This window comes from Strigops habroptila, chromosome 11 (genome assembly GCF_004027225.2).
Source record: "Strigops habroptila isolate Jane chromosome 11, bStrHab1.2.pri, whole genome shotgun sequence".
NCBI classification, from domain to species: Eukaryota; Metazoa; Chordata; class Aves; order Psittaciformes; family Psittacidae; genus Strigops; species Strigops habroptila.
In genome coordinates this window covers 29500160-29644338 of record NC_046360.1, presented here as the reverse complement: position 1 = coordinate 29644338, position 144179 = coordinate 29500160, and the positions used below count along the sequence as shown (strand labels likewise).

Here is a 144179-nt window from a genome sequence, read left to right as displayed (position 1 = left end):
CTGTATGTGCCTCCTTTTCAGGCTGGAGGACACACATGTCTGCCTTCCCTATCCTGACAGGCATTGGGTTCCTTCAGCTCTTCCCATCCTTATGGAGAATCAGAGCAGTCTTTAAAATATGAGTAGTTTTTGAAGAACCCATTTTTTTGTCACACAGCCAGCTCTAACTACAGCTGTCTGTTGACAAAAACTGTACATTTTGTCCAGAACATCGTTTATTTTAGATGAAGAGAAAAACTAAGAAAGGGAATTGCCTCCAGGAGGGCTTGTGTCCCTCATTTATAAAGGTCTGTGCAGAAAATGATGTGAGAATAATGTGGTCACCCTTTTCTGCTGAGGTCAGAAGCTGGGCTTTTATACCAAGTGCAATAAATGAATCGAAGACATAATATTGACATAGTGGAATAGGAACAAAAACATTACAATGCCATGTAAGACCTTCTTTCCCTCATAGTGGCCAGCACCAGCTACTTCTGAGAAAACCAGGGAAATCTGTAGGGCTATTTTTTTTTCCCTCCCACATGGAAATTTATGTGTCACATATTATTTATTTATTTATTTAAAGTCATCTGCAGTATCTATTTAGATGCCTGGGAAGGGGGAGGAATGTGCATCCTACTCCGGTAAGAGCTGGCAAGGACTTCAGCATTTCATAAGCAATGTGCTTACTCAATTATTTTTAGCACATCATTACCAGGCTGCTTTGGTTTATTTAATATATGATATTGACTCCTTCCCCATCCAGCTGTGAAACTGCTCTTACTGCCAGCCGTGCAGGCCGGGCTTTGCTGGGGAGGAGCTGCCTGCTCTGGGCTGCTGCCAAATGGCAGGAGCATCACTGATCTCTCCTCTGCCCTTTGCCATTAGGCACCAGGGGTGACTCTTCCTTGATCTCTTGAAAGAATTTTCCCACTCTCAGGTATAGATTTCTAGTTTCTGGATCCCACTGATGTAGTTGTCAGAGCAACCAAGCAAACTCCTGGAGAGTTACTGTGGCTCCGCTGAGCTGCAATAACTGATTGCTTGTGTCCTCTGCCTGTGACAAATACAGGTCCAAACCCCAGTGAAATAGGTTTATGCTAACACATTTTTCTTAATTTACATAGGGCTAAAAGTGTTGGTAACAGTCAGCTTAGGGAAATGTAGTTGCTTATTAATCCATGGCAACTTAATCGTGTGTCTGCACAGTAGCTGTATTGGTTGGGTAATTTACCATGGCAGATATTTGTTGCGTTTATGATTTTCAGACAACTAATACTGTTTAGCTGGAAGATAAACATTTTGAAACCACACAATGATTTAGGAGCTGTGGGCAAAACAAATGGGAGTTGGGTATCTAAACTCGTTTAAAGATCTTGCTGCATATTCTTATTTCTAAAATGTGGCAATGGGCCAGTTTTCATAAATATTTAAATACTGACAGATACACTCAAAATAAAAATCTGACGAGGTGACTATCTGCATCCTTCAACTTCTAAATACTTTCATATATCTAGCATTTAAGAGCTTAATTTTCCAGTCCAATTTGCTGGAATTTAACAAGTCCGTGTTGCTTTTAACCACTAAAGATCTTAGTTAATACAGGTAATTCTGAAAAAAGATTAAGTTTCATAATCATCGGGAAAAGACCCTGAAATGGAATATATTTGAATGGGCTTTTGGAAAACAGTTCCCCTTTCTGCAGCAGGGAAATTTTTAAAAGTACAGCTGCATGGAGTGATACTGATAAATAACTTTTCCACCAGCTATATTGCAAAATGAACAAGGTCTGCTTTTACCCTAGAGCTAAAGTGCGTGGGTAGAGATGCAAGAGCTTGAGTGCTCTCTTAGGCCTCATCAGTGCCAGTGGATCCATCCCTGGAAAGCTGCCATGGACAGAACTGGGATGAGGGTGATGCACCCCTTAGGATGCTCATGGTGGAGGAGCACTGCTGAACCCTGGCACAGCCCAGAGCTGCTGAAATTGCCAAGGCTTGACCCAGTGTTGCAGGAAGTTTTCTTTGGTGCCAAGAGGAGGATTTGCCCCAGATAGCAGGGAAAAAAGGTGAAGGTGAAGAAAATAAAGTGTTTTGGGCTGGGTGGTTTTATATGTCTCTTCTGATCTGTGGGGTTGGGAAAGAGCTCTCTTTGATGGCATACTATAAACTTCTGCACAGTCGTGCCTGTGAATTGCAATAGATTGTTCCTAACACTAAGTAGAAAGAAATGTGACTTTTTTTATTGTTGTTTATTTTTTAATCAACCCTGTGTTAAGCCTTTGCATACATCTGTCATCAGAGATCCTCTTCCTTTTGCACTTAACGGCATTTCTGCTGCCAACCCAAAGATTGACTGTACAGGGCTGGCAATTTCCCAGTGTCAGTTTTTCTTCTTGTCAGCTTTTCTCTTCTTTCTTTCTTTTTTTCCCCTCTTTGTTGACAGTATTTCTTTGTTTAGCTTCTTTCCGTGCTAGACTTTTCCACACTGAAAACCCTGTGCAGGGACTTTGCTGTGCATGCTAGGGAGAGATAGCAAAGCATGCTTGAAAGTTGCTTTAAATACTCAAACGCATGGGAGACATTAGCTAGCAACGGAAATGTTTTACTATAAAATAATCTGCAGTTCAATGAATTTATGGAAATAAATTTGACTGCAAGCTAGGCCTGAAAGGTATAAAAGCATGCTGGAAGGGAGGGTTCACCAGAAGAAAACTGCATAAAATGGCTACTCCGGAGAAGGAAGAGGGCAAACTAGGAGGGCATGAGGATATGTGGCATGGATTTAGTAGTCTATTTCATTATGCATTCACACATTGGGTGCTATTCATTCATACATCAGGGTCTGGCCTTTCCCCTCCCACCCCTGCTTTGTATTGGCTATAGCAGTATTTGCTATTGGACTGGTAGCTCAGGCAGCTCAGCTCTTCGCTGCTCCCAATGTCTGTACCAGCAGGCTGAAGTATGTTTGCATGTTGTGTGGTCCTACTGTCTTCCTGCTGTGTTGTTTATGGGGCAAGCCTGGGACTTGGACAAGATCCTGACAGAGGATCTGTCTCCTGGGTAGGTCCTGGGTACACGAGGTTTTTAGGGTCTGTTGATTCCACAGGAGTGGAGCGTGTGTATCTGGTTTTTCTGCAGCCCAAGTCTGTGCTGCCATGACAAGGCACCAGGGCATGGGGTTTTGCAGCCTCCACATCATCAGCTGGAACAGAAACCTGACGTCCTCACCATGTGGAGACCGCCCATCGTGAGGACAGCAGCTAGAAATGATAACAAGGCATCTAGGGGAAATGGAAAGCGAGAGCACCTTTCAGGTTTTAAAGATGAAAGGTCCAAATAGTGCTTGTACCCAAGCTTTTCTACTAGCTTCAGACAAGGCAGTGAGCAGGCTGACAGCATGAGCTCAGAAGGCATCGTGAGCTGTCAGCATGTTAATTCACTCAGACAAAAAATTTTCTGGCTTGGATATTTGCCTCAGACCTTTCTGACTTTGCTCTGTTCCGCAGGGCAGCCTGTCCAGAGCTGCCTGGATCCAGCACTGCCTGTGCTGGTTCAGGCTCAGTGTGAGCAGCTGCAGCTCTACTGCCTTGACAGAGTTTAAGTTTTCCTGTGATCAGATTTGACCCCGTCTCCCCCAGCTCTGTGCTGTATGAAAGCTGCAGGCAGGAGACATGCTGTTTAGATGACACCGAATTGTTTTCTGGGAAAGGTGCTGTAGTAAGTGCTAGCAGCTTTATTGATGAAATTAAATGTATATCATCCTAAATGATGACAGTTTGTAGATCTTTACTTTGGCACATTATGGAATTTATGGGGTGTAAAACAATTTCAGAATCGACAGCGCAGAGATCAGAAAACACTGTTGTGCATTTGGAAATGCAAAGCAATGTGTGTGTCACGCTGGGAGAGGTGCTGTCGGCTCCTACCCCAGCTGTAAGGGAAAGCAGAGCTGTTGTGGCAAACAGTGACAGTCCCTGTGCTCTGCCAGCTCTGAGTGGAGCAGCTTGGTCAGTGCCTGTGGATTATCCAGTGGATGATTCAGCTTTTAATTGGGTGCAAATGCTTAATAGCCCGACACAGTTAGGTAAATATCATGTAAACAGAAGCTCCAGTAATCGGAGGTAGCAGTAGCAGCTATGATTAGATCATATTTACATCAGTACAACTAGTTGCCTGAGCTCTGGATTAGTGAGTTCACACCCAGCTCAGAGGGTTTGCACATCTGGTGGGTTATGGTATTAGCAGCCATGGTGGTTGATGGCAGCTGTGTCTGCTCCCAGGTCCTCCTTCTCTATCAAGTTCTCCTCCTTGTGAAGCCAGTGTTGGGGTTAGTGTGCTGCCATTAGACACACACAGACCCATTCTGGGGGTGAATGCTGGAAGAGTTTCCAGCCCATGGAAAGCCTGATTGTCTTCTCTGTGCTGCTGCTCATTTGGAGAATAGGAATGGGGCTGCCCTTAGAGGGGAGCTGAGGGATCCTGGGGTAAGGCGTGCTGGTGGGGCTGAGGCTGGGACACCAACATACCATGTGTCAGGGTCAAATCCAGCTGGCTGCCAGGTCTGGCTTTAACTCCCATTCTGTCACCTTGTGCCTTTTCAGATTCCTTCCTGTTCTTGTAACTGTAATTTAGGGGAGAAAACTAGTTAAAAACTGATGAAGACGGTTTGGGTTTGGCCTTTGGGGGATTTGCTGCCGGTGCTCCTGACAGGGGGAATTTCTTTCTTGGACTTGTTTTGGTTCAGTTGATGAAGCAGTGATTCCGTCTAGTTGTGCATGGGCAATCCTCTCATTAACAATGGAAGCTTTCCATTTGGCAATAAGATTTGAAGTCCAGCAATTAAGGGAAAAATGGGAGTGTTTAATCCAGACAGTGAGAACTGACAGCAGTGTATGGAAATATTTGGCTTGTATTTTCTTGTAGATAAGGCTGTAGATAAGAACAAAAATAAAACAATTTTCCCTAGTGTCTGTGGCAGTAAACCCTCTTTTCTCTGGAAGACTTGCTTATGCACTGCAGAAACTTGGAGATAAAAGAAGGCTTGCAGAATAACTTAGTGGAGTCCCTGCTGCACCTCAGATCCCAGCAGGTGGGAATGGGTCCTGGTGGGGCTAGGAGGAAGGGTGAAACCAGCAGGGTGTACGTGGCAGAATGGAAAAGATTTAAAGAACTACTGATTTGGGAATGTCCGTGGGTTTATGATGTGAACGATTTTGGCATTAATGGAGAATTCAAAGACAGTTGCTGGCAGAAAGAAACTTAAAATAGCCCAAACTGGTAAAATTAGCAACAGTAGAGGAAGCAGCAGAGATTTTAAAAGCAGGCACTTGGGAAACAAGGACAATAAAACTCAGTAAACAAAATGCAAAACTGTTTGGAAGGTGGTTAGGCTCTTGAGAGGTGTTTCCACTGTGGAAAGACTCATTCTGCATCTGTTTGCACATCTAAAATGGCCCAGGGCAAGATTCAGAGGAGGATTTTAAGTGTTGCAGCTTAGTTGAATGCAAGAGAATTTAAGCCTTTGTAGAAAGCACATCCGTATGTTGAGCCTGTAACTGCCTGCTGCATGTGGTGGGTGAGTTTTCCTTGGATTTATTACATTTAATTGTAATTAAAGGAATGAACAGATCTCAAGTTTTCCATGGCTGCACTATAGGCCACCTCCAGTCTTCCACTCTCAGTAGAAGGAAGTCTATAAACATGGAAATGCTGCATTTATTGTTCAGCTTTATCTCCCCTCCAACACAACACCTGTAGGTGACAGCCAGCCTGGCAGGAGCTTTTCCTGAGTGAAATCTCAGCTCAGAGTTTTCTTTTCTCACAATGCTCCTTTACTCGAAGGGTTTACCTTGGAGAAGAAGCTGAAGAACAGCTTCTTTCAACTTTTGGCAGTAAACAGGTTCCCATGTGGAGATTTTCCAATGAGAATAAATTATTCTAGTAAAAATTTCTACAAGAAATTAAGTTGGTGTTAAATGTGGATGAACTATTGTTTGGGGTTTTTTTTTTAACCCCTCTTTATGCTACATAAGGAAGAGGCTACCACCTGAATATGAAAATTAAAATGCTTTCAATGTGTATTCTTCATGGTGGGCTTTAGTTGCTTTTTTAGATGAATGTTTTCACCTCTCCTCTACCCCAATATCTGCATTTCTATTTGATTTCCCAGGGCCAGCTGCCCAAGCCATATCCCAGACCTTGCTACCCTCTATCATGCAGAACAGAGTCTGAATTCCTGAACTGCACCATCCATTCCACTGAGGCAGTTTATAGAGGAATTGCTGCATGAAAAGTCTGTATTTTCCCTGTCTGTCCAATTGCCTTTGTGGAGAAATTGGTTTTTTCCTAAAGTTTTAGACATAAATTAGTGTAATATTTTTGCTGGGTTTTGATTGTTTTAAAGCAGTCAGCTCTAAGATTTATAAAGAAACCTAGAGCTTATTCTTGTCCAACCAGTTGTCCCAGTGACAAGCCAGCAGTTACAGCCCATAATGAATTATTCTCCAAGAAATTGTGGATATAGTCTCACTGCCTGGCTGTGTGGGGTAAATACAGTGTTTAATGTCTCAGTTGTTTAAAATTATTTGCATGGATGCACAACCATATGTATATTGCAGTTACATCAGGGGAGGCCTGAGGAGGGTTTGCCATGCACTTCTATAGGTGCTTGCAGTGTGAGCTCTTGGATGCTGGATCCTCTCTTTGCCTTCATTCACTTTAACATGTTTACTTCTGGTTGACAAGATATTGCAGAATATTAGCTCTAAATCCAGCCCTTTCTCTGAATTCCTCCTACTGCCTTGACCCCCTTTCAAGGCTTCTCAAGCCTCACCTTCAATGTGTCCAAACACCAGCATGCTTAAAGAGGACCGCTGTGAGTGTGTTGTATGAGCCCCTGAGTGTGTGGTGAGAAGGTTAAGTATTGTGTGCTTGCCTTTGGTTCGAGGTACGTTTCTGTAAGGTCATGGCTATGGCTATCACTGTGGCCTCCAACCAGCACATCACGTGTCTGAGAGTTTCCTTAAGAGCATTCTTCACCTACAAACAGGTACAAAAAAGTCTTTGCTTTCAAGAGGAAGGGACCTCATTTCATGGAATGCCTAGCTGTAAGACCAGCTGAAGTCAAAGGGGTTTGATCACTACACTGAAAGTGGCTTAACCAGTCCAGGTTACAGATGGGTCCAGCAAACTTCACAGTGAGTGATTCTGCTGTTGTAAATGTTATATTGCCTACACTGAAAAATCCATAGTTGCTCGCATTTACAACTTAATTACTTGTTATGTTAAGAATTAGTTACGTTGCTTGAGAATAATGTACTTAAATTGCATTACAAGCATTGTTTTGGCACTGATTCTGAGGTCTTTTTTTTTTTTTTATGTAACTGAGTAGTTTAATTTAATCAACTGTTTGCTGGAGCACAAACTTGAGTGTTGCAGAATCAAACCCCATATTTTTGTTGTAGGCTTTGGAACAGTGACATTACTCAATGTGTTGCATGACAGCTGTCATTTTTATATTAATAGTCTAATCTATTGAGAGCTTTGATATAAACACTGTAGTTGATGTGTTTATGACAAAGAATTGTAGCATTTAGTGCCGGAGGCTTTAGCCTGTGTCTGAGCAGCAGTTCTCTAACGTTCCGATTTATTTCTCCCACATTTGTGTTTACCTTGCTTTCCCACATCCTGAAATGTCAAGAGCCGCACACCTCAGCTCAGGCCACTGTGCCTAACAAGATGAGATTTAGCTAATACAACAAAAAGCAAATTCCTGGGTGGAAGTGAGGTCTATGCTGATGCTACTACTTTTCTTCTGAATCAGATGGGTTTATGACTGATTTTTCTGATGGTGTGTCAAAGGATATTTCAGCATGACTTTGAGTAAGGTGTAGCTGGCTGGTGTCTCAGCGTGGACCCTAGAGTAACTTAGTGTGGCAGAACTGTGAAGCTGCAGTGTCCCAATGAATTGTTGGTGGTTTGGTGGAATGGCAGGAAGGTGAAATACGGGTAAGATCCCCTTTTAAGTGCTGTTGAGAGTGGATGTGTAGGAAGAGTGGGGTCAGGAAGGAGAACGTTGCATTTGCTGCAGTTACAGCTCATGTCTGACCTGGATATAGACTCAGACTTGCTCCCCAAATCCTCACTTGCCATGCCCATTAAACACAGACATGTCTCTAGGCCATCTCTCTAAAGCCTCCAGGTCCTAGGGGTGGGAGGCAAGCCAGCCTGATGGGCAGTGGGAGCAGAATGGCAACTGTGAGATGTTTAGGAAGCTGCTTCTGACCAGCCTTTAGCAGAGAGATGCCACTTTGTGGCTGGGGCAATGGTCAAACTTCTGGAGGGATGTGATAGTCAGCAGCAGCAGCCAGCGGCTTTTGTGGCAGAGCCAAGGAAGGCACTGAGACAAAGCGCTTCTAACAGTTCATCTGAATTCTTCATACACAGTGGCAGTTCAAAGGCAATTAGCATCCCTGCCAGAGCTTGGCTGCAGCGCTGAGGAGGGCACCGCAGGGGAGGTGACAGGTCTGCTCTCCATCCGTGCCCCACCAAGTGGTCACCAGGCTCATGGGGAGGAACTATGGCACACTGCCACTGTCCCCAGCTAACCAGAGCCCAATTATGGAGTGCTGCTGCTGTGCTCGATCCCAGCATTGTAGCATGGGCAGGTAGCAGGGATGTCCCCCTCTCCCTTGCCAGGAGTGGGAAAGTGGCCAAGAGGAGCAGAGAAATATGTAGAGATTTGACAGTAAGTGAGTTCCCAAGTGCACTGGGCAATGTAACTGTGCTCAGTCCTCCCATCATGTGCATTGTTTCTGGCACTCCCTCCAAAGAAGTGTGTTTCCAAACAGGGTCTCACAGTCAGTGGTACCATCTGTTGGAAAGGTCATTAGCTCCGTTTGCATGCCCTCATGCCTAATTTGCACATGCAGAATAGTGACCCAGTTGCACACAGGTGAGACTCTGCCTTTGTCTTTTTCCAAATGAAGCCAAATGGCCACAGATTTTGATGGTTCTCCAAAAGATATGCTCTTCTTATACCATCTCAGTGCTCGGGCTGGAAGGGCTCATGGTTCAAAGGGGAAGTTGCTGCTACAGACAGCTCGGTGTTACGCAGCATCCTGACCCCAAATGTGTGATTCTTGTTGACAGCAGTGTCAATCAAAATTGCTAGTTTCTGCAGTACTGTAACACCTGCAGCTCTGTTTGGATATGATCTACTGACATGCAAGTGTAGGTTCCTAATTCAGAAGGGAGCAAAAGAAGGAACAGAAAATTGTCTTTGTACTGGATTTAATATTTACATCTCAGACTTTGCCAAATAGGTTTGTTATTTATAGCAGTAGCAGCAGTAATATTCATCAGTTGCCATGGACATACTAAGCTTACCAAGTACAACAGTGAACCACAATCTGCACGGGAATAATTTTAAAATGCTTTCATGCTGAGTGAAATAGTTTGTATTAAATGTAAGAGTTAAATGCTAGGTTTCTCTAGTGCCATTTCTGGGATTTCAGATATAAAAATGGCAATAATTTATTGCAAATGTAATAGGAAGGGCAGTGCTGTATACAAGAACCCTAAAAAACTTATTGTCATTAGGTACCATTCAGGATCACAATTTACTGTGCTTAAAAAGCAGCATATATAATGAGAACATCTAGAATTCCATTAATAAGGATATATTTTTGACGAGCTGAAAAACTAGAGGGAAAAATAACATTTTGTATGTTAACTCTTAATGGAAGCACATTTAGGGAGCCAGTTACTGCCTTCTGCATTGTTGGCATCTTTATTTGAAGTGGTCAGTCGGTGTGTCTGACGTGTGAGATTAATCAGGCATGCAGACTACTGCTATATTCGAATCCTCCTGTTCTGCATTTGGGGAAGCAATCCTCATTTCTGAAATGCCACACCTCCAAAATATTGCTAGAGATGCAAATTTTTCCTTCTTGAGATAATTTGGGGTAAGAAACGACAGAGCCATTATCCAAGACTTTCTAGACAGAGCCTGCGAAAAGGGTTGAATCTGGCCAGGGAGATCTTAGTTGATATTTACTGGTTTTCCACTGAACCTGGCCTTCTCCAGCCCAAAAAACAAATCCAGCAGTAAAAGAACAGCTGAAAGCTGTCAGGTTTTATACCTGTAGATAAGGTCATTCCTTAGGGGAGACTTGCTCAAATGCATAATAATATAACCAGGAACGGTAGAAGACACTGAGATACATTAGAAAATAAAACAGAGCAGACTGAAGTTCAAACACAGGAAAATCTAAGCTGGTGAAAGGTAAAAATATTTTGACAGATGAGTGGAGGCTTTTGAGTGAGGAACTGTTTGAAAGACCTGGGAGGCTGGTTAAATCTTTGGGGATGAGAGTTTGAAGACTTAAATGATACAGATAATGGAAGAGGCAGATTGGGAGAGGAGGCCCATCAGAAGTGAAAAATCAGCAGGGGGAGCAGGTCTGAAGTGAAACTGCCCTGCTGCAGTGTTCATGGGTCTGAAAGGGCAGGAGGGACTGAAGCATTGCTTTGGCCGAGTGGAGGAGCTGCAGGTAACTGGGGAGCTCTCCAAGAGTAACCCTAAAAGACAGAAGCCACCTATTAAAGTGGAGATTTGGTCATGGCATGGTACTGATGGGCAAGGCTGTCTCTGGGATTTTTTGCCAGTAGTTTGCAATATTTTGTGCTAAAATTGAGAAAGTTTGAACTGGATTATGAATAAAAGCATCTATTTTGAAGGGATTCCTCTACTGCGCCTTTTTGGATTAATATTACTTCTTGTTGCTTTTTGTCTTTAACTTGCCCTTTTTCTTGATGCAGCATCACACTGCAAATCCCCTCAGTGGGACTATATTTTGGTGTGAGCCTGGTCTGAAAGCTGCAGCTGAGAACAGCTGTATCAGGTTTGATAATAACAAACCTGTATTATCAGGTTTGATAAGGTGTCAATACATCTATCTCCATTGGGAAATGAGCCTCATGCTCACCAGGCTTAGCTGGCAGGCCATAGTTAAGCCCCTTCACCATGGTGTGTGTTTGAAGCTAGTGCTGGATTTTCATACCATCTTAGTGGGTTCATCCTCTCTTGGGGCTCGGATCAGGTCACGTTAGTACTCAACCTGAGTTTTTTCAGGCTGTGTTTTTGAATGCATTGAACAGCCTTTCGCATTTAACCTGGTATTTGTGCAGGCACCAAGAAAGTACAACCTGTAGTGGTGGCAATGGGGCTCACCATCGCTGGAGAGACTAGGAGCATTTGCTTGTGGGCAGTGGGTAAGAGTGCCAGCAGTTTGTAGTCAGGACATAAGTACCATTTTGGGGGGAAACCTGCTGATTTCTGAGGGAGCTGAAGGCTGCCAGGACCTCTCAGCACTGGCATCAGGGCGAGCTGTGCTTTGGGAATGTAGTAAAGGAAGAATCCAAGAATGAGTGTTGCCAGTGAAATGCCTATGCTTAGTCTAATGTTGTTTGGTTCAAGACACGAAAGTGATTATGAGCTGGACTTGGTGAAAATGAGCTGCTTAAAAGTAATATTGCAAATGCAATTGCAGACTGTTACAGCCTGTAAGAAACCTTTTGGTACTGGCTGAGTGGTGCAGTGGCTTTGGAGGTTGCAGATTGCTCATACTCCTATCCAAGCTCTTTCCTGCTGCCAAAACAGCATGGGAGCCCATCCTTCTGTAATAGTTTTTTCTTCTTCTTTACAGGAATAGAGACTTCACAGATCTCAAACTCAGAGGTACTGCAGATATTTTATAGTTTTCGCATGTATTGTTGCGCACAATGTGTAATTGTATTTACTTGCTGGCAATAAAGAAGTTGTAGGAATGAAAAAAGCCCACATTACTGCTGTATTCTCTTCCTTTTCATACAGTGTGGTATGGGAGAGATTACTTTCCTGAGATAAAATTGCAACGTATGAAATCCCACACTGAGCACTTCAATGCATTTTTTTGTACAGGGAAAAGAAATATGAAGAAGAATGGGAACAAAATTCACTGCTGCTTTTGTTCAGTTTTGTTTTTTCTTAGTGTGTTTTTCATGTGCAAACTTTTGCTAAGCAACAGGGATGTGTGAAGTGAAAATGGAGGGAGAACCCTTAAAATCCAGTATGTTAGTCTATTGAATACGGTTCCTTGTCCCTGAAGAGCAGGGCAATGTGGTTAAATAAACTCTCTGGATTATTTATAATCATCAGAGCCATGGCATTAGTGAAACAAGGAGAAAACACAGTGCAAATGATCCCTCCTTCACAGTGCTGATTGCATCTTATGTAAATGTCCTACTGCACTTCAAGGTATCTTCGTGCAGCCAAGGACTCCAGCAGGACAAGTTTCCCATCTTTGGTTCTGTCTGTAGCTATTCTTTCCAAATACAACTACATTTTGTCGAGATAAAGCACACTTTTGACTCCAATTTTAGAGTTCACGTAATTTCAACTATCCTCCGATATTTAGCATAGCTTTTGGAAGGCAAGGAAACCCCAGATGTGTGGAATTGGTAAAAATGGGTCCTGTATAAGCAGGGATGCTTTGAACTTAAAAACAAAAAAAGATTTATTGTAAACCTCTCTGGAAATAGAGGAGTCATCGGTGAGGTCCATGTGCATGCCATAGCTTAGCACAATAGCAATGTTTTGTATTCAGAAAGCTTAGCTCCAGCTATTGCAGAAAAGTTGGGGAATTATCATTCATAGATAAATCTTGTGTCTAAATTGTACTTCTTGGTTGCTAATTTTCCTAATTAAAATATCTATCATCCATGCACGGCCTCAGACTGATTTAGAATAGGAAGATGACTGTCTTTAATTTAATGAGGAGTTGTACATGAACCGCAGATTCTTATCCGAATGACTGTGCTGTAATTTATCGCTGTGTTAGGGCTAGGACATTCCCAGCGCTGGAGAGATGTTAAATGTATACTGAGTAGATTTGGACAACACCACACGTACTGACAGCATTACCTCTGTTTGGTAATTCTGTCACTGAGCCACTAGGTGCCAATCTACGTTGGAGGAACCTATTTCAATAAGGCCAGGAGTAACGTTTGTATATTGAAAGAGGGGAGATTCAGACTGGGTATGAGGAAGAGATTTTTTTTATGATGAAGGTGCTGAGGCACTGGCAGATGTTGCCCAGAGAAGCTGTGGCTGCCCCATCCCTGGCAGTGTTCAAGGCCAGGTTGGACACAGGGGCTTGGAGCAACCTGGTCTGATAGAAGGTGTCCCTGCCCGTGTCAGGGGTTTCGAGCTGGATGGTGTCTAAGGTCCCTTCCAACTCAGACCAGTCTGTGATTCTAATTCATGCATTTGCTTTGGAGCTTCAGATAGTGAGATTATAAAACGTAGAAGTGTATGATGCCATTCACCTTGGGAACAGGACATGGTTGGCACTGTGAGGGTGAGGCCATGCCATTTCCCAGTGGGGATTTCCATGCGGGATGCTTGCCTTCGCACTCTTGCGGGCATTAGGCACCAGGAAGTCTGTGTTTTCTGCTCCATATCTGCATTGGAATGGAAAACAGCATTCCCTGTTCACTAATGTGCATCATCAGTCTTTCAAAGATGCTTGATTTCTGTTTGATTCTTAATTATTATAATAGTTAAGGCACTTAACATGCTTTAGTGATTTACTTCATTTAATTGGAGATAGTGATTAGAATATCTTTTATATTACTCTCACTGCGGTTTTAATTTAAGATTATAATCTCCTGGTTCTTTTCAGCTCCTCCAGCTTTCATTGAGATACTGCTTTTTCTTTTCTGATTTCATTTTGTTTATTCGTTTTTCCTGCTGATTCAGTAAACATGCTGCTAGGATGATTTCTCAGGAAACCTTAGTGTGGTTATAAATTCTTTCATTCAGTGCAGAGACTAATGAATTAAAACATGAAAATGATGCATGAGGCTGCGCTCAGCCTCTGGAGTTGTCTGTTGATTTTTGCAGTCATTTATTAGAATTAAAAGAAAAAAAAAAAGAAGAAATTATTTTCTTGATGATGCCTAGAGGGGACATATAAAGAGATGGAAAAGTCTTCATGTGTGTAATGTCATGTCCTGCCTTAGTAGATGGGTGATGTACAGATTAATATTTTAGTATTTTGATGCAGTGTGTCATGTTACCCAGTGTAGGAATTGCTCTGGTGAAGAGAACTGAAGTCTAAGGTTCAGTCCCCACTGCCCTGTGCTGGAGGGCATGAGCACAGCCACAGGGGAGGAGATGGAGAGAAGAGGGTGCTGCTGGGAGCCAGGCTTAAAAACCTAATTCTGTATAATCTGAGAAACGAGCAAACACTTCTCTGGGCAGACAGTGGTGGATTCTCTAAATTAGTTTGAAATGTAGAATAGCATGTTCTTTTTTCATCTTGGTGATGCACAGTCGCACAGATAAGCCGGCTGGTTTGTCGCTGTAGAAGTACATAGCATTTGTATTTTGTCTCTGCTGTAGTGCTAAATCCTAAGTGTTCTCCATGACTATCAATGCTCCTTTCACGGAGAAAGGGTCAATGCAGATATGGGCATGCACAGGAACTCAGAGGGTTTACGGGTCCATTAGGAGATAAGCGGTTGCTTTGTGAAATTCCTATTTGTGATTAAGCTCAGAAAGCCCAGAGGTCCAAGGTAAAAGGCTTCTCCATGCTTGAAGGTTTGGCCAGCTGAAATGCATGGAAGTAGTAAAGTGTTTTATCTGCTTTCGCTTCTCTTCACCAGCACAAATGCTGTTATTGCAGCACCAGGACTATGGTTTGCTTGAATTCTGATAAAGAACTGCCATTACAAAAAGGAGAAAAAAAAAAAAAAACAAAACCAAAACTTTAAAACATGACAGTGATCCTGTTCAAACAGAATAAAGGATGAGGTCCTCAGTGCAGTGCTCCTGATCCTGCCCAAAAGTGGCCACTTGGAGAAGGGAAACGGGGCTCATCACCTGCCATGCCCCTCCAGCACCTGTGCTGGTGGTGTTCAGGGCTGGAGACCAGATGGGACCAAAGGCCCTATTCCTTTTTCTGGCCAAGACAACTAATTAGGTGAAAGCCATGGGTACATGTAGGGCTGCAGAAAGAGTCTTTCATGAATTAGTTATTTAGCCTGTGTGCATTTGTGTGCCACTGTGCTGTATCAGCTTCCCACATCATGTGAATGCACCTTCTGACCCAGATCCTGGTGCCTTTAATCACTGTGAACTTTATTCTGGGTTGTGTCCCAGTGAAATCAATTAGGTTTTGTGCAGAGGAAGCGGCTGCTGAACAGGACTACGGGAGCTAGAGCCTGGCCATACCAGAGCATCACAGCGCTCAGCGAGGAAAACAGGGACTGTGGCTACATTAGCATGAATTATTAAAATGGCTCCAGTGTTTGGAGCTGCCAAGTATCAGGCCTATAACACATATCCTAAAGCAGTCAAACTGTTGTTATGAGTGCAAAAATACTAACAAATCATTGGTTATTTAAACGGAATCATTTAGGGCTCATCTGGCTAATGAGGAAGAAAAAACTGAACTGAACACTTCTTTTCAGTTTTAGAGACATATGAGATCAGCTGTTCACTGGAAGCTATCAGTGTACATACCTCGTTAGCTCCCTTGTGTAAAATTCCTTATCTGCGTCTTATTAGTCTTTCATTAATTAAAGCTACAGAATTCTGTGGTTTTTGTTAGCTGTTCTCTCAGCATGAAATTTGGCTAATTCTTCTTCTGCTGGAAACAAAGCTCAAAGATTGAAGTTTATTCTTATTGTGTTCTTTCAGTTATTTATTTCATATTGCTGTCATGCATGGATGAATTTATATGACGCTATGACGACCTTTAGAAATTCCTCTGATTAAATGCTGTTCTACTTCATTATGACATTTCTGTACTTGTACTACCAGATTTGATGTGTACAGCTTAATAACACAACCAGATATGAATGCTAATAACTTTACAATTCATTGCATTGCTATTTTTTAATGTGGATGAATTTTAAAACAAGTTTCACTTGCTGCAGGCTTATATGAATCATATAAATTGGAAGGTAACAAAAGAACATATTAGCATTTGTTAGCCTGGATGCACAAATTTTGTAGTAACCATTTTAATATGTACTACAACTTTTCCAACCTCAAGTTTAATATGTACTACAACTTTTCACCTTCGATTTTTCAACCAGCATCATAATTGAATTGGTTTCCTTCTTGCCTAAGGATAATGATTTTACATGGATGGAATCATTATTAGATTCTAAGGATTATACTGATGTTGCCTGGTTTACATAGAGCTAAAAAAAAATCGAAGTTATTCAACTGTAAAATACTTTTACACAAAGGCTACTGTAAGTCTGAGATAGATGAACTAATTATTATGTTTAGAGTTGTTAATATCCAGCATCCATAACTGGAGCAAACTTCTTGATGTAGCAGATGTAGAATGCTTTTGGAGACCCAGCCCCATTGCATGTCCTTGAAGACTGGCAGGTGGTAACTTGCTGTCATGGAGGCGATGCTGTGCAAGCATGTGTTCGTCAAGGCGGGAGATGGCTCCCTACACATGTTCACAGAAATTACTCTGAAACCTCCTAATCTACAGACACATCTTTTGGTAGTGGGACAAGAAGCAGAGAAAAGGTGGAAGAGGGGAACAAGGAAGGCATTAACTAGGGGACAGGCGTCTTCAGTAGTAGGGATCTGGTTATCATTTCAGTTTGTATCTGGAAGATCTGCCCATGTTTCATCACACCTTCCTAGGTGTTAAAACAGTGTTTTAACTGATCCAGAGTAGGTGAGAACCAGCTCACCTGCATCTGCCATTTTGTGTCTGCACATCCAAGCACTGCTTCTTGGATGTGCAGAGGGAAAAGATAGTCCAGGTTAAGCATAACTGATGAATTTCTGCTGTCCTGAAAAACATTTCACGGGTAATTACACTTCAGACTGCAGAAATAGCTGTTGAATTAATTGATTTTACAGTTATTTCCTCATGTGCTAAGTGGGTGTTGGTCTGAGTGGATGTGTCAAAAGTCTCAGTGATAAAAGACATTCACCCATATCTGTTGAGTAATCAACAATTAGAATACAATATAAATATCTGCAACCTTTAATCAGACAAAAGAGGAAGAAAAACTTTATTATTGCCCTTAAGTATATTAGGCATATTTCCAATTTTTACTTGTCAAATATAGAAGAGTTTGGGACTGCAATTAAGCAAAGTAGTCGCTCTTTCTCTGACTTTTTAAAGCTGGAGGTTAACCTCAATTAAATTATTTTTAAAATCATGTTTCTTTAAGAATCTATTTAAAATCATTTGAAGTCATAGGTGAGAGACCAGTCAGTGTAACTCCAATAGACTCTTCTGCATGGTTTTAAAAAGCCTTTGTGCTGCGTTACTGTGGATGGGTGTCACTTCTAGAGTCAGGAAACATGACTGCTTGCTTACACTTACGCTTCAGTCAGTTTTACTCACTACAGAAAAAAAGCGTAAGGAGCAGCACCGATTGTTAACTTCTACTTAACTAATTGCATAGAGTGATCAATATATGAAATCAAATGCTATGTCCATGGTGCATTAAGATGTTATCAAACTGTGCTTCTTAGCTACTTTAATATGGTTTGAGGTATAGCACACCAGTTCTATGCGGTTCAGTAGTTTCTTTAAGATGAGATGTAAACATGTCTTTAAAAAGGAAAAAACAAACAAACAATAGGTGACCTAATGCTAGTAGAGCTGTATGGAATTCATTTCAAATGCATGTTAAATTTTCTTGACACTATTACCCTTTTCCTTGGGAAACTTCAGAGTGTTCTTGGCTAGTAATAAAAATAAGAGGAAAAAACCTCTGTGAAAACAAACCAAGAAAAGTCAGTGGCTCATCTGGGTTTGACCTTCTGCTCTTTGTCCTGGGTATTCTCAGCAGAGACAAAATCCCATCAAGCTTCTTTTCAGTTTTGCACAGGGCTTTATACTATTTCCTATGCTCAAGTTTTTGCCTGTAACAACAAAACAAAATAATTAAGGTGATTCTAGTGAAGTTGCATCAAGACAATAACAGGAGACAAGATCTCTGGATTCCAACCCAGGCTCTGCAACTGATTTATTGAACAATCTTGCTAAATTGTTTAACTTATTTGCTGATTCCCTGTCTTTAAAGTGAAAGCATATTAGGTCTTACCTACCCATAGCATCAGTCACAGTGCTTGTTGACTTCTATTTGTGTGGGGTGCTTTTGAAACACAACACTCCATAATGTTGCAATGAAGCGTGGCTCTGCTGAGACAGGAGAGTACACAGCAGGGAATTGGTCCTGGTGTGGCTTTGCAGATGTTGCTGGCAAGTCCCTCTTGCCGGCAGAGAACAGGGGACTTGGGTGCCTCGTTGGTGTGTGCCTGTAGCCGTATGGCGTGGTGTGAGCTGCCGTGTTCCTCAGCAAGGAGACTGCCTCAGGTGAGCATCTCCCGTCATCTTGGCTGAAGGTGACATCATTGGGTAACCCAAGGGAAAATGTCTCCTTGTGAGATGGACAGAAACATCCCTAGCAAATCCTGGGGCTATTTCCAGCCACTTGGCGGTGTTGGTACGGACCTAGCTCATCCTTTATGAGGACAGTGACACCGCAGTACCAAGTCCCTGGTGAGGCACCAGTGAGCTTCAGCAGGGTGTGAATTCACCCACTGTCTTTTAGTTCAAGGTCTAAATCCATGTCTGCATAGCTGCTGGATACAGAGCAGGTGAGAGGGCATGGTCCCACAGCCCTGATGTTTCTGCTGCTTGTATCATCTTCATGACTGGTGTCAACTTTGGGGTTTTTTTTTTACTCCCAAAGCTTGAATTTTAAAAATTGACCAGATTTCTGTAGGTCTCTAGAGGAAGAGTAAAATCTGTTGCTGTTGCAATAAAACCTCATTATAGACTTGGTGTAACATTTCATAAGGGATCAGTTTGTGAAGCATCTGTTATTGCTCTGTCAGAGAAGGTGGAGAGCAGAACGGCAGACAAGCTTTAAGTTTAGTTTGGGGGATCAGACATAATTAGCAAGTTGCTGAAGACTTGCCATGTGCTGTAATTAAAGGGCTGCTGTCAAAGGCTAAGCAGGCATAAAAATGTACCTTCCTCTGCTGCTGTCCCCTCTGGTGAGTTCATCTTAATTTTCACTATTTGATGGCGAATTGAATTTTGAGATGGAAAAGGGAATGTCTTATTTTAGCAATACTTTGGTATCTCTTAGTGCTCTTGTGTGGGTATCCCATGTGCACAGGGATAGGAGGAAAGGAACTGGGTCCTTTCGCATCATCGTATGGCCTCTCTAGGGGATGTGCTGACAGCAGGCTGGGTAAGTGATTGTACCCTCGGTAGTTTGACTTCAACAACCAAATACAGTGTACCACTAGAGGAAACTTGGACCACAAGCTTGGAGATGACCTTGTCCTCGGTACAGGTTATCCCAATGAGGAGATGTATCAAGTATGTCTAAGGGATGGAGGTGTTCCTAAGGGCACACGTCAACATTTGGCAGACCCAAGCTCTGATGGTGTTGCTGTGATTGTAGTAGCTGGGATCCTGCAGCAGTTCAGCTGCAGCAGGGCTGAGCTCAGCACACTTGCAAAGTCCATCCGAGAACCTGAGAGGGATGGCAGTGTTTTAGCAATTTCTTCATCTACAGCTGTATGCTCGGGCAGAGAGTGTGCTATCACTAGCCAAAACTAATTTAAAACTGTGTGGAGCTGACAGAGATTGTTCTCATGGGAGTGACTACAAGATAGATACATCCTGTGGCTGTCTACCTACCAGGTCAGACCATGCCTTGAATAATTAGGATGCATTCTGGTGGACTCGGTGGTCTTTCTCTTTCCAAATAGGAATAGGGGTCAGCAGTTGCAAAAAGATAGCTAGAAGACAAGGTTTATATTTTCTGTTGTTTTCTTTCTAAATAACGTCTCATTTGGTGCAAGCGTTAATATTGACAAGTGTATTTTATAATTTGCGAATGCACATTAGGCTGAGATGGTGCATTGGTTTTTAATGTTTAATGCACATAGTTTAGATTGGATGCATTAATCATATTCCTATTGTCTTTGTTATGTTAATGGGAGAAATAAGTTTTCTTTTTTATATATAAAAAAAGAAAATGGGTTAGACTTTTTTCTAAGACGCATTATATATCAGCAGCTAATGAAGAGGAAATAATGATGACTCTGCATTGTAATATGTATTAGAACACTAATTAGACTATAGCAAAACTGCTTACGGATGTCTTTTAAACACCTGCTTGGTAATTTTCAGCCCCATGCGTTACTCCATTTAGCAATGCATGCGTGATGAGAAGACAGAGTTAAGACTGAAATATGAAGCACAGTACATATCAGCCCTTGTTTTTGAGATGGAAAATGGAATGTGTTATTTCAGCGATACCTTGGTATCTCTCAGTGCTCTTGTGTGAGTATCCAGTCTGTGCAGGCATGGGAGGAAAGCAATTGGGTCCTTCCAAATTGTTATACAGCCTCTCTAGGGGAGAGCTTTACATATGTTTTAAGAAGAGGATAACATGGATGGTCATTTCATGGTCTGGGCTTTCTGTTGCCCATTGCAAGTATAGGGGAAAAAGAGTCAGATGCGTTGTTTTCTGACTGCTTTGTGGCTGTACAAAGGCATCATGGTTTCAGGGCAAGAATTCCTAATTTGGGCTGTGGTCTTGCATGTGTATTAGTCCAGTATGTTATGTAATGTATCTTCAACATTTGCTTAGTTTTGAGTGTGTCTTTTCAAAGACTGTTAAAAGCTGTGCATCTAGAAATAATATTGGCTTTCATTTTGAACGCTATGCTTTGAGGTAGTCTTCTTTTACTGTAATAAGAAACCACAAATATTTCTACTCTATATCCTATTTGCGTTTACATTTTGCCCATTACGTAAATAATTGAATTATAAACATGAATTATAAATGCAGACCCTCAGCCTAATAGCCTATAATGAGAATAATAAAAAATCCTAATTAGAAAAGCAGTTTCCATGTTTCTGTGATGGGCAAAGGCTTCATTTGTGGGCTTTGAACTTGCACTAAAAGAACTAGATATTGTCAATAACTTGTTCATAAGAATGTTAGGATAGCAAATCAGGAGATGTTTACGTTGGACATCTTGATTTGTTTAGGCTGGAGCATGTTGGCTGAGGTTTGGATGATCCCTGCCTTTCAAACTGCAGGACAGCGTATATGCAGCTGGTTTCAACCTAAGGCTGAGTGCCTCCTTTGTTAAAGGCTATTGAATTTTGGTGGTTTTATTCCAAATGATAAATGATGTTTTAAATTGATGATACAAAATTGCCATAGAAAATCAAGGATTTGCAAATATTTTGATGGTCTCAGACTAATATGTAAAAGCACTGTTTCTGTTTGTGATTCTATTTATTTTTTTAAGCTTCTGTAATAGATTCATGACTCCTAGTGAAGTTTTGGTTTGCTGGTTATCCAGCACTCAGCACTGCTGCAGTGCTTAGCAAGATCTGGTATTGCTGTACTAATAGATAGAAGCCTCTTTATTCCATGCAACCAGATCACCAGGGGAAAAGCACCAAACAACACAGGTGGCAAAAAGAATGCCAGGCTGAGAGGAGAAATCGTGATTTTGGTGGCAGTGCCTGTTTATCCCCCTGCAGAATGCTAAATCAAACTTTTTTAAAATGAAAACATGAGTAAGAGATGTGGGGCAGAAACTTAATTACAGGTTTTCCGTAGTGAAAAACAGTATTAAACATTTTTGTCAGTTCTCTCCTATCCTCTTGTAACCCAGCAGCACTTTTGCTTCTAAAAAAATCTATTTTAAGGAATTTGCATCTTTCTGTTGAAATTGATAACTTGATAAATTCCTGTTTGTGTAGACCCACTAATGATTTTCTGCTGCTTTGTGAATGGAAGAGGTCATTCAGAATTGTATGCCACTCATGCGAGACTATCTGAAAAAGGATTAACAGTAAGGTCGAATCTGCAGAGTGCTATTAAAAATCCATTTTGCAGTAGTCCATGAGGGTAATCATGGTAATTTTTGCTGGGAAACATGAAGGAGAAGGGGACTTGCCCCAAATCATATATCCAGCAGACGGTAGACTTCCTTAGTCCAGCATGCCTCCTCACTTACACTGCATCCAAGCTGGCTATAGGTTGTAAAAAATTCACTTACATTTTACAGGAAGGTGCAAACACTGGCTACGTACTTTGCAGCCTCTGTACCTGCTCGTGTTGCCCACCTTAAAGCCTGCCTTATTGACTGTGATTCCTCAGTATTCCCCAGACACTGAGTCTGTGCAGTGGTTAGCTTTTCTCTCACAACGCTTCCCAAAGGCAATCTTCCCTGACTGCACTGTTCACATGTTGAAAGGTTTGGAGCTATTTGTGCCGAGAGCCTGAGCGAACCCCAAATGAACATGCTAAAGGTGATCAACTCTGATTCAGAGCTTTTTAATTTTTACTTTTTATCTTGACCATGAAAACTTTTAAGTAATGCCCTAAATCCTGAGATAGTTACACATTTAAATGCAGAATGACCACATTTCTCATAGGGTAATGTATTTAAAATTAATAGGCAATATTTCCATTTCATAGGTCTGTCAGAATTTTTTTCTCTATTTTGATATTTTTTGGTACTATCTGCAATTTAGCATGACCTCATTTCGGGTGGCCATTGTGAGCTATGAATGTTTCCATCCTGTACTAAGATCGGTTTTGCCTTACAGGGATGCTGCTGTGCTACGTAACTTCTGCTCTGTACCCTAAGTGTATCAGTAAAGCTTGGGGTAACTTAATGCAGCATGCACAAAGAGGATATAGTTGAAAAGGAGAAGAGTGCTGGGGAAGTTCAGTGGCATGCACTGGTATAATTTGAGTCCCAGAAATGGTAACAGATTTATGACCTACCCAAGGACCAGATGAGATAAGAGGTGAACGCAAAGGGTGCAAGGTAGCATCAGATGCCATAAGCCAGCACAACTGACCTGGTGTGGACTTGTTGAAGGGAGAGAGGGAAAAGGAAAATCTCTTCAGACAGAGCAAACCACTGAGACCTCACAGAGTCTAGTATTAAAGTGGACAGATGCCCCAGGGAGTGCAGTAATGGAAGAAGATGCCTTTGGCTAGGAGGTTTGCAGGCAGAAAGTAGCAGAAAGCATACTCCAAGTGTAAGACAAGGGACTTGCCTAGATACAGCAAACAGCTAAAAAACCCTGAAAACCCCAAGCAATTTTGTCATGTGCATCATTGGGGTAAGTAGTGGTCTCAGCACACCAGGTGCTTCAGCATAAGCATAAGTGCATTTGTGCAAGAGAACTGGAGGGCCAGAACCTGAGTGTTCCAAAGCCCCAGGGGGGTGTTCCGCCTTGCTAAGCAAGCCTGCTTGCTTGGTGATGCCAGCTGTACCTACCACCGCCCCTCTTTAGTGCTGGTGGTACCCCGGAGAGTAGCTGCTGTCATCTACTCTCTGAACTCACCCTTCAGTGAAGCGCTGAACAAGTACAAGTAGGATTTCTGAGTAAGGCATACTCATCTTTATAATTATATTCTTCTGAGGTTAAGTGCTTTTCCTTCAGTTATGTGAGAAATTGTCTCTCAGTACCATGAGAGGAAGATGAAGGAGGGGAAGGAAGGCATCTTGAAACAGGTCTTTTTAAATCCCACTACATGCGGTTGTGCTGGGAAGTGTGAGGGGTTTTTGACACAGGTCTCAGGGCTGTGTGTCACTGATGTGACTGTGTGAGACGAGCTGTCCCCACCTCTGTCTTCTCCTTCCCTTGTGGCTTCAGAAGTTGTGTTTCCACCTCCACAGGCGATGGGATCATGTGCTGTTTTGCCAGTGTGTGTGAGATAAATGATGGTCCAGAAGAACTGAAATAATAACCTCTGGAGGGTATCCGCTCCTTTCTGGGGTTGAATCAGTCTCTTCAGGGGTCCTTCCGTACCGGATCCTCAGTGCATTTCAGGTGAATCCAAAGGTCTTGGCTTCTAGTGCTATTTAATTACTCATCTTTATCAGCAGTATACTTAGGCATAAGCCATATCTATCTAATCATAAACCCAAGCAGACCAACAATTAAAGTCCTTTATATATTAGCAGGCAAAAGCAAGCCCTCACCTGTTATCCATTCTGCATATATAAAATTTTTCTGCAACCTTCTTCAGCACCAGGAATTTAATAGCTGAGAACAATTTTTATATCAGTAAATCTAGTATGTATGTCTGCCCCTTTCCTGAATATTCAAATACGTGGCCATATCAGTGATTCTCATTTGGAAGATGATGACAAGGGTCATAATTTTACTCTTTATCTCCTATTTCACCTGTTCCTGAATGCTGAAGGAAGGGCAGAAACTGTACTGGGGAGCTCAGTGGTGTTGACGACAGCCTTGCAATACTCGACTGTCAGGGTGTGATGGGAGGACGTGGAGGAGCAAGGAGTTCAGCTGAGCATCTGTGCCCTGCAGGCCTGGCTGCTGGTGAGGTGGTACCGCTTGTGGTGGTGGGAGAGAGATGGGGGGTATTAGCCCTGCTCACCCCTCCAGCCACGTGGTGCAAAGCAGAATTGCCACATCAGGTAGGAAACCTACAGCCTAGTAAAAAATAAACTTCATTTCTGAAGATGAGAAAGGTTAAAATGGAGATTAAATGTCTTGACCTTCCATCTGGGTTGTGTTTTGTGAAAAGGACACGGGGTTTCATTCCGTTGCTTTCTGTTCGTGCTGCATTTACGTGCCTAAAAAGATTCAGCTGTCATAGCTCTGACAAGTGCTAAAAAGCTCTTGTTAAGGTCACTGATATCAGAGAAGTGTCTCTCATACAACATCCCAGTATCGGGGCCATCGTCACTGGGAACGAGGGCTGATGTCAGACACTGTTGGCTACAGACAGGACTGTGACCCTGACATCCTGGCACGGCTGAGCCGGCGCTTCCCTCACTGCTCTTCCTATGGAGAGCTGTGTAATGCTGCTCCAGCTAAGAGCAGAAAAAGCTCTAAACATGCATGACCTTTAAATTCAGGCTGAAGCTGAAAGATCTGATGCTAACTAAAATCTGGGGTTGCTTTCATGTGTCTGAGCATTCAGGGAATAGATGTAGCTTAACATGCAAATGCAGGGCTTCCTGTGGAACGGCGCTGCTTTTCAGGATCTCTCATTTCATGCTGTTACAGCTCCATGCCCTGCTGTTTCTGTGAAAAGAGCCTCTCTGAGGAAAAGCTTCCCACAGAAATCCAAATGATGTGGTAAAAACCCCCATCACTACAACTTAGAATGTAATTTCTAAAATGTGTGGTGTCCATCTGCAACCTGGCAATCAGCAGCATCTCTGCTGCTGGTGTTTAGAAAACAGCCTCCTGCTCCCTCAGTTTTCTGTGTCTGAACTTTATATATTTGTCCTTATCTATTTAAGCAAGCAGATCTTGAAGTCAGGAGCCAGAGCTCCTGTCCTGCCATAGGTGTGCAGAGGAAGGTTTTCCCTCTGTGAACAGTGATGCTCTAGCAACCTTTGGCACATAGAATCATAGAACAGTTAGGGTTGGAAAGGGCCTTAAAGATCATCTAGTTCCAACATTCACTTTTCTTCTCTGCATGCAAGTTAAGGTGCTCACATCACTGAAGCGTTCTGCACATAGAGAAAAATAGACATCCAACACTTTGTTTTCATATTGCTAATGAAAAATGCTGGTGAAGCCCACATACAGCAGCCATCTGGCAGGTCCTTTCCCTAGAGGTTCCAGGTGTGGCACACCACCAGTGGAGTCTGCTTGCTGCTGTAATGTCTATTTGGCACTTCAAATATCTTCCCTGAGCCTCTTCGACATCATCATCTTCTGTCTTTAAAGCAATGTATGATGCGCTGTTGGTCTGTGAAACACAGCAAATGTTTGACACTTTTCTAATCCCTTACATTTTTATTCTCTTCTGGTTTTGAGTATTTCCCATTCTATGCCACTACCATATAATTCAACATTTTAAGCATATTGTTCCTCACTGTGTCTGCTTATATTTTTAAGCTTGTCTGGTTATTTTGGCAACAAGAGACATCATAAATTATGTAAGCAGTTTCTCCCCTTACAAGCTGGTCCCAGCCCTGTGCTGCCCCGATAAGAGCAGTGAGACAGAAGCAGCTTTAGTAACGGTGGGACTTGTGTGACTGCACTTCAGCTGTGCTGTGAACAGAGAATAGAGCACACGGCATCCTGGAAATGAATTGAAACTACATAGAATCGGGGTTAAAAACAGATCCAAGCCTGGCTGTGGTCTGAGACTCCTCTGCAATTTGGGAAGTGTGGTTTGTGGCAGTCTAGTTTGGAAACTGTGGCTGTGACCATGCTATGGGCTGTATGTAGCAGAGCCCAGTTAGCACATCATCTGGGTCTAGAGTTCATGGTACCTTCATCTCTAAAAGCTGGGCTTTCATCCTAAACATGTGGCTGGGAGTTCAGGTAGGTGTAAGGGAGGGTTCTCATCCACAAGGCTTCGAGAAAATCAGAGATAGTGCGTGAAAACTGCTTGGACACGGGAGGGACCTGAACCTGATGCACTCTTTTTAGCACATACTTCAGTTAAGTAGGAGAGTGGCCACAAGCAGCAGCATCTCAGTTCTTGAACTCGAGGAAAAGCAAGAGTCTTGCTATTTCCTTGAAGGAAAAGGAGGTGCTAGGAGGTGACACCCAGGAGGTGCTAGGAGGTGACACCCTGCTCCTTGTCTCAGTACCTGGAGTTTTATTAGACTCCACTATGATGTTCCTATTCAGAGGTCAGCCTCCTGACCCTTCAGTCACCGTTTTCATATAAGCAATCATTACGGACTAATTGATAATCATGAGGACTGGCAGCAGTTATCAGGGACAGATGGCCTCTGCTGGGAAACCTCTGCCTGTGATAGCTCCAAACCATGACATAAGTCTCATCTTTTCAAGAAAGCCTTTACCAGATGGGTTTAATTTAAAACATGGCCTTTCTCATTTCTTCCTGGAGGATAGCTAATTAACAGCAGAACAGATAGCTCTGCTCCTCTGAGGACAGGGGGCAGGCAAAAGTGGGTGTTTGATATTGAAACGTTGATGTGTTTGGTTCCAGCGTGTCAGTGAGATGATGAACTTGTTAGAATAAATATTGATAAGTGTATTGAACTTCTCATTATTCTGAATTTACTAGAGCTGGCCAGAAAGAGGCTAATTCCTGAGAAATACCTTGTAAAAAAAAAAAAGAGGTCTCTCATCTCATTTTTATTATTGCTCTGCAATGACTAACCCTAAGTCAATTTGTATTCTCTCTCATCAGTCCTATTAGTAGACTGCTGCTAAAATTTGTGGTCACAGCTGTGGAGCTCAGAGAGCAGCTCAGAAGAGGGTGTTGAAATGAAGCTCTTGTCTTGCTTTCCGAGGGCTGCCTGCTTGAATCCAATTGTTCCTGGCAGTCATTTCCCAGTTGATAGTCAGCTTTATCACTTGATATTTGAACCTTTGGCTTATTTAGCCAGGCTCCTCATAGTCCTTGGTTTGCTGCTCAGAGGATGTCTCAGCCCCAGCCTGCAGTGGGATACTTTATTCCCTTTTCCTCTGGAGCATCAAAATGGCTCCAGGAGATTCTTCTCCTTCAGGCAACTCTGGATCTTTTCAATTAGATCCATTACAAACTATGCTGATTGCCAGCCTTGTCTCTCTTCTCTTGCATGAGCTATAAAATACCTCTTTTCCTCCCCTTCCCAACTGCACTAAAAAGGTCTATTTTTATATGCCTTTTACAAGCATGCCTGTGTGGTAGAAATTAGAAGTTCTAGCTTATCTTGTGTTATGTAAATATTTCTGTGCTTCTAGAATGCAATAGTTCTTTTCCTTTGATCCAGCTTTCTTGCAGTCAGTTTAACCTTCAGAAAGAGTCAAAACAGGTGTATGGAGATTGCCAGTGGCAGTATTCTTGAGGAAAATTGGAGAAAGAAAAGAAAACTCAGAATTACCAATATAGCTCATTTAGAAATGGATGGCTAACTAAAGGAAAATGTCTTGTGGAGACTTTTAAAGCAATTTTTCACTAAAAATAGCTGGGGCCAAATGTAAAAGTAGCATTTTCCACGTTTGCATGGTATTATGAGATGAAAGCGGTGCTTTTCCAGCAGTCTGGGATGTGGCTGTGCCCCATCCCTGTGCTGTGGGCAGGATCTCCAAATTCTGTCCCTGGGCTGTGGTGGAGGGACAGGATGCAGCCAGATGTGGGATGTCTGCAGGGCTGGACCTGCAGCTTTCCCCAGGACACACATACTGAACTGTGGGGATTATCACCAGTGTCCAGTACGATCCCTTTCAGCTGTAGCTGTTGAACAGTGACAGCGGAGAAAAGGAACAGTTCGAGTCTGGTTGTAGATGATTTTCTCGACAAGTGGGTGTTCCTGGTGGATTACTTTGCTTAAAATGTTAATTATGCTTCTTCAGAAGCGTGCAGTGAAGCAGCTCAGGAGGGGAGGGGGCTGCAAGAGACCTGGGAGAAGTCGCAGCCTCCGGTGTGTTTTGCTCATTAAGCTCCAAAGTGGAGGAAGCAGTTTGAAATGCTGTTGGCACGCTTTGCCGACAAGCACTGAAAGTGGGCTTCTGCTTCATATATGTTAATGCCAACGGGTGTAGAGTACCTTACAGGGACATGGTTTAGTGGTGGACCTGACAGTGGTATAGGGGTGGACTTGGCAGTGTTAGGTTAACAGATGGACTTGATAATCTTAAAGGTCTTTTCCAACCTTAATGATTCTGTGTTTCTATGGGAGCGTGTATACATGGTGGAGAAGCTGTACGTATGACAGGAATTAGATGAGTCAGACGCCTGAGGTTAAGAGGTGAAGTCAGCTTTGGGTTTCTGGCTGAACTGTGCCCTTTTTAGTGCCAACTGCTGTGAAAGTGAGGCCGGAGCTGGGTCATGCCTGTGGAGACAAGGAGGGGTTGGTGTGGATGAGTGTGCCCATCACACAGCAGCAGGGAGCTACGTGCCAACACGGCTGTGCTGTGACCCCTGCTGCACTCCAAGGAAGCAGTCAGGGATGCTGCAAGGTCCCATATGCTCTGCCCAGCCTGTGCCATGGGCTCCTTCTGTGCCCATTGCACAGGGTTACCACCACAGCTGCAAATGGTGGAGCCACAGACTGTTGTTTCTCCATGTGGTTGCCTGTCTTTGAATGGGCTGTGTCACATGGGACTTCAGCCCATTCCAGCACCTATTTCATGAAATACATGTAGTGGAGTCAAGTACTGCTGCTTTAAACCTGACCCAAATCTGAAACCAGATAGTCAAAGTACTTTATCAAAGATGATAAGCCTCGTGAATGTGAATGAGTGGAAAATACTCTAAAATTGTTCTTGGGTTGATAGACAAAGATTAGTATTCACTGGAAATGAAAGAGAAGGGACACTTTGCATAATTCATAAATGAGAAGGGTTCCTGCAGAAAATGAAGAAGATTTTACTGGAATTACTTTTATCTTTCCTTACCTTTGTGGCTGGAGTTTCAGCTGATTGCTTTGGGCTGTGCTGGCAAGAGCATGGAACAGCCTTTCCAAAAGAAAATTTTAGGACAACTTCAAACTCCCCCAAGAAGAGGTTGATTCTAGTATTCACCTATTTTGTAGAGATGGGAGGATAAGAAGCAAACAGTGTGTAGTTAAAAACATTTGAATAACAGTAAAAATGATTATACAGAAGATATAATAGTGGAGACTTTGTTATTTGGCAGTATTTTGCACAGAAAGAACTATATAGCAGAAGTTCTGCCTTGGTCCTCCTCTTGTTTCGAAGGGCTGATCGATCAGTCAAAGCCTGCTGAAACTGGGGTAAGGGTTTCATTAGCCTTGGATCAGGCCCTCAGCACTGGATACTCTGGTTGCTTGAAAATAGGTAATTAATGGTGCTTTATTTTTCATGTTTCCAAGGCAACACAGAACCCCGAGACACTGTTTTCCAGTACATGAGCAGAAGCTTTTGGCTGCAGCAGAAGAGTTCCCCTCTGTCTCATATGAAGCTGCTGTAAAGGTACCAAAGCCATATTTTCTGTTGTTATAGTCAATTTATGTCCTATATCCAAAAAGTAATGACAGTCAGATGCAGATGATGAAATGAATCTGAATGAATCTGTTCTCACTGCAGAACAACTCATTCAATCAGCTGAGAGCTCTGCTGTTCAAACAGATAATTAGTGTTGTGACAAGTGTGACTTTAACTGCTTCAGTTTGGTGGCAATGTTAGGAATTGTGACTAAAATTAAATTATTTGTCTGCTTTAACCATGGCCCTCCTTGGATTGCTAATGAGAGAAACTCTTGTTAAACACACGTCCCTTTTGATAGACTCCTTTTACAGGTCCTCAGTTGGGAAAATGATTTGTTATTTGTATCATAAAGGCAATGAAAGAGAGAGCTTTCCCTTATTTTCTCTGACTCGTTTCTTTTTATGTCGTTAGCTGATGGAAGAGGTCATTGCTTGTGTTCCAGCATAAAACTGAAAGATCCCCTAAAAATAAAATCTCCGGGGAGAGCAATCCCAATGAACGCCCTTCCTGCCTGTCAATATTCCTTCTAAATTAATGGGCACAGGGAATGTATTTGTGTGCTCAAATCTTGGGAGCATTTGCAGCACCTTCCCTGAGGTGACCAAAAAAAAACAATCCATCTGCCCTTCTATTTTGGCCTGCAGAGCAGTGAGTCCGGAGTGCCTACAAATAGGTCCCTGTGTGTGCTCTGAGGTTCCCTGATGTACTGTAACTCTACATCTGTAACCACCAAGGCCTCCCCAGACTCGGACCAGGAGGAGGATGCAGGGAGTCGCTCCAGAGCACAGCTGCCAGTTGCTTTCATTCAATACGAAGTGTTCTTATGTTTGCATTTTCATTAATGGCCAGATGGTTTGGTAGCTGGTTTCCAGTCCCACCTCTGACCAAGGGCATGCGAACCCTCCCTGTGTGCAGCTGGAGGATTCCGGTCCTGCACCCTCAGCTGGCAGTGGAGCAGGGGAAGCGATTCATTGTGCCTTCTCCACTTGCAGCAGGGTCATTCTGAATCCCGAGGGGAGTGGGGTCTGGGAGGCTGGAGGCTGAGTGGGCAGCCAGGAGCTGGAATGTCTGAAGAGTTGCTCTTTCCTGATGCATGGTTCTGAGATATCCCCCTGCACTAGGAGATGCTGAGTTTAAATTATCATGAGCTGATTCAATGAACATCTTGAAGTTACATCCTTTCTATTGGTGCCTAACCAGGGTGCTTTTGGTTCTTCCTTTTTCAGCATTTGCCGATGCCTTGATGTTCTCTCACCCAAGGGGAATTAATCATGAAGATGGAATGAAGAGCACAGCACAGAGAACAGGCATGGTCCAGATCTCACAGGGCTTATTATGCTTTTGAAGGGTAAGAACATAATCTTAGGTACATTGGGAAGAAAGTGTCTTGGTAACACTAGGTAGGGTTACGGGCATGTCTCCTATATTTGTGCATTAAAAGAGACTTTCAAAGATACTTCTTGATCTCAAGATCAGCCAGGAGTTCAGAAAAAGAAATTTAATATCAAATGAGTTTATCAAGTTTTCTTGGCCCCTAAGGGTGGGAAAAAGACAAAAGAAAGATGCACGTGAGGTCTTGTGAAATTCTAATACTAAAACTCATTCACAAACTGAAAAGTCTCAAACCAGAGAGTGTTCAAAACCAAAGCAAATGAAAAGCATGGTGTGAATTACAGCAAGTGCCACTGCAGACACTGCAACATGGCAGTTAAAGCTGATGAAGAGGACCCATGGAAGGAAAGACTAGTGTCTGTCTATCAAAATGCCAAACTCTTGAGCAGGGGAACTTTCTGATGCACCTAACAAGAGGCAGGACAGAGTCGTTGGTCTGACAATACACAACCACTGACATCAACAGGAAAACATGAAAATAGACTCAAAATTGATGGCAGGCTGGGGTTTTTTTGACTGCAGACTGTTTTTGTGGCAGGTGTATGCCCAGACAGACACATCTACTCTGAGGATATCTCCTAGAGATAGCCGTATTCCTCTGGCTAAGATGAGCTACTACCTGCTAGTCAGACCCACTGCGGGCGTCAGAAGCAGCGAGCAATAGCTGAGCAGTTCCCTACTGAGAGGCAAGACAGCAGCTGTGCGGGAGGAATGAAGGAGAAGATGCCACCAAGGAAGCGTCGGCTGTAGCTCTTCATCCTGCAGCCAGCTGGTGCAGCAGTGCCCACTGGCTATCGAGGTGTTCACATCCTCAGCTGACCTTGGGAAACACTTCCAAGCCCAAGGTGAGACATTAATAGCACCTCTGAGAAACAGCTCCCATATGCACAGGGTGCAGGCAGCCTCCGCTTGCTGCGGCTGTTGAAATAGCTGTAAAGTTTGGAAAAAGATAAATATCTGTCCCTTTTTATAGGCTTCACATCCTGCTTCCCGATGAGACCCAGGCTATACACACGCAAGGGACGTAGCTATGAACTGTGGGAAGTCTTTGCAGAAAAGCTCTTTGAGAGGGTAAGACTGGTATCTAGAGACACACATGAAGTGGCGTACCTTCTCTCCCCATCATGTTGCAGCTTGCATATGTATGTGTCAGATTGAAAGCAGTGCCTCTTATAAAGCAGGCTTTACTTCTGATAAAACAGAAGTAACACACATTCAGTTATATCTCCGCTAAACATATCCTTTTTTATTGCTTTTCAGGAGTTCAAAGCATTAGCATAAAACAATTGAGGAGGTTGTTTTTCCTAAGAGAGCAAGTGCCTGTTTACAAACTTATTTTATTTTCACAATATTCTATTGTTATTTATTTCAGACAGAAAGCTGTCAGATTAATGCACTCCCTCATAACATATATAACCTGACAGGCACTGCCCATGTCTGCATTCCACCATGGAATGGTGGAAGGCAAATTAAGTAGAAAATGTAGATCTCCCACTATTTCTTAGGGCTAAAGTGATATTAGTTTTTAACTCATTTTGTATTCATAGAGGATCCTGCATGTTCACAACATATCTGACAGAGTAAACTGTCCAAATAAAATGTGTGGGTTTTTTAATTCTTATACCAGCTACCTCTGAGAAAGTCAGACTTCAGATGTATAAGAAGGTGTCATTGAGACAACACACCCCCCCCCCCCCTTATGAACAGTTGTCAGGTAAGAATGGAAAAATCACATTTAAAGTACAGTAAACCCTTTAGAAAGCAAATCTTGGGGGGATAGGAGTGCAGGGTGAGTAACTTTAAACCCATGCTTAAAATAACGCCACAAATGGCCCTCACCCTTCAGACCTCCCAATTCCAAAGCACAGCACAGCTCCTCCAGTACTGGCTTCCTGTGAAAGCTGTCCTGGCTTCCAGAGGCAGCATGCAGTTAAAAACATAGATATTTTTTAAAGCTGTTTCATATTCCTCTTTCTTTAGGATGTGTATCCAGCTGGTGGCAGGACTCTTGGATCCTTTCTCCTTTCCACAATGACAGTTTGAGTCATTGTCCAAAAACCCCTGCGGGTTGCCCAGTTTTGTGTTGTACTTACCTATTTTTCAGAGAAACCCTGTGGAAGCCTCAGTGGTGGTGATGCTGGGGGTGCAGCACCCTCCTCTCACCCTACAGGAGCGAGAGAAAGGCTTGGCTCATCCGTCCTGGGGTTTGCCTGTCCTACTCCCCCCAGCTTCTGCCTTTGCGCTTTGGGAGCCTTCATTATTACTGACCAGCTTGGAGGAATACAGCTATGCTTTTAGGTATTAAAAAGAATATACTTTACAATAGTGTTTTCCTAAAAAACTATGACTCAACCCAACTATTCTTTTTTACTGGCTTTCAAATAATAGCAATTGTAAGTGATAAAGTGTTGACTATTTTGATACAAGTAGAATGGCAGAAATACCCTCCCACCATCCGCAGTTCCAGTCATACAAGTGATGTTGTTCACATTTTTCATTATTGTTGATTCTTTTTCTTCCTCCTCCCCAGGACTGATTTGCAAACGTTGGTTACTCACAGAAGCTGCTCTGGAAAGCCTGCCCGAGGTAGGCTGGCTCAGGAACCTCTCCCCTCATCCCTTGCTGGCTCTTTACCTTTTCCTCTATCCATCCTTTCCCAGTGACAACTTACTTTTACTTATCAAGTCTGTGTTAGTACCACAAATAAATATCAACTGAATTAACATGAGGTGAGGAACAGCTCAAGAGATCAGCTCAAAGGAAGACTAATCTGAACACTAGCAGAAACAGAGAGCAAGGCTGGTGTCCACCAACAACCATCTGAAAGGTAAAACCCTCTTTAGTCAAGAAAAATGACTTCAGTCTTGCGTATACACTTGTAAACGTGTTGAGATTGCTACTGACCCTTATTGCAGCATCTGGATCAGCTCTCTATTAGGTAGGTAGAAGCCATGCTCTAAAAGCTTGAAATATATTGTTCAGATTTGTCTTGTGTTCCCAGTGAGAAGGTTTTAGTGCTAGAAAGTCTTGGGCTTTAAAATGGGAAGCTGCAGTATGTAAGGAATAGGCAATCTGCAGGGGAAAACAGGCCATGCAATTTAATACTAGTGATACACTAAATAAATTATTATAAAGAACTAACTCTTCTTCAGTATAATTACATACTTTTTTTTTATTTTTCCACTAGAGTAAACAGCCTAATTGGACAGATGGGAAATAAAGCCAGGGAAGAGGTGGCGTTTTGTCCAGTCCTGCAAGTCTGCGGGCAGAGGAAGACCTCAGAAGCTCAAGCACAACCTTTGGTCCCTGCCCTGTGCCTGCCTCTGGGACAAGACCAGGATGTATTTACATCCTTACTCTTCCCTTCTCCCTCCTGCCCTGCTTTCTGTACAGGTAGGCCTGGGTATATGGGTTGGGATTTCAGGCTTTTTGCAGCAAAACTACTGCAACAGAAGATCCTATCCTGTGAAGCAGCACCAGTTAGCAGAAATATCATGAAGATGCAGTAAGTATCATTTTTAGATGAAGTAAATCCCATGTGTGGAAATACAGAATCCAAACAAGCAATAATACTTTGAAATATTCGAGTATCCCTCAATATAATAAATATTTTATTAGAGTAATAGAAAAAAATGCATACAGATAACCATAGGATACACACACAACTGGAAGTTTAAGGATAAATTTCAAACTTTTCAATATGAAACAAGGTACTCGGTACATATCTCATGGAGATATATAACTAGAAATTAAATAATACAATGTAACTGCATGAAAATGGCAATACAGAACGTGGACTAGAAGTCTCTGAAACAAGAATAGAAAGAGTCACCCTCTGTTGCATGAAACATAACTATATACTTACTAGTAACACCAGTTTTTCCATCTCCCACCCGCCCCCCCTATTTTCAAGTGTCTGAAAACATCACTGGTTAGCCACATTGAAAAGCAACTAGCCATTTATAACTATGTATGTACAGTATATACAGATCTTGCTTACTTCAACAGTTAGCACGTATTTCCATCTGGATGTGATACTAATAAGGTAATTTGCTATTTGAACGCATATAAGGTATTTTTTTCCTACAGTGCTACTGTAATTTCATTAATCCTGGTTCTCTCCCTTTATAGTTCTGTGTGTTGTAATAGTCTGTGAGATTTTAAAAAAGAAAGTCTTTAAAAGGATATGGTTTACGTCACATGAACACTTGTGCTCTGCCATGTACGCAGGCAGCTCTCTAAAAGGTGTCTCAAAGTCTGATTTGACAAATTCACAACTATAGAAGTCAAATGGACCAGGTTTAATGTATCATTAATATATTGCTATGAAAGAAAGCGCAGATTTCTCCATAATAGCAAGCCTGAAGTGTCCTCGTGTTATTTTTTATTATAACCTACAGTATTGCCACAAACTTACCAGAATCGTATGACATTAATGGGGTGCATAAGAGTGCCAGACCAGGTGAAACATTCTGAATTGGTTAAAAAGCAGCAGGAAGGGGAGTTATGAATGGAACACTGACTTAAGGATGCCTTTACAGTGCAGTGCAATAGACAAAAGAGCAAAACAATTTGGGGATGCATATATCTGAAAGCACCACATCACAAGATAGGGAGGTGGTAGTAATTCCTTTTCATAAGGCCATGGTGCAACTGCATTTCAGTAATGCTTACAACTGGGCACTTTTGTTAGTGAAACATACTGACAGGAGTTCAGTGAAGGGCAATAAAAATGAACTGGAAGTTGGAGGAATGTGATTATGAATAAAAAACATGGTTAAGAAATATAAGGTGGGGCTATGAGTAAATTAACTTCAAAAATCTGTTGATGGAGAGGAAGGTTAGGTGTTTGAAAAGGTACATAAATACATGCTGTGATAAAACAGAGAGCTGTGAAATCATTTCTTAAGAGCAGTAGTGGAAGCCTTATCTCTCAGACACCCCAACATGGCCTGTGCAAAACCAACAAACATCCATACTGTGACTTCTCTCTATCTTCCAGCTTTGATTTCTTGCTAGATTTGGAATTACTTATAGAATGGGCAGTAGGAAAACTAATCCAAACCTACTGGATTATGACACTGGCTAAGAACAGCCGCTTGGTGGACGTGTTACCATCTGATTGAAGTACTGTCTCTCTGATTTCATCTTTTGTATGTAGAATGATGTTATCCTAACCATGCAGAATGTACCCAAAACACTGTCACTGCAAACATGGAGTTTCTCACTAAGCTAAGCTCTCCCCTGAAACTCTGATCACAGTGCCATTGCTCTCCCTCACATTGTATCTGAAGTATGTAATATGTAAACTCCTTTGGTTCAAGTATTAAGGCATTTTTAGATTCCTTTTTAAAGGATTTGCTAAACTTTACATGGTATTTTTACTTCAACCTACAGTGAGATACAAAGAATTTAAAAACACGTCAGGATAGAAGAAAAACATGCATTAACCACTGCAGGTTTCTTTTAAAAAAGCACTTTTCTGTAGTAACCAATTCCTTTTTTTTTCCCCAGCAAATGAAAATGTATCATCACAACACTGAATTAAGGGTCAAGGAAAATATCATTGGAAAGAAGCTGGATACACTGAAGATACTCAAGATGGATGGACCAGAACCTCTTGCATCCATACCTGTGACAAATGAAAAAGGTCAGAGTTAAATAAAAGCATGAGTTTCTGCTGTGCCAAATCATTATTCTTTCTAGATACTAAGCAAGAATTATTGTAAACTTTTATTTCTGACAAGCAATGAAAATTTAGAATAGATTTACCAAAAATACAGTAGAGTAAAACTATAGAAATGCCTTGTAAAACACTGAAACTGTACAAATGATCCTTACTTTCAAGGTAATGATAACGAAATGGGTAAAAAAAAATCTAATGTTTTTAATACCAATTTACATGGTAATTTACCAGTTCAGTAGAAGGAAGTTTGTCATGCGTAAGCGCATGAAAAACTGTTAATTGCTTTTCTTTTTATTACCTTACTACCATACAACATACAAGTATTAATTCTTTTTTCTCCTCATCAATAAGGACTCAATTCCTGCAAAGACAAGCTGTGGCAGCTGCTGGGTGTCAACTGCACATTTAGTAAGGATTCACTACACCAAGGCAGAGACACATCTGTACTATGGCCAGTGTAGAGGAGGTTCTGGCATTGATAGGGGACCCTATATAAGCAGTGACAAAATACTAGAGATTCAGTTTTAACCTACTAGCTAGGCTGGGAATCAGGATCTGGTCACTGCTAGTGCCATCTCCACCATCCGTTGTTGCTTTCACTTCTATAATGTAATCTTCATTAAACTGGAGCACAAGTTCAGCTGTTGTCTTGTCCGTGTTCAGCACGTTCATATTGCTCTGACTGATAGTCCTGTACAAAACCTGCAACACAAGCAAAGAGCAGTAGTGTGACATTTCTTCCAGTAGGACCTGCCCTGCAATTTATATTTGTTTCTTACAAACAAGGTTTCAGTCTTTAAAAAGATGGGTTGAGAGATAAGATCTGATTTTCGGTTAACATATATACTAGGGCAGAATTGCATTTAAAGAAAGAAGGTAACATCAATCAAGTGCTTTTATTCTAACTAACTTTAATAAAAAATGGCACAATGTATAATGACAATACATATTGTATTATTTCATTGTATATTTTATATAATTTGTTAACTTTGTTGTTATTATTGTTATTATTAAATAATGTAATAAATATAATGGGTGGTGAGTCACTGGCACAGGCTGCCCAGAGAAGCTGTGGCTGCTGCATCTCTGGCAGTGTTCAAGGCCAGACTGGATGGGACTTGGAGCAAGCTGGTCTAGTGGAAGGTGTCCCTGCTTATAGCAGAGGGGTTGGAACTAGATGAGCTTTAAGGTCCCTTCAAACCCAAACCATTCTATGATTCTACTGACTACAAATGAATAATATATTCTGTGGAGTACCTTAATGTATTGATCTATAAATTATCTACTGTTTGCAATCTGGCATTATCTATATCAGCTTCTTATTGCCAATATGTAGTTTTGGAAGGAGAGAACTAATCAGTGTTAGAGAGTATGTTGGACAATGCTTCCCAACTGCTTAGTAGTTATTCTGTCATGAAACTTCACTGCATTCTGTGTTCTATGTAACTGGACTATGTAAATACATTCAGTAAAATTAACCAGCTTTATCAAAATTCTGCTTATCCTTGTGTACTTAGCAATGTCTGTTACCCGCAGGGGAACCTGAAATTGTTCCGGGAGACAGAGTATGCAGTTTGAAACTCTGCATTGTGTGTTTCTGGGTCACCTACTGTCTATGAAACTAGATGGCTCATCTGAACTGTAAAGGTGTTTCTTGCCCATACTACTCAGAACACTGCATAGTCAAATCTTCAGCATAAATATTTTATGCAGGAATGTATCATGTAGGCTCCAACTGTATGCAGCTCATCAAAAACATCCTTGCTATTCTCTTATATGACATTTAAACACTTTTATGTTTGTGCGCTGATCAGATCTACAGTAGATGTAGCAATGCATCAAGGCAACGAGCATGTCCCACAGTAAGAAAGAAGAAAAAGGTTTAGAATATTAAGTTTGTTAAAGGGGGAACTAACAAGTATACTTGGCCAGCAATGGGAACTATAATCATCAGCTAAATCTTGGATTTATTTAGTTTCTTTCAAAATGTTGTTATACACATTTATAATAAGTGGTATACATGTGGTTAAGTATCATTATATATGTTGTGACACTCAAGTGTTATATATCTGGATAAGTGGGATCTTGAGAGCTGGCAACAATGCCTGCAGCTCCTGGTTTTGTTCGTGTGAGAAGGCATTTACCACTACTGGTAAAAGGGCCACAGCTTATAAGACATTGTTAGAACATGATGTAAAATCTGTAAAAAGGAGACACTACTGCAGTGGTTTAGATGTGGTATTGTGCATCCGCTGAACTTACTGCCTTGCAAAGAGACAAGAACAAGCAAACTGTGGATTGCTTTCAGATACTTTTGGAGTCTATTTTCACTTACCTTATATCCAATCACTTCAGACTCATTCTCCATAGCTCTTACTTCTTCCCAGCTGAGGACTACTCTGGAGTCGGTGACATTCCACACAACATTTCCTGGTGGTTGACTGGGTGCTTCAAATAAACACATAATAAAAGCATGACTTTAATTTAACTGGCATCAGTGATTTATTCTACAATAGGAAATAATAGTTCAGGTAATTGACTTATTGCACATCAGATACAAAAGCAACTAAAAGGCAATGTCATTGTTTGTAAACTTTCTGGTTCAGAGACTATATTAAAAAAACCCACAATGGCACATAAATGTTATTTCTGAAGTTCTATTATCTGTTGATGGTCCTGCATTAAATACAGCCAGATAAAAGCATGTATCATCTTAAGACATGGCAGATCAATTAGAACAAACTAGTGAAACCAGTGATGGTAACAGACAATTTCTAGCTTTAGTATATTGCCAAGAGTAAGCAAATACTTCACAATAAATTATTTGTCAGACAAATGTAGTCCTAGTGAATATTCAAATCTACACGCTATCCTGATTTACTGTAACATGTTTGTAATGTAAAAAAAATATTTGACAGATATTTTTTCTTCTTTTACTCGAGGTGTGATTTTGACATGCAGTCAGTACCATTTCTGTATCTGCAGTTGGAACAATAGTGGGCTTTGTCCAAGCACAGCTATTTGGGTTTTTGTTCATTAACAAGCTGAGACTGTAATTTGCAAGGGAAGTAGCATGCTTTTGGCTGTATGCTTTAATATATCTTGAAGCTGCCAAGCTTTCAGGGAAGGCAAAGGCAAATACAAACCTCTTAAGATGCCTCAAGTTGGTTTCTCAGAAAAAGGGTCATTCAGTGACACAATCAACGATTAAAATCTTTTCTAAATGTGTTAAGGAAAACAATTTACTGTTGCTGTCACCTAGTGGAGGCAACTGCTGCTTAGGTGGACTGTGCTACCCTTTGATGCTGAAGGTTCCAGTATTTAACACTGACAGTGGTTTTAAACACTCCCATGCATGTTCTTAAGGGTTTTTCCCCCCCTCTTACTTTAAATTCTTTCACACAGGTAGTTCCCTACCTTCTTTCCATGAGCAGTCAGATCAAAACCCACCTGATGATACTACTTAAAACAACAGACGCAAAACTGTAAGATCGAGACTTACAAGAATTATTCTGAAGTCAAACAACCACTCACAGGTATTTTTTTTCTTGCAGTATTTGAGTTGTTCTATATACTAAATAGGATTTAACCTGAGGCACTAATAATAGCTACTTTTTGTAAATATAAGAAAGAGGAGTTGTTTTACTCCTGGGCATTAAGTAATACAGCATATATGAATAGTTTTCACACTGAGATATTAAAGCTGAATTTCAAAAGAAATGAGTCATTCTTTTAAATCCCTAACATATTAGTATGAATGATATCTGAAAAAAAGGAAGAATAATTACATATAAAAACTCTAAGTCTGTATCTATCACTCGACTTACGGAAGTGATTCAGACAGTTCCAATTCACACCAAAATCTCAAGTAATCTTCAGTGTTCAAGTCACATCCTGAACCACCACATTATGTAGGTATGTATGTGTCCACTGCTAAGCATGCAAATAGCTACACAGATTCTCTGAGCCTCTCAGATGCTTAAAGTTTGTCATCTACACTAGTATTTCTCTGATTTAGTACAAATGGACAGAACATTTGATTGATTGATTGTATTTTAAGAAAGACACTTAAAATAGGAAATAATGATTGTTAACAAACATCTTAAAAACTTAGGCAAATCTTCCCCAGTTATTTTCCATTTTATATAGCAGTATATTATAAAACAAACCTACAATTGTTATTTTGGGTTGCAAACATGAATATTTCAAATATAAAAGCAAAGATACTTCACTGGTCAAAAGACAAAGACTGAATTTTCAAAATTGAAATATACTGGCAATTGAACTTAAGTATCTCTGTTACTTGATATGGCCAACAGTTATGAAGAAGTACCGTGTAGGTCACATGGATAAATGTAAATGGAATGTGCACAGAAATCCTTCACAGCAAAAAACACATTAATCACAAACATTCAAGTTAAAAATGGGATTGATTTAAAAAGCACACATTTGAATGAAAAATCAGTTTCTACTGCATCAGTACAGAGAATTATTTGTCTTTGTCTTAGTCAATTCAAGTAATAGCAAAATCCTTCAGACTGACATTATACTGTACTGCAGTCTTTTTTTTGCTGTCTTTATTCACCAGCAAGATACATGGACATAATGCAACTAATTTTTCTATTTGTTCCAAAGAGTGACTAGGGGCCTGATCCAGATCCTGTTTAAATCAGTAGGATCAGGTGCTTGTCCAGTTCTCATTCACACTTCCAAATGCAGGTGGTCACTAAAAAAAGGCCTGTAAAATCACTGAGCTGACCAGGCTGGCACCACCTCTCCTGAGCAGGCAGTAGCCACAAAGATGATTAATTACGGAAAACTATTTATCACGTGTCAGGTACAGGCTACAGGCAGTGAGTTACTGCAGATTAGCCAATTGACAGTAAAGATGTATATAAAATATATAAATATATATAATTTTTATATATAATATATATTTTATATATATAAAATGATATAAATTTAATAACAAAAATATATACATTCAAAATATAAATATATTTTTATATATATCTAAATATACAAAACTCTAGATATAATTTTATAAAAATATATATATATAAACTTCCTGATAATGTAAGTAATCTGAGTTGGTTTAGTCCTTAGTGACAAAGTGGTACTTGTTTTTGCATATAATAATTCCTGATAAAATAGGTTTTTTTGTAACACTGATGTTGCAACTACTTTTGGTAGAAGGATTTTAATGACTATTTCAGGGAACGTGACCTTTCAGACAGATTTAATTGTACATTCTTGTGAGCCTGACAGAAATACTTCAAGATTGATGACCCTGATTCTGAGCTGTATTACAATGTAAGAGCATATTTCCATTTGTAGAAAAATTAGTGTAGCCTTTGATAATCTGTTCTTTAGCTTAATTTCTCCTTAGTAATAGTAAAGTAGCAATTCTTCAAGGGGAAACGATGGACATGAAGGATTGTTTTGCAGGAACTGGATGAGTGAAGATCATTGCATTTCAAAAGCTATGCCCTAGAGAACTTACAAATATGTTACAAAACCCTGAAAAATTAAAAAAAAAGTCTGTTTTTTTCCTTCAATGTAACATAAATTTTTCTTTTAAAATTCTTTTAGTCACCAGAAGAATAATAAAGGTTCAATGCAGAAATTCTGTATCTTCAGCTCCCATCTCTACTGGCACTGTTGAGTTTTACTTACTCATCCTGCTGAAGTCACAGAGGGTAGAAAATAGAAGACCTGTGCTCGATTCAATTGTGTAACTAACTCCTCTACTCTGTATGAAAATTTAGGTCACTTACTTACACATATTGTGATTCTTATTTTTCATTTCCCTGCAAGTGCTAACACACCTTTACGTCTCTTCCCCACTTGAAATTCAAGATACTTACGTGTCTTTTTTGTGGTAGCATTTACTGTGGCACTGAAGGGACCTGCTCCAGCACTGTTGTAAGCACGGACAGCTGTGTAGTACACTAAGTTGCTCTTCAAACCTGTTATTCTTACTAATGTCTCATTCCCTGCAGCTTTTACTCTGTTTGAAGATTCTTCTTTTTCACCATTATTCCAGTACCTAACCTAGTAGGTATAAACCAAAACCATTTAAAATCTTGCATGGAATGGACTATTCACCCACAGCACTGCATTTGACTGCATTTTGCATTTAAGTGCGTTTTTTTCTCAGCTGAAAAAGGTAGAAATACATTAAAATTGCAGAAATGTTTACTGTGTAAAAAAAATGAATTCTTATCTGTCTGCTTTTCACACTTGCTGCTCTTTTAGTGTGATGGTAGGAAAAAGAAAACTGAAATATTAGATCCTGCTTGAATTAAAAAATGACATGAGGAAAACCATTATTTCATTTAAAAAGTAAACAAGTTAAACTGTTTTAAACCAGAAAACTGTACCTTACAAAACAGTTTCTTTGGAAGTAAATGTAATTCTGAAAGAATGTAAGTTTGAACATACTGTTAGACAGACACGTGACTACTGGCACAGGAAGCAAAACACAATTTCATTCTGTGTTCTTTGTTTTCAAAGATACATAGAAGAAAATATCTTCCTTCTGGGTGTAGGTGGGGCAGGAAGGAAGCATGATATGTGGTAATCTATTGTAAATTTGTGCTGCTGTCCTCAGCCTGCACAACCCTTCTGGCTCATGGTCCTTTAGAAAATAGCAATGTGTTTTAAATGAGCTTACCTCATAGCCAAGTAACCTTCCACTACTCATCTTCCAAGGAATGGCCGTCCAGGAGACCTCGATAACTGAGGATGACAGACTGGTCGCAGACACACCGGTGGGTGCTACGCTAGGCTCTGTATTCAGAAATCAATAAATGAGAGGTGATCAGCAGCACTGGTGACTGTGGAAATGAACATGTCTGTATTCAAACAGATCTCATTTCTATTAACTGTTGCTGGATTCTCTGATGAAACACCCCAGATTAAATATCTGGATGTAAATCAATCTAGAGATGACTCAGTCACATACCTTCTTCAGCTGAAAAAACGGTGGTTACTGAACTAAACGGCCCTTCTCCTTTATTGTTATAGACACCAACTTTGACTTCGTAAGGTGAAAAGGGCAAGATGCTTTCATTCCTAAAGACATATCTTGGTGTGTCAGGCGAGGTGACCACAGTCTGTATCCATGTTGTGGTGCCCAAGGGGCGGAAGGCAACAACATAGCCAAATCCTTCTCCGTTTTGTAATTCTTCAGGGATGGGCTGCGGGAAAAGCAGCAGACGTAAGTCTGTGATACAACATACAGCACTGAATATGTTTGGCAGGAAGAAAGTACTGACAAACGTACAAGATAGCAACCAGACTCTGGTACAGCAGAGCAAAATATGTTCCTTTGAACCTATTTCAAAGTTTGCACTTCAATAAGAGAACACCTTTCAGGTATGTTGTTTTCCACTAAGCATCCTGGTTTAAGACACTCTTCAGTAAATACAGTATTTATTTTTTTTTCAGTTTCACAATCCATAATTTATAAAAAAAATGAGTAATTGCTGAATCAACTATTATAGAATCCTTTGTATAGCGGCTTATAATTTCCTCTGATGTGTTAAAGATTAGATAGCCACACAGATTAGTCAATGGTAGGAACAGAATGTTAACATTTTAACTTGTTAATAAAGGGATCCATAATATAAAGTACTCTCTGATCGTATTGGCTAGCACATGCATCCAGAATTAATTGCAGGAAAGCAAGAACTGCAAATTTGCACCGAAAAGCATAATTTAAATGATGCCCTTTCCTATTCCCCAGCTTCCCGCCCCCTTTTTAGCATTAAAAAGGAGAACTTTTTGGAGAACTTGTTTGAGAACAGAAACAATCTCAGACAAATTAACTGAATTTCCTACTGATTGCCACCTAGCACGATAGCATGAGAGAGAGAGAGAGAGGGAAGGCAAACGCACGTAGCTCACAGCACAGAATGTTACTGAGCACATCCTAGCTGTGAAGCTGTTGGAGCCAGGGAAATTCATCATTTAGGAGTCTGAATGAAAACAATTATTCTCTGAAGGAAATTGCTTGCCAGAAAACTTACATCCCATGTTATGACCAGTTCAGACCTGCTGCCTCCTCCCCCACTGACTTCAGAGGGGGGAATTTCGGGAACTGTGAAAAGGAAACATACAGCTGTCTACACAGTGTAGATACAAGACATGAATTCATATAACGTTAACCTGGTGGTACTCGTATTGTTTCTGCACATGTAGGTGGGGGGGCAGTCCTGTAACACCCCAGCCCTGTCCTGCATTCCCCTTGCTGCTCTCCACCACCAGGCAGGCCAATGTTTTCCTGAGCACTTGAAGAACCTCACTAGCTCTCAGACCACTCCACTAATGCTTATGAACTTGTAGAAACCGCAGGTCTGCTTCATTTTTTATAATAGAGTTAACTTATGCAGAGGTATTGGGCAATGGCCTTATTCCAAGTAAACTCCTGGGGTTTTAATTGATGTGTTCTTCTGAGCCACATGCTTGTTACAGGGAAGGTGTACACCAATCAAACACTAGGAATGAAAAATCCCTGTCAAAATTAACATCTTTCCATCCATTAATACTGTCGGACTCTGCAGCTCTGCCTGAACTGACAGGCTTTGGCATACTAAATACAGTTTAAATGTATTTAGATGTTATGCTTCTGTGATGTTAAGTAATGCAACACAAAATGTCCCACAGCTAAACAGAAAAATCATGAACAAATCAGTTACAGGCTTTTCTATTCAATGGCATTTCCAAGCTTGTTTGCAAAGAGCCAAGGATATGAATGCTCCTTTTTTTTTTGTTAATATTCAAGATTCTTTAATTAAAAACAAATAAAAGAACCCACTAACCTGCCTCTTCAGTTCTTACTTTTTCTGAGGGTAAACTAGGTTCTCCACCTCCTATTTTGTTACTGGCAACTACACGAAATTCATATTCAACCCAAGGATTTAAATCCACTACTGTGGTTGTGAATGTTTTCCCATCGATCATATCTGGAACTATTAAAAACAAAAAGAATGAAAAAGAAAAAGGAAACTAAGCATATAGTGTCCTTGGTCAAAAACATTTCAACAGAGCCTGTGACAAGAATTGTGTTTTACCTGTTGTAACTCGCTGCCAGCCAACTGAAAAGGGTGTCCTTGCTTGTACGGTGTAAGTGGTTACTGGGCTGTGATTATCTGTGCCTTCTTGCCAGGAGATCTGAGCTGTGGTATCAGTTATTTCATCCACTTTCACATGTTCAGGGGGCCCAGGTAAGCCTAGAATCAGATTGAAAAACACGTGGTCTTTTGTAAAGCCAGTACCCTGGAAATCACTAAACAGAGCCGTATGGATTGCCATTTTACCAGCGCCGTGGGAGGAAGAAAACAATTCAGCTTGGAATAAGAACACTTGTAATTATTGTATTACATTCACTAAACTTAACTCTGATAATCTAATTCTGAAATACTCTGAACTGCAGCACGGGCGACAGAGTTTTGTTTTTTTACCAAGAACCTTTGTTCAGCATGATCCCTCTATCTTCCCTTTAATCTACTAATACATCTCTGCAGTCTGCCAATTTGTTATCTACAGCTGCTCTACTGTACAATGCACTGGAGCAATTTTTCAGCACATCTGATCAGCACCCTGAGCAGCAATTCTGCCAGGCAAACTTTCTGTTGCCTTCTGGAAAATCCCAATTCTGGGCATCCTGGCAAAAATGCCTTTTATATCTTATCTTCACCAGCAAAGACTGAAATAACTAACAGTACATCAACAATTAAAAATATCTGGCATATTTTAAAATATACTGAATAAGTGGCAATCATATTATGTGCTTTTACAACAACCAAAGCTTTTCCCTTACAATGCAGCTGTATCATCAGCAAAGAAATCTACAGTTCTGGCTCAACTATGAGCATTCTAGCTCTGAATGACAAGGAATAAGCCTGCATTATATACTTCAAACTCCAGTGTGTCCCTAAGACAAAGCCTCTCCAAGGCTTGGGCAGCAGTTGCCCAATTCTGGGCAGGATTCTGGAGTCACCAACCCCAATGGTACAGTCTGCAGAGGCAGCAACTCACAACTTGCTCACAGCTGCCAGCACCAGGTTCCCTCCTGTCAGTGATCTGAAGGACTGTCAGTGAGAAAAGATGTGTAGTCAATAGTATATCCTCCAGCTCTTAGTTTCTCTGGGAAAAATTAGGTTTCCAATTAAAAAAATTGAGCTGCAATTCTCCCTAACTGCAAGGCAGAATGACATAATTCAAGTCACAATCATTCATCACTAATTCAATGAATTGGGTCTGTAATCTACATCAGTTGTTTTTGTAATCTACAGTATAAAAAAAAGTTAGAAAATATGATTCATGGTAACTGAAGCTGAAATTTACCTCGTACAATGAGGTCTGCTGCAGATGCTACGCTATCCACTTCGGTCTTCACCATACAAACATATTTTCCACTATGTTTCAGCTGGATGTTTCTAATCATTAAATCTCCCGACGCACTCTGTTGAAAAACATAGTTCTTATTAACGTTAATATACTACCTTGTAATTTAATATTAACATTGTGTTTGTAAATAGAAATCAACCAAAAAATGCTGAAGATAAAGTTGCTCAAAAATTGCACTGGCAGACAGCCTGCAGAATAGCAAGTTATTATCAGCTGCTCCATGGTAGCTGTCTGTAAGCATTTTCCTTATAAACATGACATAGTGTCCCTCTTTTAGGGGAGAAGTAAGCTGCAACATGGTTAACTCATACTAGGAATGCACTTCCTGACTGCTGTTAGGAATCATGAAGAAAGTCAGTGGCCTGGGACCAACCATTTTCTTAAAAACCCTAAGAAAGAGAAAAACCTGGTTTCTATGGCCATTAACCAGTTTTACTTCTAGACAGAATTTTTAAGTTTAGTTATCACAGATTTTTAAGGAGTTCAAATGTGTAAATGACAAAGCTGAATTTGGTCGATTCCACAAGTTATTGCAAACACATCTTCATTTACAGGTTGTACATTTTGGGCTAAATTCCCCATTTTATAAGTCTAAAGTTCTATTCTTTGTTCTTCCTCAAATAGTTAATTTAATCTTTGGTCATTTTTTCCCATTGGTCTATCTCAAGTCATGGCACGTAGTTGATCTCCTGAATCAAGGGAAACATCCATAAAACTTGAGTGATGACTGTAACTTCATATCACGTTACAGCTCCTTGTATACTATTTGTTTTCTATGTCACTGAGTGGAGAACTTGATACTATACCTTTGGTAGCCAGTGTCAAAAACCTCCTCTTTGTGTGTCAGCTGAATTACTGTTTTAACTGAGATCACACTGTATCTTTCAGAGGAAAATTTATCAGATCTAAATGTTTAAAAGTTTGGTTGGTTTTTTTGTTTGGTTTTTTTTTGTTTTTGTTTTTTTTTTTGTGGTTTTTTTTTTTTTTTTTTTTTTGGTTTTTGTTTTTTTGGTTTTTTTTTTTTTCCTGAAGAAGCAGCATTTCACTTGAGGACAGAACCCCAGTTTGTGGGTATTTTTAGCTACTCTGGCCACATGACTGATTCTTTGGCACAGAGTAGTTTGGGAGAAAGGGGAAGACATGAATCTGGGGTTCATTTTAGTCTTAGAAAAAAAGAACAACCTTTCCAGCCATTTAATTATTTTTCTTTGTTTCACACTCACACCCATTATTTCAACAGTACAATGCCTCACTTTATCCAATACAAGCTGAAAACAATTCTGCCTGATTCCCTTCCATGTGTGTATAAACACAATGGCTGGTCTGTGAAAGCACAGATGTAAGCATTTGCAGGACAATTCAGCTCTGATTGTGTACAACACATTAGAAGTTGGGTTGAAGGCAATCTAAAATCCATCTAACTAGATTGGAAGGGGATATTCATGGAATGACCAACAGCAGCAATGCATACTCACAAGCAAATCATGTTCTACACAAACTTACTTTAACAAACCAAATCTAAAACATCTCCACAGAGGAGACTGTCAAACAGAATAATTTTACTGGAAATAAACCCCACCAAGATATTACCACTGCACTTAAATTATTTGTGGATATTTTGCTGAAGAATCCCGAAGTACTGGGGAAAACACAGAGACCTGCAGCAGCAAAAAGCTCCAGTGTAGTAGGCACCCTCACCTCCCATGGCTCTTCAGACCAACAGTGGTATCTGCACTCCTGCCTAGCCAGACTGAATCTTGGTCAGCATGGACAAGTCCAGGTGACAGTAAGATCACCTTCCTTTCTCCACACTACACAGAATACAAATACAGAGAAGCCCATGCAGTATGAACAGCTGCTGAAATTGCTTTTGCTCCTCCTGACTGCATAACCACCATTAACCAGTGCTGGCTTCCACGTGGAGGTGATAACCTGAAACAGTTTAGAGGCAGTCTGTTCAAAATTCGTCATCTGCTTGGTTTGCCATACTCTGTGTAAATCATGTGCCTAACAAAACAAGAAACAACCCCAAAAAAGAGCAGTAAGACAGTGTTACGTCCTATATTTTTCTAACCATCTGGAAGACCAGGTGGTGGTCCCATAACATTCCTGCTAACTACTATATGTTGGAGACCTCAGGCATGTGTGACAGGGACTTCCAAGACATCACTACATAGAAATCTATCCACTGAAAAAATATTTTCCTTTAGCCATATTTACAACCAAGAAAGCTGAAGTTATTTTTGCAGAAAGATTTTCATTTAACAAATACACACAGCAACTATTGGAAGGGTTAGAACATATTTATACTTATTTACTTACCATGACCTGCATATAACTCCAGATGAAATTATTCCACTGGCCCCAATGTGATATAAAGCCCATAAAATATTTTTGTGGATCTCTTGGTAACCTATGAAGTTTTCTACTAACAAGCTTCAATCCCTCTTTATACAAATAAGAGTTCAAAAAAACCCCATAATGTCTATATTCTGTATGTCCCTTATGCCAGACTTGAAGTAACATGCTCTAGATTCAGAGTTCTGAGTTAGGCAACACTCACCCTGGATTTTAATTCATCACTGACTGAGGATTTGGGGGGGGGGATGTGGAAAAAACCCCCACACCTAAACAAGACTTTGATTTGGAATGACATCTGTGTTTGTTTTAGGAAAAAGATGGAACTTGCAGTGAGAAAAAGCACTGCTTTTTCCCATCAGCTTATGAAGCCTTAATTGAGACAGTAAAACTGTCACATTCAGGTTTTGGTATGTTTTTAACCTTTCTATCTAATATTACTATTTGTGTACACAATCAGAGTACAGCTGGGGGGAAATATTACTAAATAAATAAAAGCCCATGTAGCAATACTGGAAGGTAACGGGCTATGAAATCAGAGCATTCCCATTACAACATGACAGATGGTCAGTTCCTAATTCTCAAAACATTTCTGTGAAAATGTACATGATATATGAATATCTCATGGCTCCTACAAGGAAATCTCATCATCTCCACATGCACTTATATATAATCAATTGTAAACTGCAGAACGCTCTGTGTGTTTGGTGCCTGCTGATTAAATGCTAAATCTTTCGAGGTTTTACAGGCAAAAAGAAAAAAGTTAGGTGCTGAAATGTCAGTTTCATAGGCAGTAGTGTTTAACCCACTGCTATTTCTCTAGAGCAGGAGGTATGGCAAGAGTATGTGAAAGGAAACTTTATGAAGGCTTATAATGGCCAGTTTCATGCTTGTTTTGTTTTCACTTGGCCATGGCTTGCACTGTGCAAGATCTTTTGTTGTAATTAATTTCATTCTCTTGATACATCCTTCATCCTTGTTAATGGTTTGCTTTTAATCTTTTCATGTTTTGATCAGAAAGCTAAATTCTAAAAAACGTTAATGTCACCCTACCCCTCACAGCATCTATGCACTGGAAGTATTTAATGAGATATATGGCTTCTCACCTGGGGATGCTCAGGCAGAATATTGAGGGATACAGTAGTGATGCAAGTGCAGAAAAAATAAGGAAAGATGGGATGGTTTTGTTCAGCTTTAGGGTGACATTCACAAAGTCTGTGTCAAGTTCCTTATATTTCTTACCGCTGTGTTTTAGGTGATCATAGGGAAAATCATGTGGGGTCACATGCAGAAACAGAGGTAGGAACTTACAATACATCAGGTCTAAAATACCAGGTTTGTGAACAGCAGGTTATGGGCAGCAAGCTAGCTTAATGAATGATTTCCCTCCAACACAAAAGAAAATTCTACAGGCCCAAGAGAGAAGAAACATCCTCTTTTTACTGTGTTGAAAAAAGAAAAGAAGCAAGCCTTTCTATGGTGCATGCATCTATAAGGCAAATGAAGAGAAGGTATTTGCAACTTACCCCTCCAACCTTCTCAAAATGGGAAGCATCTTTCTTGAAATCAGTGAGTGTTCCATTGAAATACCAGGTGAAGCTGATGTCCAGTATAGGATCATGCTGAACCTGGCAAGGCAAGACGACGCTTTCTCCGACGGTGACATCCATGTTGGAAGGTGCCAAAATAATCCTTGTTGGCTCTGTTGAGAGCAGAAATATCAGTTACTGGATTCCCGTACAGCTGAGCTTTGGTTGTTACTAATATTCTACCACGTCCTTCAAATCTGATTAACGACAGTCACTTCAAATTATGCAGCTGGGCTATAAATGCTGCTGCCTGACTCTCTTGTTGGAGCATTGTGTCCTTGCATGTTTACCAGCAGGAGCTGCTTGACACTGAAAAGGCGAATTCTGACCTGCTGTGTACAGGCCAATATACTTTACAAAGCTAAATGCACTGTAACCCACGGCAATGAAATTTCCATTCAAAAGCGTGTGTGGTTCTCGGCAATAACAACCACATTTTGGGGCAGGAAGCTGTGGTAGCAGCCACTGGGAAGATTAAGAGGTGTGAGCAAGAGAAGGAGCTAATAAAATCTGGAAACTAGAGGAAATCCACATAGGGTACAACGCACTGGATATTTGGGTCTATATATCATATAGAACATAAGTAGTGTCATTAAGAAAAGCTGCTTGTTATTTCAGAATCACATTAATGAAGAAAAATTTCAAGGACTGTAAATACAGTAAATAAAATTTAATTCTAGAAATCCTTTGCACATAATTCTATTATTTGTATAAAATGGGACATGAATCATTTAGGAGCCCAGACTGAAAATGTGAAGCTCTTAATTCACTGAACAAAATAACTCTGTTTGGATCTATGAGATAAATAGGATATGTAATGCAGTAGGATATTAGATAACTCTGAGCTTGGAAAATCTTTCAGATATTCCAAGTCTTTAAAAAAAAGATAATGAGAAAAAATTCTTCAGATAAACTTCACAGTCTACTGGTCCTTTTAGTCCAGCATCTTAGACAGCAGCAAGTAATGGATGATTTATAGGAAGGGACAAGAACCCCTTTAAAAATTATGTATACAATTCGCTTTTGAAAGACTTTATATTTTACTGCTAATGGAGTCCCTGAATGCTCCTGCAGCTGCAGCTTCTACCACATCTTTTTCCATAAGCAAACAGCACACAGTTCCTTTGGGTTAAACAGATTTTGGACTGGAATATACAATTACCTCAAATATTTTTTTGATTCCCATGTTTCTTTTCCCCAAGAAATTAAAAATCCCCCAAACTTAAAAAGCATAATTGCAATATTTAGTACTTAGATAACAGAGAAAAGGGAGGAAAAGCCTTCAGAACTCCCTCACATCTGAGACGTATCTTTCTCAAAGGCAGAAAATCCCTCAGTCTCTTTTCCTCTCAACTAATAAAAGATTTCTAACAAAGATCCTTTTATCTTTTTGTAGTGTTAAATATGCAACTTCTCACAGTCGCTACTTTCTACCACAGTTTGTATTTTTTTCCAATAAGCAAATGCAGACTCCACACTTGCAGAATTCTGCTGCAGAGTTTGCAATTCAGTTTACAGCACCTCACAGATAACTCTCCGTTCCAGCTCACCTACCAGTAACTATTAAGTTTGTTGAGCCACTGGCTGTTCCAAACTGGTTTGTTGCCAGGCACGTGTAGCTTCCAGCATCAACTTTGGTCACATTGGCTATTCTTAGTCCTCCATCCTTTAGTAACTTGATTCTAAAAAATCATGAAGAGATTTTAAAAGTTTCAGCATTGGTTCACAGCCAAAATGCTTTATTCCTCACACTGCTACATAGGTATATCCAACTGCATCAATTATCAACCTGATGTTTGAAAAGTTTGTGGCCATACACTGACAGTATTTAACAAATTTGAACCCATCCGTATATTACTCACCATTTTGGACACCAGTAGATCCAATGCTTAAGATACAGATATGCGCACATGTATGTTGGTATGTTTGTGCGTGTGAGAAAGAAATCCCACATTTAACTCCATCTTTTTTAGCTGCACCAACTGAAACTAGAATAATTTTCAACTGCGTGTTTACCTCATGCAGTCTTGCATAGTAACTTTGAAATAACTATGTCCTTAGTATGATGGTGCTACAGGACTTCTCATAAACAATCCATATTTTCATTTTTCAGGATTCACAGATAAAGCCTAACTCCGACTGCACTGAAGTCAATAGCTCATTTGCACAACTGACTGTCTAGAACAGGATTCTGCCTATGCAAGTACAAACTCCATTCTTGTTTAGAAAGGAAACCAAGACTTCACACTGCTACAGACTTCTGTCTCAGTTTACCAGCTATGCTGAGCAGGAGTGACCTGCAGACATCATAAGGTACGCTTTGTGGAAGGACTGGAAGGAAAGAGAATTCCCTCCACCCTACACAGACCCCGCCAGTGAGAGTCATGCCTAATGGACAGATAGCATGGAACAAACCAGAAAGAGGTTTAAGAAAGATGTGGACAAAATAAGACCCCCAGTACTGACACAGACAGTAGAGCGCCAGCATCCCGACAGCACAGATGACATCCTAGACAACAGCACTGGAGGGATGCAAAGGTAAGGCTAGTCTGACTCCCTCTTTCCCTATTTCCAGACCTCCCATCTGTCATACCCTTAGATGCAGGGTCTTCTACCAAGTCTTCCCTAAAATAACCTGGAGCAGCTATATAACTAACTGTATATTAGAATGTCCAGAATAATTAACAAAAAAGTAAACCTTTTCCTGATACACCTAAGTCAAAAGAGCTTCAGAGCTTCTCTCTCAGAACCTATCGCTCCATTTCAATGGCACCAAATGAACCCCAGTGAGGCTATTCTGTTGGTTCCCTAAGCACCTTAGCTAGAAGGTATTTTGCAAATGCCCCAGACACCCACATCAGCTACACAGAATCAACAGAACAGCAAACAACATTAACACTCCAGGTGAACCTCTAACCACATTAGTTGCAGTCTTACACAGCTGTCAGAGTATCAGCTGCGAAGGCAGTGAATGTCACAGAACTTAACACTGCTATCTTCCCCTTATCAGAAGAGTCATGAGGATTTTGCCTTCTCACTTGCATGTACTTCGTTATTAACCAGCTTCTTTATTCAGTACAAAATTAATTAAATACACACCCCTGCTGCTTTTTTCCACATACTTGAGGCAAATTAGTATTAATGCATTTCCATCATTTGCCCCAACTGAGATTCAGCTCTCTATAGCTAAGTATGTACTACAAAAAGTAGGTGGGGAAACCTGCTGTGTTAGGTGGGAACTGGGATCACTGCCTTTCTTCTCAATACTTGTCCTAAGCCTTGGATAAGCAGGAGGCTCGCTTGAAAACAACAGATTCCTTCTGATCTTCGTGCACTGTAACTAACAGTCCAGCATAAGCAATTCTTCATGCGAAGCTCCACATGTGCTACGATAGCTGATGAAGGATAACACAGCTCGAAACTGCTGCAAGCCTGTGAAGATGTGGCAAGTAGCACAGCTAGGAGAGACCCAGTGAATGCACTGTCTTAAAAGTTAATTGCATTCCCAAAATAAAAGTTGGCCCATAAAAGGTATATGCTTCAGTAAGCTGCACTGCCATTAATTACTTATAGTGGTATATTATAAATAATACAGTGTTGCAATGGTATTTTTTTGAAATAGCAGTTCAGCTGAATCTGTATTTCAGAGAATAATTAAGCTGGTAAACAAGGGCAGCAGAACATGACTCTGGAGTTTGATAGGTTCAGTGATCTTATCGTTCACCCTTAACTTCTCCGATCCTCCAAAACCATGTTCACTAACCGCAGACCACAGCGGTGGGAGTCTGTCATGGCTCTGTAGCTATGGTGCTCCTTGCCCTGCACAGCAAGTTCACCTAAACCTTACAGACACGTGGAGACTGCATTTTAAATGGATTCCTTCCACAGCTGCACCACTCTTTACAATGAAACATCCTCTAGGAATAAATGCAACTTTTAGTTGTTTTTCTTAACTCTTTTGAATTTAATTTTGTATTCTCTTAAAAAAAAGGTGTTGTAACACTTAATGCTGTAGCTGAGATCCACTTCCTTTGGGCAAAGGGGATGCAATAATGACATTAACAGATGCAAATTACAAGATATAACAAGTCACCTGTTAGAGCAACAGACAAAAGCATCTTATTTGGGGGAGAAAGAGTTATAAATAGATGGTTTAATCAGTTTATAGTTGGAAGCAAACATCTTTGAACCTTCCAAAGTACACTGAGGTACCTGAGCCAACATGGTGGTGTTTGAAGCATATTCGTAATGTGCTTCATCAGTCTCAGCACAGCTGACCTCCTTCAGGCTCATTAACTTATTTTAGAAAATACGTAATATTTGGCTGCACTTTATATTAGAAGGAACATTTAAAATTAATTAAATCTTACCATATGGTTTATGAGTATTTTAAATGTGTTGAAGACATGATTAATACACTGTACAGGTAATTATAATGACATCCATAAAAGGTGTTAAAATACATCAATTATGGTTGCAAGCGAGCTACTGAGTTGCTGGACTTTCTAGCTATCTGTATGCTTTGCAAAGGCTTGTATTGCAACATCTACTTCAAAGCAGTTTCAAGTAGAAAAAATGCAAACCCAAATAAAACTCCAACAGTGTTGAGAAAGCCTGAGATCAAACAAAGGAAACATTGGGATCAGGGTATAAACCAGAAAATGTCCATGTCTGTTGTTCAATTAAAACAAATCACATTTAGAGTGCTCTGAGCTCTCTGCAAGTGTAGCTTGCCTAAAATAATCGAGCAATAGGCTTATTAAAACCAAAATATAATTAAGAATCAAGTTTTCCCAAAATTAAAAACAAACAAAAAAGAACCCAAACAAAAAAACCCCAAACCAACCAACAAATCAATTCTAGAAAAAAGATATAAAATCTTCACTGGTAAATTACAAAGAGAAATGCTTTACTTTTTCAATTACAAAACAGTAAACGCAGTGCAGAGCCTATGAAAACACTAAACCCAGAAATAGCTCTACCCTCCTGTTGAAACATTAGGCAAACTGAAGCTTTTAGTATACTTGAAATTACTAGATATTCATACACTGTGATAAAACAGATGTACTATGGCTGGCCTGCTGCCAGGAAGTGATCTACATCTCTTAACAAAAAAATAACACATCCTTCGGTGTTCCCTGTATCTGCAATCATTTTTCCAATACATTTTGCTGAAGGCCAGCAATTTTCAAACTGAATTCTATTTCCAAAACCTGCACATTTTTGATGCACTGGCAAATGGCAGAAACTTTCAGCCCTGTAAAGCAGAGATAATTGATGTAGTAATGCTTCAGCACATATCCATTTGCACCACTGGAGACTGATTTAGGACCTGTTCAGTCATCTACTCCAATCATTGACAAAATCATCATCTCTCGCTAACTCTTGAGCAAAATAATCTTTGAGAAGATTTTTTTCCCCCCCCTAATAGTCAAAGGAATGGCATAAAAACCCCCAACTAAACGAACCTACAACAGCCAAATGTCTTAACTCATGGTCATGCTCTTTGACTGAGAATGGGAAGAGGGTTTAACCAACTTCAGAGTTCCTGACTTGAGAGGCCCATGTTGGTGAAACTATCTAAGTCTTTCTTTGATAGTTTCCCACCCAAACTGGCAGAATGTATTTTGGATTACATATCTTCCAGGCAGCTGAGGGACTTCTATAGGGTTACACTCTCCATTAATTCTGCAGTCTGTCGGGTTTTATCCATGACTTTATAATTTGCTATTAGTTACCTTAGTCATAACCCACCATGGAGAAATCCAACTGTGAAATGAGTGCATGTACTTCTCTTACTGATAAATTGTTTTACTATTATCACAACCTGCACCAAATTTTCATATTTACGTATATTGAAACAAGTATTATCTGGGACAAGAGAGCAAGTGGTGCTCCAGGATGCCAATCCAAGATTTATCAACTTCAGTATCTGTAATGTTTGAGTATTCAAGCTATTCTGCATTCACTGTCCCATATCCACTGGCTTACAGAGCAGGAACCTATCTATAGGTTTATACAGTACTACACATTATTCCAAAATCCTGTTAAATTGAATTGTTGGTGCAGTGCAACCACAAACACCGCTAAGGGACAGAATATGCCTCAGTATCCAAGACCTCAAGACTGCCACTTGAAACTTGGTGTCATTAATGAAACTGTTAATGAATGAAAACTTGTTCCCATTGACACTGCCTTATTACTAAAATAACAAATAATCAAACTAACTAATCACTGCCTTCTTTATTTGACAGATTATTCAGCAGAAAAGCCAAATATTTTAGATCCTTATTGATATGATAATAAACACAAACATATTGCTTCCCAGTTCATAAGACTTCAGCACAAAGGAGCAGTGGAAAAGTGGCGCAAAACTGCCTTTTATGTATCAATCAAATTCAAACTAAATTAAACCAGATTAGGTAACGAGACGGGGGGAAAAAAGCTCCCACTGAAGTACTGGTAAGTAAATGCAGTAATTTCCACAACACAGCATTTCAAACTCCAATGCAAAATGAAATAAAAATACTTAATTCAGACTGTAGGGAAGATAAAACCAGTAACTGATACTTCTAAAAATCATGCAAAATTTTATGAGGAATTATATCTCCTCTTTTCTGTTTTCCTCCTCTTAATTTGACATCACTTCACCACAATTAAAGATGCTAAAGCTGGTGGTTTTTGAGAGAATTATACTGGAATGTCTTTTAGAGAAGTTAAAGTTTTCAGCATCTTTTTGTCTTTTTCTAGTCTTGGTAAATCTAGAAACATCCGGGAATAAAGGTGGATTTGTTTACAGGTGAAACACTGCTCCTCCACATGATCTTAAAACCCCTTGTATTAATCTGTGTCCAGACAGGTATTTGAGCCAGGAGCACAAGACCCACTACAGCCAACACACAGCAACTCTCCAGTATTACAGATCAGTTAAAAATCATATACATATATAAAACATTCAAAGAAATCTTTAAGGGGGTTATCTAGGTTGCAGCACATTTTGATATGTCTTCTGGTTTTGATGAGTTAAACTAGTATCAAGTACATTTAACCATGGATAAATGTTTAATCTTCCTTTTCTGGAGGATAAGATTAAAATAAAAGTTCATCCACTGGGAGATGTAGATATCTTAGGCCAGCTTTTCAACGCAGAGGAACATACAGGAAGGCAACTATGGTTTGCATCCTCTCTGCTTGGAGACCCTGAGGACTATGGTCTGCTATGAGTAGAAGCTACTCCAGATTAATTTGGAATAAACAAAATCTAGTTATGGCTTAATGACTGCGGATAAGATATACTTTAGAGAAAATTTTTAAAGGTTTTGTAATATGAGACGGTTGGCAAAGAACTGCCTGAATAAGTACAAGATGCTCCAAGTATACACACTATAATCATAACATGGGGCAATAATTGACCTGTGCCAGGTAATCAAGCACACTTCCTACTTGATCTGGCAGTCACTGACTCCTACGCTTTCACTTCTCCCTTCATTCCATTGCTCTTTACTGTCTAGCTCCCTTTATTCAAGATATTCTAAAAAAACCCTGAAAATAAAATCTGTCCCTTGATCTTAAGGAAAGCAATATGCATGCACTCTCAGTGCTCACGTACAATGACAATTAAAAACCAACCAAATAACTCCACCAGCTAGACAGTCTTCAGAGAGATTTTACAACTACTTCGATCTACAGATAACGTTATTGCACTAAAAGACAGAAACAAGCTTTTTGTAAGATTAAAATGAGTAAACCAATGTAACTTGATACCTTTCATTTTCGTGTAGCTGCTCACCTCCCTTCTTCCAGGAACTTTTGGCCTTAGGGAAAGCTCTGGGTTTGCATTCAAAATCAACTGTGCTGCCTATTTGAACCTGGATCAGTTTCTTCATTGGATTCCTGGAAAAATCTGGAGCAGAAGCTAAAAAGAGAAGGTATAGTAATAGTGAAATAAAGCATTTTTAATTATATTAATGCTACTACTATTTAGAGCTTACATGACATTTCTCAGATTCCAACCATAATTAAAAACATGAACTAGCCAGCTCAAAACAGACCTTTTATTGGAGAATTATGCATTTCTCCTCTTCATACTGGTACAAAAGTAAAGGTCTCAGTTATGCAGAGTATGTCACCTAACAAAGCCTGCACAGATCATCACACCAACTTCAACTGAGCTCAGTGAATCCAACGGGCATTAAGCACATGCCTAACATTACACTTTGCTGAACATGAGCATTACATGTTCATGCTGAACATGTGCATAAGCCCAGGGAGGGCAGTCAACACCAGCAGTCTCATCAAAACTCAAGGTACTGGTTGGCTCCTAGCTTCATGTGAGAATGCATGTCAGATCAGGTAAGTTAAATGACATAAAATGACAGCACAGCTCATTCTGAGTGTGTATAGTTTTCATTAACTAACAGTTAGGAAAAGGCACATGGCTTCTACCAACACTAACAATGAACTTCTAAAGGAAATTCAGTATTTTAGGAGAACAAGGCTGAGGAAGTGGTGTGCTGATCAACTGTAACCTTAATGATAGAAAGGAAATAACTCATGTCTCCAAAACACACTGCTATTACAGGCTTAGTTTTGAAATCAGTCTATGTTGGAGGCAGAAATCGCACAAGCATATGAGCGCGTAAGGCAGTCCCAAGTTCAGTTTTTCCCTCAAATAATTGTCACTATTTTAGACTGAAGCACATGCCATTTGAGTGACTGAGCAACAACCCTTTGTCCGCTCGACTGAGAAAGGCCGCACACAAGAGCAGCCTATTGCTTTTAAATGACATGGCTGCTCTGGGAGCAAGCACTGGAACTGTGGTGCAGGAGGTGAGTGTAGCTGACTGATGTGTGGAGCCAGGGCTGCCTCCAGACCATGCAAGTGGTTTTAATCTTCAGGCCCGTGTCCAAGCCCCCATTCTCTGCTCTTCCCCTAATGAATAATTTAGCTGTGTTCTGTTTTAAAGCAATGAATGATTAGACTGCAAATCCTCTGGAAGCAGATGAGTCAACTCCTTGGCACTGCAGATAAAGATATTAGGTTGACAAAAATGTTTATTTCAGTGATAGCATCTGAGTGAGTTAAATTTGAGATCATGATGAGGTGGAACATGAGGCAGGCGGAGGGGGTGTGGAGTGGGAGAATGAGGCTTGTGTGTTAGTGAAAAAGGAAAATCTTACCTACAACCCTGAGCTCTGCACTTGAATAGATGACACCATGTTTATTTTCAGCTATGCACTGGTATCTGCCAGAATCTGTCAGATTTAGATTTGATATTGTAAGTGCACCATTTTCAATTTGGATCCTTCCCTGAATATTAAGAAAAATATCTTTATTGATGATATATTTCCTGTGGAAAATTTAAAATAAGTAAGAAATATAAATAGGACAGCATAAATACAAAAAATGGGGTAAATGTAACAGCCTAATCATGAGAACAGTTCTAAAATACTGCACCATGGTATGGCAGTGGTGATCAGATATGGAGACTTGGCAACACAGCATGAAATCGATTCTTCAAACTTGCTCAGTTTCACAGAGGCTTTGTAATTGCAAATAGCCTTGTATTTCCCCAGAAATATGGACAAAAATTGTACTAGGCTCCTCATGACAGACCAGAGCATCCAAACTATACAGATGGCACTGGCATTTCGTACTATTTAGAGATTTCACACATGCCATTTGCTAATGAGCTCTCTGTAATACTATGCAGAAAAAATTCCAACACTCATTAAACACATATTTGAGTACTTTAGAGCTGACAAAGCAACTGAAGTACAGGGATCTTCTCACCTTGTTTATTCTTGGGAAGCTGTATGAATTATGGTAAGAAGTGACTAATTTGAGGATAGAGTGAAAGGAGATGGTGAGAAAAGGAACCAATGACAAAGACAAAACACCAAAGGAGCTTCTCCTTTGAGGAAAAATGGAGAAACAATAACTGACAAAAGAACAAATTATTTGCTCAAAAGCATTTTCTGATTATTTCCCTTTTTTGTGGATCTGGACATGGCTTACCAGGCCTAACACAACGATACTCACTTTCTGCCTTTGCCTAAGGGCATGTACTTACAGCTGGCTCCACAGCAGAGTGGCTCCACTACCTGTGGGTAGCCAGGACAACTCAGCTCAGCTCCTTCCCTGACCGGTCCCCTCCCAGTTTAGCACAAAGTGCTCGGCAAGTTAGACAACATACAAAACAATCCCAAAGAGGAACAAGCCTGAGTCTCCATGTCCTGATCCTCTCTCCAGCATCCCAAGCTGCTCCTCTTTTTCTTCCTTAACAAAGATTTGTTTATGGAGAAGGGGAGCTAAGCGGAACAACCTCAGCAGATTTTGGTGCAGGAGACACAGCATGAAGGATTATTGCACTCAAGGAGCTGAAGAAAACTGATCACTATACACAGAGAACTCGTCTCTGATGTCTCCTCAACTCCAGCTTTCAAAGAGTTAGTTCTACAGTTTACGGTCCTTAAGTATTTCCAGAGTAAGGCATGCTAATGCCCTGACACCATGCCAAAAAGCTGAACAGCAATACTCATAAGTGGAGAAATGGGAAGACTGAACAAGAGAAGATATTTTTGTACTTACCAAGGTAGAAAAGCACATTACCTCAGAGATACCGTAACAATGCTCTTAATACTCATCACTGAGATGAGATTTTGTATCCCCTTATTTAACCTGTCCACAAAACACTACCATTCCTTTTAGTGAGCATCTAAGTATAACATCCTGATAGGAAACGTTTTTCAGTGCTTAGATCATTTGTCATAGCCATCAACTAAATTCACTGGAGCATTTGCTCTTTCTTCTTCACCTGTGAGTGCCAATGCTGAGGACAGTGCATTGGCCAAGGGCAAAATGCCTTCCTGTGATGGGCTACTGCCCATAGTTTATATTCCTGATAACCTGAACTAGGCAGATTTAAAATCAATACGGGTTATCAGATGCTTTTCTGCATTTCTGATTTGGAAGACCAAGTATCTCATCTTCTAAATATAACATCTTTTCCCTGTCACCAAATGCATTATTCTCCATTAATTTACTTTAATAATTGTATTAAAAAAAAAAAACCAACCTGTGCTACATTGAAGTTTAGATGTCATTCTTTGTATCAAGTAATTGTGACCCTATGAGTTTTTAGGATATTTGTCTTTTTTCATCAAGAAATTTGAATATGTTTTCTAATTACCTTTAATGAAACACCAAGTATAATAAAATCATTTAAGTTCTCTATCGATGATTATTCCTGGTTCTTAATGTATAACTTCAATTAAACTTCCCTTCCAGTCTTTCCCTATTACTTATTTTGATGCTTCTATCACCGTTTTTGAATCTCCTGGGATATTTTTGTCCAACATAATTTAGTTTTGTGCTTCTGGTGTTGCAATTTTTGATGTTTCAATCTGGATGCTCTTAGCAAACATACAAAAACCAATAATTTGACTACTTACGTGGACCTCTACAAATTCTCATATGAAGTATTGTTAATTTTACATAGCATCATGTTTTCAAAACGCAATGTTACCTCTATTGACAGTTGGTCTCCATTCTTCAGCCACCTATACGATGGTTTGGGCTTCCCACTTGCTCTGCAGTCCCAGTATAAGGTGTCCTCTACAGCAACTTCAGTATCTTTAATTGTCTGGATCCAGTGAGGTTTTGCTGCAGATGAAATACACATCATCACCAACAAAGACCCTAACAAGCTATTGTTCCATATGAAAATCAAAGGCTTAATTTGCATGGCACTCATGAGTTTGCTGCGTAGACTGGTTAATACCAGCAGACATTCTTACTGGTTCTGCTTCAAGTCACCTAATGGAACAAATTACTCTCTGTTCCTTTTACACATTTTTATTACAAGCAGTAAACCAAGAGAAAACTAAGATTACAGATCACTAAAGCTGAACTAGTGAAACCAATATTAAAATCACTAATGATTAAACAACACAACTTTGAAATTGAGGTAAATGTAAGATAAAGAAATTAGTGGTGATACTCGAATTAAATAATTGATGTAGCTAAATCATCAAATTAATGCTGAAGAGAATCCTTTAAGTCCTAAAAAAAATTAATGGCATGTCAGCCTTAGGTCTAAATACCATTTAAATTGTTTTCTAATGCTAGTCAGTACTTAACTGGATGAATACGTGGATATATGAGACTGTTCTAGAAAGTATTATTTTTATCACAGCGTTTCAGTGATGCAAACCAGAATATGGCCTTTAAAAAGTCCATTAAAATCACTAATTTTTATACAAAATTTTGATCTATTAATAGCATACAGCCTTCAGAATTACCTAAAATATAATTAAAACTACAAAGATAAAGTTTAAAAGATCTGTTACAGCTTTCATAGGGTAGGAAAAAAAAGGTCATTTGGCAAATAGACATCACTGCATGAAAGACAAGAGTATTCCTTTAGTGCTATTTCACAAAACAGCACAACACTGTTTTGTAGCTAATTTGTGTGAATTTCCTTTGAATTTATTCAATTTACCAAGAATTATATATATTACATCTTGCATTATATATTACATTACATATACATATAAATATATAATATCAATATATGCTATTTCTCCAACAAAATGGACATTGCATATGAAGAAAACAGATAACAAGTAGGATGAAATGTGGTTGAAAATATATAGCTAAGGGCAAAAGAATTTTCCGGAGTCAATTTGATTACCTTAAGGATTTTCCTAAACTGGTAATTTAGGAAAATCTCTGAACACTCATATCAAAACAGCTATGTGTCTGTGGGGGGAAATAACTGGTGACACATTAGGAAAAAATATTATTTAATAGATGAATTTTGGAAGCACAGAAGGTCAGATCAATTCCTGTTGAACTTCCTACTACAATAGAGTTACACAAGCAATTACTTCAGACAAGAGAAATTAATGACTTGCCTACGGACACAAGGGAATTCTGCAGCACAGCTGAGAGCTGAATCTGTTCCATCGCTATAGGCGCAAGACCAGCAGACCAATGGTTGGATGGGGGTTTGTATTAATTTCATCAAAAAAGATTCAATTCTTTTCTAGTATATAAATTCTCTCTCCATCATACATTCTGCAATGCAGCCATAAGATCTCAACATCACGTACAGTATTGTACTTTTATGATATCAAGGATTAATGCTATTTGTGATTTATGTATACATACTTAGGATTATCTTCTTATAGAAGAACTTATTAAAATGTATTCATTAAGATATCAATTCAGGAGCTTTTGGAATTCAACCAATATTTGCTGACAGTGGAAACCCTCTGTTCTTTTGTTTTGTACTTCTCTTATACCTCATGAGGGTTAATGCCTTTCATTGATTTTGGGGATGATCTTCATCTCTTTATCAAGGTCAGCTCTAAAAGACTGGATAACCTGATCTTTGTGTCAGACAAATGTGGTATCTTACTGATATTAATTCTGGTCCAATCTTGAAAGTTGATGTTACAACACTGGAGTTCAAGAAAGAGCCATTGCTTTATCTCACACTGCCATTTGCCCCACATATGTCAAGGGGATAAAAGCTCAGGACTCCATGTCGGCATGCTGCCTGTACTTTGCATACCTAAATATTTATGCAGCAAGCAACAGTGCTTGAATTATAGATTAATCCATACATGTGCAATATTTCACATCTGCTGCCTGTCTTCACTTGGAAGTAGGTTCAATATAGTCTATTTTCAAGTTCCAGATCTTGGATTCAATTCCATTAATAGGAAAAAAATTGTCTACACCATAAATCTTCATTTCAGGACCTCTTCATGTCAATCTCCATAGGAGGGTTTCCAAAGTCTCCATAGTACATATGATAAATGGAAAGTGTGGGAAAGACAACCACTCGAAGCAGAAATGAACAGAACAGAGCTTTCTAAGCCACAGTGTGAGAAATTTATGATGCTTGTTCATTCACGAGAGTGTTGATGTAGACTTTAGTGATTTTCTTGAGGAAGGCTCTTTCTCTCTTCAAATTACTGATGAAGGAATTCAGCAGAAAGAAAAATACCCTTTTCAATCTGCCACATCTCAAAGTCTTTAAAAAAGGCTGTGAAAGTATTAGAAATTCTTTGAAAAAGAACAATTCAACTAACCAGTTCAAAATTGAAAAGGCAGCTAAACAAGGGCAATTCCAGCTGAGAATATTTCACTGAATGCTCTGAATCTTGGCCAAGGCAAAGATGGCCCAAGTTGCAGCAGTTGAGAAAAGTACAGACAGGTCATCTATCAGTAGATCTACACACCCTCTCAAAACATAAGCATGACATTCCATGCCCAACAATGTTGTTCTTATTGAGCTCTGTCTGACTGCACCTAAATGATTCTGATATACAGCTTTAATCCTCTTGAGGTCTAGTCACTGTTAGGCACATTTTCTTCAAACATCTGGTTCCACCACCACTGCCACATCTGTGCTCGTGAAAGAAGACTTATGACTTGGTAACAAAGCCTCATTCTCTCATGGAGCTACTGTGTTGGCTTGGTGTGTAAGTTAGATCTTCCTGAGGAGACACCACTTCTTCCTCCTTAAGCAAGGAATACGGAAGCAGGCAACATATTTTCATTGAGATGAAAAATAGATGATGCCCTGTAAGTTGAGAGGTTGGAAGTTAATGTTCGTGGAGTTTGTAGTGCAGGATCCAAGACTGTGACAGGAATCCATATTGTATGATAATATTAAGAATTTCTAAGAGCTTGATGTACGATTTTCATGAAAGATTCATAGAGAGTTCCCTCAGGATGAAATACTTGTAGGTAACTGATTTTCTAAAGGAGGTTAGCCGTCAGCCTCATGGTCAGTCACTTGGAAAAGCACTAGCCTGTATTTTGCTTCAGTTGCTTTTGCCTAATATATTCCTTGCAATACTCATGGTCCCACAGGCAAGAAGCGATACAAGTATGTAACTTCGTAAAACTTATCCCAGTGAGAAGATTCGGTCATCTTTTTTTTTGGTGGCTCTGATCACCCTATTCTTCCAGCTAATTAGGCCAGGCAGGTCTTCCTGAAGAAAACAAATGTTGTTTCATTACGCTCTAGGGCATCCCTGTAGGCCATAAGGAAGCACAATTTTTTCAGACTTTTAAAAAACCCTGTGCAATAACTGTTTAAGGCGGTTGATGTGAATGAAGACCAACTGCAGTAAGTGATAAAGCTCTTGGAAGCAGCTGAAGGAGTTGACGTCAAGATCTAATTGCACAACGCATGTCAACACGTGTTTTTATATATGATTTCCTTCAGAGTATGAAAGTCCAATAAAAATCTCCTTTTAATTCTGTAAGCCACAGAACAGCATGAAGGAAGGGCAGAGCTTCAGGCCCCTGACTTTTGTCTAGGCACTGTGCTCTCCCAGAGAGTACTGAGGTCTGCCATTGCCTCTGCTTGGAGGCAGAGGACTACGGGAAGCCGTTCCAGAACAGTCCCTAATTGGGGCTTGCACTTTAGATGCAGTCTGCTTGCACACATACCTTTATTTTGAAATCTATAGTATGAAAACTGGACTGGAAATCTCCTTGGAAAATACCTTTGGATAGCTCAGGAGCTGGGCAATCAGAGTCAAAAGGAACTTTCCATATTTCAAGAGAAAGCAGCTATGAAGCATAGTGGGGAAAAAACCCCCCAAAACAACAAGAAAATTTAACCTTCCTTTTTCTATGTAGCATATCTAAAAGTCAGGCTAGGAGACTCATACCGATGCCTACAACAGTGATGAAATTTATCTTCAAACTCCAAATGACTTTAAGAATGAATTACACTTTTCTAATAAAACTGTGCCTAGAGAAGCATCTAAAACATCCCTGATGATATCCCTAATATATTATGTGTATTCAACTCAAAAATAAAAAGGTCTCAATCAACAGGTAATTGCTACATCATTTGGAAAGTTTTAGTACATAAAAAGAGATGCAAGATTTGTCTCTGTAGCAAGGCAATTTAATTATTAGACAGAATCAACAATTAAAACGTATATTGATCAAACACAGCAACTCCTTAATATTATTTAGTCATTTATAGCCTTGTAGTTAATGTTTTGAGGACATCTCCATGAACAAACTGAAGCTGGGTTATCAGGCTTGAAACAGTGAGGATCTTCCACATACACGAATAATGTAGTTTCAGTACATTACCACCAAAAGATTTTATGATGTTTTAAAAAATTATGCATTACTGGGGCGTTGCCTCTGCTATCACAGACCACAGCAGCAGAACTTTTTCCTCCCTGTTAAACATTTCACCTTGGCAGTGTCAAGAATCAGTTCCACTAAAACAGCACACGCTAATTAAGAATGTCTTCTCTTCAATTATCCTTTAAATTAATTGCCTCACATATCTCTAGCATGTTACATGTTTAATTGCATCTTAAAATACAAAAATGTAATTGTTTTATCTCTTTTCATTTTCCATGAAACATGCCCATGGATTCTTTCTTCTTCTGTTATCTCTTTATGGAAAGGGCTACAGCAATAACAATGGAATATACTAATAAAGTGAAAACACATTATTTATATATTCAGGTTTTATATTAAATCAAAGTTTGATAATTTGTCCAATTTTCAGCACATTCTGAACTCCCCTGAGGGGAAAACTGGCATTAAACAAATGTTGGAACTGTACAAAGGACAAAAACCTGAACATTTGATGTTGAGCTTTTCTTGTTAAAATGCTTCATAAGAAAAAAGGAAAGATTAATAGTCTGTTAGTTATGTTATGAAAGAACCCAGAATATTTGTTTTAGAGTATCTATGTTAATTGTAGCCTTCAACTATGGGTTGAGAGTTATATTTAAAATCCACAATAAATTAAAAAAACACACAACTCATTTTACTTTGATGATGAGAGTTACAGACGTGCACAGAATTTCTAAACCAAACATATTTATATGTATTCTTCAGAAAATTCCAATGGTCATGAATAAAGTTGAGCCTACGTTCAAGTGATTTGTGGTTTCAAGACTATAATTTATTATTGGAAGAAGAGCTGGGATAGCATAGAAAATATAAGTAGGTTTTTTTTCTTTTTTTTATTCAAACAATTTATGGCCTGAAAAACCCAATTTTCAGATTTCAAATTTTACAGCTTCAGCTCATAAAACCAATCAGGAAAATAAGACTGTTTTGCTTCACAGCAGAGCAATGAAATGTTTCAAGCTTTTGTTTAGGACTAGCTTTATGCTTCATCTACAAAGAATCTTTAAAATCTGTAAAGAAAGGAAAACATTCAATTTTTCAGTCACACGGGAAATTTTTGTCTATTTTCTCTCTCCCTGACTTATTTTTCACATTATTTCACTACAACAACTTGGAAAATGTGAACCCCAATTCTTGACTCTTTTTTGGGTAAGCCAGAAACGTGCTTTGTTCTACTGAGGAGAGGAAAATAAATGATGTCACTGTTGAAATAAAAAGGCATTTGTCTATTTGCAATGCTTGTATTTTTCTGTATATGACTAGCTACATGTCTTACACTTCTACCAATAAAGTGTTTTAACAGCAGCCAACAGCCACTAACATTACCACACAGATTTGTGTCATCTTTGCTAGTACTGGTATGCACTTTCTGGCAGATGGATATTTTTTAGTAAGTCTTCAGTATATTGCATTAGTTTCCCCAAATCCTCATCTGCTTTTAGAACAACTTCCTTAAATATTGATCTTTTATTGGAAGACTGAGTGGCATATGGTTAAATTTCTTTACCAGACAGATTTCTGAGCTTTGATATGAGGCGCAGTGCAAGCCATCAGAAGATACTAACTTCAGTTATACACTATTAATCTACAAACAGAATTAAAATCCTCCAAATTATCAAAAGTGTTGAAATGATCCTCTCCTGAATACTGACTTGTTGGCATTTTATCTGCAACAACAAAGCAAGTAACAAAATAAGAAAGATTACTTAAATCTACTTAATTCTGCAGAATGGGTTTCATTAAGCAGAACAAATGAAATGAAACAGTTGGAGTGCCATTAATGCCATTACAGGTCTCATTATTCTTTTTAGGATAAACAGCCATATAAGGGATGAATCTAATATGGGTAGACATTTATACTGGAATATGAACTCTATTTGAAGGTTCAAATCCCTTTCTGGATTTGTAATGAAAATGTTCACACTGTCACAAAACTGCCACTTGCTGCTTTTAGCGATTAGCAACATCCTTTATTTCAGCTCCTTTATTGAGCAAAGAGAACTTGGGAAGCAGGTCAAATATCTCCAGCTTGTGCACTATCGTAATTACATCCCAAGGACTAATGAACAAACCTACCCTATTTTGCATGTAGTTAACACTGATGTGTCTTACAACTGCCCTGATTTAAAACTTGGGTAGAAATACTGAGCCAAACTGAGATATAAACCACAACTTGTTTGAAACTTTCAAGAAGTGAATAAAAGTCATTTTATAAAATCAAATGCATAGTGCCAAGTTTGGAATGACAGATGACAGTGGCAGATGAAGTATCTTAGATCTTTCACCCTATGTTATTAACAGGATTTCTTAAAAAGCGGTAATTGCAAGTAGTATATTAAAAATTCAGGTTACTCAAAGTCCCCTTCAGCGTTTCCAACGATGGAGCATTGATTCAGTCTATTAATTGGGAAGTTGGGATGGGGGAGAAGTCTTTTCCTTCCTCCTTATAAAACCTGCTGTGCCTTCAACTAAAACCTTCATTGATACCTACATTGTAGCACTCTGTGTGTTCTAGGAAACAGCAGCTTCCTATACACAGTAGCTTCCCATACACAAGCACATTTGCTCGAAGTTGCACAGTAGCTATGCTCTGTGCCTTTTTACACAACATAAAAAACATCTCTTTGCTCAAATATTCCTACATGAGGATAACATTTCAAAGCACAGTCTCAAACACTCTTAAAATTACCATTTACCTAAAGAAAATTGTATTTGCTGAGATCTGGCTTTAACAAAAAATGTCAATTACCACTTTGCTGCAAATCACTCTAGCTGTAAAACACTACCAATGTGCTTTGCTGATACTCATTTCACTTTACAGCCTTAAATGCACAAGAGACCCTGTCTTTTTTCCAGTTATTAAATTTCATATTATTTAATTTTCTATGCTGGATTGTATTCTCTCATTTATTTACTAATTTTAAAATAAAATTGGCATTTTGAAAGCAAAGGATTGAGAATATCTATCAGTAACCTTTTCCTAAAGCAAGAAAAATTTGTATTTTCTGCAAATGTGAGGCCTAAACGATCCCTCAAATAAATCCAATAGACTGAAACATCTAAGGGTTCACCAATGGACCAATAAGTCTTCAGAAAAAAGTCCTTCCATCATAGGAAAATAAGCACAAGCACTTCCTACACTACACTTGGCAACCTTACTGAGCCTGGGCATTTATTAGAAATGTTATACAAAAACCTGGTGCAAAAGTTTTGATTTTCTGTGAGTAGTTAAGATGCCATGGATTTTTAAGCACAAATGCTTGATAGTATTGCAGAAGCTGTAAATCCCAAAGTACCCCAGGGCAGTTGATATTTCATGTGTAAAGAAGAGTGGGAGAGAGGGAGAAAGAAAGTTTCCTACCATAGTAAGTGAGACGTCCTCTTGCAATGTTTTTTCCTCTTGAGTTTTCAGTAATACATTCATACAGTCCTGCATCCTCCTGCTGGAAATTAGGTATTTCAATCATGCCATTGGATTTCCTCAGCTTTATTTTACTTGGAAATGGTAGACCATCAGTTCTTCTCCAGTTAATCTGAGGCACAGGGCTAAAGAGAAAATAATGGGATTTTAAACAGCTTTGCATAAAGTACTTGATTATCAAAATTAGATACTTAAACTCAACTCAGAAGTGACTAAAAGCTTGTGTTAAAAGTAGTATTCATACTGTATATGACAGATGGGCAGACACTATGGCAACAGATTTGCATAAACCGTTCTGTTTCATATGCTGTCATTTGTGATACCAAATTTTTCATGAATATCTGTGTGAATGTCCAGCAATTTCTTGTAATTCAGCACTGGCCTCCCCTGAAGACAGATGAGATTTACCAGTGACTGCCATGGAAGGAGAACCAAGGCAAGTCTTTTGAAATTCCTATCCTACAACGGCCATTCATTCTCTGATTTCAAAACCTTCACTCACCTAGCTGGGGAACCAAAGCAATAGCATGTGATCAGTTATCAATCTGGCACTTACAATTACGAACATCTGACAAAGCTGTCTGCAAATAAACCACAAAGTGGTAAGTAAATACATTTACGGTAACATAAATGTATTCTCAGATCATTTGTGAAGTAGAAAAGATATCAATTGTGTGTGAAATATCTTTCAGAAGAGAAATGCATTTTAATCTTTACTTCAGCTATAAAGGAAGAACAATATTATGACAGCATCAAGTACATTTAACAGTAAAATAGAGATAAAATTCTCACAGACTTCATCTCCTTCTACGCAGAAAAAGCAGAGTTAGGTCAAAGGAGATATGCAAAACTGCACTGGTATTAACTCAAAGTAATTTGAAATTAAATGTAAATTCCTTCATTGCCAACATACACATTTTAGCTCTAAACAAAATCAAGAATTACTCCACAAATCTGCCTTCTTATTCCAAGGCAATAATTATGATGATCAAAATATGGTCTTTAGACTATATGTGACTCCCAGAACTCCACATCTCTTGTGCAGGTGAACCCTTATGTGCTTCAATTTTCAGTATGGATGAAGTCGAAAACTTACTTTCCTAGTGCAAAGCATTCTAGCTTCACAGTTGAGCCTTTAGCTGCAGGAAGTGTCTCAGGAAACTGAACTTCTATTTTGGGTTCGTATTCCCCCATCACCCCTATAAGAAGACAATTGAAAAAGGTACGTTTTAGTTTTAAAGGCCTTTTTTCCTCACTTTAGTATCACATCACACTAAAAATCAAGTTTATTTCTCTCATACTCCATTTATAAAGAGAATCATAGGGACCTGCCAGTGAACTCACTGTCAGACTTCAGAGAGGAAGAGCAGCTTGCAACACAAAATACTTTATCTTCTTATAAAGCAATCAGTATTCTGAGAATGCATGAAAAGTTACACTGCAAAAGACAAAAACATTCACAGATAACAACTAGATGTGTTATTTATCCACAGTGCAGAAGGGAAATCATACCATCAGTGCGCAGCACTAGAGGTGTTGGTGACCCAAGAACTTGGCTGTTGGTCACAGTGCTGGTTACAACGCAGGTGTAATTTCCCACATCTGATGGCTCGACTTTGGCTATGTAGAGGTGACCGGTCTCTTGAGATACAAATCGCCGACTGTCCTCTTGTACAAATGACGGATATTCATTGAAGATCCAAGCAAATGACAATTCTAGTTGGTAATGAAAAAGAAGTAAAGATTCTTGGTAGGGTTTTTCACTTTTTTTTCTTCAAAGATCAGGTTTTTTTCATTAATGTATTTTACAATACTCTGTTATGTACAATACTGTAATATGTAACAAACAGGACCAGAGATCCAATGCGTGAGGAAAATAAATTTTAAAAAGTACCAGAAACTAGCAAAACAAACCTTTTTTAAGCTATCTCGCCTCCAAAAGAAGAAAAAGGTAAAAGGAATTCGGTGTTTTACGCATGGATAATTTTTTAAATTTATTTTTTAATATGCATGGAAATAAGAACAGACAGCAACAATGAGACCAAACTTTGCTAAAATGGAAATATCATTCATTCAGTAGCTACTTAACAACTTACCTAGATGTTTAGCAGATAGAACAGTGTAGGTGTATGCAAGTGAAAGGAATGTCAATAGAAGCATAAATATCCACTAGGGCTCAATGCGCAGCCTACCTTTTTAAAACAAAAATCCATTAAAATTACATTTAATAAATCTCTGTATATCACAGCAAAGTAACCCTCACTACCATACATTATGGTCATTAGAAAGGAAAAACCACACTTCAAAAGATAAACTAACATTTGGCAAAAACTGCATTAGAACTCTGAGCTCTGTGTGTCCAATTTTAATTGGCAAAAGCCCCTTCCTGTGTGAGGCCATGTGTTTGTCTCATTCATACCCTTCATAATCAAAGGAAATTAATTTTTAATGGTTTTCCAGGCAAGACATAATTTTTCACCCTAGTGCCACTGAGTTGAAAGTTTATAAAAAGATCACAGCTTTTGCAAGTGCTAATTGGAGACTATTATAGCTTGATCGACCTGCTGTCATGTTAAAATATCTTGTAGCATTTGCACTGCCCCTACAAAATGGAGATCATCCCTTTTTGCACAGGTTTAATTTGAAAGTGCATAAATTTGGGTGCAGTCATGAAATGGAGAGTAGGCATTTTCATAACCCTCAGAGTTGAGTATGAATACCACACCCAGGAAAGTGCTAACAGGACAATTTAATGCAAGGTAAGATTGCGCAGATGAAAAAAAACATTCAATAAATGAAATTATTAAAATATTTATGGACTGGCTAATGCAAAAAGGGCATTAAATAAAATGGCTTATCATAATTGAATTTAATTTTCTTCTATCAATATTTAAACTCCTTCCATTAACATAATTTCACAGGGGCAGTGCATATGAACAATTAACAATGTCAGGACTATTCTCAGGAGTTTAACTTCTGTCACATTCGGAAATATTTATTGTTGAAAACCAGTTATCCACCCCTCTGGACTTGTAGCCTATCTCCTCAGGTAAAACAGTAACTTTTAGTGAAAGTTCCTTCCTACATAACAAGAGAGGTATAATTAATTTATGATAAAGGCGGCCAACAAGGATTTGCCAAGTAAAGAAAGGATAATTAGCACAGTGGACAGTAAAACCCTAGGATCTAGCTTGACTTCAGTAAGACTTTTGAGATGCACCACACGAGTCCCATAACAAGTCAAAGAATATTCATAGTCACCACCAACAAAAAAATTTGTATAGCTGTTCTCCCATCTTACAATACGAATACCAAGATGTAGGTGTCAAGGGTATGCTGCTGAATGGAGAGAGGCATGCTGAGTTAGTGCTGTGCAGCAGGGAGGTGACATCTGGACACTGCTCTGGCTGTGATCTGGCATTTTTCTATATCTACCAGCCAATTCAAATAGAAAAAACTAATAATAATAATAAATAATAATAATCATAGAGTACACCTGAGGAGTTTGAAGGGGCTATGACCTCTTTGACAGCAAAGATTATATGGTCTTGCCAAATGGGAAAGACTAGAAAATAAAGCATAATTCTGTTTCTACAGAGCAGCTGGATGAAGAGGGTGAGCACAAGGCTGAGGGAGAGGCTGTAGACCAAGCTAGGTATCAATTAAAGAACTGTAATTAAAATAAATAAATAAAATTTACATTTCAGCTCTACATCAAACTCAGATATCCACAAGACACAAGAGTGTGGGAAGCCAGGCTTTATTGGTTCTGGTATTTATTGAACTACTTGTTTTCCTTAGCTCGAACTATTATTTTATTCTTAAAAAAAATAAAGTAAAATAAAAAAGAAAAAAAGACATCATTCAAGACATAATTCAAAACATTCAAAGGGGACGGACGTATCTGGATACACAACAGGAAAATAAGCAGCTTGATTTCATTCCTTATTATATTGGGTTAAGTCAAGAGTAAACTCATTGAAATCAGTCATTATGATTATGAAAGCCACGCAAAGTATATTTCAGTTTAATTGGATCCTTCAATAGCCTATGAATGAGCACTCCTGGAAACCTAATTTCCCATTCAACATATATTTTCATCAACTCTCTTAAAAAAGGAGCAGGGTGTTTCTTTACCAGTGCCCCACGGCCACTCTTTCATTTTATATTTATTGTACTTTACAAAATTGTATTCTTATTTTCTAAAAAAAATTCATATTAAACAACTTGTTCTGTGATTTATTGTGTTTACACCGTTTGCCTGTTGCTGATCCTAGGGCACCTCAAGGGACATAAACTCACTCCTTTTCTGTCAATTACAACTTTTAGTTGATTTTCTGTTATAAATGGAAGTAATATGTCTCTCCTGGGCTTCCTCAAAGATCTAAGCCTTTTCTTTCCAACGCGTTTTTTCCTTATTGGGTGACCATACATGGATAAGGTATAGGAAATTACAGTTATTACTCAATTTTTATTTGTTTACTACATCTTGTTTGGCTTCTCCTCTTTATTTTGCATTATTTGATTGTTATTTACTGTGCAGTCTGCAAGCCACAACACAGTCAGCAGGTTCATACTGTTCTAGGCACTCTGTGCCCCTAAGTGTTCAATTAAAAATTGCTTATGAAATCGCCTGTCATTTTTAAACTTAAATTTTTACAGAATTCAACACTTAAATCAGCTTGGCCTTTGAGGTCTACCATGGTCACTGCCTGCCATTGACGAGCCATAAAGAAACCCAAACATATCTTCATTTCCCATGTAAGGAAAAAAATTAACGTTGTTAAAGGAACATAAGGAGGTAAGCCCCACACATTCAGGAGTATTTAAATGGGTTCGAAGTTAGGCCTTAAGCTCCTCTCCATGCTTTTGAAAAGATTTCTTTTAATTGTTACACATTTTCTCTGAAAGGCTGCAACACATCAGTGGGAGACTGCTGATGGAACGAGGGCAATTTTATTACTTGTAAACAGATTTTAAGAGACAACAGTAGTTATGTAAATCCAAAACTATAAATGAATTCAGGAAGTTGGCAAAGCAAAAGTTTGGGGGTGAGGGGAAGACATATAGACCTATGACTGGGAAGAGAAGGACAATTAATAAAGTTTATTTTATCCACCAAATAAATTCTGAAGGTCATCTCTTGCTCCTTTTGTTCCAGACCATCACTCCTATACACCTGCCTAATAGTATCTGCTAGACCCATAATTCACATCTAAATTAGATTTCTAAAATAACCAAAACTAAATGCTGTGAACAATATTATTCTGAAACAGATTTAAACTTCTGTTCAAAACTGACTGAGTTTCAGTTAGTAAAGCAGATGTTTCCATAAACAGTCCTGAAAAGAAATTAAATAACTTGATTTTGAATGCATTAAGCTGACTGAAGTAGTTAGAGATTTTATATTTTTTAAAGAAGTTTCATGTCAGTCATTGATACCCAAATCTAAATTATTTCATACAGTTCTATTCAGGTTTTACAATATTCTGTACTAGAGATATAGGGAGAAGCTGAAATATCCTGGTATTTTCTGTCTTTGACTGGCACTCTGCCTAACTCACAGGATAGTATATGGCTTCTAAAAAACTGTATGCAAGAAAGCAATCAGACAAAATTTAGCAATGACAGAAAATGCAATTAAAGACATGGAAATTGGTAACAACCAGCTATTTTGAATTCTGAATTATCTACCTTAGAGTTAAAAGTAATGGAAGAGTAACACTGATTTTGAGAGGATAATGACAGATTTCATAATTAAGGAAGAAACCAATTAGCTCATCATTTGGCCCAGTTTCAGCTCAAACTGTGATGAAATGACAGAAAATGGAGAAAAGCCTCTTGCTTTACAGATGAGCATCACTCAGGAAAGAGTAAGCTCTCAGGGCACAGACAGGAAGCCATCGGGTATGGTTTTGTGGGGCAGTCACACACAGAACCCTCCATTTGCCAACTGCTGAGGCAGCTCTGCACGTCTGCCTGCAAAGGAACCCCTAGGAAAGTGCCAACAAATTATTTAAAAGTAGGAAACTAATCTGCATGAGGTAAAAGTGCATTATACTCCCAAAGAACGCTCTTAACCTTGACATAAACCGTCTTTAGTTCACTGCAGCCTAATCCTCAAGAGGATTACACTACGTTCTATCTTACATACACTACCTTCAAACATCTCATTAACTACTCTTCTTACTTGGGCAAACTCTAGCTGCTTTATTCCACTTAGTTCTCCACCTCAAGTAGTCTATCCTTCCTTTGGCAAGCCAGCACAACCAGCTGCAACTGGACTTTAGCCAAGAAAATAGGTAATACTTTATCTCTGCCATAAAATAAATCATTTTTTTTTTTTTTGCAAACATTAAAGGGTGTTTTACAAATAAAAATCTTATGCACCGTAGGCATAAGACAAGGTTAAAATAGTTGTACCATTTTCCCAACTTGGGGAAAATGATTTGGAGATTTATAAATGCTTCTGAAATTTGCCCCCAAACCCTTTAGAGTAATTCCCTTTTTTTGGATGAAGATACTTTTGTTCATAGAAAATATAAATAGCATGACAGGAATCCAAGTCCAGCTACAAAAAGTAACGAACATATCCCGAGAAACTCAGTGTATTCCAGAGTGTAATGGAAACACTGATTGGAAACTAACATATACCCTTCATAATTTTGGCATAAAAGGTGAATTATTTTATAGATAAAATATGAAAGATCAATTTTCAGCATGCTCTGCAGGTAATCAGGCATTAACTTCTGTGTACGGAATAACCCAAACCAATGAGAGCAATGCAAGATACCTATGTAACATCTTGCAATTTCAATCTACGCATTTCATGAGAATATTGAAATGTTTTAGCTGAAATTGCAAGGTTCCTACTTCAGGCTAATACCTAATTTTCATTTTTAAATGGAATATGGTCAGAGTCCACTCATTTTCTGATTTTTAAATGAGCTAGTGTGATGTAAAAAAAAAAAACCAAACCAGATGTGATTCTTTACACATAAGGGCAGAATAAACTGTATTTTTCTTTACTGCCTACCTACACCACACCCATAGAACAGGCCCAGTAGTAATTGCAAACACTGGTCTGTGACCTGTCACTGGCTGCCACAGGGTGGCAAAGCTCCAGTGATAAAGAACAGCCCACTGAAGATCTGTCTTTCTCTACACTCGACAAGTTGCAGAGTTTTCCTAAGTCTTTCAAAGCAGCATCAAAAGCAAAACCCAGCATTGTAATTAAAACATAAACATTTCTAAGCTCATCCTGGGGAAACACAGATGTTCCAGGCTGGCAGTGTTATTCCTTTATTAATACCACAAAAACCCTCACGGTAAATAGATATCCAAACAGCACATTCAATGGAAAAGCAGCTCAGCGACATGGCCTTGCCTGCTGTCTGCCTTTTCACCCCTGCTCTCATGTCACACAGGGGATTTGACCATTAGCCAGTGTTGTTTCAAACTGAACTTGACCTTCTAATATGAAAGTGCCCCTTAACTGGCAGGTTAAATGTTCCTTAGTGCTCCAAAGGAAATCCAGATGCTAACGGGAAAGTAAAAAATGCTTTTCTACATTTGGTTTTCAGTGCTGAGTAAAAACTCAGTTTTGCTTCCCCTGTAGCTGCGCTGGATGATGACAGATTAGATTCTCTTTATCACATCTCTGAACTAATTTTTCCAGACTAGCTGTGTCATTCAAAGTGTACAGGCTCCGATCAAATCGTTTGTACTCTGGAAGTATGCAGCAAAGAAAGAAACTGCTTTAGGAAGCAATATTTAAATACATACCCATTAGCCATATCCATTTCAAATGACAAATTGTTCTTTTAATCACCTCCCTAGAACTTTACATTTAATTGCTCAGAGAATTTCTAACAACTCCATTGTGCTTTTTCAATAGTTGAAAGTATTTTAAAATTGCTTCCTGCCTATAATAATTTTGAGGATAAAAAGATCAGTTTAGTTTATTGCTCAACTTATTTCTCCTGAATGTTAAATCTTAAGAAGATGAACTAAGGGAAACTAATGGAAATACCCAAGTGTAAATTTCCAAAGGAACACACTAATGTTGACAGGTGGAAGTAGTAATTAGTGACAAATTTTATTTGGTAGTCTTGCACTGATTTAGGAGAAGGTACTTGGTAAACCCCTGTGAAAAACAAAATTTACTTTCAGTACACTTAAAGAGTGTAATGATCAGCTATTGCTGTGTGCTGGGACCACAGCCATCTCCCTCCTGCCTCTTCCTAATCAATTACTCTGCTTCCAAAGAAAAACTCAAATATTTTAGTAGAGAAAATAATAAAGAGGTGGAGGAGAAAACCCCCTCAGTAACACTTTAGGATAAAAATAATCTTGGTAGAGGGCCAAACCCGGTTATTTTCTACAATTTTCTCCTCTTTTTCCCAAGGCATACTTAAGATACCTGGGGCTAGCTAAGTGAAAGAGCTTGACCTGAATTTTCTTATTGCAATTTAGTTCATCCTAATCTACCTCTCCCTCTTTCTTTCCATCCCCAACCCCTTCTTCCAACAAACACCCCAATAGCAAGAGGCACAGTTTCCCATTAAAAGATTCTTACTCCATACTGATGCCTATTTCAGTTTGTTCAGGAAAGAGGTCTAATGAGAGAAGGCATCAGCAACCAAGTGCACACCCTATAGTCTTTTGAGGTCTGGAGTGCCCACAAACATTTTGTTGATGAAATTTACGTAGTATTATTCCCACAAAAGCCTGTGCTACTCTTCACTTGCTCTGACAACAGCCTATATTATCCATGCTACTACTATATGTATTTAACTCTTGGTGCATCTTTAGTGGAAACCAAAGTGCAGACATCAAGAGCTGATCCAATCTTATGCAAAACTCCTCCCTGGGCTATAAGTGAAACTGTACCCCTTGCTACACAGTCTATACATTCAGACATGCTCTCTTACTGAAGTAATAAAAATAATCTAGTTTTAAAATAATGAGATTTAAAAATATTTTGTTTTCTGGTTTGTATGTACTTGGGAATGCTACTTTTAAAAATATGTAACTATAGGTATGCATGATTGAAGACTAGAATCTTCCCTTAAAAGCAAGATGATAAAAAGCTGCAGTAGTCCCATAATCTCAGTCATTTTGCAACAGGTATTGCAAAAATTACAAGAGCTAGTATTATTGATCACAGATGTTCCCAGACTTTATGGTCTAACGACTACCTGGCTATGAAGCTATCCTGCATTATCTAGATACACCTCTTAAAGACTTAGAAAAGGGATAAAAGACCAAACATCTAAGAAATGCTAATATACTAATGTGATTGGTGTCACTGATGTGTATAATGAAACATGAAGTAACAAAGAGTTCTGTAAGAATTTGGAGTGACACCATGCTTGTCCAGTTTGCCCTTTCCCAAACCAGAATCACGCATCTTTGGCTACAAGTTTTAGGCCAGTTATACACTCTGCGCTAGCTTAAAAACACGTACTGTAAAGCAGCTGCAGATGTTGCACAAATATATGAATTAGGATATACTAATTTTAGCCTTGTTTACTTCAGCCTGGAGCACAGGTTTATCAGAAGAAAGTGTTTTGGAAAGACTGCATTTGATAAAGTGCAGAACAGACAGAGAGTCTCTGCAGCATTGGTTTGTTATTGGTGGTGAAAATAATGCTCTGACAGATAGAAATCACTGTAAAATCCAGCTGTGAATGTGTATTACTGTCCCTCATATGGACAAATATAAGTGTCTCTTGGGTACCATTTGATTTCAGACTGTCAGCTGAAATTTGTGCAGATGAGGATGACAACACCAGCAGGACTATTGCAAAATATATTTTTAAATAAAAATACCATTTCTCCTTGGCAGATTGAGAACAGCTCGAGAACACTATGGAACCATTTTTAAGGCCATTGCTTTTACAATATCCAGAGTATAGTCTCTTTAGAATCCATTTTGTGCAAAGTCCTCATAATATGCCTACTGGAAGTATGATTTATTGCTCTTGCCCGGATAAGTGTCATTCACAATCTACAACAAAACAAAAAGTAGAGGTGCAAAACCAGGGTGCTTTCCACCTTCTGAAAACACACTGATGGGCAGCTAAAAAGAAACCATACTTTGGAATTCTATCAGTTTGGTTTTGCTTTGCTTTAACTGTTTCCAAAGCCAAATAAGTAAAATTAATTCAATTTACAGTTCCCTGAAAAAAACATAGTATTTTGATATTCAAGAGTTGCAGAAAAGAAATAATCAAAGCATCAAAATATTTCTGGCATATGAGATACTTTCCATGCCATGTTATTCATGAATAGTATAGTCGTGCTGGAACTTGTAGGTCTCCAAATGGCAAGACAAGAGACATTAGCAAAAATTTGCAAGTCTAAATACTAATTTGCAAGAGACATGACATTATTAATTGAATGACTTGTCATACCAAACAGTGAGCAATAAATTGGGTCTTAGGTTTTCATGATCTATTATCATTTCCTATCACCATGTCACAACTTTAAAAAGATATGCTATAAGCTAAATTGATCCCTATCCTTCAAATACGGCCTCGTTTATTAATTAGGTCTACATTTATCAGGGCATGATAGTAAGATGGAGCACACATCCGTGCTTTATATGTAGAAATATCCTGGCCATATTGCATGAAATAGAAACACATATCACAGGAAGCTAATCATGAATTTAAGACAAATAGAATTTCCTTGCAACTTCCAAGCAACAGCTTGTCAGCTCCACAATGTTCTTGCCATTTACTGAAGTTCTCATGGGTTATGGTCGTACTCCATGTAGTAACAAGGTAACAGGGAGTATATCCACCAACATAAAACTAATGCCAAGTTTTTTCCAAGCAAGACTTAATTCTTTGGAATACCTGACTATCAAGCAAATCTTCACTTCTACCATTAAAAATTATCTTTTTCTCTGTGTATGAAGCAGCCGTCAACCCACCACAGACAACAGAAAAGGACTATGCCTCACTGCTTCCTACTCTCCCAAAAAGCAGAATATACCTCATAAATCCAAAATTAATGTCAGATCAGTAAAACTGACTGTATTAAACAAATACAAATCACAATAGACAGCAAATAGAAATAACTGAAGACAAGCTACATGATAATCAAGATACACATACAGTAGTAACAGTAGGTAAAACACAAAAGGAACCTGCAGATTTGCTTTACTCTGAGCTTTGTCACTCCTTAGATACTGATTTTGGAACAAAATCAATATCAGAGCAAAATCATTTTTAGATCTCCATATGTCTAGCCTTCTCTGTTCCTGGCAGGATGGAAAAAAATTAGCATCGCATGAATGTTTTTTAGCTGGCTGCATGTTAAGTGTGTCCAATATTAAGTTTTGTATGTTGAGATGTTTGTTATAGCAACAGTCCTTTAAAACCATCAAGACATAACAGTAACACAGTAAAAAGTGAAAATAGCTGTAGAGATTTCAGTAAAATTTAGTGGTTCTAACAACTGAAAAAGATGGCAGGAGATCTGCATAAGTCAGTTTAAGATGTCAGATTATCTTTTGAGTATGTGGGTGAGATGATTTACTGATTTGTGGAAAACTGGGTATTTTAACAGGTTGTCTGTAACAGAATTAAAATTATATACAGAAGTATGGTCATGCAGAATGATGACAGATGACCATCTTAATTATCCAAAACTCACTGCTCAATTATAATACGACATACATTATCTAACATAAAAACCAGCTGAATTAGTAAGATATTTAGGGAGAAGTCTAAACACACAGCCAGTCATTTATTCAATCTCCCATACAGCAAATTTCAAACAAAATCTGCATTTTGCAAAAAAAAGGGGAAACGCACTAACTCTAAAGAAAATATTCTTGTGGTTTGCAATACAGTTCATGTTTAACGGCAGAAATGTAAAACTGATCTGAGCACCCTCAACTGGAAATATTGTGCACCATCTCCCTCCCATCAGCCAACACCGAACCCATACACCAAGAGCCAACACAGAAACAAAGCTAAAATACAAGCTCAGCATATGAGTTGATGTGTACAAACTTAAACAAAATTTAATTTTGCTATAAATGGTAGGTGCCCATACGCTGATGGAACTGCAACCTTCAAAAGAACAAAAGTACCGCTAACTGCCTGAATAATCTGCTCCCCACTGAAGGGGGATATCCTTATTACTTATGTAAATACCTGTGGCTAAGATAAGCAAACAAAAAATATCCAAATTGTAGTGAGGAAGCAATTTCCTTTTTCTATGACCTGGTATTTCTTTTGGGATGAACACTGGTTACTATTGTAACTAGAATGCTGTTTATGGAGGAATAATCACAATTTAATCCATCTCTTCTTGCAGACTCCTTACAAAGAATATAAAAAATAATTGCAATTAAGCTAGCAAGAATTTAGAAATTGCATGACATGATAGAACACTAAAGAACAATATTTTGGGGGCTAATGGGGAAGAGAAAACAAGGTATTTGAAAAGGTTTTTAGAATTAATGTTGTCTGAAATTATTTGATAGCGCCATTCCACAAATACAGAATCAAATAAAAAAAATCTGATCATAGGTCTGGAAAGGGCTGAGCAGCCCTCAGGCCAGGTCAGCTGTTCCTAAACCATTCCTGCTATTCCTAACAAACTAGTTTTGCTTAATGGATGGATATTTCATCTAAGACTGACCGACCTGCATTCTACTCCCGCCAGATCTAAAGGCACTCTATGTCTGATGTCACTGCTGTAGGTATATTTTAGTAAAGAAAGAAGAGGAAGGAATTTTTCCACTTTGCCCCATGTCTCCTGAAAACTTCAATAGTTAATCCTCCATCCCTCAGACAAACCAAAGGACCTTAAATAATTCTGGTACCAACGCTCAATTCCACTTGGTAATTCAGGGAGCCCTCAGCTCTCTCTTTTTTTGCACAAGTAACACAGTGCGGGGGTGTCAATCATACCCCATCTGCTGACTTGAAAATAAATTCTCACCTCTTCCACGTGTTGATTTAAACCACCGTTCTTCGCAATATGAGCATGTTTTATATCACCTCCTGTTCAACACCTCAAACTTAAACATTGCCAGAGTCAGGCAGAGTTGTAGTCAGTTTGGCAGTCACCTCTGGGTGTATATCCATGCAAGAGATGCAAGTATAAGAAAGGCTGGGGTAATTCAGTCTTTAGACTGCATAGAGAAGCAAAATTTAATCATTCTAATTCTTATAGATAGCTGGGAGAACGACCCATTTTTTCAGCAATTGAAAAGACAACGCTGTTGCAAGGCTATAAAGATGATTTAAGAGTATGTATCAGTTTAGGGAAAGAAAAATTCTGCAAGCTCAGACAGTTGTAAAATTGCCACTTTATGGCTGTGTCTGCTTGGACTCTGCCAAATTTAAGAGGCCACAATACCTATATTATTGTATTCAATGTTTAGCTTCTATTACCTTGTCTTTGCAATCAAATCTAATGTTTTAACATCACAGCCCTTCGATAATGAGACTCCATATCAATTAAAAACAAATAAACCTAGTTCCTTTCAAATATTACTTGAGGCTCAATAGCAATTAGTCAAAGACTGAAGATGCAGAATGAATGATAAAGTGTACTGGCAATTTCTGGTCCAGCAAGAATCCACATATGCAGTTTTCTCACCCCCCTCAAGACATCAGTGTTTTAAATTATGCCAGCATCATTACATTACATTAACAAATGTCTTGATTGCAAGAACACAGGCACATACTGGCATGCTTAAAGACAACAATCTACTCTTTGCAATTGTCTAGACATAGAGAAAACTAGATTCATCGAGGCTCGGTAACTCTGTGATTGGGCAGAATTTAACTCCAGAAGAAACTCAATTAATTACTGGAAATACCACAAAAATCAGACATGTTAAGTGCACAGAAATTACTAGGAACTAGAAAGGCATTTCAAGATAAAAGTAAATCGTCTTAAGTACTTCTCTCCCCCTCTTTTGGTTTTATTTTTCTTCTCTATATTTACTTCAGAAACCAGATTTCATTCTTGCTCTCTCTGAGAGATCTCCCTCCTGCATCTCCAGGGAGATATTCCGTTTTACAGTCAATCCACTCTGGCTGAAGCACAAAGCCTGGAAGGTCCTTACCTCCCGCCCGGGGGGGTGGTCCACAGAGCAGCACGACTCCCTGCCCCTCTCGAACCGACACGGCACTTCTCATTTTCGTCCTGGTGTTTTCTAGATCTGTTTTTGAAAGAAAGGTGAACTGGATATATGGAAACAGAAAAGACTAAGTATACAGGAGTTTCAAGTTCTCAAAGCCCAGTATCACATCTCTTAGTATGCAACTAAATTCAGCAATTTCAGTGGACCAATTGCAAGAGAAATGGCTGTTCAACACAAGGGAGGATGACAGAATTAGGACTGAAGTCAACTAATTTTTAAGAACATGATTGAACAGATAGTATGGCTAATTTTGTTCTTATGCTAGGCTTATGCTACTCTAATTTTGATAATGAAAAAGGAGTTATAAGCATAACTTAAAAATAGGTCCATAAGCCACTGTTTCTTCCAAAATGAAGGCTCCGATGAAAATAGCATCAGGATCCTACGGAGCTCCTCTAGCCAACTGTAAAATAACACTAATAACACAGCTATTCAGGAACGAGATTATCTATCTTTTAAAACAGAAAACCCTCGACCATCTCCTGGCAGCAGAACCCCTGTAACATTGCTAAGCTCTTGGTGAAAGCATGGACTTTGCACATCAGTGTACTGAGCAGTGCTCTGCTCTGCCTGGCTTCAGGTCTTCTGTGATCACTTTAAGCTGCGTAAGAAGGGAAACAAATGCTACTAAGTGTACATAAATGCAAATATTTCATCATAAATTGATACTAACTTTCCCTCTAACTGGTGACTCAAGATCCAAGAAAGTATGGCCTCAGTATAGCCTTGAATTAAGCTAGATATGACAGTCAATACAAACAGAGATCAAGCTTCTACACTAAGATTTTTCCATGAATAAACCTTTTCTTTTTTCATAATAAAACCAAAGAGAAGAAAATCTTAAATAATGTCTATTTATAACCTTGTAAAGGACACTAACTCACAACTTTAAAATAAGGCTGTCTTTATAACCAAGCACAACAGGAGTAGTGAGTTGACCAACGATAGCTATTTCCCAAGATATAGTATTTTTTAATATTGAAAAGCAACAGCTGTTACAGTCAGAACATTGAACAAGAGCGATGAGAATTTCAACGCTTCATTAAAAAAAAAAAAAAATACATTTAATGCTGCAATAAGATATTCTTGTATTAGTCTTTGTTACCGCACATAAAGCTTATAGCAGGGTTTCTTAAAAAGGGTGTTTTCAGCATTCCAACTGAATTTCTTTGCAGGCAGATTTCAGGGCCTACGTTTTCATGTATGGAATAAATTGTGATCCTTCTGCCGGACATGTTGTGGAGGTCACATACAACCGCAGCCAAACCCATTTCACCAGATCAAACTAGCATGCCCTGCAATTTGTTTCAGGCCCTTAAGCATCTTTCTCTGCCCTCCATAACAATATAGATCGATTATCCACTCCAACACAATTCCCCTGAGTCAGGAAAGGAAGAACCAAGAACTGTCAGCATCCCAGAGGACGCACGCTGTTCTATATTAGGATGAAAACAGCTATGCAGTTTGGACTTCAAAATTTACAAAAATTTAAAAAAACCACCAAAAAAAAACCCAAAACAAAAAAAAACCAAAACACCCCCCGCAGAAAAAAAAAAAAAAAAAAAATCTATTTTACATACACAATGAATTTTGACCAATTTTTGCCCCCTTCCCTCACAACCACTGCAAGTCATATATCTTACGTAATACATATAATCTCTGTAATTAAAATGGAATTATTCATACCACTGCTTTCTAACCACGTGTTCATTTACTGCAAATAAAGACCTTCAGAAACTTGGATGTCTTTCTGCTGCCCGACACACCGTACAAGTAGGACAAGATTGGGCTGGGAGCACCTCGGGAAGGGATGTGACCCAGGAACATGCCGAGGCATTCAGAAAGGCACATCCTTATCATGCTGCAGGTACCCAGTGGGACTCACCACAGCTCTGCAGTTTGATCTGTTGCAATGTTGTACTGCAGAAGTTATTAATCACTGACTGCAGATGAAGACTGTGACACAGGGGAATAGTTTTTTGGGAAACAAGCAGCAATGCAGAATCCATCAGAGAATGAAGAATATGAGCCATACTACAATAAAAGAATAAATTTTCACTAATTAGCAGGAAGCTCTCCATCCTACCTTCTAGAGTGGTGTGAGTACCAGACTAATCACACAGCTGCAGAAATATAATCACTTCATTTATATACTTGTATATTCTCTTGACATACTGTCTGGCACCACTTTGAAAATAACTAACAATCACCATGCAAAACAGTAATAGAGTTAATTCTCTATTAGAATTATACAACAAAGTCCAAACCTCTGACCTTGGAAAGTACTTGGTGCTTACATGCAAGATTCTGGTCTGATTTTCAGGCATCTCTGTAGCTTATTCAAGTATTAAAGATCAAAGCCAGTTGTGTTTGGTGGAATAGCAGAAGAGATTATATGGTTTTGGGTTTCTTTTCCTTGTATTTTTTTAATAATAAAGCCAGTGTTCTAACTGCAATAACACCAGGGAGTAGTGCTGTATCTTCTAACAAAACTTGGTATTACATGAAATCACTAGGAAGGAACATTAAGTTCTCAGAAAACTGACAGGGTAAATAAAATACCACAGAAGGTGGGCAAATAATGGAAACGATTGTTTACTTTCAGAGATGGATTTGCATCTCTGAAATCAAGAGGCTCTTACTCTGCTGAAATGTCTTAATAGATAAAACAAAACTGGAAACAAAGTATAAGAACAGGGCAGAAGATGGTTTTGAGAAGGGATGAGTGACAATAGGACATGCTCTTCAGCACCCCATCGGATAGCAATATCCCATTGTTTTGTTTGAAAGGGCAAAACCATATATATACGGATTGTCTTATCAGATGTTTAAAATTTCACATACTGTCTCAAACTGGTCACCTAAATAAAGCTTTTTCTATAGTTTCTCTTGCCCACATCTCTTTACTTCTTACTTGCATTTCTTATGATTTATTATGCCCCACTTCTACCTCCTTTCATGTGAAATGCAGTAGTAAATTTCCAGTAGGAAATGAGCAACTTTATAACTACTCTACCTGGCAAAGTCTCTAATCATAACACTGAAAATATTTTGCTAAAATGTTACACATACCTGAGTACACAAGGAGGGGAAAAAAAATAAAATATCCAACTTAAAACCAATCTAGAACTGTGTAATTTGTAAATTAAGTGGGTTTATTGCCTGTTTATAGTTTGCCATATAGAAGAAAGTTTAAAATTAGTAACTGAGACTTTTCTGACTCTCGAAAAAGCATTTTCTTCTCCCTTCCCCTGCTAATATACATATTTGCCTCATTTCTTTAGTGCCACGTACATAAAGTTACATCAACTGAAATACACATGACATTGCAGTAAAATGGGAGCAAGAAAATGTAATTCAGCTTTATTGAAAAGTCTTTCATTTTGCCCAAAAAGGAGAACAATAAACATGTTCTTGCACACACAAACAGCAAGGGTCTGAAAACCACATATTCCATTGGGTTCTCCCCTTCCATTTCATAAGCTAAGTTCTAAGTCTCAAGCACATTGCTAAGAACCATTTTGAAATACAGAGTAACAGTAACATGAGCATCGTACCCTGTGATACCCGTTTTACGCATTTGGAACAGAAGCGTTTAGAAGTTCATGTGATACTTATGACAATTAAAAGACATGGGTTTGTGAATTTAGGATGGGAAGAGAATACATTATCTAGAGCATCTGTACAAGGTGAAACAGACCTTGTTCTTGCCCGATGTCAACACATGAGAAAGAATTAAAAACAACTGATCTTCATCTGCAGAACGCATGCCTGTTGACTGTAATCACTGTAGTTCACTGCAAGTACCTTCTACAACATTTCTGGTTTCTGTAATCTTGCATAATCAAGGAATGTAAGCAAATGGATTACAGGAGATCAGATCAAATATAATGCCTATGCTTTGAAAAGACACAGAATATCCTGTGTTATGAAAAACCCAGATAGGTTTTGACTACAAAGATGCTCCAGACACAACTCCCAGCTTCTTGCAGCACTGAGTTCTATCACAGTTTGCCAAGAAACCCGTATGATATTCCACCCCTAGTTATACGTATCTCTACATAGGATATTCATAGGATTAGCAGAAGCTACTAAAAATATACCAATTTCTAATTGTTTGGTTTTTGGGTTTTTAAGTAATGAACATGACACTTTCACTCCCTGGAGAGAAAGAGGACTCAGTAGGTTTCCTCCAAGTCCAGCGACACCCAAGCATCTTACTGCACTTACATCAATTGATATGTATTGTCAACACATGTTTATTAGCAATCTGACCATGTTTTGATAACTGCAGAACAAGGGTTCATGCTCTACAAACATAATTGTTCCAAGAGCCACAAAAATATTTATTTCATTACTTCATTAAACTCATTAAAAGCAGCCAAACTTGTTAAATATCCTTTATGTATAAATCTGCACTGGTAGGATGTTCAAGACCTAAATGAGTCAGACAATGAATCAGACAACCAATTCTTAACTGTTTTCCTGATTCTGATGTAGGGACTTTGTTCGATGTCAGCACATAATGAAGTACTAATTCACAACCTGCTTGCCCTGTTTAAATTCACATTATTAAAAAGATATTAAATACCAGTCTCTCAGCTCCTAAGAAAACATAACAGCCTCAGTGTGCTGTAATAGCTACCTTGGTAATGACAACTTCCGGAGAAAACAGAGTAACACAAATTTGTTTCTTCACCACCACCTAAATTGCATATATGCACACAAAAATCCTCTTCCCCACTGCTCTACCTCCCAAATTAGCTACACAGAGGCATTTCCATGGCCATTTATTTTTATACTACTTTAGACAGATACCAGAAACTGAATGTATACTTGGCATAATTACAAGTTTCTTAAAAATACTTGTATCTCCTCAACAGAATAGTTGGGATACATGGCCTGCTAACCCTAACACATTGCCTGCAGACATACAGAACTTGGAGAAAGCACAGAGTTGCACATAGAGCAAGTGAGACTTTCTGCTGCTTTCCCTGAGCTTCAGATCAAGCCCAGTGGAATCATGCTGGGGTGGGAAGGAGGGGTAAGACCAAAAATTATCTCTGTAATCATCGATTGTTGGAGGTATAGAGGAGAAAAATATTAAGAGTGCAAAAATGAACATAACTTAAAGCATGCAAGGAATCAGGGTAATTTGTCACTCGAGAAGAGATTCACTGGCTACTGGGGAACCATCTCCACAGTTTCATTTTTGTCAGGCTAGTGTTGCAGTGAAATCATATCATTTCACAGCAACCTCTACAGAATCTCTTAACGCTGTGACACACAGCTGAACTTCCATTTTATGGTATGACATTTATCTGTATGAAGGCAACAGTACAGCAGGTTACACACACACAGTGCAGTGTATTTTTAAAACCCCATTTCAGTAAGGGGAGAGTACTTCTGCAGCCCACAACCAGCAGCACTGCTCCATGCCTACAGCCGCGGATGTCAGAGCCATTCTATGCCCCAAAGGCTCCAGGACAGGGCAAGCAGGAACAACCTTCCACCCTCAAGGCATTTTTTTACCACAACCCCCTACTTAGACAACTGCGTTTTTAGTTTGAAATACTGCTCCCATCTCTGCTTACGTGACACTGGTCTCATTCAGCAAAGCCTATCCGAGTCAGCGTTCTCGCATCCATAGAAATATTTCTAATAAAATGCAATAAACTTCCACACAGAGCAAGCAGGTGAGGGAAGAGACCCTGCAAGTTGTTTCCATTGCATGAAAAGCAGAAATCTAACAAGCAAATCTGCAGGGCTTAAGGGGCTGCTGGAGCCCATTACAGCAAACAATACCAAGAACTTGCAATACTTCTACACTCTTCACCTACCCTTAAATCACTTGGGGTGCAGCAAAAAAAAAAAAGTAAAAAGGAAACTGGAAAGAAATAGTCTTATACCAATTAAACAGGAATCATTAGAAAATCACACAACAAAGTCTGTGTTATATAAAAACAAATAGGAAAAGCTAACAAGAAATTGGCACAGATGTATCAGAGTGCTTTTGTGGGCTGTGTGGAACTGAAGGAAGAGACCAGAGACAGCAGAGAAAAGAAACCAGTAAAGGAACATGAATAGCATGAAAGTTGAGTCAACATCTGATGAGCAGGGAATTCTTTTTTTAAAGATGCTTTGCACTGGCAAAAATGCCCTGAACAGAACTGGAAAAAAATTAGTGTTACAAGGGAAATGCATGTTTTGAAAGAAAAACATTCTCCAATAGGTATTTCCAAAAATATGCCTTCCATAAATTCATATTATCTGGGAATTGCCACTCAACTCCAGGCAAACACAGCACTGAACAAAGCTATTCAAACAATTTGGGAAGTATCTCCAGAGGAAAGGATGTTTGCTCAAGGAAATTACACCACAGCCAAGTTCTCAGATGCAACACAGATTTTACCCCCCTAACACTTGCCTAAAACAAACCTTAAGAATATCCTGACAGGCTACAAAGCACCTCCATCACTAACCGTTCCTGACCACAAAGCAGGTTCAGTGCTGAAGAACACCAGGTTATTCTTGTTTTAATAGGTAAACTGATGGCTAAATGCTTTGCCAGATCTAGGTCTAATTACCTAAAGGTTTATTTATTAAATAAGTGGCAGTGTTACCAAGAAAACTTCCCTCTATAAATAAAGAAATCAATGAAATCCATCCCATAACAGTTCATTTTTGAAGCACTGGGAACATGCTGATGACAACAGGACTTCTTTTTTTTCATGCTACTGACTTCATTACTTTATCTTTCCAAAGATGGGCACCTTCCTTAAAGAAATGGATGGATTCTCCCACAGATATCACAGAATATTGCTGGGTTGTCACCAGAAAGTATTGCCAGGATACGGGTAACCAAAATCTGTCATTTTCCCCATCTTGCTTTGTATGGAGCACCTGGCAAAATGCCCCACTGCTTTGATTAGGGCCATGTGGACTATAACAGATGTAATGATGACAAATAACAGATACAGCAGATGACTAAGTGTCCTATCAACAGATGTCTTACCACAGCTGCTACTTCACACGTAAAAATACACTAGCTTGTTAGTCAGCACAAAAATCCAGTATGCACAGACCTTCACAGTGTTTGTAATTCTCATCAAAATGTGTCCTACTTGGGTTAAGCAAAACAATATGAAATGCAAAAGTTTATATAGAGCTGCAAACATAATGAGTGCCCTTATCTCTAACACAGCTAATTAAAAACACAGCCCCTGGAAGAAACTGTACCTCCTTTATGGAGCTTCTCCAGCTCTCCAGAGTGAACTTCCAGCTTTCACAGCCTGGAAGTATCCACCTCTTTGAGGACCAGCCTCTCCAAAGCTTTCAGCCACCAGATATGTCCAATACTAAAGTAATTTGCCTAGAAGAAAGCAACCCCAACCCATGACCTGCCCTGCTAAAATTACCTCTTTCATTTTCTTTTCCAGAAACTGCTGGGTATCTCTAGCTCTGGCTGCTGTTTGGCTATTTTTAACTTGACACATCGGGGATCCTGAGGAGCTAACACTAACAGATTTGGTTTTAATTTAGTAATTCTTCAATATACTGTTTCTCAAGCTAAAATCAGGTGAGTTTCTCACGTACATCACACGTCAACTCTTTAATTTAACAAAAGAAGTACAAGGGATCATAGAGAAGACAACTACATCTACATAAGTAATTTCAATAACCTCCTTGAAGTAAGCCATGGAGACGATAGAGTGCAAGGACAGAAATTAATACTGTATCAAGAATAATATTTACAGAGGAACTCTGAGGAAATTAAAACTCTTAATTTTATTATCAGAGTTCCTGGTAGATGACAAATGCAGAGGCAGAAATAAAAGTAAATATATTTTCATGGGAGCATGTTCGCTTGGTTCATATACAGGAAGAACAGTTATTTTACCGTATTAACTATTCACATCACAATTTTAAGAAAGAGGTAAGTGAATTTTCACATTTGACAAATAAAATAATTCAGTCTTAGTATCCTGAATATAGCATATGGTACTGACATTAATTGCTTCTGTGATGTTCAAATCTAATATTTCTGCAGCAGGGATATAATACACTCTTCCCTGGGTGCTCCACTACAACTGCAGCAGTATGTAACAGACTACAAAGACATTGCCACAGCATAAAACAGATCCTGGAAAATTGCTGCAAACACTTATGACTATAAATCTCTTAGGTTACTAGCTAGGATTAGACTACATTAACAGGCTCAGGAGGACAGGATAGATAAGAAAAATGATCTATTTCTTATCCAGGCACTGTACAGCAACACTAAAGTTGTAGCTTAATGAATGTTCAGGAGCACATCAAAGCAAGCCAGAATATATTCTGTTCATTTCCTTTACAGTACCCAAAAGCAGCTAAAGCAGATGGTCTGAAGTTGCTTTCCTTACAGACTCCAGGAGACATGGATGCAGCAAAATGCATTTCTTACCACGATGTCATTTGCAGCTGACAAGCAAACTGGGTATTTTCTGCTGCAGATAAGGCAGGAAAAAATTAAAGAAAAACCACACCATTGTCATGCTGACAGCAGAGATGTTTAAAACAATAAAAATTTACCAGGTTCACATAAAAACGCAAAAATGAAAGATAAAACTCCCTCCAGGAGACAGGACATTGTGCAGTCCAAGTGGCAGAATTATTTCTTGAATGCTGAAGATGAAAGCCAAATGACTAAGTTTCCAATGAAGCCATATCTCCAACCTGTGCACAAGCACAAGCTCTTAAAAAAAATTAATGAAAAGCTAAAAACCACTGCATAATCTATTTCGGTATACTTGTGCAAACATACTGCTCTATAGTCCTTAATAAAAGAACATAGTGAGGTTGCAAACTCAATTACTTACCTCTAGAAAATGCTAGAAATAAGGGTTGCCTAAAATCAAATATCAGGGGAAAAAAAAACAAACCCAAAACACAAAAAAACCCAACAAAAAAACCCCAAACCCACCAAAAAAAATCCCCCAAAACCCAACCAACCAACCAACAACCTACCAAAAAAAACCAACCAACAAACAAAACACAACCCAAAAATCCCCAAACAGTAAGATTTCAGCACCAACTGCTTGGATGAGAATGTGTGTTGGTCTCTCTTAGCTGGGGATGTGCTGCAGCTGGGAAAGGCACTGGGGGGCATCTGCCTTGCCATCAGGAGAGAAGCCACCAGGAACATTTCCAACGCAGGTCTCCATGAAGAAGCCACCCAGAATCCTGAATCCCCCTGGTTCAGGGAGCTCCAGTCCCAATGCCATGGTTTCTCATGGGGTCTGGAATGCTTTCATTGGAGATGTGGTTCCTACGTGTTCCTGCCATTCCTCACACCACCTCCATCCTTTCCCCTCTCCCAAACAGCTTCCCTTCAACCCCTCCTCCCCACCAGTTCCAGTCTCCTCCACTCTTACCAAAACTTAGGCTCAGCACATTCCTCAACTTTTCTTAAAATCCTTTTGTGCCCAGTCTCGTAAAATTCATTCCACCCATCCCTTATCCCTCAATTAAGATCACGATATTAGTTACAATCAATTAAACTCTTCTATCTCCTCCTTCTTCTTTTCATCCAGATGGATTTCATAGGTTTAGCTGCTGGGAATCTGAACACAAGACAGACCATCTGATCTCAGTAGCAATGCCAGATTCTATTAGGTAAGCATTATGGAGAAATAGCAACAGTTTGTTGCAAGGGGAGCAATCAAGAGTTTGGACATACCCCCACAGTAAGACTTCATATGCAGAGGAGGACCTAGAAAGGGATTTTATTACCTGTATGTAAGGTAAAGAGGGAAGAAGATGCTGCAGTGAAGCTGGGAAGCTTCAGGGAGCAGAATTTGATTAAGGTGTTTCTTAAATAGCAAATACTAAAAGTCAACTCAACCAAAAACAGCCTACAGGCCATTTGGTCTCATTTTGGAGCTGCTCAGAACAGGGAGTTGATGATTTGTACCAGAGTTTTCTGCTATTAGAGCAGCCAGTTTCTTGTCTTATCTGGAAACCTCTCCTTTCCTCAAGTGCTGCTGAGTATATTTAATTAGTTTTCAAGTCTGGATTTTCAGTGGAAGGTGTCAAACTATTTTGCACGTATGGCAAGCTGCAGCAGGCAGAGTGCATGGCAGTTATTGCTAAGGACTGACTATGTGCTCCTGGTAGGATGTTTAAAGGAACGATGAGCAGCTGCAACTAGCAGTTGCTCCAACACACACAGCAAGACTCACTGCAGCAGTTCTACTTACAGATGCTGAAATACGATTTCACGGTAAGCAACTTGCTTACACTTGTACCTTCCCATCAACAGACTCACAGCAGTCAATAAAAGAAATCATTTAGAGCGAAGGCACCCTAGAGGAGTAAACACCACCAGGACCCTGCATGCCAGTGCTGGTTTTGCAGTGGCTCTCAGCAGCACGCTGCCCCTTTGCCTGCCTACCGCATTTTCACAGGGTTTCTCTTGGTATCATTTCTTAGGTTGGATGAACCCAAAGGCTGGAGCCAGATAAACTCAAGTTAGCGTTAAAAATCCAGACAGTTAAAAAAAAGCAGTAAGTTAGTGCATACTGGATAAGGGCCTAATACAAGGGTTACGGAGTAAAACTGTACTGCAATATCCAGGAGGTCAAAACAGATCATCTAATAGTTTCCTTCTGATCTTTCATTTCACAAAGACATGAATACCTACAGCATAGCTTATTTTCTCAAATCTAAAGTACTGTAAGCACTACCTTTATTCCTACTGAAGAACCACTCTACTCCTACCCAGCTACAAAAACACATCAATCAGCCTAACTCAAACTATAGACGAAGTCTGCAATTAAGCCAAAATTTCATCTGCTCTGTCACATATCTACTTCGGGCCTGCATATCCTCTGTAAAATCAGAATGGCCTTTTCAGTGCATGTGCCAGTTACAAAACCTCTCTTCCAATATTAATCATTGTTTTGACCCAGATATAATAGAGACACATTAGAGGGGGAAAAAAAAAAAACCCAAACAACAAAAAACCCCCACCAAAAACCAGGCAGCAAGCAAACAAACAAGAAAACCCAACGCAGTATAATCCCCATGCAGATAAAAAAATCCCATGCTTTGGTTTATAAAAGCAAGAAAAATAATCCTTATGCAATTAAGCAGCGGGTAAATGGATGATAAAATCACGTTTAATATTGCTTAGAATGAACTGGTATCTGATACTGTTTCATCTGGAGGTAGAACTGGAGACCCTTGCAAGCCTGACTGGGAATAAATTAAATTAATTACATAAAGCAATGATTTGTGATAAGAGCTCACTCTAACAATCACTTGGACACCTTGTATAGTGACAAATCAATGCAATTCAGGGTGTGTGGCAGACATGTACCACAGTGTAGCTAAGTGTCTGGCTTTCTGCTGAAAACAGCTGGGATGCACAGCAGCCCTTTTCCAGCTTCTAGACCAACATCATATCTTCTCACAGACACTAGGATGCGAGAAATCGATTTCACCCTTGCCATAGTCAGTAAATATTGGAGTCTGGAAGTATGTTTAGGTCCCAGTTTAGACATAAAACTCAGAACTGGAATCTCTAGACAATTTTTTTTCAGTAAAAGAGGATTTATTATCAGGCAAACAGGTTTCTAAAAATAAACAAGATAGTAATTCCATTGAAAACCCATCAGAAAAGCTAAGAGAAAGTACAAGATGGAAAAGACAGAAATGGCTTAAAGAAAAGCTACAGTTACTTTTAAATGTAAGTGAATGAGTTATACAGAAAGGGTAAATGAAAGCATAGCATATATTATCAAGAGCTGAAGTTATGAAATCCTAAGGAGCAAAATGCTAGATTTTGTTAACCAAAGAAGTTGAATATTCAAAAAAAATTCTGAAAACAATAGGAAACAAAACTAGAAAGAAATCAGAGGTTCAAAAATAGCTGAGTTTAAAGGAGTGTGAACAATTGATAAGGAAATGCAAAACTCAGCAGCTAACATCAGATTATTAATAATTAAAAGCATTGTATTGTACACTCCTTTGGTACTTGGGGAACCAGTGACGAAGCCTACCAGCAAATCGCAAACAAGAGTTCAGAGAGCTGATGAGAAGCTGTAGCAGTGTAGATCCAGTCTCTAAACCAAGAAACCCAATAAAAATCACCGACTCATTTGATTGCTCAACTTCATTACTGGGTAAAGTAGCAGTACATACAGAAGAAGCAATCAATATAAAAGCATGAGGAAAATACAAATCATTTGACATTACGAACATAAGTTCATAACGAGAAACATGCCAAGTTTTGAATAGATATCCCTAGACACCAGTTTCAGCCCATCATCTACAAGCTCTTTCTCTCCATCAGCTTTGCAAGATCACAAGGAAACCCCCACTGCCTGCAAAGTGCTAATGTAATGCAAACATTAATATGAAGTTGAGAGGGTGTGTGCCTGTGTTTGTTTTTTGAAATGGTACCACCTGTAAATGACAAATGTCTATGGACAAAACACTGATTATACTGAAGTCTTAAGTTATTCCCATACACCATTAATATTTAAAAGTGATTTAGCTGCTTTTCGGTAAAGAGGTTTTCACTTGCTTATTTCCATGGTAAGTGATATTAGAAAAAAAAAAAAAAAAATCTGTATAACCTTTTAGTAAAAAGCTACAAAAATGAAAGTGGAAACAAATGGGAGGAGGGAAAAAGAAAGAAACAAATGAAGACATTTGAAATTCAAGTGGTAAAGAGGGCTTCCACTTAACTGCTGAGTTCATCCTTTCAGTTTACTCCATTCCCCTAAAGCTAGTGCAGATTATCCAGAACGCCTTCTCCTTTGCTCTTCTTGCAGCAAGAAAGCGAAAAAAAAAAGAAAATGCAGGGATAGTTTGAGCACATTAACCTCCTTGGAAGAGAGGGGGACGGGACAAGTTCTTCAGAGAATTGCTTTCTGTCTGCCTCCGCAGTAATGGCATTACACTTGAATGAAAGCAAAATTATGTAGAAGACTGTGAGTTTACTGAAGGCTCAAAGAGATGACAACTGTGGCAGGCAGTAGTAAGCCTTTAATATGTCATGATGTACCAATGTGCACATCCTTCAGTGGATGAATAAATGTGGCTGAACAAAGGATTACACCTGAGCAAGCAACTGCATAGATTAATACATTCGGCATCAGACCACTCAACAACAGAAGCTGTGGGAGCAGAGAAAAAAAAACAATTGTCCAGAAACACCTATCTGTTCTTCTACTATGCTGTTTGTAAGAACAAGCACCGAGGCATGTACATAAGGAGAAAACCCCCAAAACACAGTGGGACTTCAAATCGTGCTGTTGCTATCTAAGCAGAATTGTTAAGTGACAGATGCCCTATGTGCAGATTGATCTCCAGCCTAAGCCAAGTTGCTCTGTGCAGGGTGATATAAACCTCAAAAGTCTATCATGAACTACAATTTAATAAGAAGCCATGGGCTGAAAAAATATAGTTTCATTAAAAAAAAGACAGAAGATCTCTCACTGCACAGGGCTGAGAGGTAATAACAGGAAAATAAAGAACAGGTACTGCATCTCTTGCAAGCAATGAGAATTTTCTTGGTTATTAAATGAAACTCCTCACAATTCACAGCCTGTGCTCTCTGTCATCGCTCACTACCACATTCTACTAGAACACTTACATAAATATATTATCAATACAGAGATAAAGACAGAAGCAATGCAGTCTAATAGGAGTTCTGCTAGTTCCATCGCTTTGGTATTAAGATACCTGCTTTGCTTAACAAGCAGGTATACCGACAGTAAACATCAGGAGCAAGGTAGGCAGTGGGGAGCAAACCAGAGCCCTGAAAGAGTACATTTAAAGTAATAAGATACACAGTGAAGACATTTAAACAGTTATTCTCAATCCCACCTAAATCTGACATTTATTGTGTTGCAGCCATGGGTTACTTACAGTCAAAATTTATTATATATTTACATATTCCTTGAGTGCTAGTGTAATTCGTTATGCCTGTTATACGCCTTCTATCAACACCATTCTTTCTATATCAAAACTTGTTGCTATAATGTGCATTCAGAATTACTATTTTAAGTATTTATTCATTTTGAGGAGGCCCCAAATCCAATAGTTTTACTAGCCATGAAGGGTGAAGTATGACACAGATAACACAGATGTGTTGATGTTCAATGAAATGTTTTTCATGTTGGATTTTCTATGTTGTAATGCTACAGTTGAAAGATCAAAGCATCAAATTCCTACTGAACATTCCTATCAACATCAATGGGCTTTAGATCAGGCCCTCAATGCAGCGTTAACGTAATATATATGTGTTTAAGCATTATCTTAATATTACCTGTAGAATGCTAAATGGGCTAATAAGACCCCATTAGGCTAATTCTGACAAATAAAACAAGGCCTGAATTAAAATAAAAACATTTTTGTTTAGAGCTTTACTGAGCATGGAGAAAATGTCAAAATTATTACTTATAGGAATTCTTACACCCACGAAAGTGAAACTAGCACTTGAAAAGGCTCCCATTAAAAAGATCTCAGAATTTAGTCATAAAGTCTAAGTATCTAAAAATAGAAAGGATCATATTGGTTTAATCTTTATGTATATTCTGTGACTGAAATAAAGGTTTTGAGTTTTAAAAGCCTTAAAAAAACCACAACAACCTCCCCAACCCAAAAAACCTTCCCACCACCAAAAGCATCAAGAAACCTTACAATGTAAGGACTAGACACTACAGGTGTTAACGAGTTTCAGAAAACAAGTATTGCCCTCTGAAGAATACCTAATTTAGCAGAATTATTAAGTCACAAATAATTACTGCCAAAATGTAGATACTTTAGAGAGATGAACAGGAGGGATTACAAGGATGAAACATGAATGGAGTAATAAACAAACAGCTTATTCCTCACCCACTGACAAAAATGCAGACAGAAAGTTTGGTAGCAAAGCTGCTCTCAGCAGGACTCTGGCAGTAACTAACAAAAAGTAGTAGACAACCAAAAGCAGGTGAATATCAAGGCGCATGCAAAACTGCAGCTCCAGAAGACCCTTAGTGTCAGTACTAACGTTGATGCAACTGGGCTGCATCTCTGGTTCACAGTAAGCTGTCGCTGTCAAGACTGAGGTAGCAGGCACTTAAAGTATTTCCATTACAATTATAGAAGAAGAAATTTTGATTCAGATCAATTTACATAACTATCTTCTATTGCACTTCAGTTCAGGCACTTATTATATTAAGCAAGCCCAATTCAAGTGAAATATTTAACATGAGAAAAAGATGTACAGAGGTGAAGCAACAGCTGCTTTTTGCAACCTCATTGAGTGTCTGAAAATGGCAAGTAGATGCAGCTAACAGAGGATGTGAACCCTTTTGTACACACTGGTTTTACACTCTCACCTGGTGGCATAAGGAGGATCCAAAGACCGGCCCTGGGCCATCATATTCCCAGCTGTGGAGCTTTGGGCCACCAGTTATGGACCGATAGGCGGAAGGGCTGGACACAAAGCCAGGGTCAACACAGCACCCAGTTAAACCTCTGCTTGCACCCAGATGTCTTCCAAGTTACATGAAGAGCAAAATCACAGCACATTAAGACTTTTCTTCACTGAAAGTGGTAGTTTTCTTCAGTTACATAAGCCATAAAGTTGCAGGTCATTAAAGTCTGTATTTTTGGCTGGATTTGTAGGTTGGCCTTTGACTTTTTGAAAGAATTTTACCCAGACAACCTACTAAAAACAGTGAGAAAGTTTTAGTCTTCATGAAAAAACTACACTGAAAAATGATGTAATAAAAATCTTTGAGTAAAAAAGATTTTTATATAGATCTCTCCCTCTCCAAAACATTCTTTCCCTTATTTCCTGTGCCAGAAAGTCTCTGCTCTCTCCTCACCACACACTCCCCTCCTTCACAAGCTATTCATGCACAAGCTTTGAAAGATAGTAAGAGACAAGCCGGTTTACATCAAAAATGAAAAAATGAAAGAAAAAAAAATAGAGACAAAGAGAGAGATAAGATTGCTATGGGAATAAAACAAAAACTGTTACTTAATCCAACATAGAAGGATGAGACCTAGAGAAAACTCCAATGGAATTGAAACTGTCACCCCAACCGATGAGGTTATGATCTGCAACAGCTGCTTTTTCTCCCTCATTTATTCTTTGCTTTTATGTAATTTCATTTTCTCCTCAGATACTAATTTACGGAATACCATAATTCACGTTAAGATTCAAAAAACTTTAAAAAAACAAATCAGAAGTAATATTTTCCAGTATGTTGCCCACTGCTGGCACTCACTCAAACTTTAAAAAACTGAAATATGCCCTCTGCATCGATGCTATGGATGTAGATACAGAATTTGGGATTAATCTTTAGATTTTATATATAAAATATACATAAAAAATAGATTAAGACATGTAATTTCCTTTAGGTCTATGGGCTGCAACAAAATTTTATATGGGCTAGTAAATTCGGATATTTGCCTCCAGCTGTAATCAGAGGTAATTCTTATAAATTTGGAGGGCAGAAAGAGCTGTCACATTCTCCCCCCCTGCAACAAAACAGTCAAGGCACCATTAATGTCAGTAGTTTATCTCAAAACCCACTGTCTCTTATCCGAGGTTGCTGGAATCACTTCCCAGCTAGCACAGAACATTGCAGGAAGGAATGAATTTGTCCCATTTTTAAGCTGTTGATACAGGATGTTTCTTGGCATTTTGAAAAGTGTAGGGAAAATGTATTTCCTTCCATCACACATCCCCATAGCTGCCTTGACCCATTAAGTAACATATGGTCTCCCTACACAGCAAACCTTAAAAATGAGGAATGTGATGAAAACTTAAAAGACTCAATTTATAAAGTCTCTACCAATGCATGATCTCTGGCAACATAAAGACCAGAAAATAATCTCGAATGAACTAGCTAAAAAATTTCTCAAACATACAGCAGAGCTTTAAATGATCAGTTTTAGTTGCACTTTAGCTCTTCCAAGCTACACAAAGGTCTCCTAAAAATGACCAAGGAGCAGATTTAAGATGCCACTGTGAGATTTATGTTGGGGTATATTCACATCAGTGTGAATCAAATCCTGTGTTTGGTACTAAGGCTGATAGTGTCATAATTTGCCTGTTACCTTCAATATAACAAAATTTGCCATTCAGTTGTATACCAATAGCAACACCTCTATCTACCACCTCTGAAGTATGGCAGAATCCTTAACTGTATCTAACATTGAACTACTTTGGGATTTTCTATACAGCTTTCAGAGTTATAAATAGTTGTATGAGGAATCAGGATAAAATATACACTAATTACCCTTGACTATGCAAATTAAGATGCTTTTAATTCAGGTTTAAAATATTGTTAAGTTCTCTTCACACAACCACCACCAAAGGCAAATCCACACTATGTTTTTCTTTGCAGCCCTTTGCCTCTTGCTGCAGAGCACCCCAAGATGCAGTGAATTATTTACAAAGTAAGTTCCTCGCGTGCAAAGCAAGATTCGCAGTGCACTGGGGACAAGGTGGCATTTCAAGCCTCTCCAATCTATGATAGTGGAGGAGTGGCACAGGAGTTGTGAAGTGTCCTGCTTTCCTAAAATAAGCTCCTGACATACCCCATTGCCTCTGCTAAACAAAAGTGATGCTAATCCACCAATTCCTCATACTTGGTACTTCTTAACAAAACGACACTTTGGCTACAGGAGCAAACTCTGATGTGTATTTAGAACACCACAGTAAGTTTTGGCTTTGTGACTCTCTTCACACAGACCCCTGTGACTGCATGAAAACTTCCAAGTGTCATTATGCTCTTTCCTGGTAATCTGAATGGAAACAAGCTACCTGGCACAAGGTCACAGCCATTACAATTAGAACCCAGATCTCCTTAAAACCCAAAGCCCTGAATGAGGCTGTTCCAGTTTTCACATTTTACACCACAAGGAAACATCCAGTTGGCTTCAGTATAGCGAGTTCCTTACTTCATGTATCATGCATAAAGTTACTCCACACCTCCCCTACTTCACTAACATTTTCTCTTCCCCTCTGCTGGATTAAAACACTACAAATACTTGCAGTGGCTGGTTCAAATAAAGTGGTTTCTATGTTCAAATGTTTCTCCATAGACTTCTCAGTTCCTAAACACGTGACCCTCAACTACGCAAAACAAAAGGATAGCCAAGCACAAACGTATTTACCTACATGTCATCTGCTTTTCTTCAAAAGAGCCAGCAGCACTTACATAGAAGAAGGTTTACTTTCCTGGCAAAAGGCATGAAATGCTTTTGACTTTAAGACTCCTAAAAAGTCAACAAGAAAGCTGTAACTATTTTTTTTCCATCCACAAAGAAAAAAAACCCCATCACGCTACATTAGACGGCTATATTTTAATATTCTGTTTATAGCTATGGAAATTTGGTTCATTTTAGCATCAATAAGTTCGGATTGTGCTAATCAGACAAGAATATAAATGAGCTTTTATTTGTTTAGGTTTTCAAACATGTATAGAAATATGGTTGAGCTTAAGGTTTTGCTTTACAACCTTGTGTTTTTTACTGAAAACCTAGCGTGAAAATTGTGTTCTCATCCCTGAAATCTCACCACTGATATGTACATCCTGTACTGGAAATGTTAAAGGCTAATATTATCCCATTTGTTATTGAACAAGAAACTGAAAGGTTAATTATGGCAAAAATAAAGCTTTTGTCCAAGAGACTAACAGCAGCTTATTTAAAATTACCAAAAATTAAAAATCTAAAGCATTCATTTTGAACATTATCATTAAGAACAACAACAAAATCAGTACAGTTTCTTCTGGAAGGCTTTTTAAAATACACAAAGTGTTTATTCTTGGTTCTGTTGTTTTCCTGAACATCTGCCAAATTATTCAGCTTTAGATTTCAACCACAATGCACCTTCCCTGTTTTATAACTGTCATTCACAACCACTTTAATGTTTCCCCCCTACACCCCACAGTGTCCTCAGCTTTCCAAGTAAGGGGCTCACACAGCTTATGTTGTCACGCAAACTTCTCCTGAAGTTCCTTTCCCTTGTGTTCCCTCCCCAGTGTCTTTTACCTCTTTCAGTGAAAAGTGTTTCCCCTTGCCCGGCCTGGTATTTTTGTAGCATGACTTGCCCACAGATCTCTTCTAAGGAATAGGTTAAAGGTAGCATCCAAAACCCCAAGAATTATCACACTAGATGAGATCATTCATTCATCTTAGTCTTCATTTATTCTTCAGCAACAGCTAATTATAGATACTTCATAAGGTAGTTTAATCAATGAAGACAGCAGAAAAGCAAGCCTGAGATACTTCCATCTAGTTTGCTATCAAAAGGTAGAAGAAACAATAGGATGGCTACTCAGGTAACGAGTGAAAGCTTTATCTTCCTTTCATTACACAAACCAGCACAAGACAGGCAGTTGGGGTAGAAGCCAGCTGTCCTGCAACAACTCCCAAGACCTCACTTCTTATGAAACTCAGAGTTGCCAATGTTGGAACATGCTAACCCAAAAAGCATCTGTGAGAAAGCTCCTGTCCTACTCTCATGACATGCTGCATGCTACATGCTAAGGTGTCTGGGACAGTAGGCTGAAGCCTTACAACAAGTAAGTAGCCATATACTAAATACCAGGCAATGATTCAACAAGATATTCAGCAAATATATTTCCTAAGGCACTGGAGTTATCACCAGTCTTACTAAATAAATAGTTTGGGTATAGATTTCAGTATTCTGTTACGGGTTACTGTTCAATGCAACCAAGCTCTATAAGCTCTTTCAAGAAATATATTGGAATTACTTGCCATATTGTATTGCACTTTAAACTGCACTAGGCAGAAGCACTGTATAAGTACAGATGAACAGTCTTCATGCTTAGCAATATTTGCAGTAACAAAATTTTATTGCAAGATAAAGCACTTCAAAATTTGTTCTCTGTAATTTATGTAAAAATCAGAATTGCCACCAGCCAAAATGTCTCCATTCAAATGTCATAAATTTTGCATCAAGTTTAATTAATGAAGATAAAGACAGCATTTGACTTGTGGCAATGAAGCATTAGTTGTCTGGAGGTGAGGATTCAGCTTTAAGGTTAAATGGTATCTGCAGCAAGAAGTAGCTGCTTTTCAAGAGAAGGTTTTCTTCAGCTTGGAAGACAAAGCAGAAACTGATGAGACTCTTCAGAGGTACTTAAGGTCTCTTCAAAGAGAGTTTTAATATCACAGCATTTTCCACACTTACAGAATTAAACATTTTTACTGATAGGAGTATGCCCACCATCAAAATACAGACTCCTGTAAATCCACTGAACTTGGAAAGAGCCCATTACATCAATTACAGTATTTTCATTGACTTGGACCGCCCCAGGTTTGTATATAGCCAACAAGAAAAAAAAACATAAGATCATGACCACAGCTGGTCTAGTAGAAGGTGTCCCTGCTTGCGGCAGGGAGGGTTAGAAAGAGATGAGCTTTAAGGTCCTCCCAACCCAAATCATTCTACAAACAAGATACATTTATTCCCTCACTTGATTTCAAGTGAATAGATTAGCATCATTCTCTACTACTGCTCACCTTACTGCAATACCTACAAGGAATGAAAACGAGGCCTAAAAAAAAAAAAAGAAAGAAAAAGAAAAAAAAAAAAAAAAAGCCTTTCTTAAAACAAGTATGCTCCATTGGTACGCTGAAAACAGAAAACTTGCAATGCTAAGGCACACACACACTACACAAGTTTCAGGAACTACAACTACTACACAAGCTGCAGAAAGGCAGAGGAAAGATTTACACTGGTTCATACCAAGAGGTAAAACTGGGCCTCCACTAAGCTACCACCATCTGACAGTTTATAGGCAAAGGATGCCTGCAGCAGGGCAAATTTCTTGCCTCCCAGAGCCTATATACCAGGCTCTTTGCTGTATCCTTTCTTCACCATAATAAAGGAGTAGTTAGGCTTGACAGTATAGAATCATAGAATGCTGGTTTTAGTACAAAGGGTTATCTACAATGGGTGCCCTTTCATATTTACAACAGCAATTTCGTTTTCTGTTACAAGGTCTGTATGAAGCACCCATGACATTAAACAATTTATAGAAAAGCAGAACTCTAGGATCAGTTCCTCATTTTGTAACTAATTCAATAAGCAAACAGAATTTTCTATCAGTGTAATGAATCTTGTCAGCAATACACAAGCAATCCAAGCTAAACAATTTTGACAGTCACTATTGGCACAGATGCATTTTAATGTTATGACTATGCATGTGTAAAGTACAAAAAGGATATTACTATTAATATGCAAAACCATTATGCATTAAGATACAGACTAGCTCTGTCTGAATGCTGTAACTCTTAATGAAAACGGAATTTTAACAAGAGCAGTGTCATAGTGGTAAGTGATGACAGCTATTTATTTTTCCTACAAATGGGTTCTCACCCATACAGAAACTCCTCACTGAAGACTAAATCAAAATTATTGCAAGTTTCTAAGAGCTATACCTGTTTTGCACCAGGGAAAGCATTGTTGACATTCTGCCAATGTCCAACAAACCTACACTAGGAATTATGTTTATGACTGTAAATATACTCCTACACGGGATTATTTTCAATACAAGAATTCACCAGAAATGCAGGAGTTATTTCCTCATCTACATTAAACCAACAACATGTTGATATTTACTACAGCCCTTGGTTTTAAGAAATCATAGCGCCAAAAATAAATAAATGAATAAATAAATATAAAGCACTCTTGTGCCTTCAAAAGATGTTTAGCCACAAGGAAACAGCATCTCACTATGTGAGGCATACCAAGAGGAAGGTAACAGAGGCACCCACATATATCAGGTGAAAGACTTTCTTAGACAGCACACACAAATGCAAGGTAGCAAAGAAAAGAGGACCCATATCACACTGTTTTCTGTAGGATTCCCTTTTTTCCTCTCCGAATCAATATGGGACAGACGTAGGGTCAAAACAGTAACCTGACCAAGATCCTTTGCACATGCTCAAGCAAGTCACCCACCATTTTATAAAACGCTATTCCAGGTGTGGAGAGCCAAGCTTTTCCTCTGAAGAGGATACTGCTACTTTCTTCATGGCATGATTTAATAGCAACAATAAATCAGTAAGAACATGGAAGATTTCTTTTCATGCTCTTCAGAAAATAAAGAACGAGTAAGAATCATGCTTTCCCATTTCATAAGTCTCCTAAACTTCATACTAAGAGAGGAGAGCTGTGGATCTGATACATGACATTGCTGAGCCTGAGGGTTTAACAGAGTTTCTTCTGTGTTAGAGAAAACAGAAGAAGAAATGAAAATGAAAACAGTGAAAACACTTGAATTAACATTAAGAAATACATAGAACATGGTCTAGTTTTAAACTCGTATAGACTATTAAATAAGGAATTGGAAGGAAAACCTCCCTGTTGGTAAATGTCAGTGTAAAGGGACAGAACAGGAACTAGGCTTCCATGTTCAAAATACTTTCTGCACGCTACAGTAGTTTTTAGATGGTGGGTTTTGGTTGGGTGCATTTATTTCATTTTGTTTGGGGGCTTTTGTTTGTTTTGCCAAGGCTTGTCATGACTGGAGGAAAAAGTTAGTTTGGTTGGTTTTTTGTTTAGTGGTTGGTTTTTTTCCTGTTTGGATAAAGTGTAGTCAAGACAGAGTTAGGATACAGTATTTGTGGTGGCAACAAGTTAGAAGTTTACCACAGGAAGTTAGTCCAAGCAGATTCTACAGATCTCACCCTGGACACGCTGTTTGAGATGTGCCCTTTCATCTCGCAAAGAACAAAATTTTCATGTATTTGCACACAGTTCTCCTTGTTTCATTTCTTTGAACTTTCTCTTTATTCACAGCTCTCTTTCCCTTCTAACATCCTTCAAAAGTTGTTTTTCCTCTTAATTCTCAGGAGAAACTTTAAAAAGATACCTTTCCAGGGAGAACAGAGTAGTCAGTTTTAGCAGTATAAAACAGCTGAAAACAGGAGAAAATTATGAGAAAGCAGAAGAAACTAGTGCGATGCAAGCACAGGCATGGGTGCTGCTGTGAAAGGCTGGGCGAGCAACTGCAGTCCTCCTGCCAGGCAGGGCTGCTGGAGGTAGCACTCCCCATGGAGCTTCCTGCTTCCCTCAAGCTGAGCAGTGCAATAAACTGTAGCAGGAAAATTAAGCCGAAATTAGCAAGAGTGGTAAGAAAAGCCACCTGACATGCAGACTGCAGAGAAGCAGTCGACACACTTATGTGATACGTGTTTACCATAATTAGCTTCGATGTTCGCCATATTCACCAGTCTCTGCAACAGCAGCACATCACAGTCCACAGCACTGTGATGTGCTTATCTCCTCTTATATCCTCCCATGTTCTGGAAATGAAGGAACTGCTATCTAGTTCACCAAAAGAATAAACGAAATCAGGTCGGGAGGGGTGAAAGTCCATACAAGCACCAGAAGTATCACACCCAGAATCAATTCATGACTTCACCAAAGATCATGGCTTAGTTTTACACTTTAATTGTTCATAGTGTTCGGCATGTTTTATTCATTTTTATCTTTGAAGTTGTTCTTCAGAGTAATTTAAACATAATATTACTGAAGTATGTGTTTTAAAATTCCTTTCCTAACAAGGTAGACATTTTGAAACTCCATATATATATATATTTAATGCCAAGTAATCACCTTTTTGCTCCCCAAGGTAAATGGACAAAAAGACTGCAGGATCATTAGTAATACAGATATAAGCATACATCAATAAACAAAAACCCAAGGGCCTTTTTTTTTTTTCTTTTCATTAGGTACTCTCACATCCCCACTTTGATGAACTATGAAGATTCACATTAGATAAACAGAAAACAATTCAATGTAGGGTACTGCAGTAAGGGAACTAGTTTGAAATACATTATCTGCAAGGACACAGAATGTCAAGGTTTATAAGCCAAGATCAGCAGCATCTCCACTTCTGTAGCTATGACGTTATTTTGTAACACTGAACTTCAGACAGGTCTTAAAAAGAACTATCTTTTTGCTTATAAGCAGAGCATAAGAAAAATTGTTTTCTACAGAGAGTGTCAGAATACCTGCTGATCTGTCTTAATGATACGTTAAAAGTAAGATGCTCAAGACTGTTTAACAACTTGTTTTATATTTACAGCATGCTCTTACTAAAATGTCTCGAAAGAAATTCAACTACCACATTCCCAAGTGGATTTTAGAAGCATACTGTTCCAAAGGTCTACTAATAATATTCAAGCAATTAAAACAAACAGGTAATATTAGCATTAACCACATGCCCAGTCTCCAAATCGCAGAAGATCTGAATGTTGGGATTGAGACCTTCCATGGAGTTTCATGTGAGATGGGTTAGGGAGCTGGAAATGCTCAGTTCAGGCTGTTCAGCAAATTACACCTGCCTCAAACTCTTATCTCTGCAAGTGCTGACTGTAACTCCAAGCAACATTCTCAATGAAGGCAATATAACAAAATTAAGTCAGGGATATGTATCAATTATGGGTACTCAAGGCTTCCAAGCAGTTCTGCTCTGTCAAGCCATCTGGCTTTTGGCAATGTGAAAAATAACTTTTCCTTGACTTCTTGTTGGTCCTCCATTCTAACAACTCCCCATGGTTACTAAACTGACATTTAGGAAGTACCCTAATTGAAGGAAGATGACCTAGAAATAGATGCGAAGAAGAGCTAGCAGGATGAACACTGAAAGATTCATTTGCACTTCAAAATATTAGCAACATTTTCCTTCTTACTGCAATGGTCATTGGAAATTAAGTATTCTACTAGTAATGAGCTAAATAACAAACATTTCTCTATTAGCAAATGCAATGATAATCAATGCCAACTTTGCTACTGAAAATACTGAATTTTGAGATTTAAATTGCTGAATTTGCAGTTAACATCATCTCTTTCATACCATATCTCTTTGTACAGTTACATTTGCATAGGTCCACTTGTTTATGACTAGATTTCTTTTCAGGAAGTCATTTGGTACACTTGGTTTAATACACTTGAACAGAAGAAACCTTCCCATTCATCCTGGATCCTTAAGGCTTCTCTTCTTCATAGGCAGCAAAAACAAAACTTGCTTTCATCTAAGTTGCTTTTAAATATGACCCAAAAGAATTGATATGACATAAAAATCTAAGAGATTAAAGGATAAAAAAAACCTGCCTCAACAGATGGGTGAAAATCTTTCATCCTTGTAGGAAAAGGTTATGTACTTCTCCACACAAACCACAGCCAGAGCAATCTGAGCAAAGCTTTGAGGGTGGTTCTGCATGTTGCAGCTCATACTCCAAATATTTGTTTACAACTCTCCAAACAGTGATGTTTACAGACTTCTCCATATTACTCATCATAACAGATCAGCAGCACCTGGGGGACCAGGAGAACCCTATGCTTTAAGAGTTAGCCTCCCCTGCTGGGTCTGGATGTAAGTCTCATGTAAATCTCAATGATTTTTATTCCATTTTGAAAAAGAGCATATTGAAATTCAACACGTCAAACCAGAAGATTTGCATGCTTCGCAATTTAAAAAGATACAACTTCAATAAAGTGATGTTTTTCAAAAGAACATTTTACTCTATGTTATCTATGAATGAAATATTGGGGGTTTTAGCCTTCCTTCTCATACTACCTGTATCTCAGATGTGTGTTAAAATTCAAAGGAGAACTATTAAATTGTACAAATGTCACTAAAAACTACAGTACGATAAAATTGTTAGTCCTTATCTTCCTTACCTTTTATCAACCAAAAAACTTATGGAAAGAAATTATTTAAGATTAAAACCCAAGCCTTTTTTAGTATCAATATTCATCTGACACTAACATAACCAAAAACATAATGAAACAATTCACTCTAGCACAAGTAACATGCATAATGCCAATTACCAATATCACATGAAAATTATTCATACATTTTAGTTAAGTATTGCAAGGTAAATATAACAAAAACAATACCCAGCAGATCAACACCAGCAAGGCTACACTTTGAGAAAAATCTTTAGGTAGCTAATGATTTTTAATGTTTCGATTTTACCTGTTGGTTCTTTTTCCCTACAATATTCTTCATTACATCAACTAATCACTTAAAGTTTGGCTTAGTCTATATTTAAATTAAAAATAATGTATCTCCTTTGAATAGCAGCTCTACTGAACAGTCAGCAGAAATCCAAAGTTACACATGAGGGATTCAGAAGCCCATACATACATTCTGCAATAACAAATCATTTTGCTGACATTTATAATGTTGAATTTTGCCAATTCAGATGTGGCAGTGGCTAATTGGCCTTGTAAGTAACTCACCAACAGTAACAGAGCTACAGTGGTAGACATTACCGAGAGTGTACTTATTTCCTCCAAGACTTGATTTTAAGACTAAAAACATATTTTCAAGTATTTCCAGATACAGCCCAAACAAGAGGCATAGCCCTGACTGGGACGTTTGCTGCTACACACATTTGCTGCTACAAGATAAGAGCTGGAAGTACATGAGTGGCATCGAGAAGTGCAATATCACACTACCTTTAATACTCCCATAGGGAAACAGCTCACTGTCACATTCTCCCTCGCTGTTTTGGAATTTTCACAGGCTCAAAGAAAATCACACTTACCGCATGGCTTATGCCATAGCAGCAGGATGGGTCAGACTGACACAGGGAAAGCACGGACCCTGCAGTAAGGCAGTATCTATGCCAAAGTAGCACTAAAAAGGCAGCTTTGCTCCCTGCATTTTAAAGGAGAGAAAAGGAAAGTGCCTCTATTTCAACCAATAATTCTGTGCAAGTCTGGTATGATTATTTCAGTATCAGAAATGCCCAAGACATCTTTCAGAGAGCAATCTGTAAAGCAGTCCCGCAGGAAAATAATTTATATTTTTAAGTCTCTTGGGATTTTCTGTTTCTACAGAAACAGAGACAATATTAGTGCCTTTCACTTTACAGATTGGTTTAACAATGTGACTACCCTTCCTTCGAAGTTTTTTTACTAAGCCAAAAGCAAATCCTGGCCTTCTGAGTCTCCATATAAAGCTAAATCCACATATGTTACTCAGAGTTGTGTTTCCAAGCACCACATGCAGGAATTCAATCCTCCTGAGGGCAGCCAGAACACAAGCACTGGTTACAGAAAGAGGGGAGATGGGAGAAGAGGCTGGCACAGCACAGGCTCAGTATCAGCAATCACAGCCGGGTGACTGCACAGGTCAGCCACAACATCTCTCTATCCATCCCTGTGTTAGAGTTGTTGCAAGGAAAACACATTTATTCACAACAGACCCAGGCTACAAATGTTTTGATTTAAGTACATACACATGTACTACTCTCCTTCTCAAAGTAGTGCTGACCCTTCTGAGGAGATGCGTGTAGGTAATTTGGGCACCATCAGTTATACCTGCTCTTTGCAACCCTGGCAATGCCAACATGCACTGAATAACCAAGAGTCAACCCCTGAGAGCAGAACAGGGGCCTCTCCTCTCCCCCTCACACCTTGGCATCACTAGGGATGCTCAAGCAGAACACATGCTGAACAAAGGGATTGCCAGGAAAAGTGAGGGGCTTCTGCTGCTGCTTAGAGCATTGACCTCACTAAGGTAAAGAGAATTACTCAGAAGAGCTAATGCAGCAGGAAAGAGAAGACCTGAAAAGCAGCGCAAGTTACAAACACCGAGAACTGTCTGCATAGTAGGAAAAGCAAACCTCTGAACTGCTGAAATGGTACAGCAATAACACAGTGCTGCTCCTCGTGAATAAACCCATTTTAGAGTAAACACAGTTTTGACAAAAGCTGCAGCAATCCTTCCCAGTTACAGCGACAATTCAAAGTTTCCAGTTAAAAAAAAGCACATATCACAGCTATTAAATCAGCATACCTACGATGAATGCATTATAAATAACATACTTAATGCATTCAAATATCTTCTGCTTGCTTTGAAAGCATATCTCTATGTAGTTACTTCAGAAGAAAACTGTTATTTTAATTAATTCAATATTTTGTAGTAAGATATCTATTGCACGCTTGGTTTCTAAACTCTATGTAACATTTGCATTTCAAAGCCTCCATGGTTCTATTCCTCAAGCGCAGTTCAAGTCTGGAGTCTAAGGACTCCATGGCTCTAAACTGAAGTTAGAGATCATTGTACATTGTTACCTCCAAGACAGCCAACAAATGATACGAGGAACAACTGTTTCCACAGCAGCAGCATCTTCAGTCACCCAAATTCAGTAATTCTGGTTCAGTCTCAGGTGAACTGTACATGTAGTCTTTCAGGTGGCAAGGTTTAACCTGTTAAAAAAACCAAACATAAAAATGAATCCCTTGATGATCCCCAAGAACTAACTTCCCTGTTAATGCACTTTCTAAGAAATAGAAAGTTGAGAGATCATCTGATGTTCCTCTTTTTTCCTGTGAGTTAACCCTCAGGAGAAGGGTATGTATGCATATCACCTTTAGGCATGTATATGAGATATATGAGATGGTTGACGTTACACAGCCCAGCAGGAGCAGAGCTGATGGGTAAGTTGATTTTGCAGTTCCTACTTCCCACCAATCTCCAGCATTTATTTGTAAAATACACTAGTTTTAAACGAAGAGAGAGTACATGAAGTGCAATCATATACAAAGCACAGTAGCTTAATACATTTGTTACAAGAGCAGCTTGTGTTGCACTTGCACACGTTCACATTGTAGCTAGCATGATGTATCCAAGGCCATAACTGATTTAATTAAAGTCATGTGTAACCCATTCTTTTTATTTTCAATACTGAATCTGTACTTGATATGTGGAACGGCACTGCATTAAGTCTGAAGAGGAAGAAAACTGATGCCACCACCAGTGAGCACATTGCACTCCAGTGCATCAGGTGTAACGACATGGTATGAACTAATTTACCGGCTTCCATTTCTACCTTTGTTACTGGCTAGATGAGAAACAGTTTGCCAAGGTCTACTAGCTCAGGTATGACAATGTTATCTTACTTCTATTTTTTCTTAAAAAAGCTGTACTGTAAGTTTTCTGAAGTTGTATGACAACTGTGGCCTTCATAGTTTGTGCGTGTTGCTTCCACAGCATCCTCTTTCTTCAGAGAAAGGGTAGCTGGGCAAAATGTGAGGTTCTGCAGTACATAAACCAGACCAAATAGTTCCTTCTGGAATTAGCCTGCAGGCAACGCACCAAAGTGTTACAGCCAAGAAAGCAAATTCTGAGGAACCAAATCCAAGAGGTCTAAGCTTGATTTTTCCATGTGATCTGTATTTCACATTACAGTTACAAGTGTTTAACAATTCGAGTAAACAAATCAAGTGTCTGAATTTCAAGCTAAGCGACCCAGAAAAAGAGATCATACAGACGATCTCCTCCAATACATTCCCACCCCATGATACACCAGGAGAATTTATTCTCCCCCAAAAACCATTGCAGGGCCCTTTGCCACAAGAACCCTATCTTTTCTCATCCCTGGCTCACCCAGGGGAAACTATCAGCTTCCACAGCAAGGCACAAGGCGCTGGCAGCAGCATCCTCTCCCCCTGTAATGTCAGAGGTATTGCTTTCTGATTTTTTCATGTGTTTGTACATCAAAAAAATAAGCAAAACCAAACCCTCACATTTCTATCAAGTAATAGGTATTGATCACTCAGCAGGTAGCTGCTGCCAGCAAAGAGGAAAGCTTACTGTAGGGGTACAGCAATTCCCAAGTACCTAAAAAAAGGAGGTAATAGCCCACCGCCAGGCAGCTCTCAGGATCAGACAGTTTGAGGAATCACACACAGTTCTTAGACTTATTATCTGAAGAAGTTTATCATATGCAAGTAACATTATTGGTTTCCAAAAGGAGTCATGCAAGTACAATGAATTCTGTTAAGTTTGCATGTTAAAAACACCGTAACAGTGCTTTGGCAACATTATAATTCATCCTTTCCTAGAGCCAAAAATCTCTGAGGTCAGATGCACATGCTGAGGAGATCACATAAACGCAGGCAGAAACCTGTTTTGTGTCAGATATGCAATTTTTATTTTTTTCTAAAGCAAAAAAAGTAAAACGAACGAACCAACCAAACTCCCAAACAAACAGTAAATGAGAAAAATACTTTTGGTTGAAACTGAAAACTTGGATTTGGTCATTCCCTGCCTTGTGCTTTCAGGGCAGCCACAAATGAGCAGCCGGACAACCAACCACTGGCCCAGGACATAGCCCCAGATATTCCCATAGCCATCAGAGACCCCAGCCATGCCAGTGCCACACCAGCCTGGTGCAGGGGCATCTCAGGACACCCCCAGGTTTGGTCTGCAACATTAAATCCTGCCCAAGCACCACGATCCTAGCTCATGCAAACCACTGATCTTAGAGCTGCAATGTTTGCCCTGAGCAGTGAGGATAGCCAGAAGAGCAGGAAGAGGAAAGGGGAGGAGGTGAAGCAGGAATACTAAAGTAGGTCACTCTCCTATGTCAGCTTTCTCGCAGTCTTACAGGAAATTAAAGAAAAAAAAAAAAAAAAAAAATCAAACTATGGAAAAGCCAAATTAATTTGATTTTGTTCTTTTAGTGCTCTGGGCAAAGCAGAAAGTGATAGATTCAATTCAGACATAGGGAAATGAGGAAGAAGGGGAAGTGTTTTGGTAGAAGCTAAAAAAAAAAAAAAAAATAAAAGAAAGAAGTTTTATATGTGGGTATAAAATCATAAAAATACATCCCAACCTCTGCCTGCACTATATTTTAATAAATTTTAATATCTAAAAGAGAGCATGGCAGTTACCAGCTAGCAAACATTGTAAGATTTAAATTACTTTAAATGCTTTATTTTCTCTCCATTCTGAAAGATTTTCCTAATCTAGGATCTATTCCTCAATACCAAAATCTCATTTTAAACCATGACACTTTGTAATGTTCAGATTTATAGCTTTAAGCCAGATAAACATATCTTTATGCTTAATAACACATCAGTTCTTTACAAAGGAAGATGCAAATTCACATGCACACCCATGTAACACCAAGCAGACACCAAAGTATAGAATTCTTGAAGTTTATCCTCAGTTCACTGTTGAGCAACAGCCTTCCTACTAAAGAAGAGAAGCCAAAAGGTGGTTTTCTCTGCTGACACCATACGAGCGTGGTGCTGACATGCTTTGTAACCCTCCATGTACCCAAGACACACCATGGGCTCCCTGCCCTTCCCTTGGCACCAAGGTTGCCTCTGACAAGCCGGAGGATGGTATTTGGCTGTTTATAGACCTTCAGAGAGTATGTGGCACTGGAGTAAGCTCATTGCTTTGAAATTGCTCCAAAAAAAAATCATGTATTGAGTACCACTGCAGCTCAGCTTTACTATAACCACTTTAGAAAAAAAAAAAAAAAAAAGTTACTGTATTAATCTAAAAATTAGATACCCATCTGAAGTAACAGAGAAAAATCCATTATATTACAAAGATTGCAGCAAGTTACTTTTCATAATATATGTATTCCAATTATCCAGCACATGAAAGTAATCTGCATCGAAGTTATTCACTGCCAATGTAGGGATTCAAAATCAGATGACAATGTTGGCCATCTCTGTCACCTTCAAAGCTCTTTAGACAACCCTGGTTGTTTTTCAGATCATTCACATTCAGAAAGTGGTGAGGAAGAAGTACAAAAAGAGAGGTCCCAGCTCCTTTCCATTTGACTGTAATGTTTCAAATATATCAAATCTTACAAATAGAGATTAACGTAGTATTAATAGCAAAGAATAATTTCACCTCCCCCTTGTTTTGCAGAAGTGAAGGGGTAGATCCACAACGTCATTTTGGTGCTTTGGAAATAACTGGACTTAAAAAACCTCCACAAAAATTCTGCACTTTGTATGTAAAGGCGAAAAAGAATAGAAAAGGCAAGCAGCACCTGCCGTGGTTGGAAAAGATGGTAAAGAAACAAAGAGAGTAACACCCACAGAATACTTAAAAGGAAATATAAATATATTTTTAAAATTAGAAGGATTCCTAGGATTAGATAGTGTGCTGGTTTCAAGAAAAGCCTAAGATCTTTCAAAACAGTCAGAAAGCAAACCTGCAAAGTGGTGCGAACACAGCAGGAAAAAAATAACAGATTTAATTTATTATACATTTCTTTGACTTTCAGAGGTAAGTAAATTCTCCCGAGTTCCTCTGAGCAGTCTGTTGAAGAAAACCACAGGATAGAAAGTAAGAAAAAAACCCAAACAACCAAACAAGCCAACAGACAAATTACATACAATGAAAGCACACACATAAAAAAACCCCACAATATTAGCTGTCCCAGACCTACGCACTTTCAGATCATACAATATAGCTAGTGATGGAGAAGAATGTCTGAAAGAAATAGAAAGTTTGGGAAAGGTTCAAGAATCAGTAATTTTATTCAGTGACCTTAGTATTTACTACCTAGAGCCAAGTGTAAAAAGCACTAGCTCCCTATAGGTGGAACTTCAATTTCTGTATATAGCATCGGAACTTGTCAGATCTAGATGACTAGTTCAAGTTGAAGTATGAGTTTGAGCTAGAGGCATTTGTAGCATCCCCAAGTCTAAATTAATCAGAAATTCCTGGAACTTCAGAGAGCTATAGAGACCTAGAACTTATTTATCTTTATTGATCACAAACCACATCACAGAAAAGCTGATATACTGACACTAGAGGTCAGCCTATATTTGCAAAGGGAAAGAATTATTAGAATCTCATCTTGATAAATTATGAGATTAACACTCTAGTTAATGATAGTCATCTCCACGGGGCATCATAAAAATGAGATGTACTGATTACTGTGTAACACCCCTCACCAACTTCAAGTGTCCTATTTCTATTTTGGGGGGAATATACGTTTCTTGTTTCCCTCAGAATGAAATTACTAGCTGTGAAAAATTACCCAATATACTTTGTTTCAATGAGGAATACCTACATGGTGGGTTGTTACCTTCCACATCACTAAATCAAATCGTTGCCTCTCATAGTCCCCACTCTGAGACTAAAAGGAACCAGTGCCATGATGAAAATATTCTAGCTTTGTATGGTAACAACACACTTTTCCATGCTCACTTAAAAATAAATAAATAAATAAAAAATGCTACAATTGTAGGCTTCTGAAAATCCAAAAGGAAATACAAAAAAAAACAACTACAGAAGTATTACATTTGCACATAATTTATCAAGTTAGTCTCTTTCTAATAATAGCTAATCTCTAGACTGTTTTGATACCAAGATAGCCCAGTTCACTTGCACCTTCCTCCGTTGAGATGAGTCCAACTTAAAAGAGCGCTAAATACACATGGAGGCATCAAGCCAAGGGCAGACTTATCCAACGCCAGAGCTGACCACAAATTTTATTATTTTTTAATTATTTTTTTTACATCAAACCTATATCTGTTATTTGTTCCGTTGATGCAGACATGGTGGCAGCTCAAGAGAACATTTCAGAAGGGATTTTTGTCACTTGAAAGAAACAGTTAATTCAACTCAACATCACCCAACAGGCAAATCTAGAGAGTAAGTTATCCGAGTAATTTGATGGTAGAGATTGGAAAGGCTTTGGAAAACCAGATGCAGAGGAAGTATTGAATGTTATGGAGCCAGCACCGGCAGCATATTTCTGAAAGAAATGCGAATGCATCTAATTTACTCGAAAGACTGTAAATAAATAAGAATTGACCTGTTAAAAGCTAAAAGCAGAATGATAAACAATAGAGTTAAAAAAAGAAACTGCTAAGCAATACCATGGCTTGTTCCAAAGAAAAGTTTAAAATGGTGCTCTGAGGAAAACTGTGGTTGCTCTGACTCCTTTGGGGTCTCATTATACCCTTATTCCAGAGCTGCATGGTAGCAACACTCATTAGGAAGTAGCCTTTGCAGGTAGCAGTTGTGAGGCTGCCTGTGGCTCTTCCACAGCCTTCCTATCCCCTACAGGGGCACCAACGATAGACAAATCATCCTGATGAAGCTGGGCTGTAAGTGCAAAAGGAGGAAGAAAGTTTTAGAGAAACTTCATCATTACCAAGCACTAAGTAGGATTAAATTCACCTCCAGTGTGTCATTAGCAGAGATTTCATTAAAAGCATTATTTTAAACAAAATTTACAAAAGCTTAAAATAGAAGCAGCAGGAACTGTTCTGTTGAGAGTTGTAATAAAGCTTCTCTTGCCCCACTGCATCTATCGACTTTTTCAACCACAGTCCCCTGCTTCACCCGCCCATCCAACCCTGGCATTTTATATAAATCTCTCCAGCACATGGACCACACTGGTGGTTCTGGTTTACAGAGCATCTTTCCTAGCCCTATACTTATTTTAGTCCCTCCTTTGCTCACTTGAACAACGAATGTTTGCAGTAATTGAATGCCCACTCTCCCTGTATTCTAATCTTTCTACAGGATCATGAGGCATCTCTGCTTTATAACTCTTATTTGTTACAACCCTCTCTGAATACACGAGAGTTTACTGAACCCTGTATCCACAAATCTTCCATCTAAGAGCTAGAACCACTGCAGAAAGCTTTAACTCAGCTGAGTCTCTTACCACAGGGAGTTATTTAACATCAACAAAAGCAGCAAAGTCGCAAAAAGAAAATAATTAAGGAATGACATTTATCTTAAATTCCTCAGGAATCCTAATTTATTTTAAGACCACCACCTTCCACAACTCTGTATCAACAATTTGAGAGCCTCTTTAAATCTAGCCAGAGGTCTTTACTTCCCAACACCTGCAGAGACAGTCTGTCTCAATCAATTTTGGGACCCCCATGGGAACACTTTACAGAAGAACCAGCTTTGCATTTTCCCCTAAGTTTACAGGGGAATGTTTATCAGAATCTCTTAACTTTTTCACTTAAACCAATTACATGATACAACTTAAAATTAGAAAGTCTTTTAAGCAACAGCAACTCCAGGCCCAACATACACAGAAGATCTATTCTAAATGCAGTGAATCAAGTTTGACGATACGTTTAGTTACTATCATTAAAAACTAGATTACACCTATTCTTGGTGTTGGTACAGTGAAGGTGTTACACCGATAGGGTAGATTAATTTTGCGAATTCAAAATATAGGTATTAAACCCCAATTATATTCCTCTGTTCTACATTACTTCATGAAACTTCCACACATTGGTAAATACGCAAGTTGATGAGACAAAGCAGACTGGCACAAAAGTTCACTTTTGAGACCTTAAAGCTTATTTCGATACTATTTGCCTTTTCTACCCTGTGAGTCACAGCTTGTGATTAACCAACTTAAAAGAAACAAATCAAAATATTTGATATTTTCTTCCCATAATATTTTGAGGAGTTTTAGCTGCATAAGCTGCTAGTATTAACAAACAAACCTCTCCTTACAGAAGAGATTGAATTAAAGACACCTGTTAGACAAAATACTTGCTATGACAATGTTAACTCCACAGGCATCAGCCAAGACATTCGATTTCAAACGGAACAACATGGTCCCCATATGGATGCAAGTGCAGATCCTGTCCTTGCTGCTGAGGGATGGCTCTCAAGCCCTGAGGACCAGACTTGTGGGTTTGCTGCAGTGTTCATCTGCATACAGACCTCATCTGCCCTAGTTACCATCAAGCTCAGCTCCAGTTTCCAAGTAAAATCTTACTTTCAGTGTCAAAATTGTACTTCCAAAGCACACAGGAGGAAAGGGCGTTTTTAGTGTACCAAAGCTTTCAGGCTGCAACTTCTTGATCAAATTCTTTACCTACAGTAATCAGGAATCTTGTTTCTTTAGCACAAAGAAAAGTTGCAAATTCCCTACAAGTGTTATTAAAATTTAAATACATATATTCATATTCACTCATTGCCAAAAGCTAACTTCTGCTGCTACTTTAAATACCTCCATTTATTACCATTACATAGACACATTCCTCTATACTTCAGTAGGTTATTAAATATCTTCCCAACCCATGCTACACAATGTCAGCGCAACAACCTCTTGTGTTTCAAAACCCTATGATTAACGTACCACAACGTTAAAATTGCAATGCACCCTTGATGACATGACCTGCACTCTGTCCATTAATTCCTTTCTTGGAATAATAGTATTTCAATCCAATAACCAACTTCAAAAAGCCTTTTTTTTTTCCTCCACAAGAGTGACCTCTCATAAATAAAGTATTTCTGCCGTTACTTTCAGACCCCTATGCCTATAATTTGTATGCCTGAGGCTTTCCCCCTGTAACTCATCAATTTCAGACACTCTTTTGATAATACACATGGGTCATCACCTTCAAGCAGGCATTCCAAGACAGGTACTTTTCAGAGGTCAGAAATTCTTTGAACCCAGATGACAAGATGTCACAAATCACTTCAAAATAATCCAATGCTCCAGAATTACAATAAATATATCAAAGCTGGGGGGGGTGGGGGGTGGGAATCAAACATGAAGTTGGATGAACTATGCCTTGTGTATCTGCAGTGGGGGGAAACTGACTACCTGTCATGGTTTAACCGATTTCTACTTCCATTTCCACGTGATTTCTACTTCCATAACTTGGACAACTATGTCTACATTTGCATTACTACTTCTACAGGGCTGCCAAAGTACACGCTGACCATTAGCATGGCAAGCCTTAGGATGGCAGGAGATGTTGCTGATGAGCCAGTACTTAGTGTCTGAGAATAAGACTGACCTTTGGCAGTCAGGGTTACTTTTATTAGTCATTCCTCATTCCCACGTAAGGAGCCTTGGTATTAACATATGCACAGCAGTCTCTGGTGAGGTACGAATAATACAGTATTCCTTTCAAAACACCTTTGGATCCATCTCCTACAAATCACAACTTCAAAAGCTTCTTTTATCCTGGATGGTTGCCCATATATAACTCATCACTTTCCACTGCATGTATAATTTCACTTTGATATTCCTTGGCCAGACCAAAGTTGATCCTGCTGCAGTGCATCACCCCATCTGGCCAGGGAGCACCACAAATGCTCAGCAGGGCTTGCTGACTTGGCTCCAAGGGTTACCTACAGCAATTTGTCAGCAGTTCCCTGGGTATAGGACAAGCAAGACTCATCCTACCCTTGAGGTGGGCTTCAAATCCCAGTAACTGAAATTCAGGCAGTTCCATTTACCTGAACTGAGGCACCTAGGAAGCAAAGAAGTACCACAGAGTAATAATAGACTGCCTTCAAGCACTTGCAAAAACAAAACAAAATCCAACACAACCCACGAACCATAGACAGACCAATAAATGCCACCAGATGAAACAGTAAAGTAGTCAATCCACTTATAAAAAGTGTTCACATTACTGTCTGGGCACTGCAACACAAAAGCATACAACACAGCACACAAACACTCTCAACACCAGACTGCACCAAAATTAACACCAACAAGACCCAGTGTTCAACTAACTTTTTCCAAGAAGTTACTCTTGTTTACAAAGCTCCCTTCAACAAATATTGCTGCTCTTAGCCCCCAAAATACTTGTTAAAATGTGTGCTCTGGCCTTACTGGTCTGCCTCACTACAGGAGACCTTAAAGAAACTCAACATTTCTGTCCTGTTAAACTTGTCCTTAAACTGAGAATTTCAACTGCAACACAGGGAAAAAAAAATAATTAAAAAAAAAAAAAAACCACAAACCATTCTGTGCCTAGTAACTTCACAGCTGACAAACTGAACAGTCAGTGCACTCCGAGCTTGAAAAAACTTCACAGATTTTTAGGTTAAGCAGTAAAACCTGTTGCTAGCTGCGTATATGTATACATACATACTTACGGCTAGCTATATATAGAAAAAAAGATATGTAACAATCTAATAATATATACTAAGCAGACAATTGCAGAAAAATTCCTTCCTTCTCCCCCTTTCCTTCTTCCAAGTGTCATTAACACTCAAGTACCTATAAGAAAATTTACTCAGTTTTAATGGCATTTTTGATATATGCATAACAATACAGGCAAGAAATCCTCAATGCACAACCACCTCTATAGTTACTTAAAACACTCAACCAAATCTTAAACCCATGACCTGCGTACTGTGTTGAGCGGGCATCTTCCAGAAAAAACAATGCAGTTACTTCTTTGTTTCCAACAGAAAAGGAAAAAAAAACCCTAATTGAGATTTGAGGACAAGAGCCCCTACATGCCTGGGCACCATGTGCACCTCTCCTATCTGAATACCACCACCACAGGCCTTGTGGCTTCCCACAAAGGTCTGGACTCAACTTTGCTTATAAATGGAAAAAGTCTCCAACATTTCCTACTTTAAAGTCTTTAATAATACATTTTAATGGAGGCTTTTATGGCCAATTTACTCAGCAAGAACAAACAGCCTTTCCCACATTATGTCAGAGGTCTGATGGTAAGGTTTTCTGCAGTGTTTGGGTTTGTTTGCTTGCTTGTTTTTGGTTTTGCTCGGGTTTTTTAGCTCTAATTCAGCTTTTTATGTAACTTAGCAGTGAAGCATTACAGAGGGTATTACACCAAAAACCCGAACAAACAATTATATTGGAGGACTCTGAGGCAGATGATTGTCCCCTACATGGGTCCTCTGGCACATTTGTACACTTGCACATAGGAGTGAATTTAATATTTTACTATTTGCATTTACTATACATTTGTTTCTTCTTGACTGATGTAAGAGAAACTCCCTAGACCAAAGCTGACATAAAACTGATGCAAACTTGCTGGTGAGACACATTGCTCCATATGAGCAGTGATGGAAAGTTTCTCTTCTTTCCATAAGCAACATGCACAGGACTTTTTCTCCCTCTGAGCAGATGCAAGCCAAGAGGAAGAGATGACCTACAGACAAGCTGATCTGAGACAGACCCCAAAGGCTTGTACAAGGATGAGGTGTCATATACATCACCAAACCAGCAGTAAATCCTTGCTTTTAAGGTCAGCAGACATCTTTGAGTACAAGAGTCTACAAGCGCTGGACAGATTTTACTGGAAGTGGAACTCAGTGTTGAGCATGGAGAGCTTGGGTGAGGAAGCCAACAGCAACAGGCTCCTCTGGAGAGTCTTCTGCTCCAAAGCTCAATGCATTCTTCAAACTACCCCCAGTGACAGAGAAGTGTAACACTAGGCATAGCACTGTATGTCAAGGCAACTACTCACAGGGAATAACTCACAAGCCATCTTGCATGACTGAATGGCTAAAATCAGCACTGGATGATGCACCATTGCAGTCCCAACCTGAGGCCTCACCCCACAAGCTGAAGGACCAGCCCCACTCCCCGCAAGCTCCAGCCAAAACACTTGTTTACATCCTGACAGCCAACATGCAGTGGGTAAGGAGATGTATTGTCTCCGTTTAACTGCAAAAGAAAAATCAATTCCCAAGTAGTAAGACACCAAGAGGGCAAAACAGCATAAATGCTTCAGGTATATAGGCAAACACACAAAGGTAAAAAAAAAAAAATGTGAAATTTACATTTTATATGCAATTTTATCAGCCTTTTCTTACTCTTTCAAAATATCTATAACCTGGAAATGGAGGAGCTAGATAGAATTCACCAATTTTAGCAAGGAACTGAGCTTCCAGAGATACAGCCACAGGTACCCTTAATCTAGCCTGTCTGTGATTATCTCACTTGAAGTAACATGCCAGAAAATAATCCCCTGCAGCATAGAGCACTGATGCGAAAGGAAAGAAAAGCTCAAAGTCACAGCTGAATGGCTACAGCTGAACCCATTTCAGTAGGTTTTTTCCCCTTCTACTTCTTACTTGAGACCAAGGCAGCTTAATTTGCATTGATGTCTATGAAATTTCACTTTAAAAGTTATTCAGCCTGAGAGACTTTCCTCTTATGATTAGAAATAAAATGTTCACATATTTTTATGCAATGCTTAAAAAACCCCCCCCAAACCTATGGGATATTGTCCAAAACCTTAAATACTGCATTTCGCCGAAATTTCAAACTAGTAGCAGAGATATTAACCCCAACATGAGATTTTAACAGAAATTAACCACTTAAACTGACCAGCAGGCAGAATAATGGCCACTGGAGAATACGATAAAGCCATTACAGATGTTCAGTTGATTAGTAGGGCTGACTAGCTTGCACACCACAGGGCACTGTTTAGCAGAACCAAATCATTTTTTGGTTACTATTAAGACCACAGAATATGGTATTTTAAATTATAATTTTTATTTTAATAGAACACTTCCCCACCTCTTCCCACTCCCCACTTTGTGTTTTGCCCCCACATCCTGCTCCCCTTCATCTACTGCAAAATGAATCCCATTATTAGCTTAGATACATGCTTGCTTCGTTGACTCACCACTAGAAGACTGCTCCCAGACCTCTATGATGGAAAGTAAAACAGAAGGAGAAAATACAATGAACACTAAAGTGACAGGAGGTAATCTCAGTTTTGCATAATTACTTGTGTCTCTGTGCAGAAAACCAAACCTCAGCAGAAGACTACAAATTGAAAAAAAGCAGAATATTAAAAGTTAAAGAGGAATGTTAGGGTCTATCCCAAGATTAATGCATGCAACCACAGTTTCTCTATGGCCACAAAAAGCAGTAAAGGTAGTGCTAGGCCTGTTACTCAAACAACTGTGAAACACCTCTTTCAGCATTCCCACGTAACGAGGCCTCACTTAAAGGGGGGGGGGGGGAGGGCTTGACAAAAAGCAGTGTTTAAATTACTTAGCAAGATTTCTTTAAATGTCAGTGCAAGGTTAGATGTGATAAAGACTACACTGGCTTTGCTGGGTAAGTTTGACAGCTTTGGTTTAAAAAGAACCCAAACAAAACTGGAAGGGGCAGAGCGCTACACTGAGATAGCATTCAGAGGTGATGAACCCAAGAATATCTAAAGTACTGAAAAATCAATTTCTTAAATGAGGGACTAAATTCAAATAAGGAAATCTCTGTGGGACAGAGGTTCAAAAACCATTGAAGGAAAAGAAGATAGGAGGTGGTTAATTGGTTTGTGAACTATTAAAGAGCACCTTGATACACAGTACCCTGGCAGGAAAACAAACCTGCATAAGAGTCATACGCAGAGAGTGTGTGGTGTCTGGACCAGGGAGGGGGATGCAGAAACAACCCCAAATTTCATTTTTGAGGCTCAGAAGTTTTATTTCATCATCATAATACTACTATAATACTGAAATCATTCATGGCACCAAAGCAAGTTTGAAATACCAGCTTCAGAAAGCCTACACTTGGAGCTTTGCTAACCAAAAAGCTTGACTTTCCAAATGTCACTACCTTTCCTTCAAGAGAAAAAAAAAATTCTCTTCCACCGAGTCTAACAGGAAAGCAGCAACAAGTTCCAGACCCCAGAAGATGCTGGTTTTCTTTCTGATCCCCAAGGTTCACTTCATGTCTTAATGCACTTGGAATTGCTCTCACTATTAATCGTGTACTGCAGACTAAGAGATGGCACTTTTCCAGGAATGACCTCAGACTAAATTCATAATTAAGAACCAATAAATCCACTGAACCAGAAAGCTCAGCCCTTCTGCAGTGGGCTACAAGCAGCCAAACTGCTTTAGTCCGTATAGCAAGATTCACTACCACCTTTCATTCAAAGCACTGAGTGGAAACTGCTTATATAGTTTAACAAAATACCCGTGTTTTGAGCCAGGAAAGGAAAAAAGAGGCCAGAGGCAACAGTAATGCTTTATGGATGGCTACAATACAGACATGCTACATAACTTTGATCTGTCACCAAATTTGTATTTTCCTATGCTACAGCCAAAGGAGCAGAAGCTCCCGGACAGTCCTACCTAATACTTTTTCCTAATCCTCTAAGACCTACGAGAGCATCCCTTAGCACTTACCAAACATTCCTACAAAAATCGGTATCTTCGGCATTACATTTTTCTAGAGTTACCGTCATCAAAAGGAAAGATCCTCTATGAGGAACGGGTGTGCGTGTGTCTCAACACATATCTAATAGGTTCTTACACTTCCTTGCAGGGAGAAATTATTCTAAGTTGAATATGAAATTTGAATGGTCGGATCTATGATGTATGGCATGAAAGACACTGCAATTACTAAAACATTTGGGACATTGCTGCATCCTTCATTTTACATGAGAGCGAAGGTGAAAATTGGAACTTACACTGAAACAGAGCCTTAAAGAACATATTATACCTGGCTTTAAGTGATATCATTAAAGTAAGAAAAAGTATAAACTCATCTGTGAAAAGCCTTGTACAAGAGTACTTGAAGTTGTGCCTACAATGTATATGTGTAAGTCATGAAAAGTAATTTCAATTTTACAAAGGCTTTCGGAGCCTTTTTGACTAACAAGACCATTAAAATTCACCTGACCACAAACAAGGAATCCAGGAAGCAGGAGTTTTCAAAGCCCAACTTTAAAGGGGGCTTTCAAGACTTCTTTCACATTCCTATAATATTCATTGGATCTACATATATTTGACATAGAGGATAAGAACAATATCACAATAGAACTTTTGACAGTTGATGATAAAGCCTTTCTGGGATTTTGTTTCTAGAAGTACCAGAGTCTTTCAGTTAGACAAGTATAAGGTACGTAAAATATATCCCAGTGAAACAAGTGTATTTTTTAGAAGTTCTCCACACAATGCAGAGAAAACTTGTGGAATTTATCAGAATAAAACATCACCCAGGAGGATTCACAAAGGAATCAGATAAGTAACACAAATCACAAATGCAGGCAACTAAATTCTGGGCTTCCTTGTTAAGTAAACAGGGGCTGGTGCCAGCACCTGGTAGATGCCAGAGGCAGAACCAGCTCTGTAGAGCAGCAGCTGTAGAAACACAGACCCCCATGGGGCATGTTGCACCCTCCTCTAGGTGACTGGGGTTAGCTGTTGGCTCAGAACATCCACCCTAATACTGGGTGTGACTTTGTGTAACTCAGACTTCAACAGCAAGTGGTGGCAAAAGGCAATTCTAAGATGATTGGGGGAAAAAAACAAAAAACCACTGCTTTTTCTGTTGACAGATCAAAACTTGACCTGGTTAGGGACAAAAAAAAAAAGCACACTACCACTTTTCTATCCCCCAGTTTGAGTAACACAGCGTATTTCTATAAGCCCATTATGGAGTTACATTTAACAGGTTAGATATAAGGAAGAAGTTCTTTACTGTGAGGGTGGTGAGGCACTGGAACAGGTTGCCCAAAGAAGTGGTAAATGCCCAATTCCCAACAGTGTTCAAGGCCAGGCTGGACAGAGCCTTGGGTGACATGGTCTAGTGTGAGGCATCCCTGCCCATGGTGGGGGGGGTTGGAACTGGATGATCTTAAGGTCCTTTCTAAGCCAAACCATTCTATGATTCTATGATATGTAAAGCGTAAACATCTGCTGCATCACAACATTGTTTCCTTTGTGCAAAGAAAAAAAAAAAAAAAAAAAAGCCAGCTCTCTGCTGCAATATCTCTTTGTATCGCAAACAAATTCCTTCCACATGTGCCACTTAGCTAGTTCAAATGACCACATAATACTACTGTCCAGGAAGTATAGGGATAAATTAATCCATTAGCACCTTAACTAGGCTTATTGGACAAGTTGCTGAGTCTTTCAGAAAGGAGAAACGTGGATCCTTACACATTCAGGATTTGAGGAAATTTAAATTAGAATTGCAGACAGTGAATTGTCTGCAGTGCTTACTCCCCAGACTAAATTTTTCTGAAAACATGGTGGAAATGCTGATTCTTCCTTCCCTGCTGCAGGGAACCAAAGGCTGGAAGACGACCACCTTACTTACAGTATTGTAAAGGGTCATAAGGATAAGAGGAGATTATTTTCTTCTGCCTATTTTGCTAAGATACCTGCAGAGAAAACAGGATTTTCCCCTTCCAGTTGAGGTTGTATGCATCAACTACAAATTACAAACCTGGTTCTCTTAAAAAATGTCACTGTAGACTGCTGGAAAGAGCGCATCCTTGGACACAAAAGGGTAAGTATGTCCAAGTTATTAGCAATTTATGCATATGAGGCTTTTACGTAATTCTTTTCACACTACAATGTAAAAAAAAGCTTCAGGGGGCAGTTGGAAACTTCCACCATGACAGTATCCAGGGTTCCCAGAAATGCAGCAGATACCCAATGAGCAGTTAAGGGGATCAAACGACCCAGACACAAACTCATGCTTACTATGCATTAAGCGATCAAGAGTCCATCTAAGACTGAAGGCAGACTGGAGAAAACTTCAGGTGGAACCTCACCAAACTTCACTACTGTTTTCTATCAGTTTCACACACTTTACCAATATACTTTTTTTTTTTTTTTTTTAAATCACAACTACATGAGAAGTCTAGGAGCTTTTTTGTCTTTCAGAATAACATACAAGCATGAGCAGCTAACTATGCAAGTTAGCAAAATCTGTAACATTAGGATGTTCAGGTGCTGGGGAAGAGAAGATTGTGTGTTAAAATAGCTCAACAGTAGGAAGCACAAGGTGATGGAGCTTTGCAACTCCCTTAAGCTGCTTAGCTTCAGATAAGGAGCTTATGCAACTTTAACTCTGGAGTACATGCAGCAAGTGATATCAAAATAGTTTTCAAGTTAAGTTACACATGGGACAGATGCCTCGAGTACTGTCATTCTGCCCTCTTACCAATGAAAGCAGCCAAAAATACCAAGCCCCTCTCCCCCCCGCCAAAAAAAAGAAAAACTCACTAAAAGCTAGGCAAAGTTTAGGAGAGGAGGTAAGTACCATATTTCTTTTCCTTGTTATTTCCCTTGCATGACATAGAACATCTGCTTTGGTATATGAGCAAGAATGTTTCACAGTTTCTAAGTGGACCCTGACTACAAAGAGGCTGCTTTACAATCATCTGGAAATACTTGTAGAAATGAGTATAAATAGTACAGCTATTCTAGTCAGAAAGCAGACTTACATTAAGTTGTTAAGAATTCTTCATCTGAAAATAAGCCAATCTACCCACAATGGACCTACTCCAGAATATTCTTGGGATGGGATAGGTACAAGGTCAAAATCTTAAAGTCTTACAACAGTCTTGATTAAGTTGCCTCAAAGCTGAGACTTGAACAAATAATGACCATGAAAGAGTCACTACACTCCTCTTGGAAGCTGTTGAAGAAAACATTGAAAAAGCTGAGTAAAGCCCATGATCCTCTTCTGGATCCCAGTGCTTATGGAAAGGTGCCAGATGCCATCACCACTTCCAGAGGAAGCACAACAGTGACGTCCAATGCCAGGTCGGGGCACAGCACATACCATGGCAGATGCACAGGCGCCAGGTCTCAAAGAGACTGGGACCACTCGCCTCTCCAACGAGGGGCTCCTAGGGGCTGTGCTTTTGAAGAGGGTAATGTGTTTCTTGATTAAGATTCACTTACTTCAGCTGCTTTGTAGGAGGACGGATCTGCAGAATGGCTTTCAGTCTGCAAGTACACCTGACAGAGCTTTCTAGCACCTGGATTTTGGGGTATGAACCACAGTTATGTGGCAGAGAAGAAGTTACTACAAAACAAAATGCCAAGCAAGACCCACAGTCCTTTGTTATTATCCAAAGGAGAAGAGAGGAGGAAACCCTACTTGTTCTTCATGTAACAGTCACAGAAGAATAGCATGGTTAGACATAGTACCACTTCTGTTTAGTTTTCGAGGTTATCAAGGAAAAAGGATGCTCAAGTAGACCAAACTAAACAGCTTTTAAAGCATTCAAAGCACAGCTCTTCATACAGAGCAATAGAAATTTTAATTTTCTTTAGCAATACAGCAGCAAAGACAGCCAATGTAAGATTCAAAATCCAATAGGTACAACAATTACAGTGAGAAATTGATGAACTGCAAGATCTATAAACAGATTAAGCTAAACACATAAAAGGAAAACTACTACATATATGCAACTACTTCAGTAATTGTATTTGATTCTACAAATCATTTATCAGTTCTCTGTAAGGCTTCATAGCTTTTTCCCCCTACAGTTTCAACAGAGTTTTTAGAAAAGAAAAGATGCAAGACTAGTAACAAGAGGAACAGCGCTATGTGAGAGGCAGACCCTCAAAAGCAGAAGAGGAAAATAACTCCTATTTACATTAATTTAGCTACATCTGGGACAAAAGCTAACTCTTGTTTAGTCAAGGGTAGAAAATAGACAACAAGCAAATGTCCAAGAACGGGAGAAGCGTTACACATGAGCAGCTGCTGCCCTTTATGTTGTCAAGAAGAAAGAGACATTTCAGTGCACTTCCATTGCAGCTGGGCAACAATAGCAACAGAGCCCATTAGGGCTGCATACAACAGCACTAGGCTCCAGCAGCTTCTGCAGGCTTCAGCACCATTCCACGTACAGGTCAAGGTAAACTATTACCCAACCCAACCCTAATACTAGAAAAGAAGTTTTCAGCATTAATTTAGCCAGCCACCTTCTACCAGCTTTAACAGGGAGCCATTTGGTCAAGTAAATGTATATACATCTTTCTTCTTTTAGTATGAAAGATGAGATCAATAGTCTACAGCAACAAAACATACATTTTTCTCTGGTGCAAAAAGTTTGGTATACAAATAGAGGCTTTTCTAATGACATGCACACAAACCTAACGAGCACCTAGAACACCTTTAGAATCAATAAATCTTTATCTGGAGGAGGTGCACACTGCTGAAAACATACACTTAAATGCTCAAACAGATGCTAGGGACTGCACAGTTGAAGATCTCACAGGAAGGACTACAAACCTTAGAAACTTAGGGACTTCTGATCTTAATAACGGAAGGGAAAGACTGAAAGTGCATGCACATACATGAGAGTGTATATGCTAACAGCTCATGATCACTGTGCTAGGTTTCTTGAGAGCATTTATTTTTAAAAGCACCACAAACATTTTACTATTATTTAATTGCCCACTAAGGCATAACACACTTAGTGGGAAAGAGGCACTGGTGTCAAACAGTGACCTAGCAGAAATGCAGTCAACTTATGCTCTGCTTCATAAATTACCCTATAAAGCATACATGAGTATACTGCCTTTTTGTTTTATTGTCATTTGCAACCTACATCACCACACTTGGCTGAGGTGTTAAATAATCAAAGTTCCTGAAGAAAGCTTTCCTCCCACTCATCATCTCAGCTTTCCACACAGAACCTGCACCAGACTTATAGCAAAAAGCACCAAAACATTACCATTTAAATAAAGTTCCCACAGTAAACACTGACATCTTAGTCATGAGGTTTTGATGTGAAAACTGCATGTGATCCTGCGCTTGTATGTTCTACCAACACACAGTCCCAACACCCAGGAGTGTTACTGTCCTGCACCTACAAGTTCAGGACCACCAAGGGTCACTACCTGCTCCAGCATCGAATAAGCATCAAGCTCACCCTGATGCTTGCCCCTCCACAGTGAGAGCACCAGAAAGTGGTTGGGTTGTAGCAAAGACAGACTCTGTTTTCATGGTTTTAGCAACAGACTATCCTCAACCAGCAGGACAGACATACGCAGGACAGACACATATCCAAGTGACTGCAATAAGGCATAAGAAGCAAGGATGAATTCAAAACATGATTATATTCAGGAAAATTAAATGATGATTTCTGCATCAACCATGCGAGTCCAATCTCCCAGTTTCTCCATGTAAAATATCTCCACAATAATATGCCATTAAAACAGTATTTTTCATCTTGCACATTTTACTGGAAACACTAAGAGACTCCAACTTCAACAAATGGAGTGTCTTCAAATACAGAGCTGCATGATTCTTCTGTAAATGAACTATGAAAATCAGTATGCTTGCAAGCTAAACAAAATTTATCATTTACTGACCCATTCTGGATTGGATTAGACGGGATTGCTCCTTACACAGTCAAGTAGCACAATACACTGAAAATTATTATTGTCCTGACCTCAGCACAGGGAAAAGGGATGCTGGCCATGCTTTATATTAAATCGGATTGTGGAAAACCAGTTGATTTTCCCCGCCAATTTATTCCAAAGAGAGGTTTGCATGTACAAACAGCTGTAATTTATTAGGTTTTAAATTTCATAAAAGACCTAAACACGTTGAGCAGTAATACTCTTCAGAACAGTCAAGGCCTATTGACCTCCAACATACTCCTAAATTATGAACACGGCACTGTGATTTCAGCAGTGCTAGAGAAGTAACACAATTTTTTTTTCTTTTTTTTAAATTAGTCAGTACACAAAAAATGGGAATAGGGAGAAGAGCATTTTTTAAGAACAAGTAATTCCAGGGTGGCCCATTACTGCTTAGATTAAGATATAGATGGAAAAGTAATCTGGATTTAACCATAAACGTTCAGTGAAGCTCAAACTACTGTTTTAAGGCTACAGTAAAATTCAAGATTTCTCTCTTAATTGTAACTGAATGTACAAGTATCTTCCCTCAACTATCCATCTCATACCCAAAGAAACAGCATATAGGAATATATCTATAGTAATAGATAAAAAACCTTCCCTCACCTGATACCTCTGGTGCTTCTTGTACTGTGTCCACCTCACTGAAGCAAAACACAGCTCAACTCCACAGCTTCCCTAGCACTGTGCTACACAAATGACTTAATGTGGTAAAAAAGACTCTTGCTGCAAATAAGCTGCAATCAGAGGAGCAGAGAGACACCTGCCACAAGCAGTCACACACCTGGATGGAGACGCAGCATAGCGGCCTTGCTCCATCCTCAGCTGCAACGCATTAGGATGTTGCAGCACAAGCCCCAGGACGACAGGAGGCTTCTTGTAAGCCAGATTTAACTTGCAAAAAGATTTTATAAGCTCCTTCGTGCTCACACTTACTAAGCCCTTGTTGTCATAACATGCGTTTCCTCCTCAAACTCCAGAAATTTAAACAATATGCACTGTATTACAGAGACACTCATACCTGCCCCTCTGCCCATCACAGCAACACACGAGAAGGAGCAAACCTTTAAATGAAAACAACTTTTCCACTGTGTCTTTACACTGTTGTTTCACCCCTGTATATACACAGATAAAGTCATATTAGCCCTGCACAGTATGTGATCTGATGTTGGGGGACCCTTTTTTGTGGGTGGAGGCACATTTGGGTTTTGTTTGGGGTTGTTTTTTGGGTTTTGTTTGGGTGTGGGTTTCTTCTTTTGGGTTGTTTCTCCCCCTCCTCCATTTTGCTTTGCAGATTGGTTTTTGTTTGGCTGGGGGTAGGGGGACTGGGTTGGTTGGTTGTTTTTTCCCAGCATTTAGATTCAGCTATAAGACTTCTAGACACAAGAAATAAAGCAGAAAACAGCTCAGGGGAAGAAAAAAAAATAAAAAAGATAATTCCATCAACTGTTAAATTTCAAAAGCATGCTCTTCATAACCATAAATGTCAGCCTTTAAGTCTGGAATTAGTCTCTCTGACAACAACTTGCTTATTTCCAATATGTGAAGAAAAAAAAGTTAACCTATTGCTGTGAAAGTACCTCAGAGTAAACCAGTCAGAAAAAATACTGGCCCAAGTTTGGCGCACTGGGGCATGAGTTAGCAGTGTAACTCTCATGGAAAAAACCTGAGGTTTATCCTTGTATTTTCCAGCACCCAATAAATGACCAATCAGTAAGAACCTCCCAGACAAGTCTGGTCATCTCTGGTTTTCTCTTCCTATTACCTGAAGCATTTGCTCAAAAGCCTTTGACAGCCCATGTTGCTGCCTCATCTTCTGAGGGCCCACCATATTGGTAGCTCTGCAGTACCTGCTTTAAATGCTTCATGAGTTACAGTCAAACACAAAGCTTCCCCTGTGTGCAACCAGAATTAACAACGTTATTAAAGACATATCTAGTTTCAAATACTGTCCATTCTCACTAAGTTCCTCTAGATGAGCACATGTAGGCTTTAGATGTGACTGTTCAGGGCTGACCACAACTTCAGTAGCTCTGACTGCAGTTTGGCTCAGCCGGAAATGCAGCAATTTTGCAAGTTAATTACTGTTTACATTGATCAACAGATACATTTTTCCAGAGAAAAATACTTCAAACTTACAGTTTAGGGAGAAAAAAAAACCCACATCCGCCATGAAAAATTAAATTATCATTGATTTTTTTAAGGAATATTATTATACTCTATTACACTTTAAAAGTGAAACTTTAAAAGTATAAAACTGTTCTTTCAAATAAAGCCAATGCTATATACACTGAGTTGTACTTTAAATGATCTTTTCTCAGACCAGATTTCAACATTCATATTTTAGTTTGACGTAAAGTAAAACCCCAGTTATCTGCATTATTTCACCAGCTGTCCACTGCCTTCTCTCTTCATTCAACCAAGTACAAGACTGAGAATCCACTGAGATTTTTGGAACTCCTGCCACTTCCCTTTATTCAGCATTAGCTCCTCTCTTCTTTGTATTAAAGAACACACTAAACCCAAAACTGATGTATAGTAAATTAAAGTTGACTGCTGTCAGAGCTCCCCCACTCCCCCTCCCATTTTTGTTATCCAAACAGTACCCTCCCTGGATACACCTTCATTCAAAAGGCCTTCAACTTTGATCTGGTTTTCATCTGTCTCAATGGACACAAGAACAATGTGGCCTATTGCGCACTGAATCAGTACCTGTGAACAAGAAAGTACTTCTCGGTTTGTGCAAACCTGCAGCCTTTACCTAATCCTTTCCTATGTTAAAGCACATTACAAGGTATCACTGATGATTCCTTAATTTTTTTCCTCTAATGCATTCTCCTACACCACATGCTATAAAACATGGATATTCAAATCTCCATTGAGACATTAGGTCTATGACTCTGAATAGCTTCACCAAATCAAAGGTGGAGATGCTAGCGTAAGAGAAGACTGCAGCTCTGCCAACTTCATGTTTCTGCATTTTAATTGTTTTTAATTGGGATAATCACTGACTGATCTTTCCCTGGTTGGGCTGAAAGAGGCTGCCTCTGAGGGAAACTTAAGCTGTAGAGCTGCAAAGCAAAACAAAACAAAAGACCTGGGAAAGGACTTAGTGTCACTGCAGATGTGTTTCGTTAAGGATAGGAGCAACAGAGCAACCATTTCAGAGCATGAGCATCAAGGCAAGTCTTCTGCTCTGCCATTTCCAAAGACAGTTTCTGTGGCACATTCGGTTTTGGAGAACTGGAACAGTAAGTTTCTAAACTTCTTTAAACAAAAGTTGATTTCAAAGTATCTTGCTGTTTAATCCATCTTGACATCACCCCTGTAGAACAGGAGCTTAAGCAATGCATTCACCACAAAAGCACCTTGAATAAGTCATCTCCCATCACTTGTAACTCTAGGAGTGTTCCACTTCAACACATGCACATGACTAATCTAGTGTTTGCTATTTTCCAAATACAAACTAGAAGGTTACATCTTTGATATCAGAACAAGACAGACCTAGCTGCCAAAGTCAGCACACCAAGGATGAAAACTAATACACACAAAAAGTAACAACTATACAGATGATCAGACCTCCCATTTTCCTTGCATTTTCCAGTAAATCAAGACCCAATTGTAATTATTTCTCAAGTCATTCGAAGTGTTCTTTATACTCAGAAGAGATACTCACCACCAGACACAGTCATTCCTCATCACTAATAACAACTTCTCTCTCTCTGTAGGCTTGCTGGCTCCTCACACAGCCACACCACAAAACTGTGCCTTTCATCATTTCAAATGCGTGAAAATCTTGTTTACAGATTGCAGTTAATCTGTGTCTTTTGGTATCAAAGTAAGCCCTGATAATCACTTACACTCATATAAAACCATTGCCTTATGTCATTTGTAAGAAGCGGTCTCTACCAGGAAGAAGAGTAAGAAGATTGAACCTATCTGCAAAAATTCCCCATTACAATACCACAAGAACATGAAGATGTTGCACTAAATGAAAGACAGCGAATCTTGCTCAAAAAAAACCCCACAAACCACCAAAACCATTTCTCCCCTCCCTCCCCTCCCGCACAAGGGGTTGGAAACTCTCATTTGTGTGTGTGGGGGAAACTCCAATACAAACATTATAGAAAAGTAACATGAAAATGCAGCATTACTATATAGCTGCAGTGACTTGCTCTCCAGGATTTTACGGAACAAGTTGTTTCAGTATGTCCATAACTCACGCATCTTTAAGTCCGCAAGCGCAGGGATGTGCAAAGCATGCAGCCAAGACCCCAACTTGCACAGAAGGTCACCAGCATCAGAACTGAACGACTGCCAGAGCTACAGGAGGTATGTGCAGGGCCAGAGCTTACTGCAATGGCTCCAAATCCCACAGGCTCTCTCAAAAAACCTAGTATCTTTACTGTCCTTAATATAGAACGTACCGAGTAGCAGATTAATCAGACAACCCCTACCTGATGTTCTATTCATTAAGCAACCAGACACAAAACCAACTTTGGAAAAATCCAGCAGCAAACCCCAGTGCCAACTCACAGCTCCTCTGCTCTGACAACACAGACCCGAGTGGCACCTCCTACTGCTTTACACACGCCTTCAGCTCTAAACCTGTCGTTCATTCCCACAGCAAGGCAACACTAGGAGTAATTCAGACAAGTAAATACACTATTAAGCCTGCAGGAACCCTGGTGAGCAAGGGAAGAGCCTGCCTAGCAGGATAGAGAGCTCACAGCACACGGAAGAGCATCAACATGCCTCTAAACTGCAGCCCCGACATCAAGTCAGCAGCTTTTTTTACTAAGAATTATACACCTTCACTAAACCATTTTCCTCACACGCTTTCATAAATTCATTTGCCACATTAGTATGGAAAGTCTCTTGCATTATAAGTAACTCCCTACAATAATTCTACATGGAGTAGCAATACACTTGCAATGCTTGAAAGTTTAGCATTTCCACTACAATCTTAATTATTTGTTCATAACTTTCCATATATATTAAAAAACTACATCACTGAACTAACCTGGCACACAGCTTAAGCTCAAGTTTCTCTCATAAAATACTGCAGTCAATACTTTGTAGAGTTTGCTTGTTCTTCATAAGGTCTTGATTTTTATATTTTTGCACTCATAATAAAGATACTGACATAATTTCCCCTTGTGCAAAACAAGCACTTTGACACACACACACACACAAAATCACCAGCATACTGATTTTTAGCTGTCCTCAATGTCATCAGTAAGGTAATCACGACTAACCAGTTAGCACCCAAGGCTATTGCTGGCTCATTTCACATCCGAAATGGACTGATCTCTCTCCGATGCATGCAACAAAATGGTGTTCGGATTTAGGTTAATCACAGCCAGGCACCACGCTTAACTGGCAACAAAGTCACAAAGTGATACTGGGGAACATCAGCAGCTCATACCCAGTAAGGCGAGGTACAAATCAGAACCCCTAAAGTTCCAAAAGAGAATGCAAGTCACTAGTTAAAGAACGAATACACCAGAGCAAACAAAATCTGCAGAGAGGCTATTGCAAGGAGCGACAAAAGCAGAGGGAGAGCAGAGCCCTCAGCTGTTCACACCACCTTACCACCGACAACACCGAGACCTCCCGGAAACTTCGCGTCTGGCTCAGTCCTTTCCCCGTGTCTGATGGGGAAGTTCTGGTTTAGTCAGAATATAGCCAAAACTGAACAGTCCCGAACGATGCACAGAGAGCGCAGCGTTATTACTCAAGAGGAAAAAGAAAAGGCTTTTAAAAGCCTTCACTGGAGTGCTGGGGGGTTGTTCGGGTTTTTTAAACCAACATGCTAGCATTCCCACCGACTCGCAGAGAGAGGAGAAAAACCTCGTATACTCACGTTCCTGAATTTGAGACAATTACGAGTGCTTAATTAAAAGCAACGCTCGAGCAGCACAGCTTTAGAACTTGACTAACTCCAGACCCACTTAAAGCGATGCTCGGGGAAGAACGCGCACGCAGACCAGCGGATTTTCGGCAGTTTCAAGCAGCCGGGTTTCGCCGAGCAGCGGCAGCGCCCGGCCCCGCGGCCTCGGCGTGATCCGATCCGATCCGAACGCGGCTGCGGAACCGGGGGGTTTGCACTCGGGGGGAGACACTCGAGGAAGCGGCGCACGCTGGGAAAGATGCCTCACTAGTGCGATTAGTAGAAATCAATCAGGCGGTGCGCTCGCACCAGTGCTGCAGAAGCACGCAGAAGCGCCCGCACCGCGCCTCACCTGAAAGAGCCTCATTTTCCACACCGGACTGTAGATGAGCCCAGCGAGGCAGCGCGCCGACCCCTGCCGTTCCCCCAAGCCAGGCGGTGGAAGTAGCGCCCACGGGCTGCGCGGCCCCACGGGATGATACCGGCGGCGATCGCAGCTGGGGCCGCTTTCCCCACGCCGGCCACCGGCACTGCCCGGACCGCGGCCCCGCTGCCCCCCGCCGCGACGGCAACTTGGGCGCCCACGAAGTGGCCCCACGAGCGGCGATGGCCGCGGTCCCCTCCCTCCGTCCCTCCGCTTCTCGAGGCGGGAGGGCTGAGGGCAGCTGCGAGGGGCAGCCCTCCGCCACACCGCTCCCCCTCAGCTGCGACCCCGGGCCGGCCGCCGCCGGGCACTCCGCCCAACTTTGTTCCCCGAAGTTGCCCACCTCGAGGCGACCCTTTCCCGCGGAGCCACCCGCCGTAATCCCGCGGCTCCCGACGCGCTCCCAGCCTGTTCTGGAGCGGCGAGCGCCGCGCTTCAAGCGGCGGGGCGGGGCAGGCGCAGCCCGGCCTCCCGCCCACCCGCTCCCCTGCTGGCCCGGGCGCCGCGCAGAGCCCGGGCCGGCACAGACTGGCAGGGCCCAGCCGCGGTGCCGGCGGGTCACACTGGGACTGGTAGCGATAGGCGCTGGGGGGAAAGTGGCGGTTTCCCTGAGAGCCCGGGGAAGCTCCGCCACAGTCTACCTGGGGCCTTAGGGGAAAAGCGGGTGACACGCGTCCTGCAACGAGGGCGGCCGTGTCGGGCTGCCCCTTGCTGCCCGGGCTGAGCGAGCTTGTGGCTGGCAGAGGAAACTCACACAGGAGAGCTTAAATAAAAACTCCATCTAATTTCTGGGCTGGAAGCCCAGGAAAAGAATCAGGTTCACGTAGGTCTCTGTGCAGGAGCCGGATGGAGGTTTTATTGAATCTGGCTCCAGCGGATCACCGTATTATAGCTGTGTTGCTGTAATTAAGGCTGAGCAGAACTCCTACAAGTCTCCTTTTTTATTTTTTAATTTTTTAAATCAGGTTATATAACAAATAGTAATAAGTTTCCTGAAACCTCTATTATCTTTCAGGATCCGAAAGCACAGTGGAAGTATTACATTATAATCAAGTGAACATTAGTCTGCTCTGCCTCGGTGTAAGCCATGAATTACACCCAGGACAGATTTGGTTTTGCAGCCACAGTGAAGCTGTTGATGCGAGAGAAGGGAAGAGCTTGGAGACTTTGCCCTGCTGCACAGAGGACTCTTGGGCAGGGGTGGTGATCTCCGAGCATGGGGGGGAAGGGCAAGAAGAAAAAAATCTCCTTCAACGAGTACAGTTTAAGTTTCTGCCACCTCTGTTTCCCTTTTTGGTTTTGTGGTGAATTATGGAAATGTGCTAGCTGTGAAATGGTGGCATCTCCTCTGTGGACTAGTAGAAATAAACACAGCATCTGTTGACCCAGACTTAATGTAGGAGCCCTGACCTGAAGAGACATCTTTGCTTTTCTATGCATGTGCAAGTCTATAATTAAGGAATGTCCATCACTGAAATGTAGCTACTTCTATAATAGACATTGGCAGTGGTCTGATGAAGGGATGTCAAAAAATAAATTATCTCAGAAAAACAAGATACATTTTTAATTAGCAGAGTGTGGTCACATGGGACTCACAGAGTTGATAGAATAACTGTGATTTAGCATGTTACTGTACATGAGCTGGGCTCCAAGATTCATACTAAATATGATTCAGCTCAGCTTTGGCACTGAGCAGGAGCATGCACTCAGCCTGTTACTGTAGCTCAGCTGGTGTATTACAGTATAGTAACTCCATCTCATCTCTAAAACTCCACTTTGGGCTTTTGCCTGGAAGATAGTATTAACTTTTTGTTATTATTACGTAGAGTCTTATGGTAGGACTAGGGCTGAGCCTTAGTTTTACAGCAGACTTGAGCACAGGTAGGAGCACAGTGGCTGTGGACACCTCTGCGGGGCATGAACTGAGCACGGACCCAGGAGGAAAACCCAAAATGTAGATTTGGGTTTCTCAGAGGACTGCAGTTCACGTATTCACTGTACCCGATTCACTTGGGCTTATGAGAACTGACAAGGTCGTGGACCTGTGGCATAGTTCTTCACTTGGAAATATCAGCTTTAGCTGTGCAAGACCGCTCAAGAAGGATAGCCTGTATTTTTATGCTTGACCGACCACAGGAGCTGTTAAAATTTTGAAAATGCATTTTGCAGTTTGCCTTCCCTGATGTCTTCTGTCACCTCCAGCCCAGCCCCCATTTTGTCTACTTTGGCCAAGTGATATATTTCTTCAGTTTCAGTTAAGTCAAGGTCTTCAAATTCCTATCATAGGTATCACATTACACCAACTGAAAGATGCTTTTTCTTTTTTTTTTTAGTTTGTCAGCAAGGCACTTTATGAGATTGTGAGGTCAAACAGATGACTTTAATCTTTGTGATGACAAGTAAAAAGGGACAAAAAGCACTCTTCCCCTCACCTATTTTATAGCAACCCTGGCACGTAGAAATAGCGGTTAAGTGCTCTTCCTGTATTTGTTCCAGAAAACACAACAAACATGCAGTATCACCATGTACTTAATGAAGATAATCAATTTGTAGACGGTACATTCTCTGAGACTAGGTGGTATTTTTTTACACAGTACCTGGTACTGGTGATGCCCTCTGCCTTCTGTGGTTGCTGGACTGACTGTGATACACATGTTCGATAATAACAACTTAATTGCAATTCTCACGCTACTTCCAGCTAATGATTTTTTTCATTTCCACTTGTCATTCACACATCACTGTCAACATGGTCTCAGAAATTAAATGAGAAGAAGAGGGATGCTTCGATTCTAGTGTTGTCTAATTAATGCTTCCTAAGGATTAAAGTGGGGAAAAACCCGCCTTAATTCATGAGCAGGTGTAAGCAGGTAAATAAATATGATATTCAAAGTTCTCAATAAATAGTTTCTTTGGCAGACCCAATTTAACCCTGTCCATTCTGATGCCAGCTGGTGTAGACATAAACTATCAACTAAGACTCAGATCTACCATAATTTCCTCCATCGCTTGTCAATCATCGCTTGTCTCCTGAATGCTTTAGCTTTCAAAGGCTTTCTCTTACCACTGACAGGAATACAAACTCTCTCACCTCAGTCTTAAATCGAACTTGTTTTGCAAAAGACCTCTAAGACATTGTCAAAAGGGAATATAGTCAATGGGACTCGATGGACCATTAGTCTGGTCTTACCTACTGAAAATCACTGCGATGAGTTTCTTTGGAGGTTGATAAATCAATTAATTTAATCTGAAACAGCCACGAGACAGTAGAATATTAAAAATAAAATAAATAAAAAGCAGTTGGAAATTCAGTTTTCTGTCTTTCTATGTGTAAGGGTTGTAGTAGTCCACCTTTTCCAATCATACTTTCAGGCATAATAATGTCAATGATGAAAATACTTGAGCAAAATACATGATGCATTGGATACAGTTAGATGAGTAGAAAATTTGCTTTTTCCAGTTATACTTATGGGAATTTTATTTAAAGTCTTTAATGTAAGTTTAATCTTTCTAATTTTTAAGATTTTAAGCTTCTCTCCATAAGCCAATGTTGATATCAACTTATGTGAGGCCTTGATCTGCAGGCACATTTAATAGATTATGCATTTCTTTTGAGACCAAGGTCAACTGTAGTAGCTAGATGGTATTTTGAATATGTATACCACAAAATAGCATGCTAATTCTTTAAAGCAGAGGGAGATTCCCTGTTGTGGTGGTGTCAGGGGATAAACCGCATTCACTAGTATGTCTGGTCCAGCAACCTGATTTAGTGAAGGTGTCCCTGCCCATGGTAGAAAGTTGGAACTAGATGATCTTTAAGTCCCTTCCAACCCAAACCATTCTATGATTCTATGATAATCCTGCTCTCCGTTGGCCTAGGAGGCATTATGTTAAAAAGGATAGTGGTTTTAGAAGCATCCAGCAATGGTCGGATTTCACCGAAGTTCAATGGTAGCACTTCTTTTGACATCAAATATGATCAGTTAGATTGCCAGCATATTAAACTGTCTGTTTCATTGTCTCCATGAGCTCCCATTCACGCTAACAAGTGGAGAATATAACTGGTGTTTGGAGCAACAGGAGGGAAGGACCAGGAGAGGGAGGCTAATGAGAGGCCCGCTCTTTATTAAGAAATTAATAATGTGACTGGATTAAACTGCAGCACTGAAAGCGTCACTTTGCCATGGCATGGACTATATGCATTAAAGGTTTACACTGCTGTAATAGCTACAGAGGTGTCGTTATATGGATGCAAATTTCCTTCATGTAGGCAGGACTTAGATCAGACCACAGTGACTAATACGAAACCAATAAAAGAAACTGAATTATGTGCAATTGTACTGGAGAGCATGATACGGAAAGAAAATGGTAATAGGAAGGTTAAGTGCCCAGTGAGTGCAAACTGATATACAATATCTTGAAATCACAGAGAGAGAAAATAAAAATGGTGCAATGATGTCACATATAGGTAGATGAAGGCATAAAAGCAATCTGTGAACTATGGGAGGGAGGACAGAGTAAGAGCAGGATTTTTTCAGATGGACAGCTTTTGCTTATTAGAAATGAATAAGTGATTGAAAGCTAATTCTAATAAACAATTTTAGTTTTGTTTTTATTCGAGGTTTTTGTTTGGCTCTGCTTTTGTGTGTCATTGAAATATTTGTGTTTTAATAGGTACTCATTTTAATAGCATTACAGTAATCTGAACATCTGCAGCTACTAGGCATTAAAATACAATTACTTCCCTGTATTTCAAGTTATTTTTGCAGCACTTCTGCCTGATTTTGCCATAACTATTAAAATGCAATGGATCAGTTCTTATCATTACCTATTAACTGGCAACCTTGAGCTGAAGTGTTAAGCAGAAACAAGCCTGATGCCTGGAGGCCTGGCTAGCAATTCAGTGAAGACAAAGGCATTTTAAGGCTGTTCTGAAAG

General features: G+C 39.4%; 1 protein-coding gene and 1 long non-coding RNA gene across 5 annotated transcripts; one reads left to right on the top strand and one right to left on the bottom strand.

The window, feature by feature from the left end:
• Nucleotides 1-29866: 29866 nt before the first annotated feature.
• On the top strand, nucleotides 29867-36965 carry LOC115614563. Its single transcript, XR_003993771.1, has 7 exons — nucleotides 29867-29962; nucleotides 31204-31325; nucleotides 31908-32214; nucleotides 32343-33667; nucleotides 33900-34196; nucleotides 34557-34762; nucleotides 36884-36965. It is a non-coding gene; the product is annotated as an uncharacterized LOC115614563 (long non-coding RNA).
• LOC115614562 (contactin-3-like) lies at nucleotides 34961-139681 on the bottom strand. Of its 4 annotated transcripts, none has more exons than XM_030501595.1 (21): nucleotides 139588-139681; nucleotides 113337-113471; nucleotides 85136-85231; nucleotides 72547-72750; nucleotides 72131-72233; nucleotides 70975-71159; nucleotides 62947-63083; nucleotides 60599-60728; nucleotides 59183-59333; nucleotides 52973-53100; nucleotides 51356-51531; nucleotides 47409-47526; nucleotides 46133-46291; nucleotides 45881-46030; nucleotides 45089-45159; nucleotides 44023-44257; nucleotides 43732-43847; nucleotides 42923-43109; nucleotides 39391-39503; nucleotides 37589-37757; nucleotides 34961-37001 (listed from the first exon to the last, which is right to left on the bottom strand). In XM_030501595.1, the coding sequence occupies exons 2-21, from the start codon at nucleotides 113389-113391 to the stop codon at nucleotides 36901-36903; spliced, it is 2784 nt and encodes a 927-aa protein (XP_030357455.1). In that variant the 5' UTR covers nucleotides 113392-113471; nucleotides 139588-139681; the 3' UTR covers nucleotides 34961-36900. The 4 variants fall into 4 exon arrangements, with proteins under 4 accessions (XP_030357455.1, XP_030357456.1, XP_030357458.1 ...); XM_030501596.1 differs by lacking the exon at nucleotides 139588-139681 and adding an exon at nucleotides 138794-138834; XM_030501598.1 differs by lacking the exon at nucleotides 139588-139681 and adding an exon at nucleotides 136604-136619.
• Nucleotides 139682-144179: the final 4498 nt, after the last annotated feature.

Coding starts and splice junctions, on each gene's coding strand:
- LOC115614562 (XM_030501595.1), bottom strand. CDS start 113,391: ATGCTGCTGCTGTGGAAACAGTTGTTCCTCGTATCATTTGTTGGCTGT. Junction 85,232..113,336: donor ATTTGTTGGCTGTCTTGGAG/GTAACAATGTAC, acceptor TTTCAAAAACAG/ATCTAGAAAACACCAGGACG. Junction 60,729..62,946: donor GAGACCAACTGTCAATAGAG/GTAACATTGCGT, acceptor CTTAATATTCAG/GGAAGGATCCAAATTGAAAA.